This window comes from Anabas testudineus, chromosome 23 (genome assembly GCF_900324465.2).
Source record: "Anabas testudineus chromosome 23, fAnaTes1.2, whole genome shotgun sequence".
In the NCBI taxonomy this organism is placed as follows: Eukaryota; Metazoa; Chordata; class Actinopteri; order Anabantiformes; family Anabantidae; genus Anabas; species Anabas testudineus.
In genome coordinates, this window is record NC_046631.1 from 14498539 (window position 1) to 14641737 (window position 143199).

A 143199-nucleotide genomic window follows, 5' to 3' on the forward strand; every position below is an offset into this window, starting at 1 on the left:
ATTATGTTGTTAGATTTGACTCTAATTTCAGTTTTTAATGTTTTTCTTCTGGTCTCTTCTGTCTTTGTTCGGTGGTCTCTGTAACACTGTCAGCTCCAGGCCAAAAGACAAAGACTCTCTGAAATGTCTCCCCTCAGAGTTTGACAGCTTTGCATAGAAATTTGTTTGTGGGTAAATCCTTTCCTCCAGGGTTTCTTTTTAAAATCCAACGTCTCAGTTGCAGCAGTCACTGAGAAACAAACAGGAGACTCAGATTGTGACAGAACTCAGTATTAACATTAAAATCCACTTCTGTCCCCTGAAAAACCTTCACACAAAGAAGTAGCAGTTACTTTACTGTCTATGAAGCTTAAAATGGTCTAAATTTAAACTGAACATAGAGAATAACCACACACTACTCAGACAGTAGATCAAATAAAGTAACAGGAAAATCACTAATACAAAGTAAGATAGTGTTACTTAACACATTTATCATCTAAATGTGTGCTTTTACATTTCTAACAAATATAACAGTAGCAAAATAATTTAGTTAGTAGTAAGAAAAATAATGTTCTGGTCACCAAAGGCAGCCTGTAGCGCTGCCCCAAGTTAATAGTCTGACCTGGAGAAAATCTAATTAAAATAACATCAGAGCACATGAATTGTTACTTCTTCTTTATCTTTATTATCATGGATTTACAACACATTGTACAGTTTATATAATTATACTATAAAGTCCTGTGAAAGCTGTGGAGCTGCTGTGTCCAGCAGATGTCAGACTTTCACTTTATATTTTATCTCTGAAGACTAAAGTTAGGACTCGCTCTCAGATTAAAGATCTATATAAACTATTTCTGTAGAACAATGCAGAAGTTACTAATCACGATTATGCCGTAAGAATAAACAGCATTATAAACATAGGAAATGAAGATTATATCAAAGATATTGTTCTAAATTTAACATTTACCTCACTTCTAAGTAGATTTGGATTAAAAAAAATATCTAAAATCTAAATGTTAGAAATCAGATAACACTTGTTGCATAGTAACAGTTTCATCAGCAACAGAAGTACATTTTATTATGTACAGTGTGTGTGTACAGCCATGTGCTTTAAATATTTAACTGTACTTCATCACCGACTATCACTCAGTACTGTGCAGAAGTGTTTAACCTTTCTCCAAACTCACATTATCCTCCTTTATATTCACTTGTATTGAAAATAATCTAACTCATAAATCCTGTCATTTTTCCAGAGTAAAGGAGAAAGGTTTTATGGAAACTGATCCTGCTGCCGTGGACTGAAGGCCCGACAGGGAGGATTTCCAGGTGAACTGCTGTCTCTCAGTCTGGTGAGACGCAGCCTGAATAATAAAACCAGAGACTATGAAGAAAATAACAAATCCCAGGAAACAGGTCCTGTCTCGATTCCTTCGTTTCACCTGTGTCATCCAAACGTTTTGGACTAAGTCAAACACTGTGAATGGAAGAGAGTCCTTGAAGGTGTTCAAGGAGACTCCAGGTCCACTTTAAAGGTTCAATGAGCAGTAAAGAAACAACATGAGGGTGTTTGTTCCCAAACAGCTTTGTTTCTGTTCTAATTTCTGACAAGACAACAGGAAGATGCAGAGGAAAATAAAAAATAAACAAAGTGAAAGAAATCAAAGTTTATTTAGAAGTGAACTCTAGTTTTGTTGTGCTGTAGTTTTTCATTAAAGAAGTTTAAAAACAGAAAATGAATAAAAACTTTAAATATTAAAAAAAATGAACATGAACGTTTACAATAAGGTCTTCACTGAGCATGCGCACTGGCTCGTCCAGCCTCGGTCGCTAGAGGAAGTTCAGCGACTTTTACCTGTTGGATTCACGTCCGTGTTTCTGCTGCTACAGGTGAGTTTTACCGCTTCGTATCGTCTCTAAATGTGTCGCTAGGTGCAGATAAAGGCTGTAACCGTGTATTTGTCTGATATTGACCTGATAAACGGTGTTTTATGGGTTAATGACTCTGCTCAGGTGTCGCTAATTAACGCTGGTTTCATTTCACGTGTTTCACGTGTTTCACCTGTTTCACCTGTTAACGTCTCTTTAAAGGTTTAAATCTGTTTTTATTCTGTGTATTAAAACCTTCTGAAGTACTTCACCTCGTGTTCTGTGGTACTTTACACTACTTCATATTCTGCAGTAGTCTATCTCATGTACTCCGGTAACTTGTGCTAAGCTAGGCTACAACACATACTGCGGTGTTCTGTGGTACTGTAGTACAGGTGTGTACTCGTTATTCTGTAGTACTGTAGTACATGTGTGTACTCGTTATTCTGTGGTACTGTAGTACATGTGTGTACTCGTTATTCTGTAGTACTGTAGTACAGGTGTGTACTCGTTATTCTGTAGTACTGTAGTACATGTGTGTACTCGTTATTCTGTAGTACTGTAGTACAGGTGTGTACTCGTTATTCTGTAGTACTGTAGTACAGGTGTGTACTCGTTATTCTGCGGTACTGTAGTACATGTGTGTACTCGTTATTCTGCGGTACTGTAGTACATGTGTGTACTCGTTATTCTGTGGTACTGTAGTACATGTGTGTACTCGTTATTCTGTGGTACTGTAGTACATGTGTGTACTCATTATTCTGCGGTACTTCAGTACGTGTGTGTATATGTTATTCTGTAGTACTGTAGTACGTGTGTGTACTCGTTATTCTGCGGTACTGTAGTACAGGTGTGTACTCATTATTCTGCGGTACTGTAGTACAGGTGTGTACTCATTATTCTGCGGTACTTCAGTACATGTGTGTACTCGTTATTCTGTAGTACTGTAGTACAGGTGTGTACTCGTTATTCTGCGGTACTTCAGTACATGTGTGTATATGTTATTCTGTAGTACTGTAGTACAGGTGTATACTTGTTATTCTGCGGTACTTCAGTACATGTGTGTACTCGTTATTCTGCGGTACTGTAGTACATGTGTGTACTCGTTATTCTGCGGTACTGTAGTACAGGTGTGTACTCGTTATTCTGCGGTACTGTAGTACATGTGTGTACTCGTTATTCTGCGGTACTGTAGTACAGGTGTGTACTCGTTATTCTGCGGTACTTCAGTACATGTGTGTACTCGTTATTCTGTAGTACTGTAGTACAGGTGTGTACTCGTTATTCTGTAGTACTGTAGTACATGTGTGTACTCGTTATTCTGTGGTACTTCAGTACATGTGTGTACTCGTTATTCTGCGGTACTTCAGTACATGTGTGTATATGTTATTCTGTAGTACAGGTGTGTACTCTTTATTCTGTGGTACTTCAGTACATGTGTGTATATGTTATTCTGTAGTACAGGTGTGTACTCGTTATTCTGTGGTACTGTAGTACAGTTTTGTGCTACTGAAGTACAGACGTCTGTATTACTTAGAAACGTAACTTCCTACAGGTTCTGTGTAGGTTACTGTGATTTTAAAATTTACTGCATTGGATGAAGTACTTTGCTTCAGGTTCTGTGGTACTTCAGTACAGTTCTCTCCCAGATACTTTGCTTTATATTGTGTTGTACAATTATCATGCTGTACTTCATGTTGTGTGGTACTTCATTGTAGTGATGTACTAGTCAGTATGTGAGACATTATTGCTTCTTTTGTGGTACTAAAAATCTGAATATTCTGTGATATTTTAGGGTACTGCCTGTCCTGTGGTAACATTACTACAGTCCAGTTATTAAATACTGTACTTCATGTTCTGTGGTCCTTAGCTGCATTTACTACATGCTTTGTAGTACTATGTAGTACTTTACTAGGTTATACTTTAGATACTGAAAGACATTATGTAGTTTACATTCTGCAGGACTTTACTAAATGTTGGGTGATGCTAACTTTATGTTGTGTAGTATTTGTATCTATTATTCTGTGGTAAACATCAAAAACAGTTTTAGCAGTACCACAGACTGTGTTTAAGTACTACAGGACCTTCAGTAAAATGTTGTGATAAATGATCCAAAATACCACGAGCCTCAGGGGAGACGGCGGGAGTTTACCCCAGGGTCCATTTTGCAGTACTGTACATGTCGTTATTTGGATGAAACATCAAAGTGTGTCTCAGCCTTCAGCTGGTTTCGTTTGTGCAGGAGCTCAGTGAACTTCCTGAATGTTTTACTGTCGTATCTCCACAGACGGACCGACATCCACCAGAAATGACGTCCACATCTGACCTGGAGCAGCTGGCAGAGATAGGTGAGTTTAATCCACACGCCGACACGTCATCCATGAAAACACAGAGGATTATGAGAGTGCATATATTCATTAAATCACCATTTGGAACTATAAATGTTACCTGACGCTGTCCCTGAACGGCTCACTCACACTCTGCTGTTCATATAGACAGTTTCTCGACATAAGGTCCAGTTATGAAACAAACTCATAATTCCAGGATAAAATATAAATTAAACAGGCGTCAAGCAGCAGATATGAATGAATCAATGGGAACGACCGTGAAGCTGCCCAGGAGAGACGATCCTGAGGCTGGGGCGTTTTACCGGCCTGACACTGTGTAAAGGAGGATGAACAATGAGTGTTTGTTTTTCTGGTTTCATTTTAACCCGCAGTAAACTTTGCAGTGGTACCGTTATCATGCACTCTGTGAAATGTTTTAATACTTGGCTAAAGTAACCTGAAACCAATTTTCTGCTGTGAGTCATTTACTTTCTATTGTCTGGAGACTGGTAACATTTCAGTCGAGTCTCAGGAGTTGACTAAGGACATCGGATCATTTCTGCAATTAACTAACTGGACTCCACATTACCTTAAAGACATTAACTGTTATACTGGACGGCCTGCTGCCTACACAGCATGTAATCACCCATATGAGGATGGGTTCCCTGTTGAGTCTGGTTCCTCTCAAGGTTTCTTCCTGTTGCCTTCTCAGGGAGTTTTTCTTGCCACCGTCGCCCTCGGCTTGCTCATCAGGGACAATCTCATTTCATGATTCATACACATTCACTGTTCATGTACTGTTCTTTGGTTGTGTAAAGCTGCTTTGTGACAATGTCAATTGTAAAAAGCGCTCTACAAATAAAATTGAATTGAATTTCTGATTCAAGATTTGATCAACTTGAAGATTCAGGTTCTCGTGCAGCTCCTAGTGTTTATGGACATTATTGATGAATTTGATTGTTTCCTTTAAATGTGTTTTTCCCGACTGAAATTTCAGATTTTTAATCTTTTATGTGTGTAGTGAATTAAACCTGGCAGGATCTAAAAGCTTTAATCAGCTGTTTAGGGAGTTCAAACCTGCTGCAGACACTTCCTGTTTACATTGATGTTTCTGTGCGTTTCTTGGAAGCGATCTGGACATGAACCAACAGACTGAAGTTTCAATTACGGAGGAAACAGTCAGTGCTTCAACTACAGCTGTTAGTGACCGTACACTTACCTGAATGATAATCAACTATTATGATGATCTACTAATGGATCACTGTTAATAACAACATGTCTGCTTTTGTTCATCTCTTTACTCATCAGCACTTTCTCCGTCATGTATTCATCATCATGTACAGACCAGTCTGGTCACCCTTTTTATAATATTTTGCCATATTTGCAGCTCTTGTTTTTTTTTATTCCATCTTTGTAAAAAGACTACGACAGCAGACTTAAGCATGAGCCTGATTTACAGGGTCTCTGCAGGATAAATCTCCAGTTTCACTCAGACCACTTCTTCTCTTCCTGTGTTTCTGAACTAAACTGAGTCTTTTGTGCGTTCACGCTGAGCAGCATCATTTCCTCTGTGTTATCAGACCGACTGTGTTTATAGAAAACTTCCCTTAGAGCTGCAGAACAAACACAGATTCGGACGGTGGTTTCCACCCAGTCCTCTGGCTCTGCTCCAGGGTGGTTTTGTTTTTTTTAACTCTGACAATAAAGAACAGATAAGGAAATAATCTGGAGAATGAAGGTGGTGCAGTGCAGGAATCTGTGATATGGTTGAGTTTTTTTACTCCTCATTTAAAGACTTAAAGACTTTTGGTTTCAACACAAAAACATCAGGCCTTAACATTTACACAGTTATTTGGATTTATTCTGTGGTTTTAGTTCATATGTGGACATATATTAGATAAATACTATAATATTTTGAGCTCCTAACCTTTGAGAACTGTGTTAGGGATGGATTTAATCTCCCTCAACGTTCTTTATTTATTGATGTAAATGTGCTGAAGTTAAAGCTGAGACTTCATGAAGCAGACAATAGGTGTGTGGAGTTGAACATTATCTGAGAGTTTATTGTTGGACCTGTGTGACAATAACAGGACGTAGTTTAAAAAATCCTCACTAACAGATCAGAAACTGAACCATTTGGCTTTGTTTCTTCACTAAGTAGTTTGTGGAGGCAGTTCTGCAGGTTGAACCAGGGAAATATAAAATGTTCTGATTTCACCCCAAAGAAACGCTGTGAAAAGTGTCTGACAACAAGGACTGCCCCCACAGTTAAGAGAGATAATGAAGTGAAGTTTCATTGCAGTGCTTTTATTTGCATTTATTTTTTTTGCCTTTTTCTCCCTAATGTTTTATTGCAGTATATGAAGCACATTAATTCCATTTTATATACAGTGGCAAGAATAACTTTGTGAACCTTTTGGAATTTCATGGTTTTCTGCATTAATTTGTCATAAAATGTGATCTGATCTCTGAACTTCATCTCTGGAAAAAGTATATGAACCCCTAGCCTAATGACTTCTCCAAGAGCTGACTGAAGCTAGGAGTGAGCCAACCTTGAGTCCAATCAGTGTGATGATATTGGATGTGTTGTTGAAAGCTGTCCTGCCCTTTAAAAACACACACCAGATTTTTGGTTTACTGGTTTCAAGAAGCACTGCCTGATGTGAACCATGCCTTGCAGAAAAGGGCTCTCAGAAGACATACGATCAAGAATTGTTGACTTGCATGAAGCTGGAAAGGGTTCTCCAAATAATGTTCATGTGTCCACAGTAAGACAGACTGTCTACAAATGGAGAAAGTCCAGCACTGTTGCTACTCTCCCTAGACATGGTCGTCCTGTAAAGATGACTGCAAGAGCAGTCTACAATAAGACAACATCAAACAAGAATGGAGTACATGGGAGGACACCACGGAGGAAGCCATTGCTGTCCAAAAAAAAATTTTTACAGCACGTTTGAAGTTTGCAAAACAGCACCTGGATGTTCCACAGCACTACTGTGGGGCCTGGATGGATTGTTGTCATTGATGGAAAAATGAATTCCAGAGTGTATCGAGACATTTTGCAGGAAAACGTAGGACCATCTGTCTTCAAACTGTGTTTTTGTATTGTTGTGAGTTAGATGAAGATCAGAGCACATTTTATGACCAATTCATGCAGAAAACCATGAAATTCCAAAAGGTTAACAAAGTTTTTCTTGTCACTGTATGATCAAACTGGCCATAAATATTATTATAGTTGGTGATTTTTTTATTTTCCATTAGAAAATGTCTGAAATGGTCAAATGTTAGTCACATTTTACTGTGATGTCTGATGAAGAAAAACCTCTTTACCTTTCGGTGTGTTTTATTTTTAAGTTCAGTGAAAGTGTTTTTTAAAAATATTAAATCTGTTTCTGTAATCAAACTGGGACTATACTAAACTACTATATCGTTTTTTCTGTTAATATAATGGATAATTAAAAGGTGCAGCATCTTTTATCTACTGTAACTGCACACTTTTCCTTTACTTCTGACAGAGCTTCAGAAGGATGAGGAGGAGATGGTCACAGATGGTCCATCAGCTCCTCCCAGCAGAGGTTTAAGTGCTGATGTTTCCCACCCGTATTATGATGTGGCTCGACACGGCATCATCCAAGTCTCGGGTCTGTTCAACTAAAAACCAGTGAATTGAACTTAACATCAGAATGATAATGACTGATCCATGTTGCACTGTGTTCTAAAACACGACTGTTTGATCTTCAGGGGATGACAACTACGGCAGGAAGTTGATCATCTTCAGCAGCTGCTGTTTGCCTCCATCACACCAGCTGAACCACAGACGCCTGCTCGAGTACGTTCACATTAAAATGATTAAGGCCTCAGCAGATCTGAATTCAGGAGCATTACATATTTGTTGTTGCTGTGTTTTCAATCTGCAGGTATCTGAAGTTCACCTTGGACCAGTATGTGGAGATGGACTACATCCTGGTCTACTTCCATTATGGTCTGAGGAGCAGCAACAAGCCGTCTCTGAAATGGTTACGAGAAGCGTACAACGAGTTCGACAGGAAGTAAGTCCCCGACGCCACTGAGATGTTGGTCCATGCTCATGTTAGTTTTAGTGGTGGGAACGTCCCTCGGACCACGAAACATTATCTGTAAAACAAAATCTAACCGTTCATCTCAAAGCAGACGGTCCACTGTGTTTTCTCTTTTTATGTGTTTAATAGTGCATTAAATATACTTGAAAACATACTGACTGTGTTTATATGTACTTCAGTTACTTGGTTAGTTGTTTTCTACAGCAGCTGATGAACAGAGACCTGGTCACTGTAATGGGCGTAGGTTAACAGAGAAACGAGAACTCCTGGTTTTTAAAATGAGTCGTACTGAAAGTGAAACCAACACAAAGTGACTGAGTGAGTCAGTTTCCGCTGACTCGTTGTTCAATTCAGGAGATGGAGTTCTCTTTTCAGAATGCTGTTAAAATCTGAGCCACACTTCCAAACACAAGTCAGATTGAGTGATTCCTGATCCACTGCATGTCTCACTGATCACCTGCATCACCTGATGTCTATATAAAGATCATGAAAATGTGTCTATTAGTCCTCAGTTCTCACATGATCACCTCTGAAGTCTGAGTTTGACTTTTCCCGTTTGTCCCTCAGATACAAGAAGAACCTGAAAACTCTGTACGTCGTTCATCCTACAAACTTCATCAGAATCGTCTGGAACATTTTCAAACCTCTGATCAGGTAAAAACACTAATTGGACTCGACAGGTAGGACTCAGACTGGCCTCAATCACAGGTGAAATCATCTCTCGTTGTTTTTCTTCTGGTTCTCTTCAGTCACAAGTTTGGGAAGAAGCTGACGTATGTGAACTACCTGGCTGAGCTCAGAGATCACCTGAACTACGAGCAGCTCATCATCCCTCCTGATGTTCTCAGGTACGTGACTGTTAGATAAAAGTAACGGCACTGAATCAAACATGTAGCTCAAGTGGGGTTTGTCGCTAAAACAAGAAATACATAATGACAAATGATGAAAATCAGCAGGAGCTGCTCCATTCTCCAAACATCCAGGAGACGTAAATGTTTATTGGGAGAGTTTAACACGTGTTTGGATAAACTACGGGTTGGACTCGCCTAACGACCCATTTTAGGGGATAAGAGGGGTCAGCAGAGGTTTGACTATCACATCCTTCACACCCTTAGTTTCATCTAACGAGTCTATTCAGGAGGGGTGGAGTGAACCAACCTGCAGCATTAATTAGTGTCTCTGACCAACTGTCTTCAGACTGAAGAAGCTACTTGATGAGCAGTGAAACGTTTCGACCTGACAAAGAGGAAGTCCACTTGTCGTGACTCAACTTCCAGATCTTGTGATGAGCTGAGAGAAGCGGCTGCTGTGAATTGATGATTTGTACTGTGAGAACTGATGGTTCTGTTAGTTTGTAGGTCAGTAGGTTTGGTTAAGAACTATTTTAGAGTGTAGTCACCATGATGAAGGGTCCTGTAGCAGCTAGTGGTCCTGGTCAGAGTTCATGTTAACAGAGTTAAATTAATATGAATTATGTGGCTCTTTGTTTCCTGACGCTCCACTTATCACAATAAAGATAAAAGATAAAAATGACGATGATCCTACTCATGGTTTAAGTGTTAAAGAAGCTGGATGGACAGAATTCTCCTTCCAGAACATGTTCTAAGCTGATTCTGATCCCTGTCCGGTCTGTTTTAGTAGCAGACTCATTAACATGTGGTCCACTCTGATCTGTTCTGTTATTAGAAACTAACTTCATCTTCTGATGCTGTGATGATGCAGTTTGTGTCTCATCAATTCTCTCAGTACTGTTGGTGAAGTCTGCTCTGTGTGGAGTGAACGTCCAGAGAAATAAATGAGGAACATGTTGGTCTCAGTTCTGCAGTAGTTTGTCTGATCACTGCTGATAGAAGGTTCTAACAGAGACGGGTCATCACTGCTGCTCTGGTTCATGTTGTTCTCATATTTGACTGTGTCGGCTGATGTGAGCACATCTCAATGACCACAGACATGATCCCTACGCTCCCCGGTGTAGCGATACTGCAGTTTTTTACCTAAGCAGCTCTTTTAAGGACTAAGATGCTTTGTGAATCATTTTTATCTTTTATAGGATTTAGTCTGAAATTTAAGGGGAAATTCTTGAAAATTGGCATTGGTACATCTTAATAGTGTTTTAGAATTTTATCACTAGGAGAAACTTTAAGTTTCAGGAAGCTTTGTGAAAATAGACTCTGAAGAACTTAAAGAAAGTAAGATGTACCAATGTTTACTGCTAATGTGTAAATATATGTTCAATTAATATTTGATATATTTTCTATGTAGCTTAGTGTATATAGTGTACACTCCAAAAATCCATAAAACTGATCTTGAGTTTTCGTCAAAGTGGCTTAAAAAGTCTTAAACTTCACTCGGTGAGACCTGCAGAAACTCTGTTTACAGTGGCAAGAAAAACTTTGTGAACCTTTTGGAATTTCATGGTTTTCTGCATTCAATCAGTGTGATGATATTGGATGTGTTGCTGAAAGCTGTCCTGCCCTTTAAAAACACACACACCTGTTCTGGGTTTACTGGTTTCAAGAAGCACTGCCTGCAATGTGTAACTAAGTCACTTTCCATTCAAGTTCTACAGTGTGTTTTGTTGTTGTTATTGTCTATACTGTGTGTTATTGTTGTACTGTGTTTTGTGTATTGTCGTGTAGATTTTGTTACTTACTGTTTAAATGTAATGTTTGCTGCAACACTAAAATCAATAAAGAATCTATCTGTCTATCTATGTGAACCATGCCTCACAGAAAAGAGCTCTCAGAAGACTACGATCAAGAATTGTTGACTTGCATGAAGCTGGAAAGGGTTAAAAAAGTATCTCCAAAAGCCTTGATGTTCATGTGTCCACAGTAAGACAGACTGTCTACAAATGGAGAAAGTTCAGCACTGTTACTACTCTCCCTAGACATGGTCGTCCTGTAAAGATGACTGCAAGAGCACAGCGCAGAATGCTGAATGAGGTAAAGAAGAATCCTAGAGTGTCGGCAAACAAGAATGAAGATGGACGGATTGTTGTCATTGATGGAAAAATGAATTCCAGAGTTTATCAAGACATTTTGCAGGAAAACGTAAGACCATCTGTCCCCAACTGAAGCTCCACAGAGGATGGGTGATGCAACAGGACAATGATCCAAAGCATACAAGTAATTCAACAGAAGAATAGCTTCAACAGAACAAAATACGCCTTCTGGAGTGGCCCAGTCAGAGTCCTGACCTCAACCTGATTGAAATGCTGTGGGGCGTGACCTTAAGAGAGCCATTCACACCAGACATCCCAAAAATATTACTACACTGAAACAGTTTTGTGAAGAGGAGTGGTCCAAAATGACTCCAGATCGTTGTGCAGGTCTGATCTGCAACTACAGGAAACATTTGGTTGAGGTTATTGCTGCCAAAGAAGGGTCAACCAGTTATTAAGGCCAAAGGTTCACATACTTTTTCCACCCTGCACTGTGAATATTTACATGTTCAATAAAAACATGAAAACATATGTTTGTGTACTATTATTTTCAGCAGACTGTGTTTTTCTATTGTTTTGAGTTAGATGAAGATCAGAGCACATTTTATGACCAATTCATGCAGAAAACCATGAAATTCCAAAAGGTTCAAAAAGTTTTTCTTGTCACTGTATGTTCAGTGACATCTGTTGGTTCTAGACACAGTTTGAGGTGGGTTTTTTGCAGAATATCACAGAGATGATGCAGTGAAAACTTGAAGACCTTAAACATGTTTTTATTGCAGGAATAAAGTGCAGGTCTAAGTCAATTTCCGTCAGAAACGAAGCATTTATTTTGCTTTTTAAGCATAAAAACAACTTTTAACGTTGATCTCCTCATTAACTTGACATATTGAGTCGTTTTCTGTTGCCTGTCTGCTCCACATCTCACTGACATCACTCAGAAATCATTTTATTCTTAGAGCAGATTTCAGGCTCCGAACTTACCTGAAGACACTGATCATCGTTCGACCAATCGGAGCAGAGTTTACCTTGTAACCATGGTAATAAATCCACAGGGTCTTAACGGGCTTCACTCACCCTGCAGTGTTGGAGATGACTATAATCAGTGGACTTGGGTATTTTCTGTGTTTTCTCTCAGACATGATGAAAAGTTACGAGCGGCCCAGAAGGGTGGACCCCCTCCCTCGGTGAAAACCCCCCCTCCTCGACCCCCCCTGCCCTCCCAGCAGTTTGGTGTCAGTCTGCAGTAGTGAGTCTGTTTCTGAACACATTCTTCATAAATTCACATCGTTAGAGAGTTTGTTCATCAAGCTGCTTGTTTCCTGATCAACAGCATCAGAGAGAGGAACAGGGAGGCGATCATCCCACCTGTGCTCCGTCAGACCGTCTCCTACCTGAAGCAGAAAGGTGAGCTGCATTCAGGGACTATAAAGAGTGTAGTTCATCTGTGTTTTGAAGCCCATCTAATAAAACCTGCAGCCAAAACAAAACCTAAGGAACAGACTGAACTGTGGTTCAAAAATCATCAGACATTTATAACAGGACAGTTTCGTACCTGCTGGGAGACACCGTCCCTGTGCACTCAGTTCACTTCCTTCAATAGATCTGAAGAAGTGTTGAAGATTCTTAGATGTTTGTTTCATTTTTCTTCTTGTGTCTGTCCAAATTATTTCATATGTCTTAAATAGTTGGCTAAAAACCTGACCTTGACCATTGTACATTCATATACGCAAAAAACACCAGTGAGATTTAATCTCTTAATTTGAATTAAATGTTTCAGGACACGTCTGTTGGTTATAACATGTTGGTTTTCTACATTTCTCTGACCTTCAGTACAGCTACAGGTTGTTTGTGTGGATGATTTATTATTTTGTATTCAGATCCAGAAAGTAGCATCACACTGGTCCCCCCCAGTAAAAACCCAGTGGGATCCTTCCTCTGCTGGATCTCACGCTGACTGGTCTTTGACAGATTTCTTTCTCTGTCAGGTCTGAGGACTGAGGGGATCTTCAGGCGTTCAGCTCGAGTTCAGCTCATCAAGGACGTTCAGAAACTCTATAACCTGGGTGAGCAGCCCCCCACACCCCCATTTATCTAAGGAACAGGAAGTGAGGATCAATAAGGGCGTGTGCCGCAGATCAGATAACATCAGTCGACTTCATTACAGTTCAGTCTCTCAGCGAAGACACAGGACACAGACTGGACGGCTTCTTACAAACAGCTCGAGATGAAGGAGCCAAATGAAACTTTAGCTGGTTCAGTTCTTGTTTCAGAGCTTGTTAGTAGCACAGCACAGTTATGTATGTGGTTCACAAAGTTTTTCTTGCCACTGTAAATACTGATGCACTTAAACTTCAAACGATTAACTTGTGATTTTAAATGATCGGACTGAAAGCTGGAGACGAGTCATCACATCTCCTGCATCACTTAAAGAAAAGACAGACGTGTCTTTGTTCTGCAGATTTGTGTTAATTATTGCGTTAATAATAATAATAAAGATTAGACTCTACTCTTCAGGGAAGCCTGTGAACTTTGAGCAGTACGACGACGTTCACGTTCCGGCTGTGATCCTGAAGACGTTTCTCAGAGAGCTGCCGGAACCTCTGCTCACCTTCAGAGTCTACAACCAGGTCCAGGAGCTGCTCAGTGAGTAGTCGTAGATTTTATTTTTACAATTGTCTCAGTTTTTATCAAAATGTCCTCCAGCGTTGCCTTAATTTAACTTTCCTGTGTGTGTTGTGGTCTTAGTGTCTGAGGAGGTTTTGTTTTTCACTGTGGACTAATGTGAATCCCTTCGTTCTGTGTTAGATGTGGAGAGCAGCCTGCGCGCGACGAGATGTAAACAGATCGTTGAAAGTCTTCCTGAGCATAATTTCATCGTGGCCAAATACCTGCTGTGTTTCCTCCACATGGTGAGAAACGTTCAGATGTTATTGTTGACAAAAACAGAGTTTGAGGCAGCAGCAGTCCTGATAAAAGATGTTTAGTCAGAGTGAAGAGCAGATAATTACAACAGAGACGGACAATTTAACGAAACACAGACTCGGTCATCAGCATCGGCCTAAACACACATCTCCATGGAAACCATGTTTACTGTACACAGGTGTGGCTGTAGGTGTGTGTCTGTGGATCAAATGATTAACAACAGTCTGGATGAATTATAATATTAATCAAACTTTGTCAGTAACACAAGTAAAATAGGATCCTGCAGCAGTGAAGCGCCACCTAGTGGAGATGCTCTAAAAACTTGATTTTAGACTGAGATAATCTAGGATCTCATGAATGTTTCAGTCCAGATTTGTTTCACATGTTCAGTTTGATTCAAGCAGAGAAAAACGTCTAGAACTAAATATTTTAAAGGTTTGAAATTTGAGAAAGGAAAATGGAAATAAAATAAGTTAAAAACTTGTTGGGAACTGTTTGTTTACTTCATGTTGTTGATGATTAACTGATGGAGCCGTGTGATTGGTCGCCGTCAGGTGTCCCAGGAGAGCATCGTCAACAAGATGAGTCCGTCCAACCTGTCCTGTGTTTTCGGGGTGAACCTGGTTTGGCCTCGTCACGGTTCGATCTCTCTCGGCGCTCTGACTCCCATCAACATCTTCACGGAGATCCTCATCGAACACTTTGACACCGTGTTCGGCTCCCGCTGCCCACCTGGACAGGTAACGCCCTGAACCCACAGACAACATAGCATCACACCTGGACCCGGTTACTTCATTTTTCACTTTTTGGTTCACTGGCCCGTCCAACACCCACAGTAAAATATCTGGTGGTGATTCTGACTTTTTAAAGCTCCACCAGTCAGATGGTTCTGAAACTGAGGACGAACCTTAGCAGCAAAGGCCCAATTCTGGACATTTGATTTTTTCTGAGGTACCAATCCGAACAGACTGAAACAAGAGACATTAGGAAAGATTTTTATATCTGCTGTAGCCTTTAACTCTGATTTACTGGATTCACTAAATTTAGCATCCAGCTAATGAAGAATCTTGAATTGTTACATGAACCAAAAACTGTCACATCCGGTCGTTTGTGTTTTATATTTTGTGTGATTTTCTTTGTGTGATGTGTCACATGCACCAGAGATGACTCGGTGCTCTGGACCAGTCAGGCAGACATGAAGGGTTCTTTAAATAATCAGTGTTGTAAAATTGGTAAAACTTACTTTTATAAAAAATTAAACTGCACGAACTCAGCAGCCTGTTGGTCTGTTAATGTTGCAGATACAGATTTAATGTAAAGAAGAGTCACTTAGTTACAGCTCAGAATATTTCTCTTCTCTGATTTGTTAAGCTGAACAGCCAATCAGTCGTCTACTGGGACTATTTCCTGAAGCAGCTTCATATTGGTGTCGGTTTGAATGTGTTTTATGTGTTTGAAGAGGTAAAAAACAGCTGAAATGCGTAGCTGTCGTATGTTGTAACCACTCCAATGTATTTTATGACCCACACGTCGGAACCATCAACTAATGGAGACACTTACTAATAACGTATTTAGAGACATGAATATTTGGGATTATCTGAAAGTAGCGCCACTAACATCACTCTTCACACTCTCACTGCTGATTTTACAGTGGCAAGAAAAGTTTGTGAACCTTTTGGAATTTCATGGTTTTCTGCATCATAAAATGTGCTCTGATCTTCATCTAAGTCAAAACAATACAAAAAATAATAGTACACAAACATATGTTTCCATGTTTTTATTGAACATAACATGTAAACATTCACAGTGCAGGGTGGAAAAAGTATGTGAACCTGGAGTCCAATCAGTGTGATGATATTGGATGTGTTGCTAAAAGCTGTCCTGCCCTTTAAAAACACACACCAGTTCTGGGTTTACTGGTTTCAAGAAGCACTGCCTGATTCAATTCAATTCAATTCAATTTTATTTGTAGAGCGCTTTTTACAATTGACATTGTCACAAAGCAGCTTTACACAACCAAAGAACAGTACATGAACAGTGAATGTGTATGAATCATGAAATGAGATTGTCCCTGATGAGCAAGCCGAGGGCGACGGTGGCAAGAAAAACTCCCTGAGAAGGCAACAGGAAGAAACCTTGAGAGGAACCAGACTCAACAGGGAACCCATCCTCATATGGGTGATTACATGCTGTGTAGGCAGCAGGCAGTCCAGTATAACAGTTAATGTCTTTAAGTTAATGTGGAGTCCACGCTGATGGTTTAACAATGTGTAACTAAGTCACTTTCCGTTGAAGTTCTACAGTGTGTTTTGTTGTTGTTATTGTCTATACTGTGTGTTATTGTTGTACTGTGTTTTGTGTATTGTCGTGTAGATTTTGTTACTTACTGTTTAAATGTAATGTTTGCTGCAACACTAAAATCAATAAAGAATCTATCTGTCTATCTATGTGAACCATGCCTCACAGAAAAGAGCTCTCAGAAGACTACGATCAAGAATTGTTGACTTGCATGAAGCTGGAAAGGGTTAAAAAAGTATCTCCAAAAGCCTTGATGTTCATGTGTCCACAGTAAGACAGACTGTCTACAAATGGAGAAAGTTCAGCACTGTTACTACTCTCCCTAGACATGGTCGTCCTGTAAAGATGACTGCAAGAGCACAGCGCAGAATGCTGAATGAGGTAAAGAAGAATCCTAGAGTGTCGGCAAACAAGAATGAAGATGGACGGATTGTTGTCATTGATGGAAAAATGAATTCCAGAGTTTATCAAGACATTTTGCAGGAAAACGTAGGACCATCTGTCCCCAACTGAAGCTCCACAGAGGATGGGTGATGCAACAGGACAATGATCCAAAGCATACAAGTAATTCAACAGAAGAATAGCTTCAACAGAACAAAATACATCTTCTGGAGTGGCCCAGTCAGAGTCCTGACCTCAACCTGATTGAAATGCTGTGGGGCGTGACCTTAAGAGAGCCATTCACACCAGACATCCCAAAAATATTACTACACTGAAACAGTTTTGTGAAGAGGAGTGGTCCAAAATGACTCCAGATCGTTGTGCAGGTCTGATCTGCAACTACAGGAAACATTTGGTTGAGGTTATTGCTGCCAAAGAAGGGTCAACCAGTTATTAAGGCCAAAGGTTCACATACTTTTTCCACCCTGCACTGTGAATATTTACATGTTATGTTCAATAAAAACATGAAAACATATGTTTGTGTACTATTATTTTCAGCAGACTGTGTTTTTCTATTGTTTTGAGTTAGATGAAGATCAGAGCACATTTTATGACCAATTCATGCAGAAAACCATGAAATTCCAAAAGGTTCACAAAGTTTTTCTCCACTGTAGCTCTGACTCTGGAAACAGACACTGGACTCAGATCTTTTATTCTTGAACTTTGTTTATTAATGACTCCATTTTTCGTAAGAACTTGGTACAAAAAAGTGAGACTACTCTTTAACCATTTACCACCGTTCATCAATCGATCAGCTTTTAATGCATCATAAAGAAGAAAAAACTACATTGGCATATTTAAGACAAACACTTTCCTATACACACTATCCACTGGACAGTCCCCTTATTAATGACAAAGAAAAACTTCTACTTCAACAGCCAACAGACATTTTTCATTTCCATCTAAATCTCATGTCGTCGTCGCCTCCTTATGGCAAAATAATACATCGAACAAGCTAGAAGTCAGAATGCAGAACTGGCAAACAATAGAAAACCCCAGTGTTCTGGTTTCTTCATTTTTTGCTCCTTGATAAAAGAATATAAAAATGTTCTAACTTTTTTCTTCTTTGTTCAAATGTTGTGTCGTGTATTAAAATAGATCTGTTTAAGCACTGCACAGTTTCTCCCGGAGAAGAGTTCTAGAAATGGATGAAGAGGTTTGGGCACGAGGGACGAGTGGAGGGTTTTGTTTGTTTTTTCATCTCTAGGGGCAGGTGAGGTTTGAAGGGTGGAGGACCGACGCGACGACGGAGCGCTGATATGGTTCCATCGGTTTTCCTCGGAGCAGCGCGGCAGCTGAGGCCTCGATATGCGTCACACGGTACGTTCTGGTTTCAGGTTCAACATCTCACGGATCGTTATTTTATTTATAAAGACAAATCAGGAACGGTGTTAATAATGATACAGAGCCTGGACGTGTGGGGGGGGATGATTTAACTTAGATAATTAATATTTAATTAACTAAATCCTGCTGTCTGTGGCTTTTCTCTATTTCATCTGATTGGGAACATGAAGACTTTCTGTTGGTCTGAGCTTTTTATTTAACAGTAATTAATAATTAACGTGTCTCAAAAACGGCTTAAAATGTAGTGAAACGAGGAATCTTTACTTTACCGCAATGTAAAAAGTGAGAGTAGCCGAAAACTGAGCCCTGAGTGTGAATGTATTTTGATTTATTATTACAAGATAATAATAGGACAATTTTACTGTCGCAGCTGGTCACATGGGTGTTAATTTTAACGGCAGATTGTAATAATCAGATTAAAAATAATTTGTACCATTAGCATTTATAGGCTATCAATCATTTAGAAACATTGATCTGTTCTGCATTTATATCTGAAAGTAAAATGATTATTTTATGAATTTAGTTTTAAAATGTGGAAATCTGCTCCGATTAGAACTTGTCTCATAACCAGTTGGTAAATGATGGTGTGAACAGAAGCTGCCTCATATTTATGGTAAATTCTAAAAGTCTAAACGAGTCTGTTTGGTTCCCTCGACACAGATCAGGCTCTGTACGATCCTCAAACGTTGGGCTGTAACTGTGCGTGAGTTTTACAGTCGACGTACTTTTGCATCCAAAGAATTTTTCATTTTAACGACGACAGGTCAGAGCAGAATGAAATGAGCTTTAACGTTGTTTAACTTTTTTCTCACTTCATTTATTATTAACTTTACTTTCTGACTGTTTTACAGGTCAGATGTGATTTTTAAGATTCACAGTTGGTCTTGACTATTGGAGTTAGGGTTATTTTTTTTGTGAGCTGATTGCAAACAGAAAATTCTTTGGCTGAAAAGGAGCCGACGTCCTGACCTCAGTCAGCTGATGAACTGTCTGCTTGTGACAGTTTCATCCATTTAAAAAGAAAATCATTTGTTCTGACCTGGATATGATTCTTCCTTTTATTCTTTTGATAAAAGACTTTTTCTCCGACTTTTTCCAACCGTGTTCTTGTTTGTGCATTAACAGGTGGCAGAGAGCGGCACCTCGACTGTGTGGTGAGTACAGTATGACCTGAAATAAAAAACAAACTAAATCTAGGTTTGTAACACTTAAACCGAACCTCTCTGGACCAGCAGGAAGACTAGTGAGACAGGTGAACCGAGCAGGAGACGGCGGCTCCGGCCTGCAGGTTCACCGACAGTCAGTGTTGTTGCAGTTTGACAGAGTTGTCCCATTTCTGATTTACTGGTGTCTAGAAAATCACACAACAAAGACGAAAACTCTGGATTCAAACGATTTGTACTTGAGGCAGTGTTCATCTGTCAAGTTAACAGGCTCGTCACTGTTAAACGTACATAAAACACGAGTTAAAACAAAAAGCGAAAAATATAAAACAGGCAGGGAGGAAAAAAGCGCTATAGACATAATTGGTAGATGAGTGATCCCAGTACAAAAACAAAGAAGAGTTTTTGGCATATTTTCTATACTGGTTAAAGAAGGAAAGGGACTGAACGGACACGTTAGTCCTTCTTTCTGTTCAAATGTTTGTTTCCTGTGAGACCAAAAATAAAAACAGCAGCAGAATCAAGATACAGGAAGAAAAATAACAGAAATGACTTAATTTATACTTTGAATAGTGGAAAATCTTAAATCTTTGAATTTTTGTTGAGCAGATTCTTGGTGTTTGCCAAATGTTAAAGTAAATTCTGTATTAGACCTAAAAATGTTTGAGCTCAGGGTTCGTTTGAGTTTTTGTACAATAAATCGTTTTGTCTGTTGAGCTGGTTCCAACTTCTCCAAAGCTTCACTCAGTCAATTCTGTCAGAAAACATTTTATTAATGATTTAACTGGAAGATAGTTGCAGCCCCAATGTTTAGTGTTAGTAAATGATGCTACGCGACTTGAATCCCTAAACATTTGAACATTAATGAACCGAAGAAAACAAATTGAAGTCGATTTCTTGTTTGTGCTGCTGTGAAACCAGGAAACCAACAGTTGAACAAACGGACTCGCCTCAGTTTCAGATGCGTCTCCAGTAAAGTTTGAAACAAACAAACCAAACCTGCGATGATGATGATATAATAATACAACATATGTACAGTGATCCCCTTGAATACTCCGAACTCACATTGTTCAACAGGCATCAGCATGAAAATACTAAAATCTCCACTAGAAATGCTAATTTCTGTAGTTTTATCTTAAATACTTTTTTCTTTGACTTTACTCTATTAATACTGAAAAAAGTTATTCTCTGCTTTTGTTTGAAGGCTCGTTTACATACACGATGAAAACATTTCCTGAATTATTATGGCAAAAACATTGTTCATAGGAGAATGAGAACAAACATCTACTCCGATATATCAATGTACATTCCTGTCACTTCCTCGCTCCCGTTTTCTGTTACTACGACTAACTCTACTGTTCTCTCTCGCTATACGCAGAACAATAATTATATCTGTGTTTAAAAAAGGGAAATATGTTTCAGGCAGCGCAGGAAACCTCCGTTGTTCCTGCAGCAGCTCTGTGATCTAACTTTTTGTAATAAATACATTAAGGCCAAGAACGTTAATAAATAGAAAAGAAAATAAAAAAAATCTCGTAAGCACTGTAGGTGTCGGGTTTTTAAAAAATACTTGACTCGAGTGGAGGAAGAGTTTTTGTCGCTTAAGAGAAAAGATGGTTGATATTATTCAGACAAAACAAATCATCACTGCCCTCGATGTTCTGTAAAAAAGTTGGAGCACCGCGGGGAGCGGGGGTTAGTTGTTGTCGGCGTCCTGGCCGTTGGCGTGGCTCATCTGCAGGGGTGCGGCCGAGGGGCCCGGGGCCGCGGTGCTGGTGGGTTTGCTCCAGGACTGGGAGAGCAGGGAGGCGGCGATGGTGGCGGTGGTCGTCATGGTGACCTGGATGAGCTGGTCGCGCTGGATCAACCTGATGAGAGTTTTGAGGCGGTCGAGCGACGCCTGCGTGTCTCTCTGCTGACCCAGGAGTCTCTCTCTCAGGTCCACGCATTGCTGCAGACACGGGGAGCAGAAGGATCAGACCTGATGTTGGATCGTTCAACATCAGAAACCAGCTCATCCCTGAACGTTCGCTGACTTTATACTAATTTGTGCATATTACTGACTGTTCATGCATTTACAGGTGTAAACACAGAAACTGAACTGGATCTGGACTAAGTAGGACCCAGAGCTTCCAAAACACAGCTGACCTACACTGTGCTCTGTACCTGAACGCCTCCTGTGTGGACAGATGAAAACTGTGACTGGTTGTGTTGTGTTTTTACTTTGAGCGTCTTGTTGAGCGTCTTGTCTTGTTCCTCCAGACGAGCGCACTCTTTCTTCAGCTCGTTGTTTCTCCTCAGCAGCCGTCGCTTCTCCTCCTGCCGAACTGCACAAACAAACACATCAGTATGAACATCCCTGTGACACGCAGCCGTGTCGAGGGTTAAAGCTGTTCTTACCCGTCTTGTGTGTCACGTAGGACTGAAAGTTCTGCGGCCACGACATGTTCTCCTTGTTCAGAACCTGAAGACCAGAACGACAGTTAACTTTCAAAACACTAAATATCGTTGCGTCACTCAGTGAAAATAACGAAGCATCTGAAAAGTAGCGTGTTATTGTTTAATACGTTTGAACGTTTCATCTTTCTGCTCTTTTTGTCTTTTTTTTTTTTTTTATAGGGGCCAAGAATGAAAACCGTCTTCTGATAAGTGGTCACAGGTCACGTTGAACAGCAGAAGCCTCAACGTCCAGTTCACAACTACACCATTGTACCTCTATGTAAGTTGCTTCAGATAATGTTTAAATATGGCGGTGGTGTAGGGGTTTAGGGGGTACAGCAAGAGGGACCCAGGTTTAGTTTTAGTCGTTTGTTTTAACCATAGAACAAACTAACTGTTCCTAACTGCAGCCTCACCTGGGTTTTTGACGACACACTAAGAGACTAATTACTGTTAATTCTCATTTACTATTTATTTTTAATGCATTGATAGAAAATGCAAAACATGAATTCTCATTTTTAAAATTAGCTTCAGTCTCATATTCAAATGTGTATGTGACAGATATGAGAATGTTCCATGTCTTTGTATTCTGTTAACAGTAACTAACAGTGAACATCCTGCCTCACGGTGGAAGTTAGAGACGTAACGATTCTCCGACTGTGGACGTGTGTCGTAGTTTTAAACCAAACCAACACTCTTACCTTCTTCTGGCACTTGGGGCAGTACCAGGGGCCTCTGGGTGGGGTTTTGAGCGGCGGGTGGAGGCAGCTGGGATGGAAGGCTCGGGGGCAGTTGTAGCAGGGCTGCAGCTCGCCGTCCTCCTTACAGATGGCACAGTGGTCGTCATGCTCCAAGTCGTCCTGCATAACATAAAACACAAAGGGTCGGTTCGGAGGACATATCAGAGTCTCGGTCTACGGTTTTCAAAAGGGCGAGAATGGTTCCAAATGGTCCGATCTATCAGAATCATGTGGTTCTGAAGGTTTCGGGTTCTAACTGATGCTGGTATGTAGGAACCGTGAACCCATGTGGGAAGGAAGTTCTGGTGCTGCTCACAAATCTCATCGAGTCTCGTCTCTAGTTTTAAAGTCTAAATTCCGTTTTTCTTTGTTCTCCAGGATGTTGGTGACAGACGTGTGAAGTCAGGTGACCTACCTTCCAGCAGAGATCCTCAGTGTCTAGCATGGAAATGGAAGCAGAGCAGAGGTTAGTGGCAGCACACAGACTGACGGGTTAGAGCTGAAGCCGTGTGAAGGACGACGAAGTGTCGGATCAGTTACTGACAAGTTATTTATCATTACTGGAAATTAAGTTAATGTGTTTACGTTTCCACAGAAATGATCAGATAATTAACAGAACACTAAGTTATTTAACGTATGGATTCAGCTGTTGGGATTTTACCTCGTGCCGTCAGGAAGAGCGAGCTGTTCAGATAATGTGACGCCAAACGTTTACGCTGCAAAGAAAAAAGAAACAGGTTTAGACCTAAAAATGTGAAGAGGGTAAAATTTAAAATCCGAACATGGACATGTTTGATTAGTTTAAAACATCACGTGGTTTGGTTGAACGTCGTTTTCTCACCTCTGGTTCGAACAGGCCGCTGTAGGCCGGGTTAGCTGTGCTGCGTCTCTTCCTCTCCTGTCTCTTCAACTGGATTTCTGTTCACAACAACAACTCATTCTGTAAAATAAACCTTTGACCTAATTAACACCAATCGCTTCAAGCTTGGGACTCAAATAAAGATTTGTGCTGTAACGCTCTAAAAACATGTTTGTTCTGAGTTTTCATTAAACCTCTTCTGTCTCGTGGTTCAGACCTGTGTTTCCATGAAGCTGGAACATGTGTTGAGTCTACATTTCCCATAATGCAACTGGATATTAGTATCTAAGCGTCATGAATCATCACATTGTTTGGTTGAGTTTAGTTTTAATACTGTGTTCTGGTTTCTCATTTTACAGTTTAGATTCAATTGAAAAGATTTTTATATCATCGTATCAACAAGCTGCAACATCAGTGATTCCACAGCTCGTTAATAATCCCTAATTAAAGTGAACTGAAGGTGAAACTGTTCTTAAAGCACGACGAGCATCTCAAGTGTGTAAACTCACCTTCCAGGTGTTCTGTGGTGACGAGGCCGAGGGCGACCATGAAGGCGATTTTCTGAGAGACAGAGAGAGAGAAGACGTTAACAACGCTGAGAACGTCTGAAGGACTCTCAACTTCTGATTCAAGAGTTCTACACTGAAGAACTCGCAGATCCCAGAGGATCAGATTCACAATGAACAGAAGAAAATACAAGTTCTAATATTCATTAAAATCTAAAGCAGAAGTTCACAAGAAGTACTCAAGTAAAAGAGCAAGTACTTAATAAAATACTTCACAACAAGAGGTAGCACTTCTGATACTTTAGTCAAGTTGAAGTAGGAAGTACACGCTCTAAAATGTACAAAAAGTATCAGTACTGCACTGAGTTCTGAGTTCCTGATAAAAACCAAGTATTTTAACCAGTGTTGAAGTAGCTGAACTGTACAGAGTACAGTACGGAGTACTGAGTGTACTTAATTATTTAAAACCTCTACACTGTTCTGTTTCAATATTAAATGTGAAAATTAACATTTAAAAGTTGATTAAAAGAAAAAACTATTCTGTGTGTTTAATGAAAAATCACCTCCGGGTCTTCGTCCTTCTTCTTGGAGGGGGATTTCGGGGCGGGAGGGGTCTCCTGCGATGGGAGGTCAGCCTGGGCTCCTGGGGACCCCTCAGTGCTGCTGGGGGCCTGAGGCTGGATTATTATCACCTAGAAACACACAGAGAGGGAAAATGCAGCTGGAGAAGAACTCAGACGAAACATTAATCAAACGCCTGCAGACAGAACTCAGGGCTGAAATTCTGTTCGTAGAGAACGTGTCTAATCGAAAGTCAGTGTTCAGTTACATTTCACCTCTGCACAAACATTCAATTATTAGATATAATAATAAATGATAATTATTTATATTACATCATCCCCAGTTTACCCACAAACTTGTAAAACATCATAAATTACATTCGGGTAGTTTGAACAGGAAATGACTCAGGACGTGTATTTAATACTCATTGATTTCAACTTGTTTTGATCTTTTTATACTTTGAATGAGGATAAAAAGAATTCTCTCTCTCACTAAAACAGTTTCTTTCACTTCGTTACGTTCTGATAAATTTGAACGTATCTTGTTAAAGTGTAAACTCAGTTGAAGTTGGCGTCTGACTCGTCTGTGTTTTAGAGACACCAGCCTCGTTATTAGCGCTGAAGATTAGTGGCTGCACCTTGACGGCTTCGCTGACGGCAGACACGCCGTTGCCGGTGGCTGGGGAGGCGGCGATGATGGCGTACGCCACTCCGGGACCCGCAGAGGCGTGCTGGGCCAAGCTGCTAGAATCCGGGGACCCCGACGGGCCGTGTGGCGGCGCTGGAGGCGGCGAGCCATTGCTCTGGCCGTTGGGCTGGTGTTCGGGGCTGAAGGTGCTGTTGGCTGTGGGCAGGGTGGGGCCCTGGCTCTTAGGACTGACCACGGCGGTGGCTCTCTGCAGGCTGAGAGGCTGCAGCTCCTGACAGGGACCGGGAGGAAGGCTGTCGGGGATCTGGGTCTTTGGCCTGACCTGGAGGACAAGAGGAGGACAACAGTGTTAAACAGCCAGGACAGTAAAAGTACCTCGAAACTGTACTTCAGTACTTTATTTAAGTAAATGTACTCAGTTACTTTCCACTGACAGTTTTCTTGTTGTTTGGTCGAGTTGATCATGAATCATCTGGTATCAGCTGAGTTTAAAGGATGTTTTGTTTTGTTTGTTTTTTTGGATACTGACAGTGTGGCGCCGCCTGGTGGACGTCTGTCTAAAGGACCAGGTCCACGAATGTGCACAGTGTTTATTTAGTGTTGACGCTTTCTGAGGCGTCCTCATCAGAACAAGCTTGTAAATAATATTTGCCTTGTGGAACCAGCAGTTACCTGAGGTAGCACAGTAGCTGCTTGTCCTGCCAGCCGGTGCAGGGAGCTGACTTGAGGCACCTTGATGGGCACAGCAGTGAGAGTTCCCAGCATCTGAAACACACACAAACGCAACACTTACTACAGTGACCAGACTCTCACAGCTGTTATACACAACTGCAATATCTGTAAAAAACACAACTAATCAGCACCGTCCATGTGACTTTAAGCAAAATAACGTGACTTTACAGAACAGCTTCTTTGAGGTGAAGTAGCGGTGATTAAAGTTGATTTTTATTATTGCTCAGTGTTTCACGTGTTCTTCTTGTGTTTCTTTTTCCTGTTTAACAGCTTGAATCACCTCTTTTTGAAATCTGCTGTTTAAATGAAGCCTGTTGCACAGAAGGCTGGAGCCTGGACTCAGCAACAATCTCCACCTTTCTCTCATCTTCCTGCATTAAATCAATTAAACTGGGTTTGAATTCACCTCAGTGGACAAAGTTTGTCTGTTAAACTCTGAGCTTCATTAAACTCAGGAGTTTCTGAGCCTCGTTAGTCACAACATCCTGCAGCTTTTTTCCTTTTTTCTTTCAGCATCAAAGAAAAGAATCGCAGCCGAAGCCTCTGTGACCAAACGATGAGTTTAACTTAATAAATCACTGACATGTTCACAGTTTAAATGGAAGTTACAGTTCCAGCCTCCCTGTATGGAAGCCCAGAGCTGACCATATTAAATTCAGTAAGACACTGATGTGAATTAACATTTACTCTAAGTGTTTTTAAAAACTACAAGTGAATTAAATGGTACAAATATAATTACACTAGAAATCTACAGTTTGTGTTGTCCTGAAACGTCTATAAAAATAAAGGTCTATTGTTCTGTTTTCTGTTTGACCTCCAGGTGTTGATGACATTTTCTGATATTTCCTGTGCTGATGTTCAGGCTGTAGATCAGCTGCTGTCGACGTTAACGGCCGACAGACAAACTACGGTGAACGGTGAGGTGTAAAACGACAAACAGCAGCGAAAAGTTCAGAGGGAAAAGTAAGAATTATTGATTCAGAGAATATTACTTTAGTTTTATGTTTATTACAAATTCTATCATTAAAGGAAACTACAGCATTATTATTGTGTTACTGCAGCTACTTTTAAATCTAATTTTTAAAAATATTGAATTATTCTTCACGTCGGTGTTTGTTCACTAAATTATTAGATTTATTATATTGGAGCTCCTTATTACGTTACGTCTCCCACTCGAGGCTGATTCCATCTAAATGTATCAGCTGGTTTCATTTAAACCTAAATTCTACTTTTGTTCCTACATTTCCTTGGTAATACTTGTAATACTTAATTAATACTGTATTTTTACTGAAGTTGGTAAAAACAAACCCGTCAAACTGAAGTAAACCTCATCGTCTGCTCAGCTCGTCTGACAGAAAAGAAAAGAGGAAAGTCCCCCCCCCCCCCGGTTCACCGCTCCCCTTTTCTTCTTCTGTGAAAATCCCTTCGCTTCATTGAATTGTGCTGCAGAGCGGCTCGGCGAGGAGGGGGAGGAGGCGGCCGAGGCCTGTTCCCATGGCAACTGCAGAGATGAAAATTCTTGCAGTGCAGCGGCTTTCATTTTCGTAATTGCTGCCTCTTTTCTCCAAACCTAAGCACCTTCTCTTTAGGGGGCATCCTCCTCCTCTTCCTCTCCACTGCGAGCCCTGAACACAACCTTGAACCAGCGATTTCCTGTTTTTAAAATATATTTCTCTTTTTTCCCCAGATACCAAAGTCAAAACCATAGGTGAGACAGCAGACACCGACAATCCTCCGTCCTCCTCCCCCACGTCTCACAGACCTGCTGTGATGAAGCGGAGGGTGTCATTTTGTCACCGTAAGATGTGGATTTAAACAGAGTTCGGTGTATTTACTGAAAACATATGCAGACTCTGTGCTACTTCCTCCTGACTGGTAGTTGGATTTCTCTCTTCTCTTTTGATGGAGCTACAGCTGCTTGACACAGTTTGCCCCGATTCAGAGTCCTCTATAGTCCCCAGAGGGGAATCTAGATATTTCAGGACTTTATAAGATTTATCAAGAACAGAAATCAGGCGGAGTGAACGGGCTTGTGCACGTTCACTCGTGTGACAGGAAGCACTTTGTTTACAGAGCACAGAGGAGCCCACAGGAGCACACGGCACAAAAACCACCCTCCAAAACTCAAAACAACAATGTTCTGCTTTTATCAGACGATGAACACACAACGCTGGTTACGTATTGTAACCCCAGCTCTACGATTACAGCAGCATTGGAAGCTCGACTGTTTGTCTGAGCTGTGTTCACTTGACACATTTGATTATTTTCTACATTAGCAAACTAACAACTGTTGAGGTTTGTGTAAAAAGATGCAAATTGACTTTGTGAGAGGACAAAAGAAAAAGCAGAAGGTCACAGAGTAAGCAGAAAGAGGGAGGAGACTGAGGGATTACAGGGAAAAGTAAATATGAAGGTGGGCTGAGGCTCAGAGTTTGCCATCATTCGTCCTGTCATCGCAGCAGCAGCAGCAGGAGGAGGAGGAGGAGGAACGACGGAGCAGATATGACATGTTTCATCTGTGACCAGAGACCCTGACTGGAGCCTCACTTTTCTAAACTATCAGCTCAAAATCATTCAGCTCAGTTTGTCTATATCATGTTAGAGACGTTGTTAGAGATGAAACTGAACTAATTCATCAATTATCCGAATAGTTGCACTAGAATGTGAGATTCATCTCTGATGTAAACTGAATTTCAGTGAAAATACTGCGATTACAGACAAGAGTTTTTTCTTTTTTCACCTGGTTTGAATTCAATGTGAATCTGAACAGAGTCTGAACATGATCAAAGGATAAATTAAAAACCCTTAAACTGATGCAGTCATTTGTCTCCTTTTCTTTGTTCTGCACAAGACCAGATACAAGTAACTTATGTAAGTAGTAATTTAAAAAGAGAACAAGGAACGCTTGAACTGTACTGACATAAAAACACGACTGCTTTAGAACTTAAAATGGTTGAAGGTGGTATCAGTACATGCTGAGTACTGTACCGTACATCAGGTATGTACTTGACTTCAGAGAGAAGCGTTCACACACACTGTGGCTGTGTTTACAGAGTGAAGATGAAACAGCTCCGCAGACGTCATCACATGGGAGAAATGTGGAAACCTGTTGTTCCTGCAGCTGCCAGCAGAGGACGCTGCCCGAGGCCCCGTCACTGCATCTCCACCAAGAAGAAAGAAGCTTTTCATTTCATTCATGCTCTGAGCTGCCAGAGATGAGGTGAGACTGAAGGAAACCTGTTTCCATGGTCTCGGTTCTGTTCTCTCTGATGTTACAGGACTTTTAAAGGTATAAAAACTTTGAGTTGTAGTAAAAGACTCGTACTAAAGCTCCAAACACATTTTTCTGTTAGTGACACTGATGAAAGAGACATTAAAATGACACCTGACTGCCCTTCATGTCTACTAGTTATAGTCGATTCAAAACCTAGTTGATAAGAACTTTAGTACAGAACCATCAAACACCAAGAACATATTCAGAACCTTCTAGAAACCACTGGATCTTTCTTCAAGACCTCTGAAGTCTTGAATTTCTATAAGATCATCACTCCTTCGTGATCTTAAGGCCTCCCCAGTGAACCCTGGACCTTGATCCAGGACCATTGAAGTCTTTTCTGTTCTACCACCCTGTCTGTGACAAAGGGAAACTAAAACTTTTCCATGGTCTCTAGAACCTAAGTGCATCTCAAATGAAAACTGCCTAGACCTTTAAACCATTTTAAAGAAATGTCAGAACACAGACCACTACGATCTAAACCAACAATAGAGCATAAACAGCTGAAACCATGTGTTCAGTTGGTACTATGATCCCTCAGAGACATATCCTACAAATTAAATAACTGGGGTCCATGTTCCCTCACTACACCGCTGTTCGTTTGTCATTCACAGCTCCGAGTCGAAGTTCCTGCAGCTTTGACGGACTTGGAGGCGGACGGCAGAGATGACCTTGGCTGCTGTATAAAAGAGGATAAAGACGTGTTTGAAGGGTGGTGAGATGGAGATCCATGAAAGACGCAGGATGTGTGTTAAAGCAGCAGACTTTCAAACACCCTCTGGTTACTGGGAGCTTCTCTTTGTTCCTCTGCTTCAAGCTAACCAGCGCTAAACACAAGTGAAACTCCAGTGACAACAAACAGGACCAACCAGCACTTTACCACAAAGCTCTTATGGTGAGTTTTGGATAAGATGGACCAATATTCAGGTTACTGAGCAACATCACACTAATAACCACAAAGTCTTACTGACACTAAGTGAAGTGGCTTCACACTAAAGTTAAGATGTACATGTATGAACTCAGACCTGATGCTTATTTCTCTTTTTCAATCTTGTACTTTAGTCGTGGTACAAGAAACATTTCCCTTCACCTGTGACGTGAATCAACAACGTCTGGATTCAAATGTGTGAAACCAGACCACAGCACAGGGTGTGGGTGTGGGTGTGGGTGTGTGGGCACTTAGAGTTCAGCGAGGTGCTGAAACAATGCAGCTATAATGTGTGCACTCATGCAGAGCAGCAATCTCATTACACCTCATTATTGATCACCAAATTAGTGGCCAGGTGGTCTGAGGGACCTGTCCTCCCCCCTCCCACCTACTCTGCTCAGTCCACACAGCAGCCAGGGCGGCCTGTGATTGGCTGAGCCTTTACGACTCTCGATTGATGGAGGTAAGAAAAGCTCAGAGGCCTGTGAGGGTTTTTCTTTTTATTGCTTCACAGGCAGGCAGCTGGGTGAAGAGTGCTCACTCCGACTGAACAATACAGCCATAAAGAGCTGTGAGACAATCATGCTGCATGACCTGTTCACCTCCTCCACCCAACAGCCCAACACGGAGGGGGGGAGAGTGTAAGGAGACAGATGACGACGGAGGGAGGAGGAGGAGGAGGAGGAGGAGGAGGAGGAGGGAGTCTGGGTTCCTCCAAAGTGACACTTTGATAAAATGCAGCAGCTTTATCTCAGACCTGTTCCACATCCCAACCACAGTTACATCACCAGGAACCAGCCAATCAGAGACCCTGGAGGATTTTTAAATCACGGTGTGACTCTATCCTAATCACTCATTTAATAAAACAGAACTTCACAGTATTGTTTCACATCATCTACATTATAATGGTTACAGCTTCAAACCAGTCCAACAAGACGTCTGTGTTTAACCTGTGTTTAAGTAACACATTACGATCACGTCACCATCATCTCAGACCAGGACAGAGCTCAGGGTGAAAAACTCTGAAGTTTAATTTGAGGCTAATGGTTAAACTGAAGACATTTACTCGTTCAGTCAACTGATCCTTCAATCCTCTGAAGAACTACACAACTGAAAATATCAGCCCCTGTATGCTGACTCAGCAGTCACTACTGAGAATACACAAAATAATTCACAGCACAACCTCGACAACCTGAACACTCACATTAGTGTCTCACGCAGATTAATCCAGCTTCCTGAAACGATGAGGAAATATTGGAGGTGGACGTCTACGACTTTTATTTACTTATAATAAATTCTTATGAATATAATAATAACAAATGATAAATTGCTGTATAATTTCAAGTTTGTACACGATGTCAGAAATGGGACGTAATTGTGTCCATTTATCTGAAGGAACCAGAAGTTGACTTTTCTCTGGTTGATTTGAAAAGATCTGCATTATTTTACCTAATTATATTCATGTAGGAACAAGATGAATGTAATGTCGTATTAATTAGTATATTTACTTTCTTTAAAGTTTAAATAAAAATCTCTACTGCAACCTGAAATAATTCCAAAACAATCTTTGTGTGAAACTGAATTGAGGGTTGAACAGTTTGAAGCAGGAATAAAGAAATCAATAACTGCTCACTGTGACTAATGATGTTTCCAGCTAACGTCACCCATTTTGGATGAAACCTCATCAGTCACACTATGAAACCAGAAAATAACTATTACTGCATCTGTATTTTTTCTGTCTCCAGTTCTCCGTAAAGAGCTGCTTAAGGTGTCATGAAAACAGACGCGTCGACGGACAAAGACTCAGATCAGCTGGATGGACAGAGGAGTCATAAAGCAGGAGTCTGAGGGCCCCGCGGCTCGGCCCTCCTCTCTCTATGGGGCCGTGCAATTACAGTAATAGTGTGGAGGCTGGCAGTGTTGAGCGTGAAGCTCTGATCCCGGCTGTGTGCTGATGGAGGTGATGGTGCTGAATACTGAGTGTGGAGGAGACGAGACGCTGTGGCCTGAATCCTAACAGACACTCAGAGGAGGAGGAGGAGGAAAAAAAAAAGCAGCCTCAGTGAAACATGAAACATGCCAATTTTAAAACTACAGTCTGTGATAAACCTGGAAAATAAGATCTGGATTGGAAACTGTTGCTGCAGCCACGGCTAGAAATAAAAAATAAAAACATCAGCTACATGCTAGAGGACAGTTTAGTCTGAAGTGAACCTGACTCAGCAACACTTCAAAAGTCCCTTTATCCAAACACACATCTGTTCCCTGTCCCACACAACACACCTTCAGACTCAATGGAGGAAAAGCAACAAGGTCCAGTGTTTAGAGGAAAATAAAAACCTGTGCACACACCTGTATCTGAACACACCACCGACTGTACAGCAGAACAACGTGCACTGTAAATACAAACTGGGAAGTCTGGTCTGGTCTGGTCTGTAAACCAGTTTAACACAATGCTACACAACTGAATTTGATTCTGTGACATGCACACTGCCACGGTCATACCGCAGATACTTCGGTTAAAGTATGTGGGTACTACATTTCCCAGGATTCAGCTGGGATGGTGATTCCACGCTGAGCTACTGATGACATTATAAAGCAGTAGCTATAGGAGTAAAGGTGGGGGTGGGGGTTGGGGAGGATGGACAGGTGTTCCAGGTGTGTGCTCTCAGCAGTGTTACCTGAGAAGGAGGCAGCTCTCCGGCTCTCCTGCTGCTGAACGGGTGGACTCCAGCAGACGCCACCCTGCCGCCCATCTGAAGGTTAATGGGGGACGTCTGCAGCGGCTCCGAACTCGCCGCCTTCTGTCCGTTAATGTGTGCTGTCACCATGGAAACGGGAGCCTTGGCCGGCACCACGGAGATGGCGATGCCCTGGGTGGAGGGCTTGATGAGAGACAGCGGCTTGGTCGTGCCTACAGGACAACTCCTGACTGCCAGCTTCTGCAGGGAGACAGACAGAGAGACAGACAGGTCAGAGTTAGACTGGTGTGTTGACTGAGTATATCAATGTACCTGCAGTATTTGTACAAGTAGCACTGCTGTTCTCAAATTTACAGGTGAGGTATAGCTTACTAGTAATGCTGTACTACAACCACTACTACCTGTTACCACTACTTCTACTAGTAATACCATTAGTGTTATGTGTATCTAGTACTACTATTACTTCAATATTAGTATTTGACCTGCAATACAACTACTTCTGCTACCAGAGTGTAACTACTTCTTGTAGTAATACTGTGTTGCTACTACAATCACTAGTAAAACTTGCGTTTTAATGCCACTACTACCAAAACTACCATTCACAGTCAACTGTTGTACTATTACCAATACCACACACACAGTAGCACTGAAACTACTACAAACTACTACTTCTAATGCTGTTACTTTAAAGTATTAGTACTAGTAATGTCTTTCAAACTCTGAGTATTTATTGATACTGTATTACTGCTACTGTTAAACTAACTAATGTTACTACTATAAAATATTCAACTCTTAAAACTCTTGTAGTGCTACTGCTGAAACTACTACTAACTTGAATACTGCTGATATTCTGATTACTGACAGTACCACTTCAGTTGACAGTACTACTTCAGTTGAGGTTACACATCATTTAAAGAACTCGTACAATCACAGAACAAACAACTTCTACAATCACATATTTTCTGAATATATATTAAATCCGTCTGATTTACCTTGTGATTGTTGACCTTTCAGGACGACTTACTGCTTTTAAAACTGCTACTACTACAGCTAGTACTCCACTTTGAGACAGTTTGAACCAGTCAGTGTCAGTGTGTACTGATTAGAGAGCAGCTCTACTGCGTCTTCATTTCAGACTCTAATGTGAAGCAGAAATCTGGCAGCAGCTCGGTCCTCGTCCACTCGCTGCCAGACCCACTGCTGCTGTCCTACAGTCCTCCCAACCAGACTGGCCTCATCATCACACACACACTTACACACTCGAACCCCTCCCCCACCCGTGCACCACCTCCTCCTCCTCCTCCTCCTCTTCAGCCTGGAAAAGAAAATCTTCCAAAGCAGAGATAAGTACATCTCACTTTCCCCTCCGCTTCACCCTCGCACTATTGAAAAGAAGAGGCTCTCTAAATATTTCATATTCCATCCCACTACCCCTTCTCATCCTGCCGCTGCCTTTTTTATGCTTTTCTATGAACTACAGTGGGCTTGTGGGTGAGGGGAGCGATTCTCTGACAGAAGCAGGCAGCTTGTGCATCTGCTGGGGAAAAAACATCATGGCTTACAGTTTGAAACCATTTTCAGACCTGAGTGTCCTTGTTCACTGCAGTAATTACCCTGTAAATACATCAGCACAGAGGAAGGCGCTTTGATAAACAACATCAAATGCCAAGGAAAAGTCAGACTGTATGTATGTTTGAAGAGAATCACCTCACATGCGATAAGATTCCCATCTGCAGCTTTGTTGGTCTCAACCATTTCATGTTAAAAAGTTTCCAAATCACCACAGAAGAAGCTCTGAATACGCTGATAGTACCAGTTCTGCTGCTAGAACCGAGTCACTGTCCTGTTATTAAAAAGCACTATACAGCTTCTTAGAGCTTGAAAGCTTTTGTTTTGACCAACTGTGCAAAGCCCAAAGATATTCAGTTCACTACCTTAAGACACAAACGTTTCCATTTGTACCTTAAATGAAGCCGTGAATACACGAGTACAGAGGCTTTGATAGACAACATCAAACACCAAGGAGGAAGTCAGAGTAGACGTAACTCTGAGAAGAACAACCCCACACTCAGTAATGTTCCATCTGCAGCTCAGTTTGTCTGGATAATTCCAAACTAAACGTTTCCACATCACCACAAGCTTCAGTCCAAATGAGCTGCTTCCACTTTCAGTCTTTTATTTAATTTTTCCTGAATAGGAACATCCATCCTCCATCTCCCCCCTTTGAAAGTCCCTCCATTAGTGCTCTCCTTTATGAAACCACAGTTCTGGGAGGGGGTGGAGGGAAACAGAGGAAGCGGGGGGGTTTACAGATTCATTTGGGTCCTGCTGCTGCCTGAGATCCTGCATTCTTAATTAGAGACTCCTCCTTAAAACACAAGGTGGAGGCTGCGGCTTTAAGGAAGTGGGACCTCTTCAGTGTCCAGAGCTGCTCTAATCATCTTCTCCAGACTTCACTTTCTCCATCATCTACCAAGCTCAGAAAGAAAAACTAATTCCGAACATGATTATTAATGATTGTGCTGATTGTTTTTTCTGCAGACAGACATCACCTCTCCAGCCCAAATGTCTGATTGAGCTCGTGTGTGAACACAGCAGGTGATGGTTGCTGTGAATTCACCAGACAAAGTGAGTTTCAGTTGATCGGCTCAGCACGACACCAGAAAGTCTGGGAAATATGTAACAAGCCTTTTGGTGTGGTACTGTGCTTCTCTCCTCCAGGAAACTGGGCTCACATACATGCACAGTGTACTTTTTGTGTTGCGTCATGCCTCCTGCAGGCTCTCTCCAGGGACCACACCTCACAGAGGCTACAGGCTACATCCCCACGTGAGAACATGTATGACATGGTCACTCTCCTGTCGTGTGATATTTGTCTCCAGACAACGTCTAGATCAGAAAATGGCTTCGGACTGCAGCTAACTAAAAACTAACTTCTGGAGATCATTAGTACAAATATATGTATGTACAAAGCGAGTATTTGTCTGACATAGTTAACAGTACTGTGTATCATGTGTACAGAAGTACAAAGAAGTACACATGATACACAAAAAACAAGTATCAGTCCAGTCTTGATTAGTAGAATATCCAGTGTCATGTTATTTTAGTATATTTCTAACGGGATATCATCATATATTGTGAAACTGTTCTGTCAATGCACATAAAGCAGACCGTTTATAAAGGAGGCAGAAAACCTGAGAGGCTAAGATTTTCCTCTGTAAACCTGCTGACTGTGTGAAAGCAAATTCAACTAGATTTATAGTCAAGGTATCAGTGACAGAGAAAAATATTTTTCTAAATGTGTAATGATTTCCAAAGTCTGAAGCGTACTGTATTAAATCCCAACTCTCCAGAAAGCCCAGTGCATTTATTCACACGTTGTTATTTATTAATTCCCCCTCCACAATGAGTGTGGTGGGGCCCCATTGTTTCAGGGGATCAATGTAATCCACAGGCAGCTCAAGCAGCCGCCTGCATCAGGACCCGGGGGCCGCCGCTCACCATTCAGCATTTGTTCGAGCTGGGGCGTCTGTGATTGTCTCAAAGGTCACTCATTTAAAGCCTCTCCAGGCTGGAGAGCAGAGACTCGTCCCTCCCAGAGAGAGCCGAGGAGAAAGTGAATGAAGGGGAGAATACAGACAGTGATATCAGACGGCATCACAGAGACACATTTAAGATGCTCTAAGACCTTTGTAAAGCCACCGGGAATTAGATTAAAGGTGGATTTACTTACAGAGAAATGAAGTGTTTTACAGGCCCATGCAACACAGCTGCAAGACTCCTGACCAATATCTGATGTGAAACAGCTCTTTCCTTAGATAGTTCCATTAAATTATCATGAGCAGCAATAATTGGATTGATAATCTGGTATAGCAGCGATAAAGAGCTAAAAAGTCAACCGACAGTACGTCCAAGGAAAACGAGGTCTTCAAAAATGGACTGGATTAAATAAATCAAGAGAACACAAGCAGCAGATTGACTGAACACAGTCTGTGAACATCTAAAGTGAAGATGCAGCGACCTATAGCTCGGATCCATTCACATGTGGTTCACATGTTATATGTTGTTGTTTATTGGATGTGTAAAAGTGGGAACGTAGCAGCAGTTAAATAAGTAAATTAACTACGGAATGGTTAACGGGTTTTCAGCTGAGTCTGAAGTCTTGAGTATTGTAACATGACAACAATCCACTAGTTTAAAGCTCATATCACTGCCTGTAAATCAGAGTATGATGCTAAAACTCCACCAAGTCAAACAGATTTTCAGAAAGGAAGAATCCATCAAAATGACCTGAAAATCCAGCTGATTCTTTCTTGTTGTGCAGGTGATGTAATATATTTAATCCAAATAGGCGGAATAGTCTTTGAGGATCCCGAAGATACCTTTAAACCAGGATTAGGTTTTTACAATGACTGTCTGGATCTTTTCAAACATTGTGAGGGATTTATCTTTAAGAAAAGCCTGTGCTCAATAGATTGATAGTCGAGCACGTGTATATCTTTGTACTGGACGAGTAGAGACCAAACTGACATCCATTCTTATCTCTAGCTCATTAGATCTATCAGCATGTCATGAAACTGAAGCACATCGTGAACCTGCCTCTATTCATTCCATTAATACACAAGGAAACATTTCAGGTGGAAACTGACAGACTGGTAAATAAAGCTGCATCACTCGACATTTTGGTACACCAAACTACATTGACAAAATTAGGAATTTAAGCATTTATGCTTTTCTTCAGTTCTTTTTTCATGTCATTTCAGCTAGCTGCCAAACTGTGACATCCCAGCACCCTCAAGATCACACCTGACACCTACAGCGTGAGTTGAATGCACATACTGCTCCATTACAGCCTCTCGTTTTCAGACATTACAAGGCCCCACTGATGTACGCACGGTGCTAGAGAAAACACAGTGTGGAATTCTTAAAACTTGTCTAACACAGGGCAGAGTAATTGGTTCTTCTAGTCTGACAAATTAAAAGACTTCCGTTAAACCTTCTCCTCACTGGTGGATCACACTGTAAAGTTCTGGATGACACACAGGGTCTGCGTGTCGCCCAGAACCGCTTTCACCCAATAAAGAACAATCTGATGAAGAAACGTTAACGGCATTGTCAGGGTGTGTGTGTTAACGAACCATTCTCTCCATATACCTGGCAAACTTAGATTAAACACACGGTGCAGAGGCTTTCATCAGCATCCACTCACTGATCACCTTTCATCCACACAGAGCTGCTCTTAATGATGACTGGACGCCGTGATGGGAGGAAAATGGGCTTTCTGCACACGCAATTTTCCGCAGCTACATGTGTTAATTTGCCTTTGAGAGCTGATGATTCACTTTGGTATATTTTCCATCTCAGAGCTGGTGAACATCAAAGTGATGAACATCACCTGTATATATAAAGTGTACTTGAGCTTGGAAGGTGTTTATGTGGCCTGTGCTGAGCTGATGCTTATTCTGGTCCAGAATGGAACTTTTCAATAAGCAAGTGTTTAAATCTTCTTAAGGAAATGTTGACTTGTGAGGTGCTTTAAAGCCCAGGTGACGCCACTCGGCAGCGCTTCAAGATAACTGCTGTTACTGTCATTGTGACATTATTTGAATTTCACAAGCGTCAGCTCTGGATTATTATTATCAGATTGTTGTTTTAAGGAGTTCAAGGTAGTTGCTACTTAAGTTTTTGTACAGTTTCAATCTTTAATTTCAAGACTGATAACAGCTAAGAACTCCCTCCTCAGTAGTTTGTCAGTTGTGTAGCTTCCATACTGCTGTGATGGAGCATTTGTTATTTGGAGATGTCAGATCCTCTCCACACAGCTCACCACTGCCGTTTGTGGCTGAGAGAATCCGTTAATTGAAATTTTGTGAGAGTCCCCTGTTAAAAGTGCTCATGACAGATAAGTCAACTGGAACCAGAGCGGTGGTCATTTCTGCTGAAATTTCTGGAGGAGCCTGCAGAGCTCAGTTACAGCTACATCCAGAGCTTTTGAGTTTTTCAGTTTTGTGTTACTACAAGAAAATATGATAAGACATGAAAGATCAGAACTATTTTGTTATTATTTTAAGCACATTATATTTAGATATTTATTTAGACTTAGATGAAGATCACATTACACTTGATGACAAATTAATGCAGAAAACCATAAAAATTAAAAATTTCACATACGTTTTTTTGACCAAAAAACTTTGTGAACCTTTTGGAATTTCATGGTTTTCTGCATTCAATCAGTGTGATGATATTGGATGTGTTGCTAAAAGCTGTCCTGCCCTTTAAAAACACACACCTGTTCTGGGTTTACTGGTTTCAAGAAGCACTGCCTGATGTGCTGGGGGTTTCTCTAGAACCTTTAGAGCAGGTGGTGGAGAGGAGGATACTGAAGTCATTTGTGCCAACAGCCATCAGCTCGTACAATGACTCCCTGATGGAGAGTCAGTGTCCACGCTGATGGTTTAACAATGTGTAACTAAGTCACTTTCCATTCAAGTTCTACAGTGTGTTTTGTTGTTGTTATTGTCTATACTGTGTGTTATTGTTGTACTGTGTTTTGTGTATTGTCGTGTAGATTTTGTTACTTACTGTTTAAATGTAATGTTTGCTGCAACACTAAAATCAATAAAGAATCTATCTGTCTATCTATGTGAACCATGCCTCACAGAAAAGAGCTCTCAGAAGACTACGATCAAGAATTGTTGACTTGCATGAAGCTGGAAAGGGTTAAAAAAGTATCTCCAAATAATGTTCATGTGTCCACAGTAAGACAGACTGTCTACAAATGGAGAAAGTTCAGCACTGTTACTACTCTCCCTAGACATGGTCGTCCTGTAAAGATGACTGCAAGAGCACAGCGCAGAATGCTGAATGAGGTAAAGAAGAATCCTAGAGTGTCGGCAAACAAGAATGAAGATGGACGGATTGTTGTCATTGATGGAAAAATGAATTCCAGAGTTTATCAAGACATTTTGCAGGAAAACGTAAGACCATCTGTCCCCAACTGAAGCTCCACAGAGGATGGGTGATGCAACAGGACAATGATCCAAAGCATACAAGTAATTCAACAGAAGAATAGCTTCAACAGAACAAAATACATCTTCTGGAGTGGCCCAGTCAGAGTCCTGACCTCAACCTGATTGAAATGCTGTGGGGCGTGACCTTAAGAGAGCCATTCACACCAGACATCCCAAAAATATTACTACACTGAAACAGTTTTGTGAAGAGGAGTGGTCCAAAATGACTCCAGATCGTTGTGCAGGTCTGATCTGCAACTACAGGAAACATTTGGTTGAGGTTATTGCTGCCAAAGAAGGGTCAACCAGTTATTAAGGCCAAAGGTTCACATACTTTTTCCACCCTGCACTGTGAATGTTTACATGTTCAATAAAAACATGAAAACATATGTTTGTGTACTATTATTTTAAACAGACTGTGTTTTTCTATTGTTGTGAGTTAGATGAAGATCAGAGCACATTTTATGACCAATTCATGCAGAAAACCATGAAATTCCAAAAGGTTCACATACTTTTTCTTGCCACTATATATGTTTTAATGAGGAAAAAGCATATGCATCTGTCCCAAACAGATAACTATGAGATTACCTCAGCTCCCAGATGCAAACCTCTAGAGCACGAGTTCCACCAGAAGTATTTTGGAAGGCTGCAAATTCAGTTACAACTTTAGGAAAATCTTAAATAAGTATAATCTCTCCTTCACCTTCAGTTAAACAGATATCTGAATTTCTGAACACGCTATCATTCCCAATTCAGCCGGAAACATTTAATTGAGAAAGTCGCCATCACTTGACGGCCACAGTTAAGGTCATCTGTCGGTCCTGTTTACTGCAGATCCAGCAAGCGGACAGGATTATCCACACTCATTATGTACTCTGTCTTGATAGTGCACCTTTGAGATAACGGAGCTGCTGAAAAACACTTTAGTAGCTGTTCAGATTTTCATCAGTGCAGCTGCCAGATATTTCTTTGTTTACACTCCATTTACCAACAAGGCCCTTCAGTCCTGAAAGGTGCTGCAGTTCCATCTGCCAGTGATGAAAGACGACTTCACTTCAGTAGAAAAATAATCTCCATTAAAAATGCCCTGCACTCACAGTTCTGCATTAGTAAAACAAAGAATCAGCTGGGAAGTATATTCAAGGTAAAAGTACAATGAAACTCAAGCTGACAATCCCATCAAACTGTTATTTTAAAGGAGCTGTGGAGCTTTTGATCATATCCCAGGACTTCATGATCCGGTGGTGTTGGCCTGTTTCCATGAAAACGTTTAGACATGAAACCGACTGAACATTTCTGAGCACGATACAGTCGAAACCTCTAAAAGAGCTTCAAGATCAGACGCTAAGATGGTTTATTTCGAGTGGAAACTCAAAAAGGAACTTTCAAACTCAACTCTTTCCTTTCCCAGTTTGGTGGATAGAAGAAAATCGTAAATGCATCTTTAATAGCACAATAGTAAAACTCCCTTTAAATATCCTGCACTCAAGTTTCACCAGTACAAGAAAAAAATAATCAGATATGAAGCATATTGAAATATTCAGTGCAACTGTCCTGACAAAAAAATCCCATCCAGCAATTCAATAAGTGAATAAATTACACAGTAAGATATGATCAAAAGGTCCAGAATAGATCAAATCAGAGCCATTACCTCTGTGACATTACTTCTCTTTCCAGTATCCTCAGGTTTTTCATGCTTTTAGGTAAAAAGATTTTAGTTGGAAGAGATTAATAGAAAAAAGGAGCAACGACAAACTATTAACAGGTTAGAACTATTTTCTAAAACTTGGCGTCAGATTATAAATCTGAAAACACATTTATGTCATAATGAAAATCTCTAAATTTAAAAACATCCAAAATATTAAAACTTTGACATTTACAATGTAAAATAGAAGCAGAAAGTCTCCAAATACGAACAATCACCACTGAACTGTACAGGATTCAAACCAGCTTCTGTTGTTCCTGATTGGTTTTCTAGTCAAACCTCTTTCCCTGGCAGTAGGACAGCTTATCAAGAGGGACACACAGGACAGACTCTGGCTCTTTGCCCACACTTTGGCAAAGGGGGCATCGGTGATGGAGGCCTGTTGGCCCACATGTGGAGGTGGAGGTTCAGAAGCAAACACAGTGGCAGTGACCCAGCAGAGACAGTCCAGAGGCTATTCGGGCTTTTCAGGGTCGACAATGACCAACTGTCGCATGAGACCTCTCTCCCCATCCACACAGGACTGCATTTCATTTTCAGAAGAAACAGGTTAGTTCAGGAGTGAAGTGGCTCATTGTGACTCTGCAAGGGGACCCTCAGATCAAGTTCACGTTGAGCCACCTGGGCCAGAGGAGAGCACAGGTAGACCGGTCTGACAAAGTCAGATTCATGTCCTGAACTCTCCGAAGCTCTGATTAAGTTTGCACTGATGGATGTTTTAGTCAAACAGCAGAAAGAGATCAGCCTTTTTATTTAATACTTGATACAGCAGTGGTGAGAAGAACAAAACCCTGCACTAAATTCTTCTGCTCACAAGACTTCAGAGAATTTATACTTTAGCATTACTCCTGCAAAAGTTGGAAAGTTCACTGGACATTTTAATATTTAGCATTTTACGACAATTTTGGATGTTTTAGAGAATAACATCATCTAGAAATGTTCAATTAATGTTTGTCTCACAGAATTCCTTAACTACAATCCTAAAATAAGTTTCTACACAAAGAGATTAAACTAAATGAAATGGAAGACAGTCTGTAATGTCCAAATAAGAGTCAATAGTAGCTTCATTACACAAAACAAATGAAGAAAAGCTGTGTTGACTTGATAAAAACACACAGAGAAACTTGAATCAATAAAACAAAATTAGTGACCATCCCTCTTCAATCGATCACTAGCTCCAACGCTAATCACTTTGTTTTTCCAGCAGCCTGTTGCTTTCAAGTTCTTTGATTTCTTTCTCTTTCTGAGGAGAGAATAACGCAGGAAATCACAGCAGCAGCTTCAAACTCTGGTTTGTTTATCATCAATTAACTTTTCAGCAAAGTGCCCAGAAGACATTTCACCAACCGAACGCCAAAACAGAAACAAAACCCTTTCTGAGCCGAGCCTGCTGCGAGTTTCCAGCTATCATCATCACTGAGATTTCAATCGCCAATCTATGCTAATTGGGTTTTCAGAAGTGACAGAGCCACTGCACCGCACAGATGAATGGAAGTTGATAAAAGATCTGGGATGGGAGGTGTTTTTTCCATCTTCAACCTATTTCAGTCCACATCGCAGAGCAATGTTGATTTGTTGGAAAACTGAGAAGTAATGGAAGCTGTTGTGACACGCTGAAACCACCTGCTGTTCTCATCGCAGCTCCTCTCAATAAAAAAAAGAAATGATCAAATCTCACTCTCCCTATTGGCAGGGCGACCCCCCCTCCACATTTTATTACAAGTTTAATAGCACGTCAGCTTGGCTCGTGTCTGTGTGATTTGAGACTGAAGCAATGTTTGTTCAGAGACTAAAAGCACCAACCGGAGAGGGATCTCTGCCTTTATTCCACTTCTGCAGCATCACAGGCTCCCAGAGAAATGTTGCTATAGAGACTTGTCACTCGATCACAGTTGCAGCTCACAGCCCACACAGCAGGAGAGCTGCTATGTAAATGAAAACAACAACAAGAGGAAAATAAAACAAGTGAAGAAGAAGCTGCTTTGAAACCTCTCTGGGCTGTGGAAAAGTCACACGTTTCAAAAAAAGCTCAGTTTGTGTTGTGCCTTCGTTTTCATACTGTGCACGTTATCAAGGCTTCCTGTCACGTCCCATCAGCCTTAGGGAGACGTGGAGTTTCACCTCTCCGTCGACAGAGAGGACGAGGCCCAGCAGGCGGGAGCAGCAGCACGTGACACTGCTGATACTTTGGTACTGGAGGGGAATTTGGTCTTCCTGTCTGACAGATGAGGGAGCTTGTGGCTTTTGGTTTACGTCTTTAAACCAACACCAAACTCGATAAGCATGTCATTTCTACAAATATGTGAGATTTGAATTTGGATTATTAAATAAACCTGATTAAAAACAAGAACAACTCTATTAAGACGTAATGTGTCCAGAATTTACCATTAAATGTAAAATATGAACTTATCATCAGTGAAATTTCACAAAACCTTTTGTGAATTAATCATATTTATTAATTTTATTCTAAAAAAATATATGTTTGTGCATTGTGGTGCATCAGTTGTAAAAAGAGGGTACAAAGACCAAAACATCTCAAATAATCTAATACAATTTTCAGCAAACTAAATTAAATCTAAAATAAATTAATATATATCATAAATCGGTAATTTTTGTAGGTGTTTCCTTTTTAATTGTTTTCACGGAAAAGTAAAAATGTATCTCGAGATGTTAAAGAAGGTTTTAAAAGTAAAAAATAAAGCCAAGTATGAGGTACGATGTAAAAATGAACAAACATAAGATCCAAACTATGGCTTTTGATTCAGAATGTCCAGTGAAATTATTCGATTTAAAAGGTTTCTGCTGGTTAAAGATATTAACTTCCTATTACTTTGACTTGTGTTTTCTTTCTTAAATCTTTTGGCAGAGTTGAGCTCCCTTAAAAAAAACTACTTGATTCTTTATGAATGCAGCAGTGCTCTTTTAATCTCCTTTTAAGTGAAGTTTCAGCCACAACAAATACATGAAAGCCTTCAAAGGCTGCAACTATTCTATGTCTTGTTCACTATCACACAATGGAGCTATTCATTTTAGTCATTTTGCTTTATTACAGACTGTTGAAGCACACTTCCATCAGACTGATTTAGCTCACCTGTGAAATCGGACCATCTTTCATCTTTCCTCAATTGAGAAACATGGCTGCGCTATCTCAGCGTTTATCCGAGGCCAAACCAAATCACCAACTAAAGCAGAAATGATCTGACCATCATGGAGAGGAATGTGGCTAGAGGCCGTCGCTGTAATGAAGACATTTATTTGCGGAGAGAACAGGCGCGCACCTTCAGCGAGAGCGGAGAATATTGACCAGCGGCGGCGACAATCACAAAACGCTCAAAGGTCAAACTCTATATTAAGTGAAGAGAAATTATAGAGCTGCTCCTGCGTTCACTGATCATCTCAACTCTCCTCTCCTAATGGCAGAAAATAGGAGAATGAAAAACGGCAGAAAGAGCAGCAGTAGATTTTATTGGTGTTGAATAAATGGCCAGTTAGTGTCTGTATGAGCCGGGTAAGTTGTCGACCACGTTCACCGTGGAAAAACAGTAAGACCCATTAGATTCTACAGTCGATCCTTTGAAATAACTTTATCGCCACATTACACTGCAGGCCTGGTACAAAGTACCATCAAAACTCCATGTGACCACTGCTTCCTGTAGACTGTGTGAGACAACTGAGGAACTAACTATTCACATAGAGGTTACAGTTCGTAAAGAAATCAAAACACTTCTCCGTCCCTGATCTCACGGCTCTGAATAAATGGGTCAAACTGCAGCAGCTGATCCAGTCTGGTCCCATCAGTCACCACCTAAATATGACAAAACAGTCATAATCTACGCCCATCTAACATGTTCATTGACGTTAGTTTTGGATCTTCCTCCACTTGTGTAACATGACTCTCGTAAAGTCTAGAAGAAGGTTTTCATTACCTCAGCTCAATTAGCAAATTTTGATCCCTCAATTTAGTCGTCTACACCTTTAAATCACCAATTACAGCCTTCAACATCCTTTAAATGTGATTTGCTGATATTTAGTTTCATTCTACAAATGTACTATAGATATAGTGAAGATGTAAAATAGATAAATCAAAATTTGAAGGAACAAATCAAGTCTTTTCAGGGTATAAGTTGCTAAACCGAGGGAATAAAAAGTTGTGTAATGGACTGATTTTAAATTTGAGGAGATAAACAACCAATTAAAAGTAGATATATGACCTTCCACATAAGTACATCACAATATTTCTGTTCTACCATTTTCTCCACACTAAAATCCTCATTTTGAAGTTTATCTATTTCTCTCTCTGTCAATTGCAATCACTGTTCAACTGCAAGCTCACATTTCGCCTCTCTGTCATAAATAACCTCACATACGGCAGCAAAAACAAACACTTTATTAATTCAGCCTCAGCCTGGCAGTGAGGCAGAGAGCTCAGAGCACTAGACCAGGACCTGAGGGGGTCTGAAAGAGTCCAACTGCCCTGTGGGAAGCTTCAGTGCCAGTGTTGACGCCCTGCACTCACTTCTGAGACAACAACCGTTTAACATGTTGGATTAGCCAGGATTAAGGACATCTGTTGGGCAAAATGAGATGCTTCTGTTGGTTCTATTTTCCCTGCTGCGACAGAACAAACCAGGAAGGTACGAGAAATACAGCAGCTGAAGGAGACTGATGTACTTGAAAATACAATGTCCAGTTTTGTTAGACTACTGTTCTTAAAACGCTCTACAGTAGATGTCAGGGATGTTGGCTTTGAACTGCGCTAACACAGAAAAACACGATGCCTTAACCTTAACCACATGCAACATTCGATTTCTGTTTTACTACACTTGATTTAAAATGAGTACTTCAGGAACCTCTATCACCGGTGCTGATTCTTGAATATTAAATAGTGTGTTTCACTTTGTGGACTGGGCTGATATGACTTAAACTCATTTTGAATACTACACCATGCATTTCACTCTATGCTAATCACATATTATTTGTTCTGAATCTCTATATTTAACTTCTAACTTATGAAGTTCACTAGCTAAATGTTCTCATGGATATAATTGGTTAATAGTTTGATTGAAGTGATAATATACATGTTAAACTCAAAGCTGACACTAACCTTTCAGGAACTTCTTTCTTTAAACTAAATACATTTCACATGTACTTCATTATATATATTTGCTTGCCGATGCAGTTTTTGTGATGAAAATAAAAACTGATTTGTTGCATCACATGACACTAAAACAAAAAAGAACAAAGAAACATGATAATTCTACTGTGATTAAATTATATGTTTATTCTCTCACTGGATTAGATTTATTTTCTTTCTCTCTACAGTCAGTGATCAATACTCACTGCTGTCATCATGAACTATTGATCAGAAAAATAAATCTAACCTCATCAATACCTTTGACATGACATTTATAGCCCAGTGTTTTTTGCATATATTAAACTCTCAAATGTCACGATATCCACAGCTCCACACACTGACAACATAACACATTTACTGCACTAAGGCTATGACTATTTATATTATCACTGTAACCAAGTTATTTTCTCCATTTATCTCCAAATAGATAGAATTATACTTTTTACTCCACTACATTTATCTGACAGATCTAATTACTTTTCAGATTCACATTGACATATATTAAATATATTCTAAATTAGAGCATATTACTCGTCTAATGTGATGAGCGCGTTAAGGCAGTAGTTATCATACTGTACTCTAACTATAATAATATTCTGTGTGTCCTCTGTGATTGGTTGATTGAATAACACGCAGAACAATTAATGAAAAAATACAAATAAATGCAACTTACATCTCAGTTGAACTACAACATCTGTCAAATGAGTTCAGTGTGACGTTAAACGATTTCTAAACTGGACTAAAAGTCCTTCACAGAGGATTCAGACACTAAACATAAGTGATAGAGGGACAGGGGAAAGGAAAAGGGGGACAGCTGGCTTTCCTGGAGAGGCAGAGAGAAAGGCGATGGGAGGAGGGGTGAGGTTGGAGGGTGTTTGTTGCCTGAGCAGACTGGGGGAGAGTCTGATGTGGGAGGAGGGGCTGCATTGGAGGCCAGCAGATGGACCTCTGCAAACAATAGAGGCAGACAGATGCAACCACAAAGAATAGCTACCACACAGTGAACGCAGACAAATGTCCGGCTCTGAAGCTGCAGTTCATCTAACGACCACCAGGGGTTCAAACTGAATAATCAGACTAAACCCAACCTGAAAACCCCCAAACTTCGCTCCTCAGACTTTTAAAATCAAACCAGGGGCATGTGACAAGAAGAATGTGTCTGCAGGTTTCTGCATGTTGTTCATGTCGTTTTGTTTGTGACTCTATAAATACCTTCACACATCAGACGTACTAAAGTAATGCAACTTTTATTTTCCAGCGTTTACATAAAAAGGTTCCTAAAATTACAGTCAAGTTTCTCATACACACTGGACGTAAGAGAGAGCAGCTCTTGACTGACCTGGACATTAATTAACTCATCAAACAGTGTTTAGATAGAGAAGAGACATAGACCTGGAGAAAAGAACTGTAATGGAATAGAATAAAAAACCCTGAAAAGGTTTTATCTGTTGTTCAAGTTTTCGTTTCCTAAAGCCTCTAAATATCTGCTGAATACAGAGTGACGTGACGATTTGAAACAATTGAACTGTTGTTAAACAGATACTAGACTGGGTTAAGGACAATGAACCTTTAACGACTAACTTACAGACGGTGATAAAGACGTTTTCTTTCTACCTAAAATCTAAACGCCGTGTACTAACTGAACATCTCCTGTCACCAGAACCACACCGCTGCTCTCTGCAGAGACATTTGAGAACTTTCTGCAGTCACCTAAAGACCTCCGGGGGGACAAAGGGAAGGGTTTTTTTGTCCTACCCAACCCCCACCATCTGAGGGGTGACACGGCCCGAGGCAGACAGAAAACATCCCAACACACTCATCCATGCAGGGGAGGGGCCTCGCTGCTGTGCACGGCACAGGATGGTTCATATGATGTAACAGGGGTGTGTGAAGCTGAAACAGCGGGAACGGTGCTTTAGACATTAATTTATTAATAATGTAGCCCTCATTCCTTTCAGAGACGTTAACTCTGTGATTAAACCTATTCCACATGGTTTACTGCATCCAATCAAATCTTAGTGCCGGGGGAGACCATAACTTCACAGTCAAATGGGTTATGATTCATCTCCCGTTCCCCACCCAGTGTTTTATATCACTTTTAAATGCCAGCAGGTGTTTATGAACTGCGTTACAAATGGCACTGTGCATTTGTGAACACAGTTTCATGTGCACAGGATGCACTGGAACCGGTGCCATTTATTTCTTAGTGTGTGCACAGGTAGTTAAACTTGTTCTCTTTTAGACCTTCGGATGTTTGTCTGACAGGGCTCAGAATTAACTAATCAAACCATGTGATGTGATACAACACATTTCAACAGCAGCACAAAGTCTCCAAAGTGATCATGAAGTTAAATCAACACCTTACTGAACCCGTCCTGAGATGAACCCTCGTCAAGAGAAACGTTTCAGATTGTGTTTTTCTAGCTGTGCTAAACAAACCGCCGTCTGTCTGATGGTGTGTTGTCTGACGGTGAGAACCAGAACTCGCACCAGAGTTCATGTCTTTACTCATGTAGGTCCAATTCTGAACTGTCAACTCACAGCTCTGTCCTCCAGAAACAGTGGATGGAGACATTAAAGGAGTAATCCACAACGATTTAAATGAAAGCATCAAAGCTGATACAACTTAGAAATATAAAATATCAGCATTTAGAGTTAGAACATTAAATTAAATTGAGTGAATCCTGACTTCAACTTCAAACTTACAGCATATGTGATTTATTAAAGTTCTGTTAGCCTGTGATCTGTAGTCAATCTGAAATGAGCTCAGCCCAGAGAAGTTGGACCAGTTTCTACATCTTGTATATACTGTTACTGACATGTTTTCACTGACAGTGGTTTTTAGATAAACCCATGCAGTGATTTTATTGCAGTGCTACCTTATGGCCCAATTCAATTTGACTTTGACGCATCAAAGCAGTAGAAACATCCTAAACCGACTGTCGTGTCACCTCAACTACTTATGAGCGACAACGTGGAACTAGGAATTACCTCTGGGTACCAGCAGGCGGCAGTAGTCAGTATTGGTCTTTAAGGAAAGGAAACTAAAAACGCAGATTCACACATCATAAACAAAGCACCTGGCAGAGTTTGCTTTCCATTTGACACCACTGTACGTCACTACACATGGTTTATAGCTACATCTAATCCAGAATATGTCTGATAAGAAGTTGTAAATTGCACCGTGGGTTCATTTCTCTTCTCATGTAGCGATTTGCTAAGTTGAACAGCCAATCACAGTGAGACGTGTCCAGAGGAGAATCAAAATGATGAAGCAGCTGAAAAGTGCAGACGGGGGGCCGAGTGTGGGACGCACTGCAAAAACAAGGCTGTGTCCCAGCCTTTGATCAAATATATATTTTAAATTAAACCAATGCCTTCTGTTTTTAATTAAAATTTTACTTAGCATTTCAACTTTGCTAGTTGTAGATTGGAAAGAAGGAACTTAATTTGAAATGTAGTTTTCCAAATTTTTAAATTTCTATTCAAATTAGATCTACACCACAGTGTTTCTGAAGCCACCGTCAGTGTAGACTACAGTTGGACCCGTGCTCCCAGTGAATCCATGGTTTATGCAGTCTGTCATTGCCTTTGTTTCCTATTTACTCAACCACATCTTACAATAACCTCTGCCCACTGAAGCCTGACTGAGCGAGGTGTGTGCCAGAACGTGCTGAGGCCAGATAGTCGAGCTAAACGAAGGGCGCCACTGCTCAAAGTTAACAGCAGATGCAAATGAAGCATTTTGTCCAAACACAGGGAATGTGGTTAACCAAACGTTGGAGCCAGGTTTGGCATATGGTGTGTAATTAAGCTCCATGTCAGACAGAGGACGACACCAAGACATGAGGAGGAAGACCTCACAAGACCTCACAACCCACTGAGCCATGAAGCCCACTTGTCTTCTTCTTCATATTGATAAATTCTAACAGAGAGGCTTTCTATCTGAAACCAGTTTTATTCACTTATTCGTTCCTCTGAGTTAAATGAGGTCCAGCTGAACATTAGAACTGAACAACCTCGTCTCTCATTCTCTTGATTCATCTATTAATTTTATTTCTGCGGACATCAAGTTTTGTTTTGTCCAAATTTAAGTTCAAAGTCCAAAACTATTCAGTTCACATATTCAACCTGTTACTTTCTCCCCTGGTACGGTCATAGTGTTAGTTCCCTACAGCCCAAAGCACTAAATAAATAGTTTTGTCCAAGAGTCCAAACTTCACAAATACTCACTTTTAATTTAATTGAATATTTTCTTTGAAAATACCAAACTACCAAATAGCTATTGGAGTATTTGTTTCAGCCCTTCTCCTCCCTATAAGGCCGGACTGTTCCTTTAAATCCTGGCCCGACTGAAAGCTTCTTATCACAGTTTATGGAGGAGGTGTGGAGCTCCATCTCTCCCCCTCTCTCCCTCTCTGGCTGCCTCCTTGTTCTTCTTGTCTCTCCAAGTGTGACGACTTTCAATATCAGTGTATTTGGTTTGAGGCCAGTGGGCAAATATTGACAGAGTGGATCTGAATGAAAGACGTTCCATTTCTGCTGCCGTGCGTCTGAGATGAGTTTTCCTCACCGGAGGAGGAGGTTGTGCATCACGGCGGGCTCGTTGCATGAGGATGGAGAATATTCGGACAGCGTCTTGAGGCTACAGGCCCCTCCCATCAACAAGAACCATTGCTTTCATTTCTTTTGCCTCTCTGCACACTGACTGCTGCCACCATCTATACTACCTGAACCATCAATTCCTCCACTGCAAGCTTTCACTTCTCTTTTCATAGTTCAGCCTCTGCAGCATCAGGCCTGTGGCAGAATCATGACATACCGGCGAGTTTGTCCAACTCTGAACACAAAGTGACCCTGACGTCTGCCTAAACTAGTTCCTCCATGATGCAATGATTCACTCCATCCTGACAATTACCTTAACAAGTGGCAAACTGCTCACTATTGAAGCAGCCCCCCCACCAAACTCCTTTTCTGCACCATTATTGCTCATCCACAATCACTTCAAATTAGATCTACAAGTCAATACTAGAAGTCAATATTTAATTTGCTCATAGCAGGTGGTGATTCAGTCAGAGACATGGTGGATCATAAAGATGAACGTGTCCTTCATGTGAAGCACTGAGGGGGCTGAAACTCATTGGATGGGTGCACTTAACATGGAGGAGAGGTCCGACTGATAAAAAGGTTGTTAACTAGACACAGAAAATTGTAAATTATGGCTTCATCTAAACTATTGTGTAAAGTCTAGAGTGAGAGGGTACATGTTAAAAAGGACGAGGACACAAAGGTACAAGGTAGGAAGGAAGGGGGTGTGTCTCCATGTCTACTACAGAACATTAGTCAGACCTGCTGAACTCAGATTCTGTTGTACTGGTTTTGAAAACACCCCTGAAAAAATATAACTTTAAATTGAATTGCCCCCTTTCAAATAATCCTACTGTGGATTGATTGGCTCAAATGTGTGAACCACTTTTGGTTTGGATCTGATGCAGTTCAACATGTTAGTTCTGGGTTCAGAGCAACAAGGCAGATAATAAAGGAAAGACACACAAAGGTAAAGAGAGGGCGATACACTGCACAGATGGAAAATATTGGAATTACATGACTGATCACAATGATGAACAGCTCAAACTACCTACACCACTTTCAGAACTCTGCATGGAAACGTGATGTGCTGCCAAAAGAATTTAAAATGACAGGAAACAGCTAAAAACTAAAAACCACCACAGAAAACAAGTGAATGAGACAACGACAGGTCAAAGGAGCTGGTTCTATCCTGCAAGCCTTTATTTTTTGGGAACTAAGACGCTGAGCGTCCTTCCTTGATGCTGACTGGCTGTTGAAAACTGCACAGTCGCTGTAAACTCTCCAGAGAATGAAAGCTTCTCTGTTTCGTATTATGATGTTCAGAGTTGATCTCCCTTTTCCACTGCGTCTAATTATACCTCAGGGAGGTAACAAAGGAAGGTGTTGCACAGTGTTCTTCATTACTTGGCTGGAAGAGGACCCTTGCAACGTGTCTGAGAGTCTTTAACCACAAAAACTGAGGAGGACTTGTGTTTATCTTCTGTTCATCTGAGTGAAGGAAGTTTAGTTCTGTGCCAACACCATCGGGGATTTTTGTGTTTTATCTCAGAACTTTTGTGGCCATTACTGAAGTGACAGACTCTCAAGAAGTGGTTTTAATTACCTCGCCTGGTTAACAGCAACAGGAATAAAGTGATAAAAACACCTTTTACAACATGACTGTCATGCTGTGTTGAAAGCGACTGGACGCTGTTCAAACTGACAAGAGTCCTGCAATAACCAGCTGAGGGAAAAAAATGCAAATGTACCCATTTACAAGGTAAACCTGTAAAACAAATTCAGCCTCAATTACACACGCTGATGCCTTGCAACAATTATCCACCCATCACAGAACACAAAGTTCATTTTAATTAGGTTTTTTCCCCTCACAGCTCTTGTGCATTGCATGCTCTGGAAATATATGCAAGAGCCTGTAGAAACCAAAGCTGCCACAATGTGAGGAGAAACCTACTCTAATGAATCACAGCTCTGACATTAAACTGACACATAATGAATCTCCAGCTGTTTTTTTATCCTTTTTTGTTTGTGCTCTTTGAATGCAGCCAAATAAGACATTTAAGTTCTTCACTTTGGAGATGAACTGTGGATCCATACAGGCCGGCACAAACAGTTCTGTAAAACTATGTAGGAGGAAGACGGATGATGAACAGATAAATACAGAAAAAGTCTGACAAGCTATCGCTTAGGTCACTCATATCTACAGAGTACATTACTTATAATCAAATGTATTAAAGTTTATTTATCTAAATGTTAAGTTAGTCAAAAGCTTTGTTTAATAGATGCTGTATTACTGGTTTTACACAACTTTTCTATACTTTTATTTTACATTTCGGAGCAAAAATGATTATAGTTACTGCTACTACTTAAATTATTTGACATTTATTCCAATTTGGATTTTACATGATAAAATACAAAACAAGGTTTTCTCACAAATGAATCTTTCTGTCTTGAGACTTCTTACAAAAAAAGCACTTTGTAGTTTGGGTCTGTCATGTTCAGATGTATAGACGTTTTCAAAAAGACACTTCACCTCTAAATGTCTGGCGCTGTGTTAATCTAAAGAACTATTCAAGGCCTAAACAGGTCAAATCCTCCATATCATAAAATAGATCACATATAAAACACTGATAACTTTGTGTGGTTCTTTCCTATCCCACTCAGATTTATCTGGAGACCCTTCGAAGGGTCCAGAACCCTGTTTTAGTAACCACAGGGCTAAACAGTACGTCTCACTGATGCATAAAATTTCTGACTTTTTGTATTGTATTAAAATCGGAAGAACCAGTAGAAATCTGCCTACCTGTCCATTTTGAAGTTCATTGAGGCCTTTGCACAGTGTCTGATTCTGCAAAAAGAAAAAAGAAACGTGAAATCAGCTGTAAAAATAATGATTTTTAAAGACAACAGTCTCTCTACAATCCGACAGTCAGTATTTGTCTGTTACATGTCATGTCATGTATATACAATATAAATATGTTCCAAAGTTTCAATAAATGACTCGTAAAACACAAAGAAATGGTCCGATGACACGCAGTACATGACATGTAGTTGTATAACATGTAGTCAATTCAGTGCTGAAGGCTGTGTGTGGAACATCTATCTGCAAACTTTTTGCTCTTATCCACTTCATGCTGCAGTGAATGCTCCTCCTCACCCACTGCACTTTAACAAAACACCAACAAACACCAGTGAAACCTCAGGAGGCAGAAACACCGTTGTGCTGTCACAGCTGGGCCCTTCCCAGCTGGCACGGGAAGATCTGTGTCTATTTGTCATCTGTAATCTAATGGATAGACGCAGGAACATCAGGGGACCGGAGCGGAAAAACTGAAGCAGAGTCGAGAATCTTTATTTTTTTATTTCCCTGCAGCAGGGCAGGTGGTTAGGATAGAGTGAGAGGAGAGTGTCTGAGTGTGTGTGTGGATCGTCTGATAGATAAATCGTTCTGTATGCATTGCTTTTCACACTTGGGAAATTTATAAGCAGAAAGCTGATAGTTTCCAAATCAGTTGCTCTTGGGAGTTGAGCGGTGTTGCGTCAGAGAGAGATTACAGCACTGTAAAGCTCAAACCATTTTACAACATCTACAATGTGTCTTACTACGTCGACTCATTCACTACGGCTGCGTTCTGTGTCGATGCCTGCAGCTTTAGCGGTACCGCAGTTTAGTTTTCCACACATATTCACAGTCTGAGTTCCTACAGTTGGCAGCAGTGTTGGAGTAATAACTGCAGATGATGACCTCTAGTACCACAGCAGTAACGGTGCAGAGTGGGTGGGGGAGGAAATATTCAGTGAATTGCTTCTGGTTACTGTGAGCAAATAGCTTTAACACTGTCATCCTAAATTCTGCAGGTAGTCCGTGTGCACTGTCCTGTGCCAGTTTTCATCACCTGGTGGCGCTCGGGAGATGTTTTAATGAGCTTCTCCTCCTATATCTGTAATCTCAAGCTTGTGTGGCCAGTTTCTTTGTTATTCTAAACTCAATTTACTTCCAATGCCCACAAAGAGCTTGTGTACAGACACGGTGGTACATCCCAAACCAGTAGTTTACATCAGTTCCCATAACTTCACCATGCCATCACTATAGTTATTTAGGCAACTCTGCTTTTCCCTGTAGCTACAGGGTGTAAATGCTGCAGAAACACCATCCTTGAAAATTAAGAAACATTACCACATAAACCGACGCACACCTGCAACAGCATTCTGTGTAATTGTGTGCTACTATGCCTGCTACTACAAACCAGTGCTGCAAATTCACTATCAAACTAAAAGAAGCAATCACAGAAAGAGAGCAGTTGTTTTATGCAGGGTTCCTTCATTAAAGCCCAAATTGAAAAGAGGCAGCTACGTGTTTATGCCCTTCATTGCTAAAATACAAATATTTGTTGTGCAAGTCACAAGGTAAAGATAAGCTCACTGACTAAATTTGCTGCTGAATGCATCTGAATGAAATTCTCTGTCGCAATAAAATCCTCCCCCTCCCCCTGAATGCAACAAAATGAAAACAAATGGCATTTCCACCCATATTTACAGCCAGAGCATCTGTTCAAAATGCACACAAACACAGCCGGCTTCTGCTTTCTTGTTAGTATTTGGACGGGGAGGCTTTCTGGGGAGAGCATTAGCGCTGTTTGGCTAACTCTGACGGGCTTCATCTCTCAAAAGCTGCAACCGTGGAGCCTCGTGGGAAACGGCAACCACCTGCACAGCTCCCAACACTCTGCTGTCCAAAGCAGAGAACGTCCCAAATTTACTTCCCACCAAATGTTTGGAAAATGTGTCTTTGCTGGTTTAATATTGGTGGTTTAACTTTAGAAACTGCCAAGTGGCCCAGTAACTTTTTAAAATCATACTCAAATAAAATCTTGTCTTCTGAGCGCATACCTTTTACTTTCCATGAGGATGGAATTAGATAGAAGTTCCATGAATGGAAATGGTTCATCTTCTGGGGATCTTGAACATCTAAAAGACCCCAGGGATGCGTTTTAGTGTGTGTCCAAACTGGAAAGGGTTTGTTCCTAAAGGTCCTTTAATGTGCTCAGTCAAATGAACTGCATCCTGACATTTAGATGTTAATCTTTCTGGCATTGAATGAGAACTGTTGGTGGCCCTAGAGAATCCGAGCGTCCAAAAAAATCTTAATTATTTATCCTCTATGGAACACGACTGACCATAGCAGAATTCATACAAATCTGGGCCATAGTTCTTGTGCTATTGTGTTCTGCACAAAAGTGTTGAAAGTGTTCAATTGTTCATTATCTTTGGCCAGAAAAGAAACCAACTCTCCACTGGCTGATCGTCTCCACTTCATGTTTACCAGCCCAGGTGAGAAAGCCTGAAGATAAATTTGGGACACTGTTGTTTGAGAGGCCAATCACGAGGGACTGGAGGCAAGTGCCTGATGAGTGCAGGAGCAGCAGGAGGCGTGATGAGGTGACGAGGATGAGGTGGAGGCTCTGAGAGCAGGCCTGGTCCCCAGTGTGGCAGCAGCTGATGGCAGCGTGAGGCTGAACATGCTCCGACATGCCAGTGTTCAATTAGAGGTGTGGCTCTCACATATTCACAGCTCCATCAGGAGAAACAGCCACTTAGTTACAGTGAAAATGACTGTTAGAGCATCATTTAGGATGCCTGTGGATACTGTTTATATAAGATAATTATAAGAAGCTCTTGGAAGCTCCATTTCCCAGATGTTCAGTCATTTCTTAGAGAAAAAATATATTTTTCTTTACAGCAGTTTTTGATCAGATACGATTTTCCAGCAGCAGATTTGTGATAATTTATAACTCAGCCTCGTTTACACATGGTTTATAAGCTGTGGCTAATGGCCACTAAACACTATTAATAGTTAAATCATTTACTAGTGCTTCTCAGATAGTTACAAGCCATGAAGTATAAAAATTTATGACCAGTTGTATAATGTGTCCCAATATATAAGAGGAACATGTCTCAATCAATTAATAAGTAATAAACTCTCATAATGTAGTGAAAATGCTTATTATATGGATATTCTATCCCGGCTTCTTTACCCTAAATAAAGCTGGACCCAGCAAATGTTTGAATTCATTACTTTAAAATCACCAAAACATTTGATTATTGATTCATTTCTGTTGGTTGATTAAATGATTAACTGAGTAACTGTTGCAGATACATGCAAATAACTTTATGATCAAAATTAATTTGATCAGAAAAATTATGATCAAATTAATCATCACAGATACCGAACCCTAAATATTATTATTATTATCACTATCAATAGCAATAAATAGGTTTTAGTATTTAATAAGTAAGTTTGCATTAATTAAAAACCTAATTATTAATTATTTAGGTCTATGTGTTTTTCTTCTTATCATCATCTCTGTAGTAATAAATGTTAACATTTGTTAGGGAGGTAAGTCGTTGAATATTGCATTTACATAATATTGAATGTAAAGAGGATGAGTATATACCTATCTATATAAGACTTGTCATTTAAATTTAAGACTCTTTACTCCTCCTAACGTCATCTTTGAGTAAAGCCTTTTACTCAATACAACGTGCAGATATTTTGTGTTTTAATAACTTTCTTGTTTTCACTTTAATCCAAATTGCTGCTACTGACTCCTGATCAACTTGACTTCCAGTTTCTGCCATCCGAACCTGAGCTTTTGAGGCTAATATAGTGTGAGACTGTTGATAGCTGGTGTCTAACGTAGAGAAAATGACTGAGTTTATGGAGCTACAGACGACTCGCAGCCTCTCGGTTTGCCTCTGGGAGCTGCAGACAACAGAGTATCATTAATTTCTGCTCTGAACCTACAGACAGGACAGCAGCGTCCCACTCCATCTCAGTGCTATCACACAGCAAATTGCCTTTTCATTAGACGCAGGTAAATGAAATTGTCTTTTGTCTCTGCTGCACATGTGAAAGAGAAGTCATCCAGTATCCAGTGCAGCTTTGACAGACTGAACTGAGGAGGAAAACCTGCTCACCGCGACTTCTTATTTCTGTTAAAGGAAGAAACACCTCTGGGTACAGCCACATTGTCTCATCTCAGGGATTTACTGTTCATGACATTTTATAAATTGCTTTTTGGTATCAAACTTCATTTACTTCTGGTCCCCTGGTTAAAGAGAGATAGATAAACCTCCAGGCATTAGAACAGTAATGGATCTAAAAGTATTGGTGTTACATACTTGGATGATGTGGTCTGCTTTTCAATCCTGCAAACCTGGATTAAAGTACTGTTACCTCCATTACTTACTATCAACTATGAACATGTTTCCTTTAGGAAAGGCTCCAATGCAGTGCCTATGAGTTAACTAAAAAAAAGGATAAATCCTAATAATGTTGACAACCTACAGGCTTCCTTTAGTGCTACAACTGGGTTAAAACTTTCACATACCTGCAAAACAGGCACAAAAAGTGTCAACTAATGCTCCTTTGATTAATGTTTAAATTTTAAATACTTCATTGATCCCTGTGGGGAAAGTCAGGGCACATCAATGCCATTCTAGGCACTGGGGCAAAATCAACTAACAAGATTTACAGGACATAAATCGACATTACAATAGCAACCACAACAATTATTACATTTATTTCACTGTCAACAATCAAAAACTAGCTGTGAACATTAACTTTAAACCACAGACCTATCACCGTGGCTCCAGACTATTCGGTTCGTCCATCTTGAGCTAACAGACCCAGCCTAGGGACCGTTCTGTAGTGTTTCGTCTTTTTGATTTGTTTTTGAAATTGTGGACATTTTAATGCACCTATCAAGCATAACTATGTTTTTTAAAATAGTTTTTGATGAAAAAACAATTTCACTTTGCAGTGAAGACCACACTTAGGGTATTTTCATCGTTCCCTCACTCCTGCATCTCTACATCTTTTCCAGCACATTTCTGCCTGTAAGATGGGTAAAAATCAGTGTAAAATGGCAGCTCTATCAAAAAAGCTCTTTGATTCTGAGGTGCCAAATGCAAAATGTTTTTCTGCCCTGCACAGGAATAACAAAAATACTCCACCACACACCCTCTGAATGGTTCCTGCCATCCAAGGATCATCATCTGTAGCTGGTTTTTAAAACTGTTCAAGTGTTACAGTGGATATTTCTTCTTCAAAGCCTGAGACTTAGGTTTTCTGACTAACATCAGGTCTTTGTAGTCCACATTCAGTTTTCTAATAAGTAATTCCTTTAGCCTTTGATCATTTCTGTGTAATGTTCCAGTACATAGTGTTACACAGGCTTCCAATTTTCACTCTGAACACTCGTTTCTAGAGTGGAAGTAATTTTCTGACTCAGTCTCAACCTTTCTGATTTGTCTTTCAATGAAAGTCTCGTCGGGAGCCTGAAATCTTCAACTCCGTTCATACAGAAATCCTTCTTCGTTAACAAACCAGCTAGTGCAGCAGTATGTCAGTATCAGTTTCTAATTTTAGTGGTAACTTCAGTGCTCCTTGACATTAAACCGATAAAGAAAAAAACAGTGGAAAGGTCAAATTTTTAATCAGCTGGTGCCACTCTCCAATCAGACAGACAATCTGTGTGCAGAGTTGAATCATGCAAATAGAGACACTGACTTTATAAACTAACTGACTTTGATGGTAAACTAATTCTAAATCATAAAACTGCCTTAAAAACCATACAAACCTGTATCACAGCCAGATCAACATTCATTTTATTCTTATTGGGTATGAGAATCTCTGGTCAATCTCTCCTCAGCTCATATTCCAAAAAACATGGTCTTATCATTACGAGACAACACCTGGACACATCTGGTCAGCAGGTGGAAACAGTTTGATGGTGGAAAATAAAACCAGTTTCACATTCTCTGCTAAATGCTACAAACCATATTGTACTTGTATCGTGTCACAAATGACACTTTTTAAATGTTCAAACAATACAAAGTATGCACCAGCTCATAGACAAACATTTTTGGAAACATTTAAAATGGTTATAATTATTAGAAACGTGGAAAAAACTGAAGCTACGGAGCCTGCGAAACACAAAATTTGCATCCCTGCCAAAATCTTCGGCCGTGACTAATTAGGGTGAAAGATGTGGTAAAATGGCATGTACAGTGTGTGTGTAGGCCTTTTAGCATGAGATAACAGTGGTGCTCTTGAATTATTCTTAAAACATCTTAGCTACCTGTAACTGTGTGACCTTGTTGTGCAGCAGTATCTATGTCTCTCCGTTTCCAATATTTATGCAGAAACTGATCTTTTTAAAGGGTTCACAAACCTTTAAGAGTTGCTGTACGTTGGGCTAAAAAGTAATTGGGACGGCAGCAGCTTCAGAGCCACAGACGAGCCTCTGAGCATTAGCATTTATTTAAATCACATGTTTAAACCAGACAGAATACCATCAGTGTAGGATCCGGCCTGCAGTCCTGCTTCTGTCAGCGAACAACCTGCACGTCTGCCTCTGTCTCTTTATTTTTATGCCTTGTTATATTTGGCATGTTGCTACGGAAACTAGCCTTCATTTAAGAACTATTGTTGCCTCTTTCACAAAGGGTAGAACAAACTGTGCTGAGGCTTTTCTTTCATTTCTGAAGGATGCCTTTGACATGGAGCTCAGGTACAGCGGAGGCTAAAAGGAACACAAAAAAAAGTCTCTGTGGCAAGCAAGTCATTATTTCTCATTAAGCAAAGCTGCACAGTAATCACTCTGCTTTTCCAGGCACAGATTCAGCTGACTGTTGAGTAATGTGTAGAGAACGAACACACAAAAACACACACACTCGTGGCCAGAAGCTGTGTCGAGACAATATGGATATACAGTCCTCAGAAATAAAACAGCGCCTGTGGGCAGCAGCGCCACTTCAACTCGCTCCAAATAATTGGGTTAATTTAGCCGTTTAGTGTGATGACGCCCCAGGACGGTGCCCAAAAAGTCCACGGCAGCTACAACAGTTGTGACCAAAATAAAAAATAAAACTAAGGCGGCAGCAGCAGCAGCAGCTCTGACTCGGCTGCAGTCTCCATACTGTTTCTGCCTTTATCTCTTTCTCTGGGGCACTTCTGTCCAAACTCTACTTATTTTTAATTGCTTTTCAGCGTTTGTCCACATCTTTGTTTACGACTCTGCGGCCTCCGATAAGAAAAGCAATAATGGGAAATTAATTTGAATACATTTACAGAGGTAGCTAAAATGTCGACCTTTAAAATAAAATTTTGGCCACAGAGAGAAGCCATTCTTCTCATGAACCCCATTCTGCTGTGTTCATTAGTTTCTGTGCAGCGTCTACATGTGCTAACAAAGCAGGTGGTGTCCCAGACAGACTACATGAAAACATCATGTGTGTCAGAGGCCAAAGACGACGTACCACAGCCGTCTGGATGGACGGTTAAATCAGCCACACAGAGGCAACAGATACAGAGGACGGGAGTGTGATCGCAGAGTCCAACGAGTCAGTAGAAGAAAGAGCCTGTCAGACAAATGGTCCCAGATCCCAGGATGTACAGGAGTAAACTTGGTGGCACTTTATGTAATTTCCAGCTAATTTCCTTCCTCATAATGTCATAAAAAATTGCTACATAGCAGTTAATTACTGGGAAAGATTAACACAAATTTGTACTAATAAGATGAGAGAATTAGAGAAAATGTTAGTTATACAGTTATATCTAAATTTAGATTTGGATGCTTTACTGTGGATCTGCTTAGCAATCTATAGCTACTGATTTAATGAATGTTTTTGCTGCACGTGGGTTAATGCTGCTCATTATAATCAAGAAATACATCCTAATATCTCACACACAAACTAGAGGCTTTTTGTATCTTGTCTAAATAAAATAAATAAATAAATAAAATATCATACACGGCAGAATTCAAAAAAACACGTCAAAAATGTGCTCGTCTACGTAGTTGAGGCCACTAGATGGTAAAAACTAGAACTGTCTTTTAATCAAATTAGCTCAAAACCTCAAAGAAACTCTTAAAACACTACAACACCCATAATCCACATCACTCTGTTACCATGGACACAAAGCATTTGACAAGCAGGCCCTCCTTCCATCTTTCAGTCGTCCCATTCTTCTGTACTGATGCATTCACGAGCGCTCAAACAATTGGAAAAATGATTTCTCCAAGCAGAGCTACCTTTAGATTTCTCAGTTTTTAGCCACTACAGAAACATTCACGTAAATAAAAGCTCTTATTGTGCCTTTCTCCTCACATTTTCTTCTTCTTCACTCCAACACTTCCTTTCACAACATCACTCAATGACACAATGACCTTGTCAAGGAAAAACAAATTAAAGTCCCAGTTATTATGCGCCGCTCTTTGTTAGCGCCTGACTGGCAGCACAAGGACGGCACCCCGCCAGAGCTAAATTCAACCCCCAAATCCCAACCTCCCTAAGCAGCACACGGCAAATTATTCAGGTACTATCAACTTTTTGTTGTTTTACTTTAACAACACAATTCATTTCTGTTTTTACAGTAAATCCTGGTGAGTGTTCTCTTACTCAGGTTTTGCACATGTGCTTCAAAAACCAACCTGCCCTTCAACTCAAGGTTAATCTAAGTAATTTACACAAAACCAGACCTCATAAAGTATTTAAACTACTGCTGTCTTACATGGTGGCCTTCATAAATATAGAGTCTGATTTCCACATGTTGAAAGATGTAAACATTTAAACATCGTAAAAGAAACAGCTGCTTTTAAAACCTTGAATGCACAACTGCATACAGCTGCTTTCAGGGACATTCGGAGGCCTTGAAAATGAATATTCCAAGACATTCTGCTACTGTTTTTGTTAAATTATGGCTTAAGTCAACTATTTTTTCTCTACTTTAGTTACCAGGCAACTTGGCTGCATGTTTTAAGTGAGACGTGATTAAGCCAACATATTATTTTCCCCTCTGGAGGCCCGATGAAACACATTTCATTCTAGGTCTGTTACTGCTGCTTTGAATTCTTCACATGCAGCTCTTTACCAAGTTAGAGAAAGTCACTGCTTTTGCAGAACTGTAACTGGTGCTGCTGTTCTGAAGAGCGACCGCTTAGCGATAAAAACCCCGGTGAAATAAAATAGCTGTCGACGGCGCCCTGCAGCCAAGGAAATGTGTCAGAAAATCATCTTGGCAGAGAGGTGACACATTTGCAGCCGAAAATCTCAGCTCAAACAAGGAAATCCCTTTTCAGGTTTAATCAGAATCATCAGCCACTTACGCCATAATGAACTGTCATGATGCTTTATATACACTTTCACATTTGCGTGCTTCTTTTCAGAGCGAGACCTGGCTCGTACAGTTGTGTTCCCTCCCGGTGAGCCGCGGTTTATTTACAGACACACACACTTAACAGCATGGCAGGGCTATTAATAGTGCGGCGGGCCTGATCTCTAGTTTTGAGAGGAGACTGCATACGAACCATGCCATCTTCTGGCTGCAGCAGAGAGAATGGAGGCTGAACATGCAGAAAGAGAAAAACAACAAATCACTGTCGACATCCAACCAGTGTGGAAGTGGAAACAAAGATAGTGCTGCTCACAACGATAAGAAGCCAGAGGCACACTGTAGAAATGTGTCACTGCACTCCAGGTGCTGAGCTCAGTTTCTCCAAGCATCTTATTCAACTCCATGTCCTCATGACAGAAACTAAAATCCAGTGACTCCTGGTTTTTGGCCTATAAACCACTTAAAAGCAAAGAAAAGCTGCCACAACCCAATGATGCTCAATACTCACTTTCACAAATGCCAGTAATTGGACCTCTTGCCTAATGTGACCATCATGTATCCTTGTTTCTCTGGCAGGTAAAATCGGCCATTTTATGAATAAAAACAAGTGAATCATCTGCATATTACAAGTGTACATATGAGTCCAGTAAAAGTATTTCTATTTCAGAGTACCTTAAAGCCCACTCATGCTTTTGAAAACATTTAACTTTGTTTGATCAGAGTTAATGAGAGAAACCTTCATAACCACTCCCCTTCAACCTGTTCTAACTCATTCATACATTCACAAAGACACTTGTACTTGTATGCTATTACTGTACTTTGTACATGTTATGATCTACTGTAGGGGCACAAGGTAATAACTTGTGTGCAAGGCCATAGAGTCATATACTGTTCAATGAAAAGATAAAGTGAAAACATTGTTTGCTCACAAGAGAATAGTTTATATACGAGCAAGCACAAGATGAAACATCTTATATGCACAAATAAATGTATAACCTGCCTGCAAAAGCAAATAACAGTGTTATAGGATCAGATACATGTTTGCATAAGTTCTTGTTTAGCATGGACAAGATCCATAGAAACAAGAACATAGGACTGAATTATATTAGTTTGCCAATGTGTGATGAGGCTGTAATCTGTGCACAGCACAGATATGAACATATACATTAATACAACATTCTGTTGTGATTTAGTTCTATACAAATAAAACTGAATTGAATTGAATTGAATTGAATAGAATATAAGTTATATGTCCAAGACAACCACATTTTGTTCACAGTGAGATTGGTCTACTAGCTAATTCACAAGTTATTGTGTTAATATTGTTCAACCAACATACAAACATATGCAAAATCTTCCAGGATTTATTTCTAGCAGGTTAAAAATAATGATTAGTCAAGACTTTTTGCTCTGTGCCTCTTTGAAGCAAAGCAAGCAGAAAGCAGCCATTTTGTTTTCAGCCTGTGGAAGTAGCTCTAACTATCCCACCTCAGTGTGGATCTGTCTTTTCCTGCTTTTCCATTCTTCCTGTATCATTGCCCTAAGTCTGCTCTGATCGATCCCTAACAAACATCTTCTCCTGATCAGATCACCAGGTCCCCCTTGAACATCAGCTGCTTCTAAACATTTCCAGCTGGAGATGTGACTCAGGTCAGTGGAACACAGCAGAAAGAACAGGAGGACTATGGGTGATATTTTTAGGTGAGTGACTCACACAGACACACTTTCTATTCTCCATGCTTTCACTCTTTGGTTTAAAGTCTTAACAGAGCGCTTGAGCAGTAATGAGCCGACACAGGGAGGTTCTACTGCAGAAAAGGGCCCGTCACCACTGGATGGTACATTTTCATTACCTGAAATGCAACATGGCCTCCTGCTCCTGTGACTGCACACCTAGAAACAGCTCCATCTAAATGTGAAGTTAATATATAAACTCAATGTCACATAATGTCAGATTGATTGACTGAAATGCCAGAAGCTAGAGCTGGAACCAGATGCTAATTCATACCTGTAGGAGGCTCAGGTATAAGACTGAACACCAAGAGACGCAGAATGATGTTAAGAAGTCTCCAAAAGTGTTTCCACTGAGTGACTGTTCTAAGCAGCATGCCATCTTGAACTCCCTATATAATTCATGAAAAGTTGTACATGTGCCACAAAGCACCAAGGTGAATAATACACAGTTTGAAAACATCTGCACACCTCTAGGTGTGATCAGGAAAAAGAAAATATTTAGCCATCAATGCAAATAAAACCCTGGTCTATTAGTTAGAATGAACACTTAACAGTTTTAGTTTTTTGTTATAAAAACTCTCCACTGTCTTAAAATTCAACTTCTCACTGCAAGTTCTCAAATCTCTCAGTAGATTATTTGGATATGAGAACTTAAAAGGTTCTGATACAATAAAGCAGTTTCTGATGCTAATCCTGTTCTAGATTAATCTGTGAGTAATCCAGCAGAACTTCCAGTATGTCAGACAAAAGCCAGTGTTAAGAAACGGCCCGCAGACGCTCAGCAGACTCATTTTGCTTTCAAAGATGTTTTCACAGCCAGGACACACCGTCATTGTTCGTTAACCGTCTGACTCGTTTCTCTCACACAGCTCTGGGCACAAGAAGAAATCTGGATATCAATGCTGAATTAGTGAGCTGTGTCTTTTTACTCCTCCGTGAATGTACCTTTGTGGCTGTGCCCTGTCCTCTCTTCAAAGCAAAGAGACTTTTGAGGCAGAAATGTCCCCAACTTTGAAGCTGATCAGGGAGGCTGCCGAGCAGCGGCTGACAGTAGGAGGGGTCTGGATGAAGGCTGAGAGCCTCCCTAGAGGCGCCTCCACTACTGCAAGAAAGAAACACACTCCACTTCAAAGCAGAGCCGCTCCTCCGTGGTGGCGACTGACTAACTTCACTGCTGCAGCTGCCTGAGTCTCAACAATGCAGCCAGCACCTTTAATGTCAGGTCCAGACTGCTCAATATTTTTGTCTGATACGATGGTCACTGGGTCAAATTCCAATATTTTTCCTGTGACTTGGTTGGAAGATAAAACAGACTACACATTAACATCTGACAAATCATAGCTGGTCGTCTTTAATACTTGTGATGTGCTCAGTATTTATGGACTCAATGAGCTAATATATTACAATTATTAGAAACAATTAGTGGAGTGCTTAAAATGGAGCGACCTGGGTTTAAGTTTAGTTCCATGGCCGTAGTTAAACACCTCAAAGAAGGAGGTGGTAGTTCCTGTAGTTCCAGGCGCTGTTGCAGCAGGTTAGGGTCAACCCTAACAAGTAAGAAGTGATACAGGTCACTCCTTTGACAAAAAATGCAAATCATAATTCGCTCCAAGGAACATTTCCACTAGAGAAAGGTTCCTGGACTTCAGTTCCTGGTACAGAAAACTACCAGGATGTTTCAGTTGGAAACAGATTTTGATGCAGATGTGTTGTCACAGCTGGGCTTTGAAAGGCTTCATGGGCAAAAATAAAAAGAGGGAGAACAATGATCTTTACATTTCACCTGAAGATCAATTTTATATTTAAATGAGCTTCAGGCAGTGATAATTATTCCAAGCAAACCAGAAGGTGCAGCTTTATTAATTGCTTCCAAACTCAAATGTAAATATGATCTGAATGTCGAGTACCAAAATGAATTGAAAGTGAAGGCTAAAGAATCTTAATCATATTGACTGAAGGTGCTCACAAATATCCATTCACAGTGTGCACACACAGATTGGTAATTATTTCAGTTCAATAGGAATAAACTGTATTGTTGAGCAGCTCACACAGAGGTAAATTTAGCTGCAACATCACATCTGAACAACAGCAGAAAAAAAGGGAAAAACTCTGCAGCATTTTGTCGTATTAAGTCTTTACTCGGCCGCTTTCCAAGGCAATGTTTGTGTCACCGCTGCTTTGATTAAAGGGATTTTGAAAGATTATGCTCCCCGCAAACTAGAAAGGCATTATCAGTGTTAAAGCAGCGATGCCTTGAGCTATGCTGGAGATCTGTGGATGAGATCAGATTTGAGAGAGAAGACGGGATTAAACACACAGAGGCGTAGACACAGGCATGATCCCCAAGACACCACAGATATCCCTCCATCTCCTCAGTATCTGGACCCAGAACCTGATCCACAGTGCCATCAGGAACTGTGGAGGGGTGAGGGTGATGCACTTCAGCAGGAAAAGCTTTTTCAACCCCTGTTTCCCTTGACTGAACAAAATTGTTAAAGCACAGTGTAAAAATAATTTAGGTTAAAAAGACATCTTATGTCTGATGAATAGGCCAAAAAAAAAACATGTTCACTTAACAAAAATGTGACATCATCAGAACGGGGACGTTAGAAACAGAAACACTAACTTAAGTGATTGATTAACATCAATATTTTGTGTAACACAACACAAAGACACATATTTTACCTCTGTGCTGACTGTTAATAATCATCAGATCATTTACAGCAGCTCTAAGTGCAGAGATGGTTGGAAAACAAGCAGGACCTCGAGGACCAGGACAAGTTACGACTCTACGACTTATTTCAAGCCACTGCTCCGTAGCAATTTTTCAATTGATGCCATAAAACTACTCTATAATGAATGGGTCTGAAGGCCCAGCATCATGTGACACGTTCATCTTCCTCCTCTGTACCAAACCCCACCCTCGTCCTCCTCTGTTGCATCATGGGACAGCAGCAAAGCCTTAAGTAAATCAGGACAGCTCCTCCTGTAGGACATGGCTCTCCTACATCTCCCATATGATCCCTGAATCTGATACTACAGGTCAACAACATCCACTGTTCACTGTATAAACTATTCTGAGAGAGATAACAGCAAAAGTCAAATATCCACCTAAGTAATGAGCCGAAGCCTTTGTTTTCAGGTTCAGTCGCAGCTGTTCTGCTGCAGCTATGCTTTCATCAACCTCACCACACTAATCTGACATTTTCAAAAACTAACCTGTGATGATAAAGCTAAAAAAACATAGGTCTGATCACTTTAACCGCTACGTTTTCTTTGTTCCAGTAAATTATTCACACAGGATATAATGTGAATTTGCCAACAGCCGTTTCATGACTGTTAAACAACTGCATGATCATTAAAATTTAATTACATGAAAGTCATAAGATGCTAATGAGACCTTTCTGGAGGCTATAATGTTTGTTAGCATTTTACAACATGCTTAAATTCTATGAAGAAAATGTACTTTTACAACAATTTGTTGCTAAAATAGACGTTTTAAACATGACAGGTCTTTTAACTATGTAACTAACCAACTGCAACTAATGACGTCTTTCATTATTGATTCATCAATAAGTGTAAAACAACTGAGTAAAATAAAATCTAACCATCTACTGTTTTCTGAAACAGTAAAATATTTTTGTTACTCTGGAAATGAAGCAAAATGTCCAACTTTATTTTTTTATTTATATATCACATTATGTGATTGAAAAATAATAATTAACATTTAGCTTTAACATTATCAGTAAAACTATGTTTTGTTCTGTCAACTTGTCGTTTTTCCCTCTAAGGCTCTAATTCCTTTTTTACCTGGTATCAGTCACTGGAGTTTCATCCTACTTAACTAAATTAAGTTAATCGGTGGCAAATTTTACCATTTCACCATCATGTCTGGCTGCATTCATTTCCTTGTGAGGCCTGACAGCAGCTTCCTCCTCCACAAAGACTTCCACATCAAGTCTCAGAGTTATTTATTGGCAGCTCATGCGACGCAGTGTGTGACGTTTAGTGCCGTCTTTATTATCATTCGGGTGATGTAACGTACGACCCGATGACCTTCCACACAGAAAGAAAGGCGTTGTGCACTTTTAACAGCTGAATGCTCCGCGGCCTCAGGCGTGGGCTGTCACTCAGACACATGGCTGCCGTGGACGACAACAATAGGCCCATGGGACTGATGATAGAGCCGGGACCTTCACTGAGACGGAGGAGACTCGGATCAGACACTTCAGGAGTTCAGATACAACAGTGCAGCTTGATGAGCTGATCAACCATAAAGTGAAGGTCACAGATGCCTTTTGGTCCAGTCCTGTACCAAGACGTGGACCAGCAGTACTACAAACAGTGCATAGATGATAAAACCCAATGCTTATTCAGAGAGCAGGTCTAAACTGAAACTATTAAGTCTTATATTATCAATTGATTCTGATTTCAATCTAGAATCATGGATGGATGAGGAGATAAAAGGCCCCACTCCTCAGATAAAATGACCACAAACACAACATTCATCTTCTACTAGACATCCTGAACAGCTTAGTCGTCCATTAGATTCCAGTAATCACCACTAATTCTGATTTGGATACAGAGAAGCTGCCTTGTCTGTTTATTTATTACAAGATAGCAAATAATTCAGTTTTTACTAGAATATTTTCTTCTTCTAACAACATGGTCTAGTTATCTCATTACTACCTCTTCTTGTTTAAACAACACTTTTCCATTATAAAATAAAGCAGCAATGTCCACACTGAGTTGCTACAGAAAATATTATATTAGAAAGAAATTCTAAAAGTTTGACAATATAAAGATAAAATCAGCCGTGACCTTTAAAGTGGCCACGACGCGCGACAGAGGACTTGTCAGCATTATATTCCCATTCAAGAATCTAAACCAGTTTAGATTAATGTGCTCTTGCTGGTTGTGTTTTGTGTTGTTAACCTGATAAAAAGGCCTCCGACCATCTGACTTTAGCTACAACCCCAGCTAATCAATTTTTCAACGGCTTTTCCTGTTGATACAGAGTCCTACATCCTTTAAAGGACACCACTACAAGACTCAATAATGCATAAAAAGCATTGCATTGTGGGAGCCGGACCTAAAAGGAGTATGTATTGAGTGCCGGGTAAGAAGACCAAACACAGGTGTTTTCTGAAGTTAGAGTTTTCGTTTTTACTGCGTTTTGACCCATCTGGACAATCTTCTGTTTTATCAGCACATGAACTGTGGAGGGGAAAAGCTGCAGCACTTCAAATGCTCATACATGTCAGACATACAATCACAACCTGATGTTGACGGCAGGAGACCAATTTCCCTGAGCCGAAGTACAAGATGGTTTCCATAACAAAGACTAATCAGACTTACATTGAGGATTTTTTCTCTTTCCCTAATTGACCTCTTTCTGGTGATGTCTGTTCAGCTGGGTGAGTGAGTCCATTGTTTGTTCCCAAAAAAGCCTCGACGAACAAGCCACTTCCTCCCCCCCCCCCCCCCCCTTCCCCCCACCCACCCTCCCCCACACACACACACACACACACACACACACACACACACACACACACATATATATATATATATATATAGATAGAGAGAGAGAGAGAGAGAGAGGGGGGGAGGCAGGAGACTGAGGCAGAGGCAACAAAAAGCTAATCAGAGAGCAGAGGATGAGGCCTGGATACCAGGGGCTGAGAGGGAACCAGCTGCTGTGGACGAGACAATAACACTCGTCTCTTTGCTCTGTTCCCCTCACAGGGACAAAGACTTGCAGGGACAAATATTGCCGGTCTGCATCTTCACAGGCCTAACAACACCTACTTCTGCAAACGGTAGGTTTTAAACGTGTTTGAAGTCAAGTCTGTAATGGCCTTAGGAAATAGTACGTTTGAACATTTCCTGATTCACTGTTTTACCTTTGGATGACACACATTAACTACTTTAGTAACCGTCTAATATTTTAAATCTTAAAAACAAATAACTGACTTATTTACCCAGGTTCAACTCATCTGTGTTTAATCTGTAATCTGTGTTAATTACTCCTGTTTTTCTTTTCTGAACACTATAGCAACATGCATTGTTGTTGAGAAACATTCAAACTGGGAAACTGTGGGATTTACACACCTACATACTGGTTTCCAATCATGCCTGCTTTCTGCACGGACACATTTATGAATCAAAAGACAAACAATACAATGACAAATCAGACTGTATACAGATCATTCAAGGTGAATGATATCCGTCTTATCTTTGTGAAAAGAAGACACAAAAGACAACTTATAACCAACGTGTTAAAGCGTCAGTGTCCAGAGAGCTTTAAACTAAAGTCGACACCCTGGTCACTCTCATTCACTGTGATAACGTGTGAAGTCGGGCTGAAGATGATCGGACGTCCACTCCACTTTGAACAACACTGTAATTGATACACAGCAAGTTTGTCCACAAGTGCAAAAGATCAAGTAAAACAATTAATAATTTGCTGCTGTCAGTCATTTAACATGATTCATGGACCTGCACCTACAGCCTCCCTATCATCAACCATTTAACAGAATCTTCTGAGCCAGCAGTGAAGCAACTCTGGAGAAGACGACTGAGCTGAAAGTGTCCACAAGTCATCTTCTTCTACTTGGTTCCTCGTCTAAAATATTAACTCTCCAATCTCTGCATCTCTCCAAATCCTGGCAATATAAAGAAAAGGATCTAAGCAGGATAGGACAGGGATTGTGGGACAGTTCTGCGGAGTTGTGTGATCCCTGATGGACTAATCCCAGCAGCAGGAGAAAGCAATGCGATCTGGTGATGACAGAAGTCAACGCTTGGCAGCCAAAACAGCAACAACCACAACAAAATGACTTTCTGCTCCTGTCAGTCTGACACCATTTCCAGTTTTCTCTGTTTTCTTGAAGCTGTAAACTCCAGCACTCCCACTCAATGTTTAATCAGGATGACCTCTTTAGTTCTGAGGATAAATAAAAGATTAAAGAGAAGCCCAGTTAATACAAAAGCAGGAGGAGTGGGGAGCTCAGAAACTCACTTTCAACTCCCGACTTCTCCAGGCCTGTGCCAGTTTGAGCTGTTGACTCTGTTGCCAAGAAAAACAGCAGCCGCCTTAAGAAACTGACACTGAAGGTAGCAAATAGCTAGAGCTCATCACTTTCTGTTGGAGTTAACAGAAAAGGGTGTGCAATTATTTATTGAGCTTCAGTCTCTCACCTGACGGATACGACCGAGGACAGCTCTTTTTTTGGACCTTGCTCGGTTCCCTCACAAACTTAGAGTAGAGCAGATTCGGGCAGATGGGCGAGTAACAGATAAATTATCAGCAACTATTTTCATCACAACAACGTTTCAAACAAGAAATGTGAAAACGTCAAATATTCTTTAAATTCCGTCTCTCAAATGTGAGTTTATTTAGCTCTCAGTTTAACTGAGAAAGAAGACGTCACCTCGTCTCTGAGAAGCTGTAATCAATAGCAAAAACAATCGTTGGCTGCAGCCCGAACTGTGATCAAAACCTCTTGGTCCTGGTCGTGACAAACCAAACAATAACAAAGAGTTCAAACCTAAACGTGGTCGCAGTTCTCTGGAGACGTGACAATAACTAAACTGTCACTTATTTCTGTTACTTGGAGACACGCGTGTGCATGTGTGAGCTTTGTCAGCCAAACACACCAAGAACAATGAGACAGAAGAAAGGTGTTCATGGTGCGGTGATGTAAACTCTTGGAGCTAAAAGTGGCAGCACGGCACACCTATAGTGTTAACATTAGGAATCATCGTCTTTATGCAGCACAGCTTTGTTTTAAACGGAATACGAGGAGAATTTTACAGTGCTGCTATTTTGTAGCACAGCTGAACTATTTCTGGATGAGTAAAAAGAAAAATCCACTTTTTGCCTCATTAATAAAAAATTAGCAAATAATAATTATAATAAATTGTTTTTGGTCAGATCACCCATTAAACGTTCATTTGTTCCAGAGACACTTTAAACACTGCGATGCTATTATAAATGTATTGATTATAGTCACTTTAAAATGACATTCAGTTATCAGTGTAGAGGAAAAGCTGTGAGCTGCTGGATGAAAACCTGCAGGCAGCGGTTTGGCCAAACATCCCAACACATCATCAAGGTAAAACACACGTTCCTGCTGTTTGGAAAAGCAGCTGCAGGAATCTCAACGTGATGAAAATCCGATGTAACACTGTCAGGTTCAGATAGTGAAGCTGCTGTGTTCTGGCAGAACTGCATGAACTCTCTCTCTCTCTCAGTCTGACAGATGGAGGTGAAGTGGGTTATGGGAGCAGCAGGCTGCTACAGCCCATCATCCTGTCAGTCTGTGGGTTAATTGAATCAGATGTGAGCAGGGCGTCCCCCATGTCCATACACGCTTCTCTTTAACTGATCAAAGTGCTGTGCGACACCAGAGCCGCTCGCAACGACAAAACCGAACAACCGCTCAGTGGGAAACATGGAGGAGATTCAGAGTCTACGAAGGAAACGTTGGTTCAAACGCTCCGAAAATGAGTCCAGACCTCTACAGAAATCCAAGTGGATACCAACATTTGCATCATTCTGTTATTTAATGTTGAAGGTGCCTTGAAATGAAAGGCGACTCCTAACAAAGGCTGGAAGCACGATTCCGGATTATCTCCATTTCTACAGCTCAAATTTCATTTACAGAATTACCACTGCACTGAAACCCTATTAATACTACTTTCATCCATGCATTACGTCCATTATGTCTACATATGACATCTCACCTTCCTACATGACTCACCTGTTAACCAACTGCAGACAAGTGGCCAGAGAAGAGCTAAAAAGGAGCTGTATAGGCTACTGTAAGATAACTAAATCTTTTGTAAACATCCCTGCAGTTCCAAAGAAAAACTTTCTGTTAACAACTGACAGCAATCGAAACAGAAATTCAATCTTATTATTTGGCAACATGTGACTCAGAACGTGGTCTTTGCTTCTTGACTGCAGATTTTTTGTCAAATACAAACCATGGAAAATTAAACAGGATACAAATTTAATACATTAAAAACTACAACTTTTCAAGTGAAGCTCATTATGTGTTTATACCAAGAATATTCTGCCTATAAATAGAAAAAACAAAAACAAATATGTTGAAATCTTTGACAAGTGGCCCAAGCGGGATTTTTCACTACACCGTAGTTCAACTTTACCTCCCTCCAGTCTGTAAAATATGTGCACACGTGTGAAAATCAAGCACTTTTAACAAGAAAAAATTCCTCATAAAATATAATTGCTATTATTCCCAAATGTCCACTTATACACACTAAATGTGAACCTGCCTGTTTGTAGCTGCCTTTTACCAAAGGAACCATTCTACCATTCTTTTAGCAGATCATCATGAAGCATAATTTTCCACTAAAACCTATCTAATAAAAACAGTCTGGGTTTGGCCAGTGACCAGCAGTTTTAAAGGTGTCTCCTTGTTGAAATCTCACATGAAGACATTTCAGATGCTGCTGTCTTGGTAACTGTCAAAATAATCTGCCATGAAGCAGGGTTGAGATGTCGCAGCTCAGCGTTTGATGATAAAGTGGGTTTTGGCCATGTCCAGCTGCTGACTGTGCACAGCGGTGATGTCAGCCGGTAAGCTGCTGACCGAAGCCGCGGCCCGCCGCTCCACGTGGTTATCAACTCTGAGACGAGCTGGAAAATCTTATCAAGGAAAAAGTCAATACGGCTGCCGTTCCTAATGCTGCGCCCTTTACAGAAAAGAGAAATGATTCAACAAGGACCTGATTCTAATCTCAGAGAAAACTGTCCTTTAAACTGCAGCGTTCAAGGTGAGTTGAGCCAACCTCTGCAGGGTTTACAGCAAGACTGGAGCTTCAATTATTTCGCTTTTGTTTTTAATTTTATTTAAAATGAAGAAAACATTAGTCTGGCTTCGAGTGTCTGTCCTGTAACAGACAGTCCTGTAGTGGAAGCATCACTGGTCATCAGTCCGGCTGGTGAAACAACAGTATGGAGGCCAAACTGGGTCAAAATAAAACAAATAACATAAAACATAAATACTAACATTCAATTCAACAGCAATACTTCAAAAATCTATTGTTTTGACAGAAGATTAATCGGCAACAGTTTTAATTATTAAAATTATTGTTGAAAAACAAAATCTAAATTTCTTTGGATTCAGCCTCTTAAATGTGAATATTTAACTGCAGAAATACAAAATGTTTAAGCCCCAGAAAATGAGTCTCAAATAGAATCTAACTTTATTATTTAGTGTTTATAGGTATATGACTGTCTGAAGACATGATTACTTTGGGATTTATAAAATTGTGATGGGTAGATTTTTTCTTAAATGACAAAAAGCCTTATGCATGATGCACTGTAAAATAAGTTCTTAGAAGTTACCAGAATAGGGTTTTACTGCACTGTTGGTAGCATCCTAAAGTATAAGTGAGTAAGCATGTGCACGTGTAAATACTGTGTGTTATATGCTTTTTTTTTTTTTGGAAGACAAGTCTCAAGCAACAAGAAATGTAATGTTCTGATGAATCTAGAGTAACATGATTATTAAGATATGTAAAATCTTTCTATTTGATGTGATGCAATGTAAACATTGTCGTCATCATCAGTAGAATATGAATTTTCTTACAGAATTAAAGGCCATTTCAGATGATATGATAGTTCAAATCAGAGCTGAGGATCTCCAACAACATCAAATGCTTTGGGTTCCCAAGTAAAAAGGAAAAGCTCAGTCGACTATCGTCTGCTGATTGACTGATAAGTGGTGACACAAACCTGAGCTGAACTGTAACCTGTTATGCATGAAAGCACTCGCGTACACAAGTAGCGGTCGTGTCAGGGAATTTGCCCGTGTCTCATCATTGTCTTCAGAAAGACATTATTCATCATTATTCATGTCACTGAGACGTGGACGGCACGAGTGAAAGGAAAAAGAGAAGGTAGAAATCTGAACCATATGAAAGTTGTCCGTCAGGTCATGGAACAGAAACAAATCCACACTCTGACCTCAAAGATTTGGAAATCTTAATTTTCCTAAAGCCATTCACTTAAAATTTTAATGCAAACCCATGAATATACAGGCCTAAATGCTTTTATTCTGAAAGTCTGAGATGGAGACGGCGACTGCTTCTCACAAGAACAGTAACACGTACACAAACAGACACACACACAGACACACACACACACTCTCTCTCTAAGTGACTGGACGGTGATGAGACGTGTTGCTACGATACTGAGGGGGTGAGAAAATGTGAGGAAGTTCATTAAGGTTGAGACTGGAGCTCCACAGAGAGAGAAAACAAATGAGGACAGCTTTTGTCCCTGCAGCTCATCACTACAGCGACTGTGCAGCAGACAGACTGAAGTCAGAGATCAACTGACCTCAGACCAGCTGACATGTGCTTCAAATACACAATAAGCCGCTGCTTCCATCACAGACTGCACAAAAAAAATCCACTAAGGAACATAAGAGCTTCTCTACTGGCTGCTTCTACAGTACAGGTCAAAAACTGGGAACAAGTTCACAGAACACGTCATGATTCGATCTTTTAGCCCCACCTAGGTCCTAGTATGGGTGAATATATATTCTGATGATTAACTGTAACTACAAAGTTTTACCAGCAGTAAAACATCTAAAGTCTGAGAAATAAAAGTCTGGTTCATTAATATAGAATAATCTTAGTTATGAGGAGATGTCTCAGTAACGGGCATCACTACTATTACTGAAGAAGTTAATTTGTGTGTAATTCATCATCTAAACAGTAAACGAACCTGAAGTAAGAGGCTAGTTTCCCTGAACATCGGCGTTGTTCTCGTACTACTTCACATCACACTACAGACACACTGATTTGGTCAATTTCACACATGCTGTATATCGGAGATATACGCTTATAAACTACCATCAGGTTGAACTTTGCAAATACCACATTTGCCAATATAATTGACTGTAACTTCCCACCACCTAAAGCAGTGTGTGTGGATGGTATTTGAGTGCAGGGGGAAACAGCACTGACACATTGATGTCCATGAAACTGCAACAATTAACTTCAGGTCTGCATGAAATTGAGCAATGATACGGACTTGTGCTGAAAATACCATCACTACAAAGGGCAGGAGATAACTCTCACAAACAAAACATGCACATTACTCAGGCGCAGTAGCATTTTGTCTCTGCTGCACAAACAAGTCTTCAAAAAGAAGAAGAGGAGGTTCTGTGCATGATGCATGGAGGCAATTTCTGAATTATTACAGCAATTTTCACGGCTTTTTGAGTAGGATTATCCGAGCTCTGCAGCACTCCACTACATGACTCTCTCACTCCCTGAAGAGAGAACAAGACAGTCTGAGCCGAAAGATGTTTCCACCTGCCGCCTTCAAAACTTAGCACAAAAGCAAGAAAAATGTTTACTAATGAACTCGTGTCTTAAGTACAAGACACACATCTTCTATACGAGATGTCACGCTGCTTCTGAGGACATTACTGATAGGATTATTATTGTTGTTGTTAGTATTATCACCCTGATACATCCGGGATCATTTCAGCCAGACAACAATAAAAAGCTACTGTAAGTACAACACAGTATGTAGTAGGAGGAGAAAAAAGACAAAAGTTGTAATGCTAAGAAATTATCTTTGTGAAAAAGTCTGATCAGGAAGAAAAACACCAAAATAAAAAAGTATTTTAAAGTCATATTCCAACTATTTGAATTAAAGATGTAATTTTATAAAATAAGTGTGATTGTTTCTAGAAAAGTCGGCAGATAATTAGATTAGGTAGATAATTCTACTAGAAAATGTCAAAATATTATGAAAAAAATAATTTCACAAGAACCATTATCATGCAACATTGGTGGTATTTTCTAAAATACATGATAATATTATGATTTAAAGTCTAGTGATCGCATAAGTCCACATATCTCCATATCTGCAGCCAACATTAAGTACTTTACATTTCAGTACTGAGTCAAATAAATAAATAAAACACTATTGTGTTTTTCCACGACAGTGAGAAGACAGTCTCAGTACAGTAGCCTCTGTAAGACAGATAAGAAGTACAGCTAAGGATGGACAGACAGTGTAGGAGTACATATAAAAACACCACCCAGCCTTAGCAGTGAGTGTGCAGCTCTTACAGAACTGTATGGATGACGTGCTTCATGCTCACAGTCTCTCCATCGATTTCACTAACTTGTGTCTTTCATTCTTCGCTCCACAAAAACTGTTTTTCCAAACCAAACTCTCACTCATTATTATTTCCCTGGAGGTCGGTTCCAAATGCAACAATAAAAGAGTGAGCTGTTGTGGAACTGGGAGAGTGATGAAATTTAATGACTTTTTCCTTCTTTCTATGTACCTGCTGGTGTTTCCAGAGACTGTAACTCTGCTGCTGAATGAGCCGGAGGGAAGCTCCAGTCCTGCCTCTCACTTTCAGCCCAAAGATCATTTACAGAAAACGTCTGATCTTATATCTGCTAGTAAAGACTGAGTCTACCTTTACTGCATGGAAAACAATTAGCAAATTAATTTTTATTACCTGCAAGGGGTCAATATGAAATTATGTTTCCCACATTCGTTTATTCACAAAGGTTTGACTGAAGTAATTTTGGCTCATGTTTAGAAGGAACTTCATGAAACTGCTAAATTTATGACCAGACTGTGACACGACGAGAAACCAAAGTAAATTATTTAAAAGGATTAAGTTGTAATTATGAGAGAAAAAGTCAATCGTGAAAATGAAGTTATACTTTGACCAAACACTAGAATCAAGATGCAAACATATCAGGGAATAATGGAATTTGATGCAGAAAGCTGCATAATGTAATTTTACACAAAACACTGTAATCCCATAAGATAATGTTGTAATTTATACAAAAAGAAAATGTAAAAATAACGGCACGATGTAGTGATGGACACAGTGAGGACAATGTGTGATTTCTGAGAGTAGAATATTATTAGTTAAAAGACTTTATCCTTAACTAATATACTGGAGAAATAAAAGTCGGCTGTGAACTGTATATCTTATCATTTACAGATAAAAAAACATAAAGACTTTATCGTTAGATTTGTAAAGTGATCTGATTGGAATGACTGCAGTTTGTGTAACAGAAGATTAAATAGGACTCACTTTACTTTTCAGGTCTATTGAACTGTAACCCACAGAACTGGGAAACTGCACATTCAAAGTGCTGAAGCTGGTTGGTGTAGAGAAAATGCTAAACTAAACATTACATGTCAAATAACCCTGATGAGTGAGAACCTGTTTAGACTACAGTAAGAGCAGTGAGTGTGTTTCCTGAGGTAAAAGAGATGAAAACAAACCAATTGTATGTAAATCTAATGTAAAAAGACATTCTGCTTTTGTGACAAATGTATGAATTATGTGCCTATTTCAGCATTTTCTGTAGAAAGTGAGTTATGATCCTTAAGTAAGAACAGATTTAGTGTTGCTCCTTTTTGTTACACACTGTTGCCGTGTGCAGAAAGATGACAGTGTGTTTTAGAGCAAGAAACAGCAGCATGGCAGTCAGCATGGGTTAATTCATCGCAGCCTTTCTGCTCCCTCTGCCTGCCAGTCGAGCCACATCAGCACTTTTCTGTGAGTCTCTGGAAATGACTGTTTGCTGTTCGGTAATAAGGAGCCGTCATGTGTATCCACGGCTGCAGGATGATACAAAACCCAGCCTCGATCGCAGGAGCAAAACTGGGTTTGGGTCTGCAGCAGGTGATCTGCAACCTGTTCACCTGCCAGACTCAACTACACATCATGGGCCCTGTCTCAGAGCAAAATTGGATTTTTCTCCAACAGTTTCAAACATGGGCACAAACCTGATGCACACAGGGCTGATGTTGGAATGTTTTTTTAAATAAATACAGCATCAACATCCAAACCTGCCTTTACTGTTCTCTACTGTGTAGCAGGACCGGGAGCTGTTTAATTTTAAATCAGAATCCTCAATAACCACCCATTCACTTTCTTTAACTAAATCCTAAAATACTTGTATTACATCTAAACAAGGTTTTCTACACTTTGTGACTGTTGTAATATCTCACCTTCTCACAGTGAATTGCAGAAAATATACGTAAAGCTATGAGGTTCGATATTTAAAAGTACTTTGATAGTACACTGTGTTAAATTCAGTAAGATTTCCACAGCACAGGTTTTATCACTACAACAGCTGAGTCATGTGATAAGGTGCCTCAAAACACTTTTTTAACTAACCCTCATTATTTTCAGTCACTCCTGCATTGCTGTTTTCTCAACCACAGTTATGTGGATATCTTTCACTGTCCTGCACCACAACACTGAGGCAGAGATACTTTTAGAGATACTGCTTCTGGAAGGCTTTTAATGTGAAACATCAACCATCAGAATCAAAATAACAGAAAAGTATTATCTGTTTTAAAAGGTTAGTGGACCCATCTCTGATATAAAACTGATCTGCACCTTCTCTCTAACGTGGCAAACCTAAAATGTCAGCCTGTTCCCTAAAACCTATTACAATTTTAACACCTACTGTACTGTATACTTCCTTCCAGGCTGTGAAGCTAACTCCAAAAACCAACAGACTAAGAACACTGATGCAGATTCCCGATGAGCTGCTTGAATGTTTTCATCTCATTTAAAGCAGAAATTATTTTTTTTCTGCAGAGGGTCTATCTCATTTAAAGCAGGGCTCACTAAAACTGAATTTACAACCTTTGTAAGACTACACAGAAACAACTGAGCACATGAACTTACTGACATTTACCATCACATTTTTGTCACCTTTAATAATTAATAAGTGAAACCTGGACCCATGTATGGATTACTGAACACACCAAACATCTACGAAGAGATGCTACACAACCGCAAAGAGACAAAAGAAATACTGCTAAGGATGCAAACAACTACAGACAAAAAAACTACAAAATATAAAAAAGCCAACCACAATGAGACAAAAAGGAACTGCAGAGATGCAAAATGAGGATAAACCAAAAGGAGATTCTAATGACAACAGAGAGACAAAAGAACCCAGAAAGAAACTCAAAACAACTGCAAAGAGGCAAAAAAACAACAGCTATAGAGACATAAAACCACAGAGACATAAAACAAATGCAAACACACAAAAAGAACAAAAGCATCGACAAAGACACAAAACAAACACGAAGAGATGCATAAAGTCTCTAAACAGACCAAAAACAACCACAAAGAAAAAAAGACACAACTACAAATGGCAGACACACTGTTTGTGGCCATTTTATGTCTCCTTCAGTCTAGGGGTCCTTTATAGGGGGCGGGGGGCCCTGCTTGTCCATGCTCAGGGGCACATTGTCTGATAATCCATCCATGACTGGACGGGATGAAAAATTATAACTGATGTTACTGTCTACAGTGGGCAAGAAGACGTGTAAATTAAATTCAAACGTCTAACAAAATATGTGCTATGGCCTTTCTAAGCATTCAGTGCCTTTCAACACCTGCAGATGGCCTGTGAAGGCTTTCAGTAACAGAGTAAAAAGTAAAACAGTCACTGAGCAGCGATGCCCTCCCTCAGGAAGAGTTATCACAGGGTTTCCTTCCATGTTGCTCTTAATTAAAGACGAACGTGCCTCCCAGTAATGATTAAAAAGAGTCCGCAAACAAAAAAAGGGGGACGATTTGCTGCAGCCTCAAGAGCACCAGGACAAAAGAGAGCAGATTTATAGTCCTCCGAGACTGAATGGATCTGCCGCTTCCTGCTAGTGATATGTGGATGCCCTTTACTTGGCACAGATACACAGTATCTAAATATAATGATCTAAAGCAGTACACTCACAATTTTCTCTACAGGATAAAAGCACGTAAAACAACTACTGATGTGTCAAACCAATCTCAGCTGAAGAAAGTGTTTACATGATGAATTTACATTCATAAAATGAAGCATATATTTTCAGATGCCTAAATAAACACTTTTTCTTTGGGCTTGAATGTTCATTCTAGAGCTGAAAGGAAAATCTTCAGCCTTGAAAACCAATTAATCATTTAATTAATTCTTCAAGTGAAAACAATCTGTGATTTCAGTGTCCTGAAAAAGAGAATTTGCTGCCTTTCTGTGTTTTAGAATCCCAGTAAACTCGATATATTTGAGTTTTGTTAAAAAATAGACAAAGATACGCTACAGCCCAAGCACTGAAACAGCAGTTGACACAATCTCTACTCTACCTAATCACGTGCTTGCTCTGGAGCTTTCAACCACATCACACGTCTGCTCATTCCTCTTGAAGGTGCAGATGTTCAAACACTCAACATATTACCTTTGAATTTTAGCTGAGCACTCAACTGAGAAAACATAGTATGTAGGTACCGGACTATGCAAACTGTTTTTTAAAGTTGAAGAATAACTTTAAAATGTGGAATTTAAGTCAACAAATTCTAAAAGTGCTCAGAATCAACTAATAAATAGTTAAAAAAAAAGAATGAAAATCTTAATCTGCTGATTGAACATTCTAGAACAAGCAGGTTTCATACATGAATGTTTCCATTCTACAAGATTTTATACTGCATCAACGTTAAAGCACCACTTAGTACAACATGAGAATAAACAAAGAGACCACATGATACTGTATCACTGACTAAGGCTATTCTGCAAAATGTGTGCTTTTCAATTCAAACTAAGTAAATTTAGGTTCTAATTTATTTTATTTAACTAACACACAACCGTTTCCAGCCGCAAAAAAAACCTGAAACATCAAACTGTAAACTGGGACAAGCAGCAGGCGAATCAAACAAAAAGCCACAGAAATGTTATGTCGCTTTCCATGATTGCAAATGAGAAAAACTAAAACGTACTGCTGTTATAGCTACTGTAAGAGATCTGTTTACTGTAGGTACCTGTCAATTTGTCATTGTCCACCGTGAACATCCTGAAACCCTAAATAAAACAAATCACAGTGAGGCCAAGCACAGTTAAAGCTGCCTTCACTTTTATGAAGCTACAGAAAACAGGATGAATTGATGGGAAAACATATAGATTGGCCTCAGAGAGAAAATGTGTGTGTGAGCCTTTAGGGAAAACTGGTCCTTTACACCAGTCTGTGCAGTAAAACCACAAGTTAGTCCTGCAGAAATCCCTGGACCTTCCCTGGGTTTAATCAGCGCTGCAGGAGCCTGTAATGAGCCGTTGTGGGATTAGCCTGAGTTTGGATTCAGTTGGTGGGAAAGTTCGCCTGCTTACCGACCTCCATACGAAGCCTGTCCTCTGCCTGTTCATGGCCAAATGTGACTACCACTCCCTGAAACCTTTACTCCATCTCAGCAGGAGGAGGCCAGAGAAGGATGGAGGGAGGGAAGGAACAACAGCAGCTTTCCCTGTCTCTCAACTGTCCAATTACTGAGCAGAGCTGATGTATGACACTGTTCGGTTTTAAGCAGCCGACCACTGACCGGCCCTGACTCACATACCTGCAAAAAGGAAATGAGCACAGAAAGACAGACAGTTTAAACTTGACTTAATGACTTTTACCGGACTGAAAAAGTTTGTGTAAAGGTTACAACAGCTTTGATATCACCTGTAGAGCTTAGTAAATAAATAAAGTATAACTGTACATTGGTTTCCTTCACTAGCATTTACCCGACTAGTTTTACTTCTGCTTATGACATTTCAAAAGTGAATTTCACACATCTCTGTCATTTACTAGCCCTCTTATTATCCTCTACAAAAAAACTACAACACAGTAAAGACAGTTTTGTAAAGGTCCCTGTGTCAGAAGCTAGTTTCGTTTTTTGCACATCCATAAATAAATATGGGGTGTTAATTCACTTACTATGCAGCAAACCTGTCTTCTAACATAGAAGAACTGTTCAGCATGCAACATGGGTGAACATATTAACAACATATTAACAACATATTAACAATGGCAGCACAGTTTGTTTTCTGTCTTCAGTGATCCTAAATTATATACTAGCTGCATGCCATCACCTTGGTGTGCAGGATTTCACACTACCAGACCACAAACAATGCTGTAAATTTGATTTATTAGCCACATCTGTAAGGTGGCATCACAGCTATTCATCAAACAAAACTTCTAAAGAAACACACAATTTCTCTAATGAGACATTAGAAAATAAGTGGTTTAATAGCCACTTATTTTCTAATTGTGATTACACTTAAAGTGCATTTTCCTCCACATAATGAAGAACTTGAACCAATCAAACCTTTACTCCTCACTTTAAATCAGAGTAAAAGCAGATTATGTCTTACTCCAGATGTTTCTGTCTCTCCTTCATGTCTCTCTCTCTCTCTGCAACCTCTAAGCTCAATTAAGTAAACCTGATCTTCATTTTAGTGTTGCTCAAATCTGCATATGAATGGGTTACCAAATTGGCCTACACCTATGCAAGCCCAGGGTTTAGGGGTCAAAAATAAATACAACACAACAGAAACAAAAAGAGAAGTCACCAAATGTAGATACAGATTACTAAAAATGAACAGCATATGAACCAGATATAGCTAAAAATGACTACTGAGCACCGTCAACGAGACAAAAGAAAAATACACCAAATGACCACAAGCCGCATTACGCCTTCACTCGTAGCCATTTTATAAGAGGTATGGTGGGACCTTTACCTCTCTACACCCTCTTTCATAATCCCCTCATGAAAGTTACATTTAGCCACAGATTATTTAAGAAGCAACACTTTTACTGAAGAAATTGATTTAATACAAAAAAATGTATGCTAAGGAGTTAATTTAAGAGTTTTACAGAAGCTCCTGACGCCCTGCTGGAGGATGATCTGCTTTTAAACAAAAATAAAGACCGTTGCAAAACAAAAAATGGAGCAGAACTGTCTAACAGGAACAAAAACAACTTCTCTTGACCTGACAAGTCAGTAAAAACCAGCGCTATGACGCAACGCAGAGCAAGTGGAGCAGAATGAAAAAGAATCAATGAATCTATTCTTCTTCAAGGGCTAAAAATGCAGCTATCAACGATAAGAGGTGGTCGATTTAGATTTCATAGTGGTAGGAGACCTTGAAACTGAATCTGAACATGTGAAGAGGAGAATGAAAATGCAGTGTGATTCAAGCATGCAGTTATTTTTATTTTCTAATCATTCTTCATTTGCATTCACATCCGTCAACTCCAGAGAGCAGCCTGTACCCCTCCACCCGTCGTCTGATAAACACTGGAGCAAAACAGGGTGTTATTAAAACGTGTTCTTATTCACAACATGGACGCTGAAGACAGACTGTGCTCTATATTCAAAGCTCCACTCCAAACCGAAATCTTTTTTCTGATTAATACAAGCTTTCACTCACATTCTCTCCCTCTCTGTTAACGGGAATAAAACTTGCACCAGCAGGCCTCTAACTGTGACCATGAAATGACCTCCAGGCTTTATCCCAGCTACGAAGCATTTCCACAATCATACTAATAAACGTTTGTGCAGTTACCTAATTAATCTGCTTCCAACTGATAAACACTGGCTCTCTAGCAGCTTAAAGTTCAAGGCGAGTTTATTTTGGGGCACAGCAAATGTTGACACAGCCTCAAAGTGTGCTTAGTTTTAGCCAAGATCATCATTAAATGTGTGCGTGTGTATGTATAATTTAAGTCTAATTTGGTTTTAAGAGAAAATCAGTGGGTCACATATGTGCAGAAGAAAAGTAAAGGTCATATTTTGCTGCTAAAAAGAAGCAATGATTAAAAACACGCTGTGCAGTGCTGACTGGGCTTTCTCTGGGTCTGTCTCTCTCTCTCTTTTCCATGCCACCCTCCCCCCCTCCAAACCAAAAACAGCATCAAAGCAATCAAAATGGTAATGTTAGGCATGAATGGGGCCCATCCCCCCCTCCTCCACCTCCTCCTGCACAAAACTCTGCAGACTTTTTCCTCTCCATGTTAGGAGGGGGGAAACCACCCCTTTTCTGTCTCAAAATGGAAGCTTCCACTACCAAAGTGAAAGAAGCAGAAGAAGAAGAGGGAGCAAATACAACACAAACAACAAGCATCCCGACTAGAAATGCATTGTTAAGCATCTACTGCTGCTGCTGGTGCTTTATTGTTGTCCTGCTGTGCGTCCTTTTGCACGCAGCAAGTTTAATGGGTTTAACTGCAACACACCAAGTGCTTAGAAACTGCATTCCTCAGGAAATGCGGTCGATTTAAGTCAAGCAGAGAGAAAACAGGCCTCTAACAATTAAAATAAGACACAGCACAACGAGTGGCTGAATAAATATCGACCTATTTTCCGTGAATTCTTCTTCCTCTTGCTAACGTGAGGAAGTTGTGCGCGGCTGCTGTCGGGCTAGGACCGACCGGCGGGGCGGTGCAGCAGCAGCATCAGCATCAGCAGCAGGAACAGCCGGGGAGCTGGTGGAGCTAGCCGCGGTGCTGAACACTGCTGCAGCCTCCATCACACAGCATCCATCTCCCGACTGCACCTGCCTCAAAGTTAATATAGGACACGGTTTACGAGAGACACAGGGCAAAGTGGAAAAGTGAGAGTGAGCGAATCAAATGCACCGCTGAGGTCATGTGACCGAGAAGAAATAACAGCAGCAGACTAAGTAGAAAGTAAGAAAAACCGAGGCTTTCACCGTGGAAAGGACTTTAAAAGCTCATCTGCGCTGATGATAAATACCAGAGAGACATTTCAACTTGACCTGCGGTGTTTTTAAAAAGTCCGAGCCGGGTAGTTAGCCGAGCTGCTCCTTTATTAGCCTCTAACGTTACTCTCCAGAAACATGTCGACCTACTCAAAATGGACGCTAACATTTTTCAACATTACACAACTTTGAGAGCAGACACCAGAACCGGGACGGAGCCCGGCGGGTCCGGCTCGGAGGGCACAATAATAAAACGAGGGTTTTAACATCCATCCACCATGTTGGAAAGCTTCCCCAGAAATGTCAAAAACAAAAGGCAGAAAGCTCCAGATGGACGGAGCGGGGCTGACTTGTTCTCCGCTCGGGGCTGTTGGTCTGTTTGCCTGTCGTTCATCTGTCTCCTAAGCCCCCATCCTACCATTAAAGCAGGCTTTTATCGGGTTAGACCCCCCTGGTTGTTTTTAGGACACTGTAATGAAACTTCACAGGCTCTATTTCACACAGGCTTGCTAACAAGTAGTCGGAAGAGCAGAGCAGATTTATGCTGATAAAGTTTCTCGCACACTCCCCAATTCTCCCGGATCGTCTCGCTGGAGAAGCTGGCAGGAAAAGACCGCTACCAGCTCCCGGTATTTACCTGTGGGTCCTGCTTCATCTGTGCAACTAGTTAGTGACCGATGGAGGAACGAAATTAGAAAGTGTCTCAAGTTAAAGGAGGAACAAAGCCTCGGATGTTAGCCACATACACTCTGGCACCTCATAAATATTCAGGTCGCGTCCTGCTCGCCACACAGCACCACCACCGCATTATCACTCCAGTTTCTTCGCAGAAAACACCAACGACAATTAGCCAAAGTACTGTGAAAAGTGCACCTAATCAGACTAGAAAGTGGAGGCTGTGTCGCCGGCAGACATGCCCGTGTGGCACAGTTGTCCCCGCTCGGAACCAGCCCGCTGCCCGTCGTCAGCCTCCTGCTCTCAGCGCTCCACAACACCAACAACGGTTCGAATAGCACGATGTTTCATTTACCTGATGACATTGGATTTCTACTTTCAGCGCCTCTTGCAGGCCTTGTAGTTCCATGTTCCGACCAGAAAAGCACTTTTCTCCCACTTTCGACGCGGCCGAGACGAAGTTTAAGTGAATTAAAGATTTTTTAAAAGCGACAATAACAATTGAAAGAACAACTACTCGGGCTGCAGAGCAAGTTCTCGCTTCTTTTTACACGCCAGGACTCATCACCCACTTTCCGCCCGTCTTCAAAAGTGCTCCAAACCCGACGGAAAGAGCCCAGGCCCCGGCCGAGTCCTGTCCAGATTACGACCGAACGTCGACGGATCCCACAGGGGAGCGGGTTCGCTTTTCTTTCGATAAATTTAAGTTGAAAAACGGGGACTATATTTTGTCCGAGTCCGCGGCTTGATTTCACTTTGCCTGAGGAAAAGTTGCGCTTCGGCTGTCAATGGTAATTCTGAAGTTCCCGGATGGAGCAGAGAGGACCCCCTCACCCCCCCGCCCCTCCTGGACCGGGCATGCGCAGTAACCACAACTCTTAGAACACAGTTGAGAGCATTTAAACAGATTAAAAAGTCCAATTTTTATACTAGTGACCTGTAATAAACATCACACATGATGTAATTACAGAGGTTACTACATATTATTAATACATCCTATATTTAGATTGAATCCATTTAATCAGACTGTATTCTATTTGAGGCTCGCCTCTTGGTAAATATTCTGGGTCACTACTAGAAGAAATATCATAAATGATGTTGTTCTGAGATCATACCACACTTGTTAATGTGTTCATGTAAAGTAACCACAACTCTTAGAACACAGTTGAGAGCATTTAAACAGATTAAAAAGTCCAATTTTTATACTAGTGACGTTTAATAAACATCACACATGATGTCATTACAGAGGTTACTACATATTATTAATACATCCTATATTTAGATTGAATCCATTTAATCAGACTGTATTCTATTTGAGCCTCGCCTCTTGGTAAATATTCTGGGTCACTACTAGAAGAAATATCATAAATGATGTTGTTCTGAGATCATACCACACTTGTTAATGTGTTCATGTAAAGTAACCACAACTCTTAGAACACAGTTGAGAGCATTTAAACAGATTAAAAAGTCCAATTTTTATACTAGTGACGTTTAATAAACATCACACATGATGTAATTACAGAGGTTACTACATATTATTAATACATCCTATATTTAGATTGAATCCATTTAATCAGACTGTATTCTATTTGAGGCTCGCCTCTTGGTAAATATTCTGGGTCACTACTAGAAGAAATATCATAAATGATGTTGTTCTGAGATCATACCACACTTGTTAATGTGTTCATGTAAAGTAACCACAACTCTTAGAACACAGTTGAGAGCATTTAAACAGATTAAAAAGTCCAATTTTTATACTAGTGACCTGTAATAAACATCACACATGATGTCATTACAGAGGTTACTACATATTATTAATACATCCTATATTTAGATTGAATCCATTTAATCAGACTGTATTCTATTTGAGCCTCGCCTCTTGGTAAATATTCTGGGTCACTACTAGAAGAAATATCATAAATGATGTTGTTCTGAGATCATACCACACTTGTTAATGTGTTCATGTAAAGTAACCACAACTCTTAGAACACAGTTGAGAGCATTTAAACAGATTAAAAAGTCAAATTTTTATACTAGTGACGTTTAATAAACATCATACATGATGTAATTACAGAGGTTACTACATATTATTAATACATCCTATATTTAGATTGAATCCATTTAAGATTCGCCTCTTGGCAAATATTCTGGGTCACTACTATAACAAATATCACAAATGATGTTGTTCTGAGATGATACCACACTTGTTAATGTGTTCATGTAAAGTTTTATTCTACTAAAGCCTCTGAAACCGAAAACAAATATATTTTAAATCAGATTTTTTAGATTTAGTGGAACAGCTGATACAATAAAGTGGGTTTAGCCCAAGCTACCTCTACCACTACTACTACAATCAAAATAAGTGGTAGAAGGACAGAAACAATAAATCTGAAGCTGATGGCTACTACCTACACGCTTTGACCAAATTCAGTACAAAGACACTGTCAGACTCAGTTACTGAGAATCCTTTTTTACCTAAACTGATCTTTTTCAAGTCAAATATGTTGAAAAATGTTGGAAGATGGAACTGATATTAACCCTTTATGTCCTGACAGCATCCTTAATAAAGCATCAATATTTATTAGTTCATCAGATTCTGTTTTTTAAATCTAAATCTGCGAAATAACCAAAGTTAGTAACTAAAAGCAGTGTACAGCTTTTGTATAGCAAAAAGTACTATGTAAAAGTATCATGCAAACTGACCTATACCAGAATAATTACTTTATATATTGCTGAATCAATTTTTGTTGGTTGTACATCTTTTTTAAAATAATAATTTAGGGCAACACACGCAAGAAAAATTATATTTCCCTCTAGTAAAAGTATAAAGTAACATAAATTAAAATTACTCAAGTTAAGTCAAAACTAGACTAGAGTAAATTTACTTAGTTACTTTCCAGTGCTGACATGGCCTGTTTATATTACACTCTAATCACTTTAGACTTTACTGAAATTCAGTCCTCTATATAAGATAATCCAATACTGCAAACCTCATCCTCACTAATATTAATATCTCAATCAAACATTTTTATCTATACAAAAATATGAATCTTTATGAATTTCAGTATTTTCTCATGTAGATATCAATAGTTGAATTTTTGCCTTATCCTATTTAGTGTAGTAATAATATTAATAGTCTTCATTTCTTTACCAAATACATCAACAAATGCACCAGTGGTTCATCTCCAGCAAGGCGTAATATGTCTGATGGTGTACAATCACGTTTCCTAAATGCACAGTATAATGTATCATAAGCACATTAAATGTTCTAATAAACTGTTGTGTTTTCTTGGATGCAGTTTAAAGGTTGTGCTGTGATGATGATGTTATTGTCAGTATTTGATGTAATTTCCTGTACTTGAATACATTTTTATATATTTTAATACTGAAAATAACACATTTACCACTTAACCTCTAGTTTTTGCTCCTTTTCCATTATGACATCATCACATACAACATATCTTTACCAATGTACCATTTTATACATATATAACCAAACTTCAGCCTAGCCAAACGTCACTTGTGGATCTCCACTACAAGATGCATTGATGTGTTTAAATAGTCTGATGTGTAACTGCACAGACCGATGTGTGGTTTAAAATGGCCGGCCTATTGATGAGTTGGTGTTTGACAATGGAAAAGTGCTACAGCATGCAGAAATGGCACACTGTGTCCAACTACAAGTTTTCATTAAGATTACAACTTCAAACCTAAGTTTAGATGTTTGTTGAAATAGATTCAAAAGTAATATTGTTCCAGAGAAGCCAAATAAACAGTAGCTGGACATAGTTCAACATGAGTCATCTGTAGATTCTGGTATTAGCCGGAGCATCTACAGTCAGACGTCAGTGAGACACAAAAGGAAATGTGGAAGATTAGAAAACAGAAGATTTGCAGAAACAAATGAAACCTGCACAGACTCAGTTATTCCAACACAAAGAGGCCACATGTGGCAGTTTGTTCTCAGATGTTCAGTCTTTTTCCTCCTCTTCCTCCTCCTCCTCCTCCCGCCCTTTAGACACAAGCCGAGCCACGATTGGTCCAAGCTGCTGGTTCAGTGCCCAAAGAGGCAAGATGGGGGCGAAAGAATGAGCCAATTAGGAGTTGTACAATCGGAATGACAGGACGACTAACCAATGAGCATGAGAGACACACTGCCGGGGGCGTGGCTGCATGCCGGAGGATGTGGCCGGAGAGTTGAGGAAGAACAGAAATGGCTGTTAGTGTGTGTTAGTGTTTGCTGTGAACTACAGCAAACAACTGCATCACAGTGTGAAACACACGCTCACATAACACAGGTTCTATGTCTGTATGTAGAATACAGGCTGGCATCCCTATGACTGAAGGCAGCACCATGGACAGAGGCAGCAGCTCCACAGAGCCACAGGACAGCACAGAGCTTTTTTATTCTCAGTACCACAGCCAGCAGAAGAATTTCCCCAAGTCAAGGTTCACAAACAGGGGCCTACGAGCTAACAGTAAAGTTGTGGTTTGTAGGCAGCTCGGCTCCCCTCCTGCCCGCTGAAACCCTCCCCCACCCCGGACAGCTCTGCTGCTGCATCAGCTGCTACTTTTCATTTCACGGCTCAGCGCTGAAACTCTTCAAGTCTTCTCCAAGCTGCTCCCAGTTTTAAATGGACACAGATGTTAGTTCCTCTACTGAATTTGTGGAGTTTTAAGTCCTAGCCAGGATTTTAGAGAGACCCTGAATCTGGATTTAGTCGCATCCTAAGGATTGTTTATCTTATCTTATTTATTCATTTAACATCCTAATTCTATTTTATACTCTGTTCTCTAAATATGCCCGCTATGTAATGGTGACAATGCTTCAGTTGTAGTAAGGTGTAAATAAATTAGTTGGTAATTAACACACACGACAGGGAAAGGAAACCATAACCACACTATAAGCATATTCACAGCTCTGCTATATATTCTTCTCTAAAGTTCATAAGATGAAGTTGTTCCTAACCTTGTCAGAGACATGTAAATGAAATGTTTATTACTGGGTCACAGTTATAATTCTGTGGCCATCTTCTTGTATTTCCTCTTTACCTACACAAAGTGATGAGAACATTAGAAACACCTCTGGACGTGATGTAAACACAAAGTTGAGTGCAAAATCATCACTAAGTGTGTTTAAACAGATTTGAATGTTACTACCAGTAGTGTTGGATTGCATCAGTCTGTAGGTGGACTGGTTTCTGCAGATCTTTTAGAAGCTACAGTACACATAGGTAAAACTAGTCTTAAATCTAATAAATCCTCCGCCCTGACAAGCTGACGTCAGGACTTCATCAGTGTTCATGAATGTGCCTCAGAGCTGTTGGTTCTTTCTCCACTGTTACCTGACTGTGTGAACAACCTCTTCCCTGGTCCCGGTCACCAAAGAGTCTCCTAGTGTCTGACAGTGGTCAGAGCTCACACAGAGGTTCAATCTGAAATGAGTGAGTTCGCTAGAAGTTCACTGCATTCTGTGATGGTGCATTCAGGGGTACTAGTGTATCTGTAATTTCTGTAACTCCTCCCTCACCAACTACTTCAAACTAACTCCTGTGTTTCAGTAGTCGACCGGATGATATTTGTTTTTCAAATGTTCCTCATTTAACATTTCCACTGAGTGACAACCCCGGCTGAGTCCAGGACCAGCCAGGCTTCAGTGGTTTCTGCCAGTCCTGACAGATGGCCGGTCCAGGCCTGGCCCGGGGTAGACTATAAGATAGAAACGAATGTCCAGCTGATATCAAATCTGTCTGAGTCTTCCACAAACCGGATCTGAAAAAGGGTTAATTGAAATCCAAATGTTATATTTAGGTGAAAGTTTTATCAACTGAACTTTTCTGATTCTCTTTCAAAAATAACATCAACACTTTTATTTCCATTTAGTCATATATAAGACGCTTTTATGCAAAAAGTAAAGGTCTTACCTAAGGACCCCTACTGAAGGTAGACCACAGCCGGGATCAGAACCCAGTCTCCCGCATAGAGACCTGTTGTTTCGACTCTTTATGTCATTTCCTGTAAGTGATCACTGACTTTCAGACAGAACCCATGATCCAGGGCCCTGTTTGTTGGTGCCTGATGAAGCCATGAGTCTCTGTTTTAGATCTGGTCTTTGGTTTAATTAAGAATAAAAGGTGCACAGATGTTATGAAACAAACCACAAGCAGCAGACAGAGTAAAGAAAACTGAAGAATAACACAGGATAAAAAGACTAAAAGTTGAAACTACTTATTTCCACAGCTCATCTTGGTTGTGTAAAAACGTCTCTTCATTTATTCCAGATTCAGGTAAAGGTGGTCTGAGAAGCCGGGGCACACAGAGTACTGTGTTTATTGACGAGCAGCTCTAAGTGAGGACGATGAGCCAGAGGGTTTGAGATTAGAAGTGTTTTCATTATTTGTCCTGAGTATCGTCTGTTCCGCGCTGCAGTATAATCACAGCAAACAGCCTAAAAGATAAATTAACATGAGGGGAAAAGTCAGAATGGTAATTTCCAAATTCAGCCATTACCCTTCTCATTATTTCACTGCAGTGCTTCATTTGCCTGCTGGGAGTAACACATCCACGTTTGTATTTGTGTGTTGTGCATTAATATGAATGTGTGTGGCACAAACAGCAGCAGCAGGGTCGACAGTTAAGTGTGTCCTAATATCAGCGCGACACTCCATCACCGAGTGCTGCTCTGACATTTTTATTCGGCCTTCCAAATGGGTGGATGTAAACGGCGTCGTCACACCGTGCACACGGAGCTGAAGCCAAGAACATATCCTTCACTGCTGATGAAAAGATACACTGACATTTGTAAGGATTGTGTCTTTGGGCTTATGAGAGGTTGACATAAATGTCAGCCAAGCGCAGTCAGAGAGCTGGCAGCAGAGATCAGAGCAGAGAGCACACTGCATTCCCCCAACTACAAAACACAGGCCTGCCATTAGTCTGTAGACTGCAGTCCACGGACCCCCAGCCCCTCCTATAGCAAGACCTGCAGACTGTCTCTTTGTTGTGTGGTGTTCTTTTCTTCCATTTTGCAGTTCTTTGCATCATTTTCTGAGTCATTCTGTTGGTTTTGTGGTCAGTTCAGTACAGTACACCTGTACAGTTTAACACAGCAGCATCAGTCAGTGGTTGGAAACTTGTGAATGAATTCAGGTTTTAACACGTTCTTAGTGAAGGTGTTGAACTGTTCTGCATGATAAACAGAGGTGTGGCCGACAACCAACGTTTATGAACACAGTAATAAATGTCTACATTTCTGTCAGCTTTAAACAGCATCAGATTGTACAGGTGTGAGTAGATCACAGTAAATGATTTGATGTTATAATCTACTGCTGCTGCTGCAAGGTTCACTTTAAAACGCTGGTTTCCAGCTGGGTATTTTAGTGGAGATGCAGTTTCAAAACGTGTCCTGACATTAAGAGAACATGATTTTCAATTTTACAGATTCAGTCTCTGTGTCCAGGAAATGAAAATGAAAATGAATGGGAACCGCAGGGTGCCTGGGGGAAGAACACACATTCAAACACATCTAAACCTACTAGAGCATCTCTCAGACATAAACTACTGCTGCTGTGGTATTACAGAGAGTATTTAAGTGGTACCTGCTGGTAAACAGCGTCTCGGTCATTGCTGCTCTTTCCAAACAACTCCTCTGAATTAATTGTTGCTCTGCTGAGGCTGTGACCCAGTTCTCTCACTCAGAGCGTCTTTCTCTTCACCAATAATAAACAAACAACTTTCCATGTGAGTTTCCTCCTCCCAGCTTTGGCCTCATGCCGAGCAGTTCTGCAGTGTGGAACACAAAGAAACAGCACTGCTATTGAACGAGTCGTATTTGAACTAAAATAAGGCGACTGCGGTGCTACACTGCTCTGCTGAATGGGGGAAAAATGTATTGTTCAGGTGGAAGTCGTCATGCGGAGATAATATGCTGACATAATAATGATTCACTGTGTTTTTGTGTGTCAGAACAGAGCGGAGGGAGCCAGCACTGAAGGATGTGTCACGTTTGTGCAGGCTTTGCTTTTAAATAGCTGCAAAGAAATAAAAAAAGAAAAACACGACACATGTAAATGAACATTAGACAGCAGGTGACCGGATCTCTACAAGCTGCAATAATTACAGATATGTGGATCATTAACTGGGCAGTAGCTCAGGGGCTGCAGGCGGGACACCACAAAGACATCAAAATGGACCAAAACGAGACCAGAAATGACCAGAGAGAGACTCAAAGAGCCACAGAGAGACATGGAAACAAGAATCGTGATGACTGCTCAGTTATCTTAGATGCTTTCAGGAAACCAGTGTTGTCACTTGAATCAGTATGACGTGTGCAGAGCTGTAAGAAAGAAGACTGTCAAAGACACTGAGACTGGATTTTTCAACAAGGTTAAACGTATGTCCAATAAACAGATTCAGCATTTTCATGGACTCTGGATGTTTCTTATCTAACAACGTGTTTGGAGACAAAGCATAAGATCAGCTGCTTTGTGAAGTTGAAACACTGTTGGCGGTGAAATGAAGTCACACTCACAGCAACAGGGAACTCTTCTGATCCACTGTGGTAACGAAGCAGCTCTTTGGCAACAGACACTCACTTATTCGAAGTTCTAGGATTTAATAGGACTGAACTATTAATCAGGATAATTCAATCATCTCAGTCTGATTGTTCTAAACTCCCTTTAGTGTTTGCAGAGCCACTTCATATTAAACCAAACAGACAGTTTGTAATCAGGCTGACGGGCAAATTTATTCATTTATCAGATGGATATTTCCCCAGGTGGAGGATCAGCTTCACAGGCTGTTATGATCCGAAGCAGCGGGGAGGACGAACCCCCCGAAAACATCAGACAGCGAGCTGTTAATGCAGCATCCAGCAGCGAAACATCAGACTCTGTCATGAGACTCTGTTCATATAGCTGCAGCACTGAGGATTAAACACAGGCTGCTGTTTGTCAGTGAAGACAAATGTTCAGCAGGTTCTCTTTGTTTAGTAAATGGTTCTTTACCTCATAGGTTCTTTACACCAGCTTGTTTCAGGAACGTTGGGACAGCAGCAAAAAGACGAATAAAACAACATCACAGCATCAGTGGTGGTGATTAGCAACAGGTCACGAGTGCCACTAAAAGCAGCTCAGCTCAGGTGAACCCGTGGAAGCAGCTCAGGTGAACCCGTAGAAGCAGCTCAGGTGAACCCGTGGAAGCAACTCAGGTGAACCCGTAGAAGCAGCTCAGGTGAACCCGTAGAAGCAGCTCAGGTGAACCCGTAGAAGCAGCTCAGGTGAACCCGTGGAAGCAGCTCAGGTGAACCCGTGGAAGCAGCTCAGGTGAACCCGTGGAAGCAGCTCAGGTGAACCCGTGGAAGACCCCACTTCAAATGAGTACAGTGCATAGTTCATTCAACATTTAGTTAATAATAATATTAGATACAGACCAGTAAATATATCTTATCATATTCTCATCTCATTAGTTTGTTTACATGTAACTTTATGTGTCCTCAGCAAACTGACAGTTTAGTTGTGTTGTGTGTGTTTCCTGGTTGGAGCTGCACCACCTCAGGGCCACTGTGACTGAAAGACTATAACCACCAATAACTATTTTAACGTGCACGTGTCATGAGTGAGTGTTTTTTAACAAGAAAAGCAGGTAGATGTTTCTTTGTTTGGTTTATTACCTTCCTCAGCCACTAGAAGGCGTTAGGTTGTTTCTGTGTGAGTCCACACAGAACTCAACTCTTCAACTAGAATAAAGCACATAATAGAAAATAGAATACAACTTCAAGGTTTTATTTATTATTTCATATTTCCTCATGCTAGGTGAATATTTGCACCCTGTTTGATTTATCACTGTACTAATTGCTGTCCACATAGCCAGTCAATTAATTTAGCCTAATTACAGCTCCATTTGCAAAAACCTAATTGACACGTAGGTCTGTCTGCTGGACAGGCAATTAGAGAGGAGATGCATAAAATATTGCATGCATGAAATGTTAGCAAGATCTTAATGATTTAATAATTGAATCATCCCATTTACTAATTAATTACAAGTAGAAATTCAGATACAGGTTTGTTTCTACAAGATGAGATCATTAAGAGAAGACATGTTCTGGCAGATTTATATTCATTTTAATTTCAACAAAAACAAGAAGGCAAATGTTTTAACCATAAACACCTCAATCGCACCAAACTCCATACAGAAAAATAAAGATTTTAGATTCTGTTCAACTTTTATTTGATTAATAAATTTATTTATGTTACAATGAAACAGCAGTGGCCACTAATGAATTGATTGAACTGATGAACAAATGAATGAGTGTATTAACAGATTAATTCATGAATTCATGAATCTGCAGGTGTATGAATGAATGAATGAACAGTCCAGTGTATAAATTATCTACTGAGGCCATAGAGCTGTGATCATTGTGCAGAGCTATAGTGTGTTTTTGTATTAATTTTAGACTTGCCCCTCTGCTCTCATGAAAACCAGCCCCACTGAGCTCTTGGGCCCACATTGACTCACTCCAAGACCTGCTGGCTGCTGCAAGCACCAGAGGAACCCCCACCCTCCCCCACTGCGAGGGTCCCCATACTGAGCCGAGGGGCCCTCCAGCTTATCAACACGCCGTAATTCACTCTGCACAGCAGGAAAGAGCAGCTTCAATCACAACCTGCAGCTTCTGATGATGACAGTTCACAACAAGTACTCGACATGGTGACGAGAAAGACCTGCTCAGGAATCATGTGCTAACGCTTATAAATATAGATTCATTTTGCAGAGAAGCAAATAATCGATGATAAATATCGAGCACAGCTTATTTAAGTCTTTAAATTAGGTGAGAAGCATGAAACTGAATGACAAACAGACTACAGAGAAGGTTTCCACTGTAACGTAGGCTGGTTAACATTAAACTGGGCACAGAGTTTGGATGGTGGCTCGTCAGAAAGCTCTCACAGGTGTTGGGGTTTCTGTTGACCGGCCGTCATGGTCACTCATTGCCTCATGTGACAGATTATCTTTGTGATTTGTGATGTAGATACCATGTGTTTCACATTAAAAACCTGAAGTCCTTCTTGATTTCTTGTGTCCACCACGTGTTATGTTCTTGTGACGTTCTCAGTGATCTTCTATTGATGAACTTCATACAAATAGAAATCAGAACATATGAAACTATAAAATGCTAAAATTGACATCAGCCTTTAGAAAAGTTCCTATCCCTCACAGTTTTTGTTTAAAAGGCTTTAAAGAACGCCGTCCTCTCTCAGTCTCACATGTTGCCCGGCCTGGTTCTTCTACATTATACAGGTTTTCTCTCTTTTCTGCTGCCAAGTCTTTCCGTTTTCTCCTCGCCAGCTGGTCAAGGGTCTCCTGCTGCCGCCAGGGCCCACAGCTCACTTCCTCACTTTCTCCAGCACCTGTTCCTATTTGGCAAGGCCGACCGGGATCCTGGAAGCTTGGAAACGAGCCATCTGCTGCTCAACTCTGCACCATTTTACCCCCAATCCCCCGAGTCTCTGCATGCATCCGGATTTTTTTCCCAGCTCTGAAACACACAGTACTGCTGAAAGGTGGAGGAAAAGCTGAAATGGACTGAGTGGGAAGTTTAGCTGGAGAGAAAAGCTGTGCAGGGTAAATACAAAGATAATTTATGCAGGTGGAGTGACTGAAAACTGACAGTGATTCATGCTAACAATCAAATAATACTGATCATTTTCAGTGTCTTGTTCCAAAACACATTGTTTAACACTAAAATTATGATCTCAATTACAGAAGTCAAAGTTATTTATAACACACTAAAATCATCCTGTCCCGTATTAAGCCTGTACATTAGTCAGCTTAAAAACATATTTAAAGCACAGAAAAGACTAAATCCACTACAGAATATGCTCATAATTTTCCACTGATATCTAACAGAGAAATGACCAAATCATTTTTAACTTACCATAATAATTTTATTAATCAAGACAGTTTCCATAAGTTAGTCACCTAAAGAAAAAAGTAATGGACTACAACTCCCATAGTACGGAGCCTCCGTGTACTGCGCATGCGTGGAAAGTTGAGACGCGCGAACCGATGCGGATATAGTGCTGTGTAAAATGGCGGCGTAAGAGAGGCTCGTTCAAAACACAGCGGTTTTACCTGTGAAGGAGGTTTCTGCAAGATTTCTGAAACGTTACCTGGAGCTGTCAGAGACTCGGTCAGAGGCAGAGGTTGGAATTCACGTTTCATAAAAGGTACGTTCACTCTAATTTTAAGAACAAATGAAAGCGGGTGTTTAACATGAAGTTAGCTGTTAGCTGCTAATTTGTCGGCCCGGTTAGCAGTATGCTAATGCCTGCCGCTAGCTCACCGGCTAACCGCAAGAACATAGGTGTTACATACCTGATGGACATTTCAGCGAAGCTTTTATACTATTTACTGTTACTATTAACTGTTCAAATGGTTAAATGTTAATCCAAACGAAATATTGGTTATTATGGTCCTTGAGTTAAGGTTGTGATAGTTGTTAGCTAAGTTAAGCTAAGTAACTGTTACCCTAACTTCACATCCGCATGACAGTTCAAAGTCGAACAAAGAAGTTGACTTAAAAAATAAATCTGCACAAATCTCTGATCAGCAGGTTTTAAACACACCGGTATCCAGCGTTGTCTCTGACACTGATGTTAACTGCTGTGGTCAGATGGTTGATAATTTACCATAATGTTAATTAGCTCATCTAACGAATGTATTAATGTATAATATAATATACTGTTTCATATCATATAAGACTTATAGTGTGAGAGGCTCTAAACTTCAGTCTCATCATGAGAATTGATGTAAATTAAGCAGAACAGTGAGTGTCCTTTTGGTTTGTGTGCAGCTTTATGAGATTTAGGTCAAAGTCTCCATTCGTGGACAGATTATTTTAATTTTGTCTTTTTGTATTTTACTGTGTTTATGGTATCTTTTTTTGTCTCTTTTTTAAAATTCTTTTGGATTTGTATGTGGTCATTTTGTGTATTTGAACTGAACTTGAACTATCAACACTCACTTCTTAGAGAAACTCTGTGGGTGGTCTGTGCTTAATAACAGATGGAGGCCCTTGTCTCAGATTCTGCAGTTTGTGCTGTTGTTGCACTGAAATGCATTGCACATTACATTTCTTCTCTGTGCTGCATCAAAGATGGCAAGTTAAATGTTACTGGAGGGAATTAAACCAGTAATATATGAATATACTGGACAGTAGAAGTTGCAAAGCTTGTTTTTAATGTAAGGGATTTGTTTGTGAATCAGCTTGATCTGATTGACAAGTTCCTGTTGTATTTTGGACAGATAAGAGCTGAACTGCTACGAGTCATTAATAAGATATAGATCATTTTTGTCTAGTAGAAAAAATAACATTGCCTGGATCCTGATGGACCTGCAGACTAGTTATTTATATCAGATGTTTGACTGCTATTTTTTTTATTTATTTTTTGTTTCTGTATTTCAGAGCAGGTGGGATGGCGAAGAGGATCGCTGATAAAGAGTTAACGGACAGGAACTGGGATCAGGAGGATGAGGGAGAGGAGGTAAGTCCAAGCCTAACACAGAAATTAAACGTGTAGAGGTTGAATGTAAATCATATTAAAAAGATCCTAATAAAAAATGCTTTGTTTTTATGTGGTCAGTTATTTTATTTATTGTGATCTTAAACAGTATTTAACAATGACATGAATTTCATGTTGACACTGTAATGTTGCATCCAACCTACATTTTTATTTTCCTCATCTTTATAAATGTCCTCTCCATCTCTTATCTTCCAAGTTGCTGCTATTCAGCTATTATTATTTTTTATTTGAGTCGAGAGTGAACTGTGGTGAATAAGAACATCAAGGACAGATACCGGCGTTGACAGTATAATAAATATACATTTATTATATGTATATATTAGGCAGATGCTTTTATCCAAATTGACTTGCAAGGGAGTTCTTGCCTACTGGACGTAGGCCACAGCTAGGATTCGAACCTCAGTCCCCCGCATGGAGGGCAGTGATCTTACACCACACTATCTAGCCACCAAATCAAGTGAAAGAGATGGAGCAAGAGTTTAGATCGGTGATGTCATATGTCAAGCAGATACTGTTTTGTCTTTCTTCAGGCGGGAACGTTTTCAGTTGCAAGTGAAGATGTGTTGAAAAACCGAGCGATTAAAAAGGCCAAACGCCGAAACACTGGATCAGAGGTGAAACCAGAACCAGAAAAGGCTTATACATTAAATGTTGTGTTTTCATACAGTGACGCAGAGAAAGATTTTTAGGCTGAGCACCTCTTTGATTTGTGAATGTTTAAATTTGTTCCAGGCTGAAAGCTCCGGGGCCTTCAAAGGTTTTAAAGGATTTTCTTTGACCATGTCGACAGCAAGCGGAGGCTCAACGGCGTTTTCTGGTTTTGGGAACGGTGCAGGCTTTAAAGGTCTCGGAGGTCTAACCAATGGAAACAGCATTACTCCTTCATTTGGAGGCTTCACATCTCCTGCAACATCCTCTGCTTCACCAGGTGAGAACAGTTATTCATTACAAACGTAGTTCCCAGTTTACAGGTGTTTATTCAATGATGTTTTATTAACAGTTAAAGAACAGTTAGTTTTCAGTCTCGTGGGACCAGTTTAATGACATGACTTCAGTGTGGCTCTGTTGTCTGGGTCATCTGTAGAGGTGGTAGAAGTAAACAAACTCAGTAATGAAGTAAAGGTGCATGTACTTGTCTAATTAAGTATTCTAGTACAAACAGAAATACCTCTTCAATTTTTATTTCCAAGTTCATGCTCTAAGATTCCAAAGTCCAAAAAACACAAAACAGATTTCTAAGTAACTGAACCGACTGAAGGATTGACCATTAAGCTGTTTAACAACCAGCTTTGTGAATCCTGATTTTCTCTATGGGGCTATGAGTGCCTTAATCTTTATTTCTTTCTTTATTTTTTTTATTGTTAATTAGAAGCGACATCAACCATGAATGAAGAACTTAATATAAGATGAGATTAAACCCATGGGTCAGTTTGGTTATAGCAACAGAAACACTACACAATATTGGCTGCAATATAAGGCTGAGGATGTACTGTTACTAGGTGCATACGTTATTAGGAATTATGGATTTTTTTATGTGCGTATTTGATAAACTATTGTCAATATAAAACCTGACAGTAATGCCCAACTGTTTCTGCCAGAAATGTAATCTGAGTGTTATGTTATATTCATCAGATATTTGAATGTAATTTGGTTAACCCAACATTTATTAGAAATATTATCACTTTTTCCTTTTATTTTCATATTAATCAGTTTCATGTTAAGAACTAATGGTGGGATCATTATTTTTATCCATTTTGTTAAACGTCTGAGCAGTTTCTAGGTGAGTGTTGTAAATTCTGAACAAGTCGTCGTGATGATTTTTATTTTTAACATTATAATAATTACAGCTTTCTCTGACTGGAGTCTATATGAAGCATAGCGGGCACGAACTGGGGGCTAGCTTCAATCAACTGTTGACAAGTAATGGGGTTGAAAATGAGCTTCATTGTTGGGGGTCTTGGTTTGGTATTGCAGTGTAATGGAGCTGAATCAGCAGGGGTCTGTGTTTGTGGCTGGCTCTTTATTTATTTATTTTTTATTTCATGTTGTTATGTTGCTGCAGGGCAGGATGGAGGCTGCAGTGGGGGGAGGGGGCTCCTCAGCCTCATCCAGCTGCAGTCACACTAACATTTCTGCCTCCATCATCACAGGTCTAACATTCAACGGCCCCACCTCCACCAAACCCACCGCTGACATCACCAGCAAGCAGACCAATGGCTCCACCCCGAGCCCGACTCAAAGCGCCAGCTCCTGCAGCAGCAGCAGTGTCGGCAACAAGGAGTACAGCCGGCAGCTCACCGCACTTAACTGCTCTGTGCGCGACTGGATCACCAAGCACGTGAACGGCAACCCTCTGTGTGATCTCAACCCCATCTTCAGGGATTATGAACGACACCTGGCCAGCATTGAGCAGCAGTATGGGGCTGGTGCTGCTGCTCCGGCTGACGGAGGCTCAGAGGAGAAGAAGCAGGGAGTGATGCCAACCACAGCCACCCCTCCACCTCCTGCATCATCTTCCTCCTCCAGCAGCAGCTCAGTGGCTCCAGCTCCAGCTGCCGCTTTGTTCTCGTTTGGTAAAAACACAACAGAAGATTCAAGCCGGGACAAAAGCGCCGCTTCTGCTCCAGTCCCTGCCGGCGTCACGTTTAACTTTGGTCAGAAGGTGGACAGCTCTGTTCTCAGCTCCTTAGGGGCCAAAACGACCCCCAACTTCTCGTTTTCGTCTTCCAGCTCCTCTTCCATTAAGACCTCGCTGTTCGGAGCTCCTGGGTCATCTGCACCACTGTCCTTCAGCGGACCCAACGCAGAGGATGCTAAACCTGCAGGTATGTCAGGAGCAATATTGTGTCCTTAAATGTGCAGGAGGAGCAGAACATTTCTGGATTTGTCAAATTTATTTGCTCTTCAGGCAAGATCTCCAGAAGCAAAAAAAAAGTTTTAGTTAGAGCATCAACTAAAATGATTATTGGTTAATTTAAGAAAACTAGAAGAGCTGCAGAGAGTAGTGGCTATAAACAAAAAATGTAATTCATTTTGTCAAAATATTTTTATGTTCCAACTTCAGCAAATAAAATGAGATTCGGTTGTTGTTTATCTGCGCATAATGCTAAGAAATGACTCGGTACCTTAAACTTAAAATGCAAAAGGTAATAAATGTAAAGTTGCTGTAGCCGTTAAAGCTTTGCTTAGAACTGTTCTTTCAGTTCTTAATGAATGTGAATCTGGAATCAGCAGACATGGAAACAGCTATGTTGTAAAAAGATTTAAGAAGTTGTCAGTAAGGATGCAGAAACTGACAGTTTTATTATCAGTGAATCTGATAAATAATTTGATTCGTTGGATGTGAGGAAACAAGTTAAAAATGTTTCCAGAGCTGCAGAACATGTTCGTCTGGTCCAAATAAAAAATGATTTTCATTAATTCATATAAAACAAATACAAACTGTCACATTTGAAATATGTTTTTCATGATTAATCAGTTGTCAGGGTAGACTTTTTGATCTGTCACTGTGTAAAATGGTTTTAATCTGAAATTACAAACTCTGTAAAAGTCTAAATGTCTGAGGACATGAGGAAGATGTAGTTTTTTTGTTTTGTCCATAAAATGACAGCCAACATTAAAAACTCCTGTCACAGCTAAGACCAGTTCAAATCCTGAACATATGAATAATATTCATAAATCGTGAAGTTGAACTAGTAAATCTGTTTTATCAGATAAAATAGTTATTCCTTTGTAGTTTCCTGTAACAGTCCTCTAGAGAAAAACTTTTGTTGTTGTTCATTATCAATTATTTAAATGTTTTTATTTTTCCAGACCAACAGTCTGAAGCCCAAAAATAACTGACCATAAATCACATGAAAATCATATGTCAGCAAATGTTCCCAATAAGTGGAAAAACTGTTAATAAAACAGTTTTGATTAATAGCTGTTTCTTCTTTCCCATCGGTAGACGAGAAAGGAGATGAAGAGTCGGAGGAGCCGCCCAAACCAGAAGTCAAAGAGGTGAAGGAGGACGACGCCTTCTACTCAAAGAAGTACGACTGTAAATACATTTTTGACTGACAGTTTAGACCTGTGAGTCTTAATCATTTATTTAAGTTCATGTGGCTCCAGTGAAGTCGTTCTTATTAAGAAATGTAACTGGAGAAAATGAAATGACCTGGACCTTTGTAGGACCACTGCCTGAAACATCACCTAAACGCAACCTAGCGTTAATTAGAACCTTCAACATTTTTATGTAGGAGAACAAACAAAAAGGTTTTCTGTTTTTAAAAGTAAAGTTTGGTTTAGTTAGATTCCATTAAAAAAAACATGAGATCTGACCTACGACGCTGTTTTATAATCCTGATATTTCTCAGTACTGACACAGGTTGTTTTATTCGGAAATACCTTTTTGCTCCTGTTTGTACCTGTTAACGTTGCGAGTTTTTGTTTTGTTGCCTTCAGGTGTAAAATGTTCTACAAGAAGGACTCCGAGTTCAAAGAGAAAGGAGTGGGAACTCTGCACCTGAAACAAACAGCAGAGGGAAAAACTCAGATGATCATTCGTGCTGACACCAACCTGGGTAAATCTACAGCTTCAAGGCTTTTTGGTTTGGGCTTTGGTGTACAAATGTTCTGATAAAAGAACAGATAAGAGCAGCAGTTTTTTTTATTTCCAATGCTATAATCAGCCAAATGTTACAGCAGATGAGTGTGGACATATTATCTTACATAGTAAATCCGAAGCTGCCAAATGGAATGGATTGAAATGTGCATTAAAAACCCCAAACCTCGGCAGAAGAGGAAACTGCAACGCTTCCTGTTGCCTTCAGTTCTGAGGCAGAATGAGTGGAGGCTGCTAAGCTGTGATCAAATGGCTCCACCTGCTGCTCACCTAATTTCACTTACAGCTGTGAGCAGAAAATTAGTTTTAGTCCGAAAATCAAACAAAAAAGGACAAAGATGAAAACTGAATGATAAAAAGTGTATGAATAAATTGTTTTTAAAATGTGTGTGATTGTTGGTTTTTCTCTCCGTCTCCTTAGGAAACATCCTGCTGAACATCATCGTGCAGTCGTCCATGCCGTGCTCTCGCGTCGGAAAAAACAATGTGATGGTGATTTGTGTCCCCAACCCACCGGTCGACGACAAAAACCCCACGAGTCCAGTCCCGCTCCTCATCCGAGTCAAGACGGGTGAAGATGCCGACGAGCTCCACAAGACCCTGGAGGAGAAGAAGGGCTGAACCCTGAGCTTTTAGCCAACTTCTTCTGGCGAACCTCTGGACCCTCGCCGGTTTTAAATACACTCACACACACACACACACACACCCACACACACACACCCCTGACTCGTCCTGGTAAATCAGCTGTTTCATCCCAATTGGTCGTCATACTGTGAAACATTTTTAACGATAAACACGAGAAGCAGGTTGTCGCTCTTCGACTCGGCTACATTCCCTCTGGTTTGACGCTGCTGCTGCTGTTTTATTAGAGAAACTGAACGTATCTGATCAGACTCAGTGCTTAAGTTTTACTGTTTTAATTTGGTCGTCGAGTGACTGAACATGTGAATCCAGAAGAGTTGTTGTTGTGCAGCTTCTACGATTCTGACCACTGAGTTTGTTTGGAGGGAAGCTCCAAATAAAAGTCCAGTCGATTTGGTTTTACAAATTAAATACTCGCAGTAACAGTTAATTTTTGACAAGTGGTTCTTGTTCTTTCTCTGGAAACTATTTATTGCGTCAATTTCAGGATTTGTACTCTCACTGATTGAACCTCGTGTGAATGTTTCCCCTGAAGAGCGTCTGAAAACAGCGTGACACAGACCAGTTCTTTTAGTTCTTCTGTAAACATGGACTCTGTTGTTTTTCCAAGTGTCCTTTGTGTGGCCTTCGGTTCAGCCTTCGCGAGGAGGCACGCTGTCATCGTCTGAGAACATTTGTAAAGACATTTACTGGGGAATAAAAGGAAACAAGCAATCACAGCCACTGCTTTTTATTCATTGTGTTTTCTCTTGGCTCTCAGCTGCTGTTAGATCCTCAGCCAAAAACATGGAAGCTGAGGACGATCATTTAATATCATGTTAGAAATGTGTCTGGAATTAGATTGTGGCACAAAGATCATCAGTTACCTTTTAGTTTGAAGCTACTTCACAAATTGGAAGACAAGACAGTAGGTGTCACTTAATCAGTTTCAGGTTTAATGAAAATAAAATAAGGTGATTAAATGAAAATAGGTTTGTGGACTTCTGGTCATTAATTGTTCAGTTTTTACAAATGGAAGCTGGTTTAGAGTAGAAACCAGTAAAACCCAACAAGCATGTGTTTTTTGTGGTGAAGTGTATTTTAATAAATAAATACAGGAAAATGTACATAGTTTGGAACCTAAGCAACAGAAGGTGAGAGAACATGCACAGTAACTGTCTGTGTACAAAAGCTGTGATGTAGGAACAAGAAGTCTCTTAACAAAGAGCTTTCGAAAAGGTTCTAAAAGCGTTTTACAGTGCAAACTGTCATTTCACTCTTCATATCAAACGTGGGTCAGTTAAAGCCTGGAAAGTCTGTTCTATTGATCAGCGTAGATACATTCAGCTGCTTAAACTATCAACTACATCGCCCGTAACACTGAAGAGACGAGAAGCGCTTGGCTTGTCTGACTGAAACGAACAAAGTGCCCCGTGGATCATCTCACTCTTTAACACAACACTGAGAAAAACACTGAATTTGATCGAACGTGGCTTCATCCGAGTGCGAATCCATCACCGATCGATAACATGACGACAGCCTGTGTGATGATTTTCTTCAAACGTTGGCTGAACACGTTGAAAATCATCACAACAGATTTGTTTCCGTTTAATTTGTTTCTGTCCTATTGTCCAGATTTTTTCTTCTTCTTTTCTAAAATGTTTCAGTTGGAACTCGGACATTTTACTTGGGGTGGAACAGGCTAAAATCCGATCATTCACTTTTTATAAATGAAAAGGGAAAAAGAAACATCCTAACGTTACAACAGGAACATTTTACAGGTAGTAACAGTAATGTTAAAAACCTTAACTTAATACTTAATATATTAATATTCAGATAGAAATTTTGACAAATCATAAACTTCTGAGTAAAATCAGCATCAATAGATGAACTCACTTTTAAATCTCTTAACACATTACAACTTTAGGTTTTGATGTTACATTTGAAGAAGTCATAATTTTAACTTCGTGTAAAATAACCTTATTTTTTAGTCAGTAGAAACAGAATGTATGAAGTCATAAATTTGATTAATAAATAAAATGGTTACCTCCCAACAAATATTGTAATCTGTGGGAAGATGACGGCACAGGTCAACTTAAGAAATATTTCATTTTCCAAGAAAACATCACAATTTGAGAAAAAACGTTTTTCTTAATTTCATAATTTTTTCAGAATATAACAAATAAAAAGCTGTAATTAACATTTTGTTTTGACTGTAAACATGTTTTCAAGATGACCTTTTTCCATAAAACAGAAACTTGAACAAACTAACAAACTAACTTCTGGATTCATCCAAATAAAATTTCCATGAATGAATCATTAAGGAAACAAACTGCAGAAAACGGCTTCATGAATTTTTGTTACATTTTGAAAACTAATGTTTAAACTTAAGAAAAAAAAACTTAGTTACTAAGCTAATAAGTGGTTTTAAGAAATAATAGGTTACTAGATACAATCAAATTACATAAAGAACATTTTCTTTCCAAAATGATGCCTTTATTTCTTTCAGAAAATCTGATTTATAATTTGAACTCATTATTTAATCCACATTTTTATGCGCCAAATACAGTTCTCTCACATTATTCTATCAAGCTAAGTAAGTGCAGCCTCACAGTCAACGAGTGATCTGTGTTTTTTTTAATTCACTAACTCTCCAGCTGCAGTACTCAGAGGAACCAGGACTGATCTTTGGCTGGTTTTCTGTTTCAGCTTTGTTCAAATCAAGTGAAGAATCAGATTTAAGGCCTCAGGAGCGCTTCTCCTTAATCACTGAGAAACCGTCACATCGTCCTGCAGTCGTTTCCCGTTTGTGGAGTTTCAAAAACAGTTTTGGCCTTTTTTAAACTTTGTTTCCCTTTAATATCATCTTGGTGGTTTTTGTTACATCAGCAGTTTTTCAAGTCACTTCCAGTTTGTGAGTTGCAGTTTTTAAACTAAAGCCAGAGCAGTAAGTCGATGTTGGGTGTCACTCATGTCGACCACAGCGCTCTCAGCTCAGTCGCATCCATCTGCAGTTCGGTTTTGGTGGTTAGAAATTTGACTGTTGGTGTTTTACTGTTGTCAAACATAGCGTCTGTAGTCGAGTTCTTCAGACCTGATCCGAAACAAGTGTGTGAAAAACTTTCTCCATTGTCCAAAAAAAAAAAAAAAAGGTCCACTTCAAACAGACCTGAGAACAGTGTGAATGATGCTGACGAAGTTCAGCTGTCAGCAGGTGGAAGGAACTGAACCTACACAGTACAGTGTGTCCCAACAGACTTGAAATTTAACTACTAAACAGTTTTCAGAGACTAAATTTGTTCTTTTGTGGATTTACGACGAGACTCGACTGTGACACGGTGGTGAATTTTATTTCAGTTTCATTTCACTGGTGTGCTGACCATTAAATTCATGTTACGCGCTGAAACGCCTCAGTTAGAAACTATCTTAAGAGTTAAATGACAGAAGTGATGATGATGAAGAGTTGCTGGGTACAGCTTTTTTCAGATGAATCATCTTAACAGGACTCAAAGTCATGTTTAGTAATAACTAGTCGTAATCGATTTGTGGTTTTCAGCGTGTTGTAAATCAAAATGTGAACCAGATGGATCTGACCCGACTGTGACCTTTTCATTGGTGCTGGTTTGTTTGAAAAAGTCTAATCCCTTAAACCTCACGCCGCAACAGTCGTTTTAAAAAAGACAAACTCCACGAGGTCACTACGAGTCGAACAGAAACACAAGTGTCGTTAAAAGCAGAACCTTCAGTCAAGGCGTCTCAGTGAGTAAAGCAGCAGGATATTTACAGGAAAACATTCGTCACTTCCTTCCTGGTCAGAGTTCAGCCAATGCCTCTTCACACTGAGGTCATGTGACCCCGACACCGGGCCCGTTTCCGTGGAGACGACCTTATGACACAGCAGGAACTGAAAAGAAGAAGAGGCACTTCTTGAATGGCTGGTTTGTTTGTCGTCGTCCTGCCGACAGCGCGTCTCCGGCTCCAGGTGTTTGGTTGTCTGTCTCAGCCTGGACACCGGGGGGCGCTGCTGTGTCTCAGTGGCCTGATGTAGGAGGCACTTGGTAGTGATGCTCTGAGGGGGGGGGGGGGTCCAGCTCTGCTATGTCATCAGGATGGGCTTCTGCCGCACCTCTAGGATGTCTGACACAGAAACAAAAACAGGCGGTTAGTTCACTGCTCTCCAACGGTGGGAAAGTCCAGTGTTTATGTATCGGATGTGACTTCAGTGTCTGTGGAGACGGTTTTAAAATCTTCTTTAATAATTAAAGCTCCTCGTTATTTACGTGCGTGTTGAGCTCTGACCTGTGGTGATGCGGTGCAGTGGCAACGTGACGTAGGTCAGGTGCGAGTAGAGCAGGAAGTAATCTTCAGTTCGGTTCAGTTTGAGCCAGGATCCGACCAGAGAGCGACCGGTCCCCGACAGAGAGCGCGAGCGGAGGTTGGTGGTGGTGTGAAGATCTGATGCAGACAAAGACAAACTGACTTCAAACAGCAGCACTGAAGGAGGTTTCTGATTTAATTTGTTCACTAACCTGGAACAAAAAAGTGAAACTGAACATTTTCATTAGAACTGTTTCAGACTTCCAGTTTGTGGTCCTGGTTCCACTTCGCCAGTGGAAGAGGAAGTATCAGATCAGTCCGAGTCCTTTTGTTTTCATGGCCTTTGTACAGTACAATGAAAGAAGCAGCTATGGAACGGTGCAATCATTTTAACCCACAAACTAATTTTATCAGAACTGGATCCATTGGGTTCAGTTTCCACATGTGGACTCAACAGTGGAAATTACGTATTATAATACAACAAAGTCTCATATGTGCGTCAGGTCGACTCTGAAGAGCATCTTCGGTCCTGATTTCTTACGTAATGGAAATCAGGAACGGCTTCATGCATTTTTATTTACCTCCATATTATATGAAGACCAACTTGAGAAACTTCGAACTGTTCCTTTAATAATGTATCTCGTGTTATATTGTGTAATGTTTAAATGTTTGGTCTCAGACTAATCGCTGGAACCTGCTGATGGGGATTCCTCTGTTCTCACAGTCTGACCGATAATGACGCTAAAAATAAAGTAATAATGCAGGAAAACCCGTTGGACCAGTCTGTGTTCAGTCTTTACCTTCGTCTTCCTCCTCCCTGAAGAACTCCTCGCTGTCGTTGGCCGAGTGCGACTTCTTCATCTCAGCGATTCGGTTTCGGGGAACCTTACGTCTGAGAGATGGAGAGAAGAAGGAGGGACGGTTCTTCTCCGGGGTCGGGGGAGTGCTGAAGGATGTCACCTGCAGGGAAATAAAATTAAACAGAGGAAATCATATTAATAACGAACTGATGGAGACGATAACAGAGCTAATGATGAGTTGATTCCATCTGTTTGACTCTGCAGCTGCTTCATCACACACGTCGTCTCTGACAGTTAGTGGAGAGACAACGTGACGTGTTGAGCTACAGAACAGAACATAAAGGTTTTATTCCACGCTGACAGAAGACGACAACGTCTACAGCACTCGAGCAGCAGTTTCTAATCAGACTTACGGAGGTTTCTTAGTGTTGAACATCAGAATCCGATCATATGTCTGAGCTCAGATTTGAGTTGACTTTTGGATTCTGTTGATTTTACAGTCGACTACTTTGATGTCCTCCATGTGCACTTGTCTTTATTGTGGCTACAAGATGTGGCTCGAATTAAAAGAACCCATCAAACATCTGTCAACCTGTCCTGGAAACCTGGAAATGTGGCAGCTCGCTGTGTAAGATCAACTATTACATGATGCATAATCCAGTCCAGCAGCATTTATTATTGATCATGGCCTGATTCCCTCTGTGTGTGTGTGAAGCTTCGAGCTGCCTACAGTCGACTCTTCCTGCTGAGCTGAAGCCTTCAGAGGTTTTCTGTTCTGCTTCGTGTCTGCACGCAAACACGAGGAACTGAAACCGAACTCCTCGTCGCTTCCTCTGCTGGATTTGAAAAGTCATAAACAGAGAAATGGGAAGTCTGGAGCTGCAGCTTCGTCTGAGCAGGATTTTATTTTAACACTAACACAGAAGTGTGTGTGTGTGTGTGTGTGTGTGTGTGTGGAAGGTGTTCTCTGCTCACCCTCTCGTGAACGGGGGACACCTGGTCCTCCTCTGTGCCACAGGGGGAGGTGTCGCCTGTCGGGACCCGGCTGACAGCCATCTCAGCGTGACCTTTGCCCTGCGGACCCTTCATCCTCACAAACTCCATGTTGTTGTATTTGTAGAAGCCAAAGGACATGCGCTGGGCCATTTTAGCTGCAACACTCACCTGCAGCACAGACACGACAGCACGAAGGTTTATCCTCTAATCTGTTAGAACCACTACCCACAATGGAAAAGAACAAGTGAAGGATCATTCACACAGACCAGGGAGGTCCAGGTCAGATTCTGGCCCACATGAAATCTGTGAGTGACACAGTGACGCAGCTGCTTCCTAATTCATGTGACATGATGCTTCTTGATCCAAATGCTGCAGTTTATGAGTCTAAATTACAGGTACTGTAGGTAAACATAGGTCCTGGACCAGTATTGAAGTACTTGGATCTGATCAGGGCTCAAAACTCTTGATCAGAACCTCCTAGTTTCAGCTCCTCACCCGGTTGTCGTAGACCTTCTTGAGGGCCTCGTAGCGGATCGAGCCCTGGAAGATGACGCCCTGGAAGGTGTTGCTCTTGTCGCTCGCCACCAGCTCCACACAGACCATCTCGCCCTCGCCCACCGTCATGTCACTGAACACCTGCACAAACACATACGAGCACAGTCAAAACCTCCGTCTGCAGCCAGGTCTGCTCCTGGTTTGTGTTTTTACCTCCTCGAAGTTATCGATCATGAAGAAGATGTTTGGGTAACTGATCTTTGACTCCTCTCCTTTGCTGTCCATGGCGTGTTTGCTAGGAGACGCAAACACCTCCTGAGAGCCGAAAAACAAAAAGTGATCAGAGGGAAAGAAGAAAAATCATCAACAAAGCTGAAACAGTCTGTTTCCTACCTGACACTTCTTCTTGTGGATGTGAATATCTCCTGCGTCTGAGCGCGTGCAGACGGCACACGTCACCACGTAGTCCAGCTGGAAGACAACGGAGGATTCAGGTAATCAGTGCACAAAACACCACATCCTCAGAAACCACGTCGGGATGTTTTAACATTCACCTTCTGCAGGATGAGGTTCAGGTAGACACTCTCCTCCCAGTCGATGTCGGGGTCTCCGAGGCCGGGCAGCTTCTTCGAGTCCCTCCTGTAGACCTCCACCTCCACCTGAAATGCAGACGAGACACACAACACTGTTCAGGCTGACGGTGTGTTTCTGTGAGCGGTGGAGAGGAACCACCTGTCGACACAGGTAAACGTCAGAGCAGGACTGAGACATGGAGAGCGGCTGCAGGCGCGACAGACTCTGTTTCACTGATCAACATAAAGCTATCACTGTACCTCATGTTAAAATTGTTGTAGAGACAATTCCAGGTAACACTACACAGGTTTGCCTCTTATCTGAAATAAAATACAAGATGAAATAAACTGAACACTTGTATTTCAGAGTTTCCACCAGGAGCTGCTTTTTCAAGCGTCACTGCATGTTCCACCTCTGCTGCAGCCTCGCATCCCGCAGCTCTTTTCCTCAGCAGGAAGGACGACACTTGAAGAACCATAAATCACACAATGCATCATTCCTCGTCACCTTTTTGCCCTCGGTGTTGTCTGCGCTGACGTAGGAGAGCTTCCTGCGGACATAGAACAGCATGTCGTCCTGGCGAGGAGCCCACTTCTCCATGAAATATGTGGAGAACATCCAGGTCCAGAACGCGATGCGGTCATCTTTAAAACGACCTGCAAGAGGTGAATACACGGTTTTTAACTTTTTAACAGTGTCAGATCCAAAGAAAACATGAGCCAACTGCTGCAGTGGGTCCCTCCAAAATAAAAGAAACTAGACAGGGACGCAAACAGTGGTAATGAAATAACAGAGAAACAGAGTGTTTATTCAACTAAATGAATAAAAAATAAAAAATACTTTCTTCATTTTGATGTTTTAAGTTAGAACTTGTTCACTAGATTTTTTTAACTAATGTGAAACTCAGTTAAACAAGATGAGAGAGAAGCAGCTCTGACAGGTAGTTGAACTTAATGCCATGTCATCTCCTGCCTGGTCACTTGGCAACGGTTGCCAGGCGACGGGCAGGTGTCTCGGCCTGTAAAAAGGTAGCAGAGCGACCCAAGGTGACGGAGGGCAGGTGGTCGACGCTGGCGGCAGCGTCTGAAACACCGTTTTATTGCTATAGTCAGTGTGGTTGATCATTTTTCAAAATAAAAGCTTTTGGAGTGTAAATAATTTAGGAGTCGTTCTGTTGGTTGTACAGAGGAAAAAAACAGGGTAGAAGGATGGAATAATGAATACAGCTATTTATTATGAGTGAGTTTAGAAGTAATAAACGTATTTCTACAACATGCAGGGTTCCATTGATCCATTTACTCTGTGACAGTGACACCATTTGAATTCATTCTCACTTTACAGCGTACGTACACGTGTTGGTACAATCTGCATGTGAAAAGCTCAGAATTAAATAAAATTAATGCTGAAAAAACAAAAAAAAAGGACAATTTGAAGTCAATCTATTCGTGAAGTCAGTGAATATTGACTCCTGAACACAGTCTGCACAGGTTAAAGTGCTTTAAAAGTACAAACAGTAATAATCTGTTCACCTAATCGTTCTAAACTCTCTGCGTTTAGGTTTGAGAAGATTTTCTAATGTAGTAACATTCAGACACGACGAGCATGAAGGACAGAAACGACATCAGTAACAGTGGACTGTATCTATTTCTATAACGAGGAAAGAAAAGACGTATGAGCATTTAATTTAATTTAATTTAATTTAATTAGACAAACTGAATCAGGTGAAGTTAATGTGGGACTGACCTCGTTTGCTTTGATCTGCTGAAGCTTTAATCTAATTGCGGAAACACCTGAGCTTCAGCAGAAGGTCGTCTGGAGGACCTCTAGAACCTACAACACAACCAGAACCATGTGGTGACCACTAGAATCCATCCACGACGCCTCTTTGACCACGGTGAACTAGGAACCTGTTCTGAACAGCAGCAGCGACCAGCGTGACCCGACCCCGACATTTAAAGACCTTTTCGTCTTCACTGACCACGTGTTGATGTTCTCGTGTCTACGGAGGAGGATTCAGTGGAAACAACTCTTTGTTCTTTAGGTCCAGACAACAACAGCGATGATGGAACTATGTGACCGACTGTGGGGATGGATGTGCTCCACATCTACTTCCTTCTGCGTTGAACAGCTGGTCAAAGCTTCATGTTGGGCTGCACATGTTATTCCAGCGTTCAGCACAACAGTCCTGCTCTATTTATAGCTGCGGGCCTCTTTTTAAAAATACATCGACCGGCATAAAGCGCCGCGCTTCACTTGTCGTCTGATGGAGGTATGAAAGTGAGCTGAATCACCAAAGTCTATCTTCACTGGCACTGGGAGCTCGGTGATGCTCAGTCCAAGCTCCAGTGACCCGGATGAAACGATGAACCAACGACTGGAGGGTCGAACTGGTGGATGGATGAACGCAGATTTAAGGTTTAAATAAGAGACTGTGGACGGGTACCTGAGTCCAGTCACTGAAATATGTGGTGAGGGTTATTGATATTCAGAACGAGGACTACAACAACCTGAACCACAGCATCCAGACTGGATCCCTGAGACTCCTTCAGCCTCCTGAACACACAGACGGCCTTGTCACCAAACAAAGAGGAGGCTCCCTGCTGCTGTAAGGTGACTAAACCACGTGACCTCCTGTGGGACACCTCACATGTCAAATGTCTGAATGAGTCATGTGACACGTGTGATGTAAAACTAGATCAGGGACAACAAAGTAAACCTCCTCCTCGACGTTCACGACCTTCAATTTGACCATATTGAACAGTAAATGAAGAATCTGTATTTTCTGTCTCATCTGTTTATCTGGTTTCAACTGTTCTAGTCGTTTTAAAATAAACCTGACATGAGTAAATGAATTTATTAAAACTAATATTGAACAAACACCAACACTAACCGATCTTTAGCGACCACAGATTCGTCCTTTTCAGCATCACAAAGATCAGACTCGACCTTTCAGACTAAAGGCTCTGCTCATATCTCAGCTTGACTACTCCAGTCTGTACTTAAGTAAATGTACTTGGATACTTTTAACCACAAACACGTGCTTTAACACAAACTGTGTAAAGGCTGAACTTAGTTGGATCAGTGACGACTCGCTGCTCACGATGCGACGGTGGTTTTGTGCTCAGCTCAGCTGCATGAAATATTCAGCAGGATGTGTAATAATGAGTCTGTCAGAGTGTGACTCACACACTGATCAGCTTTTTCTACTGTACAGTATCACTGCACCGGATCGGATCGGATCGGAGCAGACCTCAGCATGGGAGTGCAGACACGCAGGAAGTAATCTATTACACAGAACAGCGGCTCCTGTCAGCGTTTTACCTGTGGATCAGTGCTGATTTTTATTCTGTGAGCAGTGAAGTGGATGTACTGCATAAAGTACATGTATAAAGTAGCACAACATGGAGTAAAAGTACCTTGAAACAGTACTTGACTATATCTACTCAGTTACTTTGGATCGACCTGCGTCTCTGTTGCTGAACAACAAACTGCAGGACGCTGAACTGTGTATTTATAGCAGGCTGCAGCAGGAAATTACACCTGAAGCTGCTCCTGGTTTAAAGAAACCTGCACAAATCAAACAGGCTTTAGTTTCTATTGAAGTCCCTCTTCCCTCAAAACGAACTCCGTTCAAAAATGGGTCAATTTAAGACTTTTTCATCATTTTACACAACAGAAAGAGCTTTAACAAAACATTATTTTAAAATATGACCAAAATAAGAGAAAAGACTGGATCAGTTTAGTCCAGGTGTGTCACCACATTCAGAGAGTTTCGACATCTCCTCAGTAAGTTTAATGTGGATTCATATCGACAGAAATTATGGACAAAATGAGCAATTTTGATTTAAAGCTTTCTTGAATCCTGAATGATTAGTGCGTGTCCTGTAGAGTAAAACCCTGAGTCACTGACACTGACTCACAGTCAGCAGCCGGTAGAGGACCACCCAAGGACGCAGACGACACCCTCTGAATAAAATACCCAGCCACAGTCAGAGCAGAGGAACCAGACACAACAAGACAACAGCTGACTCTGAATCTGGATTATCTCAAACTCGTATCAAAAGTTGAAGGTTACTGTGAGCTGAAGACGAGTCCTTCTCCTCTGAAACCAAACTGCATTCAAAAATGTGCCAATTTACTACAGATATTACTGTGAAAAATGCCTCTGGGCTTTTACAGTTTAGCTGAATTTCCTGCTAAATGCTGCATAAACAGGATATTTTAGCATTATTCTAATTAAAATGTTCTATATTTTTCAGATCGTCAGCTTTTTACCTAGCAGCAACTGTTTTATCCACATTTATTAAGATTTTACATTCATGGTGTAAAACAGCTCCAGCCACAGATATAAAACATTTTTGAATTATGCTCTTGCATCAGTAATTAGTATTTTTGAATTAGTTAATTTTGTGTTTCCATGACATACATTCGTTTGTGAAATTGTTAAAGGGAACTAGTTCCTTTCCTACTGAACTACATTAAGAAATCTGTCAATTTAAATTTTACTTGTCAGACGTATTATTACAAACCTGACAGAGAAAGATCTGTGTTTTTACACAGCAACAGGTTTTTCTGCTAAATTCTGCATAAAATGATTCTTAAACATTGATTCTGAAACAAACTGGGTTCATCCTTCACCGAGTCGCAACGTGAACATTAACCGGTTCATGGTTTTGATGAACTGACTAAAGGTTTTGTCTCAGTTTCCAAACGATCAGGTCAAAACCCAGAAACGGATCCAACCAGTAAATGTGCACAGACTTCACCTCTGGGTGGAGACCCCCGTTCTCCCTGTGTGCCGTGATGAAGTCACGGGTTGTGAACAGAGCTCTATTGATTTCTCATCAGAACAAACGAGAAACACAAAAACAAGCAGCAGCACAGACGGCGGGGACGAGACGGAGACCGTGTGTGTGTGTGTGTGTGTGATCTCACACACACACACACACACACACACACACACACACACACACACACACACACACACACACACACACACACACACGTCTTCTCCGTCCTTCAAACTGGCTTCATCAGCGAGATCCAGTAATAAACTGGAGAAAGTGAACTTCACACTAGGAGCCTGAACCAACGCGTGACGGATGAAGACCTCTGGTCGGATGAAGACCTCTGGACGGATGAAGACCTCTGGTCGGATGAAGACCTCTGGACGGATGAAGACCTCTGGTCGGATGAAGACCTCTGGACGGATGAAGACCTCTGGACGGAGGAAGACCTCTGGACGGAGGAAGACCTCTGGACGGATGAAGACCTCTGGACGGATGAAGACCTCTGGTCGGATGAAGACCTCTGGTCGGATGAAGACCTCTGGTCGGATGAAGACCTCTGGTCGGATGAAGACCTCTGGACGGAGGAAGACCTCTGGACGGATGAAGACCTCTGGTCGGATGAAGACCTCTGGACGGATGAAGACCTCTGGTCGGATGAAGACCTCTGGTCGGATGAAGACCTCTGGACGGATGAAGACCTCTGGTCGGATGAAGACCTCTGGACGGATGAAGACCTCTGGTCGGAGGAAGACCTCTGGTCGGAGGAAGACCTCTGGACGGAGGAAGACCTCTGGTCGGATGAAGACCTCTGGACGGATGAAGACCTCTGGACGGAGGAAGACCTCTGGACGGATGAAGACCTCTGGACGGATGAAGACCTCTGGTCGGATGAAGACCTCTGGACGAAGACCTCAGTCGGTGCCGTCCACTACGTGTTGCAGCAGTAAAGTCTTCGTGGGACAGGAGAACAGTCACTGGGAGCTGGACTCACACGTTCCTCCTGTGGACACGTCCTCATCGTCAATAAGAACCCGGGTTCCACGTGAAACAGAAGCTGCTGTATGAGCCAAGTGTCAACATTTGTTCAGGACGACCGAGAACCGAGCAGAACCGCGTTCACGGGGACAAACTGAGGCTCTCTGAGGACCAGTACGATGTGCAGTGAGACGATTTGAACGATTTCATTTGATCAGACGCAGGAGCTGGAAGGTTCGACGTGACCTCTTTAATCCGGCTGTAACCAAACGAGCTGCAGTGACAGGGAACGGGGAAGTTCCTGTAAAATAGAAATGTTTTCATTCTGAGTCCCACTGATCACATGTTGGTCTTCAAGTCTCCAGTCACACGTGTGCTGGACCTACAGTGGACTCATGGACCTGGTTCCTGAGCCTGTGCACAGAGGCCGTGAAGTCGAATCACGACGGTTTCACGTTTGTATTAACGACACGCTCTCTGCAGAGGAAATGAAATAAAAGCAGCTGATGAGAAGATTTCACAGTTTTAATGAGGTCCCAGAGTCTGAGGAAGGAACCGGACCACGAGATCCACTACTGATACACCTGAAGCTCATTTACTGTTTAATTTAAATGGATTTTAATCTTTGGAGAATTAGTTTCTTCACATTGAATTCGTTTTCTAGTGGATTCCTGTTTAACCTCTGGAGGACCAGTTGGTGTCCGGGGACATGAGGACGGATTCTACTGATGGACACATGTGAAGTGGGTCTTCACTCACATTTAAAATGTGATGTTCTGATTGTGCTTCTGTGTAATAACAACAATATTTCTGATTAAACACCGGCTGCTGGTTTTTAACGAGGTGACTAAAACCCAGCAGGGACCCCGGTGACACAACAAAGACCCGGATCCGCTCACCCAGTCCGCTGATCTCCTGTCGGACGTTCAGTCGGTTCCTCTCGTCGGCGATGGCCTTCAGCATCTGCTGCAGAGAACCGTCCAGGTCTCCGTTCTCGTCCTCCGCGGGCCCGACAGCCTTACACGAACCGGGGAAGGACGCCGCCATCTCCGCGCCGGGATCATGACAGTCCGGGCTCACGGCGAAGCGGCGGGGCAGGAGGCTCGTTCCCGGAGAAAGGACGCGTACAGCGGCGGCGCTCGGTACCGGAGGAAGCGGCGGACGGGTCGCTGGTTCTTCTTCTGTTGTCCGATCAGCTGGAAACACCCCTCGCACTTCCGGTAACAACACGAGGCTTTTAAAGAGACAGAGCACGTCACGAGGAAAACAAACCGGTGTTACGGAGATGTCTGTCAGCCGTGGTAATTAGTGTCCAGACCGGAAGTCCAGTCTCTCCGTCCGTCGTTTTTAGTTCATTACTTGTTTTAATTTAACGTTTTTTCAGAACTAAACTTGTTAAACATGTTAGATATATCCATATATCAGGACGAATAAAGTCACATTTGATCTTGAATTAGTAGGTTATTGCTGTTATTATCACTGTTAATATAACTTTTAATATTATAACTCTTAATATTATAACTCTTAATATTATCACTGGTATTATTATCAATGTTAATATAACCTTTAATATTATAACTCGTAATATTATAACTCTTAATATTATCACTGGTAATATTATCAATGTTAATATAACCTTTAATATTATAACTCTTAATATTATAACTCTTATTATTATCACTGGTAATATTATCAATGTTAATATAACCTTTAATATGATCACTCTTAATATTATCACTCTTATTATTATCACTGGTAATATTATCAATGTTAATATAACCTTTAATATTATAACTCGTAATATTATCACTCTTATTATTATCACTGGTAATATTATCAATGTTAATATAACCTTTAATATTATCACTCTTATTATTATCACTGGTATTATTATCAATTTTAATATAACCTTTACATATGATCACTCTTAATATTATCACTCTATTATTATCACTGGTATTTATTATCAATGTTAAAAAACCTTTAATATATCACTCTTCTTATTCTCACTGGTAATCTTATCAATGTTAATATAACCTTTAATATGATCACTCTAATATTATACAACTCTTAAATATTACACTGGATTATTATCAATGTTCATATAACCCTGTCAATATTATAACTCTTAATATTACACTCTTTATTATTATCACTGGTACTCTTTCCATGTTATATAACCTTTAATATTATAACTCGAATATTATTCACTCTTCTTATTATCACTGGTAATTATTATCAATGTTAATATAACCTTTAATATTATAACTCGTAATATTATCACTCTTATTATTATCACTGGTATTATTATCAATGTTAATATAACCTTTAATATTATAACTCGTAATATTATCACTCTTATTATTATCACTGGTAATATTATCAATGTTAATATAACCTTTAATATTATAACTCGTAATATTATCACTCTTATTATTATCACTGGTAATATTATCAATGTTAATATAACCTTTAATATTATAACTCGTAATATTATCACTCTTATTATTATCACTGGTAATATTATCAATGTTAATATAACCTTTAATATTATAACTCTTAATATTATCACTCTTATTATTATCACTGGTATTATTATCAATGTTAATATAACCTTTAATATGATCACTCTTAATATTATCACTCTTATTATTATCACTGGTATTATTATCAATGTTAATATAACCTTTAATATTATAACTCGTAATATTATCACTCTTATTATTATCACTGGTAATATTATCAATGTTAATATAACCTTTAATATTATAACTCGTAATATTATTACGTAATATTATTTACTCGTAATCAATTTTATTATCACTGTTATATGCTTCTGCAGTTTAAAATCTTTTATTATTATGACTATTGAGCAGTAGTTTACCATTCACCTCCAAACACATTAAAATACTTATTACTGGTTAACTGCAGGTAACTAATTATTTTGTTATTTAATCAATGACAACATCCATTTATGACTTTGTCTTGATTAGTTCTAAATTTAAAGAGTCTATAATCGGCTTACAAAATCAGATGATGACTCAAACTCACTGTTTAATCGCTGCAGCTGTGATATTATAGAAGACAATCGTTAGTTATTTCTTTTCTATAAACCGGTACCGTGGCTGCACTCACCTACGGTGCTTAGCGGATCACGAATCAAACGCACCCCGGTGACCATTGCTGCTAAATGGCGGAGTGAGTGCAACAGTCTCCGCCCGCCCGGCTGGTAAACCGACACTTTCCAGTAAATAGTAAATTGAATAATGAACTACTTCATTAAAACCTCACAGTGCGACGTCACCCAGTTACAGACGGACTTTAAGTTAGTGAATAGTTACTGAACCATAACTGTTGTTATGGAATGTGTCTGATTTAATAATAATTATATAATATAATCTATTAATAATTATAATTTAACACTGGGTTAAGGTTTAATGTGCTTTGACATCTAAAAAGTAGTTGGTTTTAGATTGATTCTGTGTAAAAACGAGAATTATAGTTTCAATGACAAATACAGACGGGTCCCAAATTGTAATGGGTAACACAAATCAACGTAACACCGCTGTTGCACCGAAGCAAACTCCGCCCGCTCAGACGGGACCCCGTCCCCATGAAACGAGCGCTCTTTTTCTTTTAGCCAAAATATGACGTCATAGTGTTGGAAATTTTTATTTTTTACATTTTTCACTCTTTGTTCATAAATAAAACTATAAATGAACATTACTGTAACTAAATGATGATGCAGTGAAACCTGGATTCTTATTATGTTTATGTTAAAGTTACGTTTTCTTGTCTTTTATTCATCACTGGAAATATCAGCTACATGGTTTAATTCAAAAGTGTGAGAACAGGTGGAGAATCTGCTCATAAACAGATTCTTTCATGAACCTGAATAATCAGAACGTTTGATGAGAAGAAGTGAAATTAATTAGAAATATTTCACTGAGTGACACTGACCTTGTTAACCTTAAACATGAAATCTAATCTAATCTAATCTAACATTAGATTAGATTGACTGATTACTCTTCTAATATTGGACTGGACTGACCGGAAGCTTTCTTTTATTATTTTTTGTCATGAACATCTGGAGTTGTTTAATCGTTAGATTTTAATCCTAAACCTCTGAGTTGTGTTTTTTCGGTCATTTCGTGTCTTTGTTGTTTGTTTTCACACCAGTTTTGAGTCCATTTGATTTTCTAGTAATAAATCCATGTATGAAGCTCCACATGAGCAGACACTGCATCTTTTAGAGCCTTGTTTTATTGCAGAAGAAGCTCTGATCAGTCAGTAAACGATCAGATGAATCCTCGCCGGACGTCTGCAGGTCGTCCCCCCGTGGGTCGGGGCCTGAATGAAGGTGAAGGTCGTCCGTCGAGGTTTAGAGGAGGGCCGATGGGGTCGTAGCGGGGACGAGGCAGCAGGTTGTGGGGCAGGTTTGGTCTCTGGTCATAGTCGCCCCCGATGATACCGGGCACCGGCGGGAAGAGGGGAGGAGGCACGGAGCTGAAGATGTCTCGAGGGTTCCGGGGGAAGGGAGGGAGTGAGCGGTGACGAACAACATGTCGATGTTCACTGTGGATTTTATAAGATCTTTTATAAAGCTGCAAAAAATAAAAACAATGTGAGACTGACAGAAAATCATGTAACAGTAACTTCTTTTTCAAATAACAGAGATTTTTGTTTGCCTTGTGTGAAAATGAAAAATGAGCATTTAAAACGTTTATTCCTATAAAAATGTGTTTTTATATATTGATTCAACTTCATCTCTCACCTCTTTCCAGTCTGTGTCTCTGGATCTGCTGGGCTCTGGATCTGATCAACAACACAGATATTAAAGGTTTATCAAGAAGAATTTCATCCACAAAGATCATTTTAGGAGAAACGGTCCATCCAGTCACCTGAGAAGTCTCTGCGGTACAGGTGTCTCCACAGTGAAGAATCTGCTGTAGCGACGTTGAAGTGTCTGCAGACCGACGACAGTCTCACCACGGAGCGGACGTCGAGCAGCCGCAGGACTCGAAGGAGGAGCTCCGGAGGAAGAGCAGCCAGACCGAACGCCACCGGCAGAGCCATCGCTGGAAACACCAGAGACGACAGCCTCAGTATTTATGTGAGAAGCAGAACCTGCAGTCGGCAGTGGGCCGACGACAACACAGAAGCTGCACCAGTTTTCACCAGATTTAGTCTCCAGACTGAACTGTGTCAGACGGTGGTTTTACGGCGGTCAGAGGAGTCCTACCTTCTCTGGCTGCTGCGATCAGTGGGTACGCCAGCTGGTCTTTGAAGACCCGAGACAGTTTCCTCAGATCTCTGAAGGCTGCTGCTGCACTCTCCCCTGAGGAACAGACACGTGATAAGACCTCACAGAAGTTTAGAGAAACTGATACCCGAGTGGACTCGCAGAGACCAATCAGAGCCGTACCTGGCCACTCGTCGGTCACGTAGCTGGATGGACTCAGACACAGTTTACGAACGGTGTCGACTGTTTCGTTCACTTTCAGAGTCGCTGCAGGAAGAAGAAACAAGTTTGAAACACAGCAAACGTCGGTTCATACACGTGTGCTGCTCTGCTGATTTATCTCAACTTTACACAAACTCAGTGTTTCTTGGTATAAAGTGACGTTTGTGGAGAAATTTAAATAAGTACGTTTTTTCTCTGGAATGTCTGACAGAGAAGAACCAAACCTGGATTTCATGCGTTTTTAAGTTTAGTCTTAAAGTGTCGATATCTTCGATGATCACTTGATGATTTTTCCTTGACAACCTTTATCTTCAACTACAACAACGTAAAGTGAAACTATAATAAACTGAAATCCAAGAGAAACATGTGAAAATAAAACTCCATCATCAAAATGAAAACAGTGAAACTATTCCATCATGCTCGGCATGGACGTGAGGCCTGACTTACCATTAATGACGAGAACGGGTCCCATACACACAGCTACCACCATGGCCAGGCTGTTTTCACACAGTGGATGAGTGTACTGAAGTTTGTAGACTCCGCCTGCCGTCCTCCACCCAGCAGGCATCTCGCTGGGCTTCGGCTCATGACCCTGAACAAACAAAGGGTTTATCTGGACCACATCAGTGTAAACAGCTGAGTTATTTGGTTCGACGCCCACTGCTGTCAGCAGTCTCACCTGAGGAATGAATCCAGTTTCGAGCATCAGGAGGTTTCCGGCCACGACGATGGAGTCACTGGGACTGGTGGTCTGAGCCGTGTGGTAGAGGAGCTCCAGAGACAGAGGAGCCTGACCCTCTTCAGCCTCACTGCACAGCATCGGCTCCCATCTGGGGACTGAAGGTTCAGAGTCCAGCATCTGGGCAGGCTCTTCAGACTCTGTGAGAGCGGCAGAGCTGCTGCTGCTCGGCTGAGCAAACGAAACAAAACAAATGAAGCATTAAGCATCTGTGGACATTTGAGCAGTGACTCCGTTTTTTATCCTTTCGCTTCTATACACCACCACATAGGATCTGAAATGAATCAGTCACCATGTGACTAGCGTATCAGTGCTGATTTGAGGGTTTTGGAAAAATGACACAAGAGCACCATTAGTTTCATAATATGACTTGAATATGAATCTTTCTCTGTCACTCACCTGGTTCGAGGTCACAGCAGCCGTCAGTGGCCTTTGCTGCCGTTCGCTCTGGACTGTCACGCTGCTGTTGCTGTTGGTCGTCACATTGTTGGAGTTGAAGGAGGAGTTTGAGGCGGCAGCAGATTCGGGCAGGATGACACAGATCAGATCTCCAGAGACAATGCCGCAAGATGACAGAGTCTGATCGGTGTCCGACAGAAGCTCTGAGCCATTTAGAGATAAACTGAACTCTGTGTATGTACTGAGAGATGAACACAAAACACCGGTTTCACATCAGAGAATCAAATATTTCTCCTTAATTTAATTATAACAAGACCTAATGACACTCAACAAAGTGACGTGGCTGCATTTTAGCCAACTAACTAACAAACCTGACTAAATGTTGTTTCTTTGGATCACTTGCTATTTTAGTTACTTTGCTGTTTTGGACTTTCTGGACCTCAGAGTTTGTCACATGTCTTTCAACAGTTCTTATTTTGTAAGAAACAATCTGAGTCCAGTTTCTGGACCCATGTCTGACCTCAGTGCATGTGAAGACAGGACCTTGTCCTTGATGTAATCTTTGAGCTCTTGCAGACTGGGTTCTTCTCCTGGTAACTCCACCCTGCTGGTCTGCCTGTTGATCCGAACCCGGAGCTTCATGCTGTGGACAACACGGGATCACGGTTATAAGACGAAGCCAAGATGTTCCAACAGATCAAATTTATCTGACTTTGTGCACAGCAGCACTGATGCATTCAAACAGGGAGGAATTGTTTCAAATTGCTGTGCAAAGCTGAAAACATGCTACTGTCTCACATATCGTATTCTGTGGCAGTAAGATTTCCCTTCATTGGCACTAAAGGGTCTAAACCAAACCATGAAAACCAGACTCAGAGCTAAGCTGCACTGGAGTAGGTGTACAGGGACTCCACATACCTTTGGTCATAGAGAACATACGATAACATGACCATTTAATCCTTTTAGCAGGATTGAATGTGGTTTTATAAGATTCCTCCAAAACGAGGGCTTGGACTTCACTAAAATTGGTGTAAAGTTAATGGAGTTTGGTAGAAAGTTAACGAGACTTATTTCTAAAAAGGCTACGTTTAATTATTTACGTATTTATTCGTCTATTGCTTCTCTTACTTGACGATGTCCACATAGTTTTGGCAAAGTAACACACCTGATGTTAAACATTTAAGAGTTAACCTGCTGACAGGACCGTACACACTATGTGCTGTAATGCTAGCTAAAAGTGGAGCCGATGTCAGCCAAGTGCAGAATCCCATCCGGAATCTACCATTTTTTGATTTGAATGAGTCATTATCATTGTTTTCCATGTTTCACATTAGTTTAGCTCCATGTTAACCTCGAATAAGACTGTGCTTTGTAATTCTGCATAAATTTAGACTCAAATAACTTTACTTTGCCGTTAACTAACGTTAGAAACTTGATTATTTGGAAGAAATTCACATAGGACAACATCAACACATTCGAAAAATATAGCAGAATGAGTGATGCGACAAAAACATGGCATTAGATGTTCATAAAGTCGGTCATTAAGTTTTCTTTTTAAAGAAATGTTTCGTTTTCGTTTCTAGCAAAGAGCAGAAACGTTAGCTAACGTTTTAAGTTGCTGCGTAACACTGAAGCTTGCTAGTTATTATCAGCTAAGGTTAATTAACTTGTTCAAACCTTCACAGCCTCAGAACCAAACAGAAAACAACTTACATGATGAATAAAAGTGCAGATGTTGAGAGAGTTTCATGACATTTGTTGGATAAATTGAACTGTAAACACAGAAGAGGAGCAACGGGACACCGTCAGCTTCCGGTGAAGATTTTCAAAACAAATCACATTTTGGCGATTTCCCTTTCTTTAAAATAATCTACCTTTTTTAGAAAAATGCAGCATTGCACATTAGCAGTTATTTTACTGTATTAATGTAGTGTAATTTCTAACCTAAATGTATTCTAGTCGCCGCAGTACAAATTTCTCTCCTGCGAATCACTTGTTTCAGGAATTCTCTGATGGTTGAAGTTCTGCTTTTATTTTGTCGATCGACCACCACACTACGTTGTGTGACTACAACTACGGCAAGCGAGCGGTTCAGTGTGGCCAATTAACAGTGTGGTTAAATCGCAATCGCAGACTTTTCTGACACCATCAACATAATTAATGTTTTCAAATCAAATTAAAATGGGTATTTTAATTTTTCCCCTTCTAACTGTCGAATTTTGTGTTGTTTTAATTTGTTCGGTTTTCAATGCGTCATGCTGAATTAACCAGCGCGTTTTTCTGCCCAGTGTTGCTTCAGGCTTCCGTACCGTGATTGCTGGCACTTTGGCTTCAGACAGCCGGTGAAACGCAGCATTAACTCTGTCAAACTGAACATTTGTGTTCCGAAAAATGAGCCGAAATTATAACGATGAGCTGCAATACCTGGATAAAATCACCAGTAACTGCTGGAGGATTAAAAAGGGGTTTGTTCCCAACATGCAGGTGAGAAATCGGAGAATCTGTTAGCTGTTAACGTGGATAGCAAGTTAGCTTAGAGAGCCATAAGTCATCTAACTAGTCCGTTAGTACATGTGGTCAGTTATATGGACTTTAAGCAGGCAACATTAACTTAAAAGTAGTCTCAACAATCAGTAAAACATGAATTAAAAGCATGACTGTATCCACAAGATAAAGTTAGACCGCGAGTCATAGGTCAGTGCTTCAGCTATTAGCTTGAACATGTTAACTGGGTTAAAGGGAGGATCCTTAATAAAATGAACTAATCTGTCAGGTAGGTTGGAAAAAAGGAAGCAGAAATAAATAAGAAGAGGATCCCACTGAGATGATCTAAAATATACAATTTCCTGCCAAACATTATTGTTAAATATTCACCTTAAAATACAAGAAGCTTTTTTTTTTCCACCTTTTAAAAATTTTTACTTAAGCATTTTGACAAGGATTAACTAGAATTTGGTTTGGAAAGAACTTTGATCAGTGGCTTAATTAAACCTTATCAGTGAAACATGCCTGGTTTATGATCGGGCTCTCCTGCTGATAAGATATAATACTGCATAGCCTACAGTGTATTGCAGTATTATTACCTGGGAAACTAGGAAGTGTTTGAATTAACTTGTAGTGTATTCTGATAGTTGATATTATAATATTAAATTTGGTCAAAAATTATTGTGAACAAGAAAGAATAAAACCTATTTTAATTAAGTACTTCATATAATATATAACTTAATATATTTACTCCCTTTTGTGATGATGTTAACTGCATCAACCAGCACAGAGCAAAAATAAATTCCAACACTGGTGAAACAAATAATTCCCTGAAAATGTGCAGTAAAATCCGAAACACGCAGAAAGTACAGTTTCTAAAGTCAATAAGAGGAACACAGGAAGATGTAAAATGTCGTCTTTTTCTTTCAGGTTGAAGGAGTTTTCTACGTGAATGATTCCCTGGAGAAGCTGATGTTCGAGGAGCTGCGTAATGCCTGTCGAGGAGGAGGTCAGCATTCACTGTTAAAACCAGTAAAGTCAACTCTACCAACATGTCCTGTGTCTTATTCTTTAATTTAATTTTGTCCAGGTGTGGGAGGTTTCCTTCCAGCCATGAAACAGATTGGAAATGTAGCAGCGCTGCCTGGAATCATTCATGTGAGGATCTACATGCTCAATAAAAAGATTGAAGATTATTTTGGACCTTCTGTTGTTGAGTGACAGGAAATGTTGATGACGTGTTTCTGATTGTACCACAGAGATCCATCGGTCTCCCAGATGTCCACTCTGGATATGGGTTTGCCATTGGAAACATGGCGGCCTTCGACATGGATGACCCCGATGCCGTGGTGTCTCCGGGTGTGTTTTCAATCCTTTTTTTGTGTCCTGGTTTTGATTTAATGTCACATTTCTTATGTGGTTCAATTTTGGGGCAGACACTTCTTCAGTGGCCTGATCAGCTGTCTGTCCTCCTTATGACTAATGCACCTGCAGGTGGTGTTGGTTTTGACATAAACTGCGGCGTCCGTCTCCTTAGGACGAACCTGGACGAGCGAGATGTGCAGCCAGTGAAGGAGCAGCTGGCCCAGTCCCTGTTCGACCACATCCCAGTGGGAGTCGGGTCCAAGGGAGTCATCCCCATGGGGGCCAAGTAAGGAGGGTTTCACCCGAACTGAAAGTAGATCACAGCAGAAACCGACTCCAGCTGTCTCACCTGTTTACCTGTGTGTCCTCAGGGACCTAGAGGAGGCTCTGGAGATGGGGGTGGACTGGTCTCTGAGGGAGGGCTACGCCTGGGCTGAGGATAAGGAGCACTGTGAGGAGTACGGCAGGATGCTGCAGGCCGACCCCAACAAAGTCTCCTCCAAGGCCAAGAAGAGAGGTCTGCCACAGGTGTGTGTGAGCCGTGACTATCCCAGAGAGAACATGCACGAACACAGTAAAACACGATGCACTCGAACACACAGTTCTTCAGTAATTGTACTTTGTTTTACCACTGCTTGTATCAACAAGCATTAACATCAGATCAAAATCGAACACGCTCTGACTGTGTTTTGGTCTGTTGAAGCTCGGGACTCTGGGAGCAGGAAACCACTACGCTGAGATCCAGGTGGTCGATGAGATCTACAACGACTACGCCGCCAAGAAGATGGGCATCGACCACAAAGGTCAAGTGTGTGTTATGATCCACAGCGGCAGCAGAGGCCTCGGACACCAGGTCGCCACAGGTAGGAATGAACAACCGCAGAGAAGTGACACATATTTTTTATACTATGTTATTAATAGTTGGTTCACAGCATTTTGACTGCTGTAATTTGTTTTATTGTTACTGACAGATGCTCTGGTTGCTATGGAGAAGGCGATGAAACGGGATAAAATCACAGTAAACGACCGTCAGCTGGCCTGCGCTCGCATCACGTCGCAGGAAGGTCAGGACTACCTGAAGGGCATGGCTGCTGCAGGAAACTACGCCTGGGTCAACCGCTCGTCCATGACCTTCCTCACCAGACAGGTACAGTCATCGAGACTTTACTGTGAGCTCAGGTCTGGTTTTTAGTTTAGTTTAAAATTAAAAGTTTGTCTTTACACCAAGTGTTGTCTTTTTTTAAACATTATTTTTCAGGCCTTCTCCAAAGTGTTCGTCACCACACCAGACGACCTGGACATGCACGTTATCTACGACGTTTCTCACAACATCGCCAAAGTTGAAGAGCACATGGTGGATGGGAAGCAGAGGACTCTGCTGGTTCACCGTAAAGGATCCACCCGAGCTTTTCCCCCACACCACCCCCTCATCCCCGTAGACTACCAGGTTCGATCAGAACATCGAGAGTAGATTTAAAAGTGCTGCTGGAGATTTGACGCTGTTGATTGTTGTCGTTCGATCAGCTCACAGGTCAGCCGGTGTTGATCGGAGGAACGATGGGAACCTGCAGCTACGTCCTCACAGGCACCGAACAAGGAATGACGGAAACGTTCGGCACCACATGTCACGGAGCAGTAAGAGGCTGATCAGCTTCATCAGATGCTCGATGCTAGAATTTACACAGTGCAGAAAAAAACACATCCTCAGAGAATGTGATGCAGGCAACACGTTAGCTATAAGATCATCATTACTGTCATTACTGAATCAGTGATGTTATTTGCACCATCACTCTCCACGTGTCTCCTGTTGCAGGGTCGTGCTCTGTCTCGAGCGAAGTCCCGCAGGAATCTGGACTTTCAGGACGTCCTGGACAAACTGGCTGACCAGGGAATCGCCATCCGAGTAGCTTCACCCAAACTGGTCATGGAGGAGGTGAGAAAGTGTTCCCAGATCTCAGCCTTTAATTTGTATAAATTATTTTATTAATTGCTGGTTATTTGTTTCATTTTTTTTGTTTTTTATTATTATCTCTATAAGTTTAGCTGTTGGAGAAGCCTGAATCAAAAATAATCTGTCTGTGTTTTCAGGCTCCTGAATCATACAAAAACGTGACGGATGTCGTCAACACGTGTCATGACGCTGGAATCAGTAAGAAAGCGATTAAACTGAGACCGATCGCTGTGATTAAAGGCTGAAGCTGCACAGCTCCACAATTAAAGACACTTTACCACAGATCGTGGACATCAGGGCTTAAAACACAGGAATTATTCACTCAAGTTTTTTCTTTCTGGAAAAGAAAGTGAATTTATGTTGATAAGCATGAAATACAAATTTAAAAAAGATTTAAAATCTGATTTCTCACCTTAAAATTCATTTGACTTGATGCCAAACGTGTGATTCAAAATAAAACCTTTAAAAGCTGAATTTTATTTCCTTTCCACATGATTTTACGTCAGTTCCAAGAGAAACGTTTCATTCACGGATATTTGCCGTCGCTACCTGCAGATTTTTCATGTTAAAATTTAATATTATATTATATATTTAATAAAGGAATGTGAATAAATCAGTAGAGACAGTAGCAGGAGTGTGTGAGGAGTGCTGCTGGTGACATACGACACACCTGAGATTTGAATGATCCTCAGAGTGGTTTTAGTAACGTGGCTCAGGAACTGCTTCAACTGGTTTTCAAAACACACCTGAGACAGGAAGCAGCTGTTAATATTTTACACCTTATTGCTCAATTATCTGTCTTCAATAGGGAAAAAAAAACACATTTTCCATCTGTTTTAAAGCTTTTTAAGATTTAAAACCTGATGGATTAATTTGATGTTTCCTGTTTCTGTCCTCACACTGACGCAGCAGAGGTGACTCATCTTAATTAACACTTTATTGGCTCTGACAGGTTTATCATCATATAATAATTAATCAATGATTGAATTCATTTCCTTGACCAGTGAAGAAAGTATAAACGTTACGTCTCCCCGTTTGTCTGTTAGCAGCATATAAAGGTTTATTGTGGTTTAACTGGTTTACCTGATGTGACGCTGTTTGTGCTAAGCTAATCTTGTCCTGGATCCGTCTCTGACCCAGATGGAACTGATTTCCATTCACTTTTCACATTTGAGTTTTTTCAGATTTATCCTGAGTGACGTTCACATGTTTTCTATAGTTAAACTGTCTCCAACATTAAAATGTTGCTGAGTTTATTTTTCGGTTCAGTTCACTGTTACCGACACATTTAAATCAACATGTTACAGCTTGAGAAAAGATTTCTAATTTGTTTTATGTATTATAAACTTCAGCATTTTTCATTTAGTCTCAATATTTAAATCCAAATGTGACAGTATTTTAATTGATGACTGAGCCCTTAAAGTGAAGAAGCCACGTGGGCACAATCTGGGTTTTCAGGGATTTGTTGACTACAAGTACAGAATATTACCAGACGTCCACTTTAAATGGATTTTATTTAGACCATTTGCCTTTATGACCTCATTTAACTGAGAGCAACACATTCAGGCACTTTCTCTGGGTGTTTTTACAAAGGAAAGAAATTTGAAATAGAAGAAAAACTGAAGGCAAAAAAACTAAATTACAGTGAGGTGGATCAAGAAACAGCAGGAAATTGATGTCACAACATCCAAGGTTTTGAAGAACCGAAGCTTCTGTACAATGAAAAATCAGCAAAAATAATGTTTACAGTTTATTTGGACTCCTCTAAATCGTTTAGTTGTAACTGTTCGACACTGTTGCATAATCAAATGTTCAATCGTCCTGATTTGTCACAAAATGCGTAGATATAAAATGTGTGAAGCTGCTTCTGTGAATCAGCTAATTCATTTCTACACAAGCTGTACATGAGTGATTTGAACAGGTTTATACCTTTTACTATGGAAGCTCATTACTGCCAAGAAAAAGAAGAAGTGAGGAATAACAATAATTCAAGATGATGATTTACCAAATTTACATTAAACACTTTTAGAGATATAATTAACAAAGCCGACAATTTAAGAATCATTTCACTCAAGTCATAATTTGGACTCTTATCTGTCAAAATCTAGAAAAAAAAATATAAATACTTAATTACTTAATTGAAACTAACTGAAAGACGTGACTTTTAGTCAGAATCAGAGTTACTATGGTGCAATGAGATCCTAAATCAAAAGGGACCTTTATCACAATTCAAATTCAAAAGAGACCGTTTTACTAAACCAAAGCAGAAGAAACTCAAACCTTTAGTTCAATATTATGAGATTCTGAAAACTTATGAACAGAAAATTATAAAAAAACAAAACACTGAACCATTTTGTAACAGTTCTCAGCCAAACTCCGAGTTTCCAGATTAACTCAGAAATATAAAAGCTGTAGAAAAATCAAGTCTTGCTCAAAACCTTCAGTCAAAATGTGCAGGTTTTATTCCAAAAACTACAAATTGAAAGTATGAAGTCATTTTTTTGAGATTTGACAAAGCCTTAATTTCTTAACCCCCTTTTTCTGGCAGAAATAAGCTTCCATATTTAGTTTCCAGATGGGAATGAAAATAAAGAAAAAAAAAAAAAACAAACCTAGAGACTTTATTTACATTTTTTAACATCTTATTCTCTTATTTACACGTTGTTCCTCCAGTTTATGTTCATTTCCATCTGAAATTCCAACTGTCCAGAAACAGAAATATTCCAGGGTTTATCATAAACTCCACATAAGTGGCTGATGTAGCTCCGAGTATCTGATCAAGTAACACCTACGATGAGTGGTCGAGATAATACGGAGGAATTTCTACTTTAAATTCAAAATAACGGGAAATAACATCTGATGAAAAAAAAATGATCTGGGCTGTTTTGTTAAGCGCTTTCACTTCAAACTGAACTTCAACCATCCACACAGTAAAAATGCCACATGGTAAATAAAATTAATTCAATTCAGCCCTTATCGTTCGACCACTTCATGGCAGAAATAACACCCAAAAGAAAATCTAAGCATGGAAATGTGGTTTCTAATGTGAAGGTGTGACTAGAGTAAAGCTATCGTATCGAGAGAATTCCCAAATGTGTTTCAGATAAGTAGTGTCCTCTCCCACAGACCTGTGTTTACATCTAAAAGCCCGGTTTCCACAGAACTCTCAGGCTCCTTCATTCCTCGTGGACAGCTCGTCTCGTTACGTCAGCAGCCGCGGTGGTTCATCCATCCACCGCCCTTCGGTCCATTTTCCCAACTTAGACTGGGCTTGATTATGCATTAACTCTTTAAGTGCAACAGCAGCTCCTATGCTAAGTTCCTTTTGTATTTTGTTGAGTGGTGGCTGTGACCACTCACTGTGAAGAGTCATTTCAGTCCAAGTGAACTTCCAGTTTTCTTCCTACAGCTTCGCCTGCTGAAAGAACGCCTACAGGAAGAAAGGGAAAGAAATTCATCAGGAAGGTCATGAATGAATAAAACAAAACAACTCACCCGAACTGCTCATCAGTAACCTGCCAACAGTCGGCGTGGTTTCTTGTAGGGAGGAACCTGATTCGCCCAGGTAGACTGTTCTGTGACATGTTTACATTTCTAACCTCGTCTGCAGCAGCCTTCACTTCTGAATGGAGGTGTGCTGGGTTCTCTTATGTTCTTTAGTCTTAAATCTATAAACAGATTCTTCATCTTGTCCGTGTATTTTGAAAGGTCAGAGGTCACAGAGGACGTGTTAATATCACACAAACCTTAATGTAGTTTTTCAGGACTTTGATGTCTGGCTGCTGAAGTACTTGACACAGCTCCTGTTAGAATAGAAAGAAACAACATTAGAATGTTAAACACCACAACTGTGGCCTGCAATAGGATACACACCTGAACTAAAGCAGGACTAAACTGTTTAACCTTTAAGATGTGATAATGAAGTGCAGATGATCTGGTGGCTTCAGTTTCAACATGTTTAATTTACCTGTGAGATTTCAGGTGACACCTGAAGTGAGGGCAGATACTCCTGCTGTAAGTACTGGATAAACTCCGGCCCCTAAAAGAAAGGATTGTACAAGGATTTACAACCGTACACTGTGAGAAAGAGATCCTCATCGAGTTGAAATCTGAATGCTGTTTCAAGAGTTTCATCTAAAGGTACGTGAGTCCTAGAAGCACTTTTACCCGTTTGAGGTGAATCATTTTCAGTGTAACGGCACACTCTGACAGCGTCTGGAAAACGGAGAACAGAGTTACTGAAGGCTGTGGAAAAACTGTCTAAATCACGTTTTTAGGATGGACTCTGGCACAGACACTCACCAGCACCGTCTGAGCATCTGAGAGGTCAAAGGTCGGTTTGAGAGGAGCCAGGAAACACGCAGGGACGATGTGTTTGTAGATGAAGTCGGGGAAGCCCACCATGCCGTCTTTCCCTCCTGTGGAGAAGAACAGAGCATCATCAGAAGACGGCAGAAAAAACCTGCAACAAAAGGAACAGTCTCAGTCTCAGTCTCAGACTCTCACCCCACAGTTCGACCAGTTTGGAGAGGATGATGAAGCAGATTTTCTGAGCGATGGGGTCGGGGAAATCCACGGCTCCCTGGATGATGGTGAACACGACTCGCTCTATGTTTTCTGCTCCTGGAAAAAAAACACAGCCGCTAAACATTCTGCTAATTCCACATCTACAAACTCCAGAGATAATGAGTAAGAAAAACCCCCACAGCTCACCACAAACACACCCTGTGTTAATAACTCACCCTGATTGGCCATCACCTCGTTCATCCCACTTCCTGTGACGGTCTGTATGAAGCTGAAGTAGCTCCTCCGCAGCATCTGCTTCTCAAGAGCGGCCGCCTGGTCGTTGTCCTCCGCCGGCCGCGCCAACACCTCAAAGATGGCGAGCACCAGCGGCATAAAGACCTGCTGAAGAAAAGGAGACACCTGCCGCTGCCATGGCAACAGGAGAACCACTTGTCAACCACCATGATAATCCTACGATGCGTTTACAGTTCCTAACGTGGTGATTATCTTTCCCTTCAGACGTGAAACTAATGCCTACCTTGAACTTGGCAGTGATCTGGCTGATGAGTGGGATGAACTCCTGCAGGTCTTTGGCTTCGCAGTCCTTCAGCATGTGTTCGGAGGCGGCAGGGATGAAGGGCAGCACTTCCTCCTCCATGCAGATAATCATGCGGTGCAGGAAGGAGCGGACCGAGCTTCGCAGCACCCCCCGCTGTACGGGGCAGCTCAGTGCAGGCAGGAAGGTCTGCAGACAGTCTCTGTAGACCTCGGTACAGCCGCAATGCTTCACCGTCTGCTTGTTGCTGAACGCCTTGCTGGTCCGACTACAAACAGAACAATTATGACATCAGGTGTTTCTACTCTGCAGCTGTAAAAGACGCTCCTTCTTTATTTTAGTGGGTTATGTGAAAAACTAAATCATGCAGAAGATCACCATCCTCACCTGGCAAAGCCGACAGCATGACTCAGACAGTCAGCGAGGGCGGCCTGCCTCTCCTCCTCCGTCTCCTGCGGCAGTTTGGCGAGCAGCAGGCGGAAGGCGTCCATCAGCGGCATCAACAGACTCCTCATCAACGCCTGTTTCCTCTCGACTGGACTCTCTCCGTTCACAATCAGGATGCCCGCTGTCTCAAACATGAACAGCTGGTCGTCATTGGTCAACAGCGCCGGGAAGCCGTTTTCCTGGAGGAAACATCATCATGAGTGCTGATGAAGATATCACTAAAGATCACCAAACTGCAGATTCCTCCGTTCCTTCTTTAAATGAGTGAATGATCACAGGCTGATACTTACTGGAGGAGCGAGTTCCAGCAGGTCCTGGATCCTGGTCAGGATGTCCTCAATGAAAGCGTTCATGTGTTTACTGCCAACAAAAAGCACCACGACCATCATCAATAACAAAGAGGTGACAGGTCAACAGGGCAAAGTGATCTGACGTAAACCAGACCTCCCCCTGGAAATTTACTATAACCATCGAGTTCAATGAGTGAAGCTTGACTCACTGCAGAGTTTTGATGAATCTGGAGAAGAGGTAGGCCACTCTGCTGCGGACCTTCGGGCTGCTGTGTCTCAGTCCTCTTTGGTCCAGAAACGCCATCTGACAGTAAACACAACACCAGTCTGCTTCAAACGTGTGTCCTGTCACTCAGAGTAATAGTCCTTCAGTGTCCAGGTTATTAAAGTCACTCACCAAAACGTTTGGAATGTGCTGAGGCTCCACGATGAAGAACTTATCGTATCGAACAACTGTTTCGAAGAACTCCAGTGACACTGAGGTGTGCTGGTAGCTGCTGACGCCACAGGACACCAGCTGGGGATTCAAATAACAGACATCAGCAGAAAACAATGTGCAGCGTGAGACAGGAACAACAAGCTGATCTTATACAAAACATGTGTCATCGGAGTCCTGTGACTGACCGTCCTCATCATGTCCTGCAGGGCGCTCGTCTTCGCCATGTTTCCAGAGAAATGGGCACCATGAGACGCCGGCAGGGCTTCGCCCAGCATGTACAGCAGCCTGATGGCCACCTCCACCTCCATGAACTGAGCCGACTGCCAGTTCCTGGAAAAAAAAAGATACAGGATGAACTTTGTTGTGTTCTGACTGTCCCTCATCAGTCCCCAGAATGTCCCTTTTCAGACAAGTCCAACATAGCTGGATTCCTATAGTTTGTGCTCTATTTTTTGTGGCCACAACATCAGCCCAGTTTCTTTGGATACTGATCTACCTCTCTGCAGGTGACTGAAATAAAAGCATCTCTTACTGCATTGTGTTGGTGAAGACCCTGCGCACGGCTTCCAGCAACAACTCAGGAGAAACCTGAGCCAGACGGTCAAGCAGCATCTTCAGCTGCTTTCTGTACTCCACAAACATCGCCTCGTCCTCACCCTGATGAACAAAAACCACAGGGTCTGTCTCAGTCAACTGTTGGGCGAGTGTAACTGTGGACGCTCGTCAGTGAATAATAGGACTAACCTCATTTTCAAAGTTGTATTCATCATCATAGGTCAGTTTCTTCATGACAGCAAGCATGACTGCCTGTGGTGAAGAGATTCACGTCTTATTGTTTTTCTTACATCAATAATATAACTCTATAAATACTTGTGTGTCATTTGCAGTCAGAGACTCCCACCTCTATGTTGGCTTTCTGCTGCTCTGTCAGTTGAGGAAGCTACAAAATAAAATAGACGTGATTAAATATTTTAACAACAACTATGTGGAGCAGAGAATAATATCACTTCCTAGTCCTCACAACCCACCTGTTTGAGGACGTGCAGGTATTCGTAGCAGAAGCCGACGATGTTGGCTGAGATGTCATCGTCTTCGTGCACCAGCAGCTGCAGCAGCAGCGGCACTTTGGCCTCAATGGCCTGCAGCGTCTCAGCCGCGTCCTTCACGCTGCCGGCTTTGGCCAACTTGGTCCAGCTGAGGACCAGACTCTGACCCATCCCGTTCACAAGCCGAGAGAACTTGGCCAGGAAGTCCACATCTTCCTCCTGAAGGGACAGGAAGAAGAAAATAAAACTTTCAGGAAGAGCATGTGACCCCGGAGCCCCTGCGTGTGTAAACATTGGCTCCAAAGTAAACTAGGTTTAACTAAGCATTTTAATTCGTTTTTAAAAAGGTTAACATGTATTTTTTCATAAATAACTTTATTATCTTTTATAAATACAAACTAAACGGTAACACGAGATTGAAATGAAATGAAAATGAAATCTAATTCTAATCGTGTTCACTGATGCTTAGTAAAAATATCTGTCAGCTAATGTAGAAACCTTTATAAATACTGTAGGACTAAGAGACACATTTTCACTGTATTGTTTTTGCCTGTTTTCCGCATCAGTACAGTCTCAGACCTGCTCCACATTGAAGAATCCAGCAGACTGCAGCACTTGGCACAGAGACTCCACCAGTTTGGTTTTATCCACTGGGTCCATTCCTTTGTTGACGATCTCAAACAGGCAGTCACAAGCCTCCTCTCTGAGCTCCTCCACAGACATCTGACTCAGCAGCAGGTTCACAAACCTGAAAGCACACAACAGACACACGACATGAGCAACAGATTGGATTCTCACTCTAAAGAAGAGCAGTGTCAGTCAGAAACTTGATGTATAACTATGGGCTGTGCTGATGTCAGCTTCGTGTGCAGCTTTGGAATGTGATCCACTACTTCCTGCATGCTACTTTGGTATGTTACTTTCTTCCCATCACTTCCTCTACATAACTTTGGGCTGAAACCTTCTTCACATGAAGCATGACGGACGTTTTACGACTTATTTGAACACAACATTCATTAAAGCGACAATGGGAAAAACTGGAATGAAAGCTGTGTGTCAACACAAAGGTCAGGACTATCACGACTTTGACTTTTTAAGGATCCAAAGAAACCCTGTATATTTACGTCCAATAATTAATTAAAGATAACCACTTAAACTAAGCTTTCTTTTCCTCACTGACCGGTCGTTGGCAATGAGGTTGAGGTCGATCCAGGACACGTAAGCTCCTACCACCTCAAGACACTGACAGGTGAGCTCGGGGTGGGTGTGCTGGTACGTCTGCAGGATCTGGAACCAGGACTCTACCAGGCTAGGGATGCACTGCTCACGCATGGTGTCTTTGATTAATGTGTTTCTACGAGTCTCCTGAAGAAAAGATGACACAATTCTGTCAGTATTGTTATCTAGTTTCAGATTCCTGATATTGCCGAAGTTCCTGCACCAGCAGCACTGTCAGGAATAAGAGTATATCTTGCCTCAGGTGTGTGCAGGATGTCTCTGTCAACCACTTCGGCATCTATGGCCATCAGCGTCCTCAGGTAGATGTCGACACCGTGAGGGTTCAGACCCACCAGAGACAGGATGTCGAAGAAGAACTTGGGCCACAGAGTCACATACTCCATGACGAAGGTAAGGGCGAACACCTGAGCTGCCTTATTCCTAATGAAGGGCTTCTCAGGCTGAGCGTTCATCAGCTGCAGTCAGAAAACAGCCGGCAGGTGACTTAGCAACAAAGTGAACAAAAGAAACCAAGCAAGCAGAGAGAGATGCAAAAGAGGACTTAGTTATTTTCTTCCATTCATGTTGTACTGTACCTGACACTGGAGCCACTTCATCAGAGTCTCTCTGATGAGCTGCTGCTGAACAGCACTCAGACCAGCGTGTCTGAAACACAAACAGTAAATATGTCACACTTCAATCACAGAAAACAAGACGAGACAACACATTGTTCTTCTTCTTTACCTGAACTTAATCTGATGCTCCAAAACTTGGAAGCAGAAGAACTTTACATGGTCATCACTAGAAGAATGGACAGAGAAATGATCTTTAAACACGTGACGAACTCAAGCATCACAGGAGGAGTGAAGAACATCAAGCATCACAGGAGGATGTGGAACCTTAACTGTTTAAATCGCAATCGAAAAACAAACCCACGTAAATAAGAAGCTGGACATAAATACCGTTTCAAATTTTCGGCTTACAGACTAATGTTAAAACGCGTTGTCGACATGTAACTCACTTGTAGATCCCTTTAGCCAGGGCCTCTGCACACACTTCCCAGGCATCCTGAGACTCCTTCAGCTGCTCAAAATATGCCATAGCCTGAAGAAACACATACAAACTCACATCATGTAATATTCTTTATTAAAGTAATTAACCATGTGTGCTGTAAATATCCAACGCTCCTATAAATCAGTCCTGCTCACTGATTTGCAAATATAATGTAAGCAGGATATTAAAAAAGGGATCTGAAGCAGTTAAGCTGCTGCTTTTATTATGTAGTAGGGTTGAATAGCAGCTAATTTAAATGCACGATGAAAGGCGTTCCTAATAAACTGACAGTGCTGGAAACTAACCTCACAGACACAACAACAATACAATATTAATAACAGTGGACCGTCGTACCCTCTGCCTGTAGCGGGCGTCGGCGTTCGGGTTGAGCCCCAGCAGGGCCTGCTCGTCCATGACTGCAGCAACAGACTGGCAGGCCATTCGTGGGTTAGCTTTCCTCCAAGGCAGGTTTGCTCCTCTCTGCTGCTGTCAGGCAGACTGCTCTCATCTGCAGACAGAGGTGAAATACACAAGAGCACTCTTTACTTCTGCCACTGATCCCAGAGCTGAGATTCATTCACAGTTTCTACAATCACATCTAGTAATGGTGATTAAAAAAAGCTTCAACTATCAGCCCATTCATTAATCAGCCAATCAACATACATTAATTGTAACTGTTTACTTTTAAGAACTTATTAAAAATAGCAGTTTTACTGAATATTATCTAGTTTTCTTAGTCTATGACAGTAAACTGAACATCTTTGACTTTCAAAATAAATGTGAAAGTTTCTGTTTCTAGTTAATATTAAAACTTAGTTTATTGCAGCCCAACTGATTGTGTGTAAAGTTGTGGATCAGCTGCACTATTCTCTGTGACCCCCACATAAGGAGATATTTTCTTCTGAAAGATGAGAAAGAACCTGCAAAGGGAAATTGATTCAAGGCCAGTGTGGGCTCTGTTCTAAATGATTCTATTTCTACTTGTCTTCTCTTTTGTTTCTAGTTGGTTAATTAAGGTTCAATGAAAAACTATGAACTGGAGCTCTGACTGCACTCAGATATGTGTTTATCACTCTGTGCTTTGTATTTATTCATGTAAATGCAGATGTGTGTATGTGTATGTGTGTATATAAAATGACAGGTTTATATTACAAGTATGTAGGTGAACAAATCCACATTTATGAAACATTACATAATATATACATACTTGTAATATAAACCTGTCATTTTATTATAGATTTGATTTGTCATAGTCATATCTAGTTTATCTATATTGTCTTACAAATGTCTTATTATACAATATTAACAAGCCAAACCACAAATCATCAAGCAAAATGACACAAAACAAGAAAAATAGAGTATTTAGTCCACACACAACAAACAAGTTCAATCCAATCAACCTGAGTCCATGAAGAACACACAAAGTCATCAAATCCCTCATGTTAAGGACAAATAAGTAGGTAAAGAAAACCAAATGAACATAATGACATGTACTAACTTACATGTACTAACATGTACATACTAACATGTACATACTAACATGCACTAACTAACATGTACTAACTAACATGCACTAACTAACATGTACATACTAACATGCACTAACTAACATGTACATACTAACATGCACTAACTAACATGTACTAACTAACATGCACTAACTAACATGCACTAACTAACATGCACTAACTAACATGCACTAACTAACATGTACATACTAACATGCACTAACTAACATGCACTAACATGTACATACTAACATGCACTAACTAACATGTACATACTAACATGCACTAACTAACATGTACATACTAACATGCACTAACTAACATGTACATACTAACATGCACTAACTAACATGCACTAACTAACATGCACTAACATATACTAACTAACATGTACTAACTAACATGTACTAACTAACATGTACTAACTAACATGTACTAACATGCACTAACTAACATGCACTAACTAACATGCACTAACTAACATGCACTAACTAACATGCACTAACTAACATGCACTAACATATACTAACTAACATGTACTAACTAACATGTACTAACTAACATGTACTAACATGCACTAACTAACATGCACTAACTAACATGCACTAACTAACATGCACTAACTAACATGTACTAACT

The 143199-nt window shown here is 40.7% G+C and overlaps 7 protein-coding genes and 2 long non-coding RNA genes across 11 annotated transcripts in view; 5 read left to right on the forward strand and 4 right to left on the reverse strand.

Moving 5' to 3' along the window:
* The first annotated feature begins 1795 nt into the window (after positions 1-1795).
* Positions 1796-21501, forward strand: LOC113163421 (rho GTPase-activating protein 8). The gene is made up of 14 exons (XM_026362027.1): positions 1796-1866; positions 4133-4193; positions 7688-7813; positions 7914-8001; positions 8090-8221; positions 8819-8905; positions 9001-9099; positions 12334-12444; positions 12529-12602; positions 13184-13261; positions 13713-13841; positions 14004-14107; positions 14675-14860; positions 21108-21501. Exons 2-14 carry the CDS (start codon positions 4154-4156, stop codon positions 21399-21401), a joined length of 1548 nt encoding a protein of 515 aa, XP_026217812.1. The 5' UTR covers positions 1796-1866; positions 4133-4153; the 3' UTR covers positions 21402-21501.
* phf21b (PHD finger protein 21B) lies at positions 21500-87992 on the reverse strand. The gene is made up of 13 exons (XM_026362025.1): positions 87695-87992; positions 53995-54039; positions 32735-32995; positions 25792-25884; positions 25109-25441; positions 24474-24602; positions 23914-23965; positions 23387-23463; positions 23207-23261; positions 22961-22983; positions 22507-22665; positions 21767-21830; positions 21500-21693 (listed from the first exon to the last, which is right to left on the reverse strand). Exons 1-13 carry the CDS (start codon positions 87746-87748, stop codon positions 21515-21517), a joined length of 1524 nt encoding a protein of 507 aa, XP_026217810.1. The 5' UTR covers positions 87749-87992; the 3' UTR covers positions 21500-21514.
* On the forward strand, positions 22699-24467 carry LOC113163422. Its single transcript, XR_003298896.1, has 3 exons — positions 22699-22810; positions 22924-23011; positions 23921-24467. It is a non-coding gene; the product is annotated as an uncharacterized LOC113163422 (long non-coding RNA).
* On the forward strand, positions 25907-28646 carry LOC113163423. The gene is made up of 3 exons (XR_003298897.1): positions 25907-26509; positions 26672-26814; positions 27539-28646. It is a non-coding gene; the product is annotated as an uncharacterized LOC113163423 (long non-coding RNA).
* An 11420-nt stretch (positions 87993-99412) lies between the features above and the next one.
* Positions 99413-108959, forward strand: nup50 (nucleoporin 50). 2 transcript variants are annotated; one of them, XM_026361650.1, is made up of 8 exons: positions 99413-99566; positions 100805-100883; positions 101453-101536; positions 101655-101850; positions 103073-103747; positions 104872-104956; positions 105369-105487; positions 105950-108959. In XM_026361650.1, the coding sequence occupies exons 2-8, from the start codon at positions 100815-100817 to the stop codon at positions 106147-106149; spliced, it is 1428 nt and encodes a 475-aa protein (XP_026217435.1). In that variant the 5' UTR covers positions 99413-99566; positions 100805-100814; the 3' UTR covers positions 106150-108959. The 2 variants fall into 2 exon arrangements, with proteins under 2 accessions (XP_026217435.1, XP_026217436.1); XM_026361651.1 differs by having other exon boundaries at positions 100810-100883.
* On the reverse strand, positions 107230-120329 carry kiaa0930 (KIAA0930 ortholog). The gene is made up of 10 exons (XM_026361652.1): positions 119995-120329; positions 113838-113986; positions 113312-113416; positions 113151-113228; positions 112971-113072; positions 112758-112898; positions 112242-112430; positions 111267-111426; positions 110449-110604; positions 107230-110286 (listed from the first exon to the last, which is right to left on the reverse strand). The coding sequence occupies exons 1-10, from the start codon at positions 120140-120142 to the stop codon at positions 110246-110248; spliced, it is 1269 nt and encodes a 422-aa protein (XP_026217437.1). The 5' UTR covers positions 120143-120329; the 3' UTR covers positions 107230-110245.
* A 2422-nt stretch (positions 120330-122751) lies between these two features.
* Positions 122752-127537, reverse strand: fbxo7 (F-box protein 7). The gene is made up of 10 exons (XM_026364228.1): positions 127411-127537; positions 126218-126340; positions 125698-125938; positions 125239-125469; positions 125007-125151; positions 124521-124604; positions 124338-124433; positions 123997-124173; positions 123870-123910; positions 122752-123699 (listed from the first exon to the last, which is right to left on the reverse strand). The coding sequence occupies exons 2-10, from the start codon at positions 126337-126339 to the stop codon at positions 123394-123396; spliced, it is 1443 nt and encodes a 480-aa protein (XP_026220013.1). The 5' UTR covers position 126340; positions 127411-127537; the 3' UTR covers positions 122752-123393.
* Positions 127538-127991: 454 nt separating this feature from the next.
* rtcb (RNA 2',3'-cyclic phosphate and 5'-OH ligase) lies at positions 127992-131971 on the forward strand. Its single transcript, XM_026362650.1, has 12 exons — positions 127992-128181; positions 129112-129190; positions 129272-129339; positions 129441-129540; positions 129676-129832; positions 129918-130074; positions 130250-130409; positions 130518-130693; positions 130805-130993; positions 131071-131181; positions 131360-131479; positions 131635-131971. Exons 1-12 carry the CDS (start codon positions 128089-128091, stop codon positions 131740-131742), a joined length of 1518 nt encoding a protein of 505 aa, XP_026218435.1. The 5' UTR covers positions 127992-128088; the 3' UTR covers positions 131743-131971.
* Positions 131972-132992: 1021 nt separating this feature from the next.
* Positions 132993-143199, reverse strand: part of xpot (exportin, tRNA (nuclear export receptor for tRNAs)) — an 11220-nt gene continuing 1013 nt past the window's right edge. For both annotated transcript variants that reach the window (XM_026362647.1, XM_026362648.1), the window contains exons 2-25: positions 141407-141560; positions 141021-141103; positions 140744-140800; positions 140596-140665; positions 140257-140475; positions 139962-140146; positions 139361-139529; positions 138764-139000; positions 138637-138675; positions 138480-138542; positions 138268-138392; positions 137921-138065; positions 137694-137813; positions 137506-137600; positions 137297-137366; positions 136947-137185; positions 136542-136827; positions 136240-136429; positions 136004-136120; positions 135800-135915; positions 135665-135712; positions 135465-135536; positions 135244-135300; positions 132993-134927 (exon numbers count right to left, since the gene is read on the reverse strand). In XM_026362647.1, coding sequence (XP_026218432.1) covers positions 134901-134927; positions 135244-135300; positions 135465-135536; positions 135665-135712; positions 135800-135915; positions 136004-136120; positions 136240-136429; positions 136542-136827; positions 136947-137185; positions 137297-137366; positions 137506-137600; positions 137694-137813; positions 137921-138065; positions 138268-138392; positions 138480-138542; positions 138637-138675; positions 138764-139000; positions 139361-139529; positions 139962-140146; positions 140257-140475; positions 140596-140665; positions 140744-140800; positions 141021-141103; positions 141407-141493 — 2916 coding nt within the window. In that variant the 5' untranslated portion in view covers positions 141494-141560 and the 3' untranslated portion in view covers positions 132993-134900. The remainder of the gene's footprint in view (positions 134928-135243; positions 135301-135464; positions 135537-135664; positions 135713-135799; positions 135916-136003; positions 136121-136239; positions 136430-136541; positions 136828-136946; positions 137186-137296; positions 137367-137505; positions 137601-137693; positions 137814-137920; positions 138066-138267; positions 138393-138479; positions 138543-138636; positions 138676-138763; positions 139001-139360; positions 139530-139961; positions 140147-140256; positions 140476-140595; positions 140666-140743; positions 140801-141020; positions 141104-141406; positions 141561-143199) is intronic.

Bases quoted from the DNA above. Each gene is read 5' to 3' on its own strand.
- LOC113163421 (XM_026362027.1), top strand. From the start codon at position 4,154: ATGACGTCCACATCTGACCTGGAGCAGCTGGCAGAGATAG. The intron at 8,222-8,818 runs GTAAGTCCCCGA...TTTGTCCCTCAG, and splicing joins TACAACGAGTTCGACAGGAA to ATACAAGAAGAACCTGAAAA. The intron at 14,108-14,674 runs GTGAGAAACGTT...GGTCGCCGTCAG, and splicing joins TGCTGTGTTTCCTCCACATG to GTGTCCCAGGAGAGCATCGT.
- phf21b (XM_026362025.1), bottom strand. From the start codon at position 87,748: ATGGAACTACAAGGCCTGCAAGAGGCGCTGAAAGTAGAAATCCAATGT. The intron at 25,442-25,791 runs GTAACTGCTGGT...CTTGTCCTCCAG, and splicing joins CAGCTACTGTGCTACCTCAG to GTCAGGCCAAAGACCCAGAT. The intron at 21,694-21,766 runs GTAAGAACAGCT...TTGTTTGTGCAG, and splicing joins CTACGTGACACACAAGACGG to TTCGGCAGGAGGAGAAGCGA.
- nup50 (XM_026361650.1), top strand. From the start codon at position 100,815: ATGGCGAAGAGGATCGCTGATAAAGAGTTAACGGACAGGAACTGGGAT. The intron at 100,884-101,452 runs GTAAGTCCAAGC...GTCTTTCTTCAG, and splicing joins AGGAGGATGAGGGAGAGGAG to GCGGGAACGTTTTCAGTTGC. The intron at 103,748-104,871 runs GTATGTCAGGAG...TCCCATCGGTAG, and splicing joins AGAGGATGCTAAACCTGCAG to ACGAGAAAGGAGATGAAGAG.
- kiaa0930 (XM_026361652.1), bottom strand. From the start codon at position 120,142: ATGGCGGCGTCCTTCCCCGGTTCGTGTAAGGCTGTCGGGCCCGCGGAG. The intron at 113,073-113,150 runs GTAGGAAACAGA...TTCGGCTCTCAG, and splicing joins TCCACAAGAAGAAGTGTCAG to GAGGTGTTTGCGTCTCCTAG. The intron at 110,287-110,448 runs GTCAGAGCTCAA...TTTCTGTGTCAG, and splicing joins ACTGCACCGCATCACCACAG to ACATCCTAGAGGTGCGGCAG.
- fbxo7 (XM_026364228.1), bottom strand. From the start codon at position 126,339: ATGAAGCTCCGGGTTCGGATCAACAGGCAGACCAGCAGGGTGGAGTTA. The intron at 124,434-124,520 runs GTACGGCTCTGA...TCTGTTCCTCAG, and splicing joins CGTGACCGACGAGTGGCCAG to GGGAGAGTGCAGCAGCAGCC. The intron at 124,174-124,337 runs GTAGGACTCCTC...TGGTGTTTCCAG, and splicing joins GATCGCAGCAGCCAGAGAAG to CGATGGCTCTGCCGGTGGCG.
- rtcb (XM_026362650.1), top strand. From the start codon at position 128,089: ATGAGCCGAAATTATAACGATGAGCTGCAATACCTGGATAAAATCACC. The intron at 129,340-129,440 runs GTGAGGATCTAC...ATTGTACCACAG, and splicing joins CGCTGCCTGGAATCATTCAT to AGATCCATCGGTCTCCCAGA. The intron at 131,480-131,634 runs GTGAGAAAGTGT...CTGTGTTTTCAG, and splicing joins CCAAACTGGTCATGGAGGAG to GCTCCTGAATCATACAAAAA.